The sequence below is a fragment of the Xylaria bambusicola genome (assembly GCF_022495145.1).
Source record: "Xylaria bambusicola strain CBS 139988 unplaced genomic scaffold F5B22scaffold_19, whole genome shotgun sequence".
Taxonomy (NCBI): domain Eukaryota; kingdom Fungi; phylum Ascomycota; class Sordariomycetes; order Xylariales; family Xylariaceae; genus Xylaria; species Xylaria bambusicola.
In genome coordinates this window covers 352,531-491,520 of record NW_025953572.1, presented here as the reverse complement: position 1 = coordinate 491,520, position 138,990 = coordinate 352,531, and the positions used below count along the sequence as shown (strand labels likewise).

At 37.8% G+C, this 138,990-nt stretch overlaps 31 protein-coding genes across 31 annotated transcripts in view; 19 read left to right on the top strand and 12 right to left on the bottom strand.

Moving 5' to 3' along the window:
* F5B22DRAFT_655365 (POT family protein) overlaps positions 1-1,219 on the top strand; it is a gene marked incomplete at its 5' end in the record, with an annotated part of 2,914 nt that extends 1,695 nt beyond the window's left edge. Inside the window, 2 exons of the mRNA XM_047979879.1 lie at positions 1-17; positions 131-1,219. The exon at positions 1-17 is cut by the window's left edge and continues 54 nt beyond it. Of these exons, the coding sequence (XP_047831119.1) occupies positions 1-17; positions 131-851 (738 nt within the window). The 3' untranslated portion in view covers positions 852-1,219. The remainder of the gene's footprint in view (positions 18-130) is intronic.
* A 3,071-nt stretch (positions 1,220-4,290) lies between these two features.
* Positions 4,291-6,655, bottom strand: F5B22DRAFT_605876 (glycosyl hydrolase). Its single transcript, XM_047974884.1, has 10 exons — positions 6,491-6,655; positions 6,147-6,322; positions 5,969-6,087; positions 5,770-5,911; positions 5,623-5,718; positions 5,264-5,570; positions 5,074-5,195; positions 4,924-5,016; positions 4,714-4,866; positions 4,291-4,662 (listed from the first exon to the last, which is right to left on the bottom strand). Exons 1-10 carry the CDS (start codon positions 6,526-6,528, stop codon positions 4,625-4,627), a joined length of 1,284 nt encoding a protein of 427 aa, XP_047831118.1. The 5' UTR covers positions 6,529-6,655; the 3' UTR covers positions 4,291-4,624.
* Positions 6,656-48,363: 41,708 nt separating this feature from the next.
* Positions 48,364-50,534, top strand: F5B22DRAFT_605865 (uncharacterized protein). The gene is made up of 3 exons (XM_047974883.1): positions 48,364-48,945; positions 49,008-49,092; positions 49,172-50,534. Exons 1-3 carry the CDS (start codon positions 48,788-48,790, stop codon positions 50,216-50,218), a joined length of 1,290 nt encoding a protein of 429 aa, XP_047831117.1. The 5' UTR covers positions 48,364-48,787; the 3' UTR covers positions 50,219-50,534.
* Positions 50,535-51,941: 1,407 nt separating this feature from the next.
* On the bottom strand, positions 51,942-54,853 carry F5B22DRAFT_636220 (heavy metal tolerance protein; the record flags this gene model as incomplete). The annotated part of the gene is made up of 9 exons (XM_047977260.1): positions 51,942-52,107; positions 52,172-52,314; positions 52,366-52,552; positions 52,644-53,250; positions 53,313-53,365; positions 53,416-54,085; positions 54,122-54,491; positions 54,562-54,633; positions 54,686-54,853. 9 exons carry the CDS (start codon positions 54,851-54,853, stop codon positions 51,942-51,944), a joined length of 2,436 nt encoding a protein of 811 aa, XP_047831116.1.
* A 599-nt stretch (positions 54,854-55,452) lies between these two features.
* F5B22DRAFT_646361 (1-aminocyclopropane-1-carboxylate synthase 7) lies at positions 55,453-56,959 on the top strand (the record flags this gene model as incomplete). The annotated part of the gene is made up of 4 exons (XM_047978719.1): positions 55,453-55,674; positions 55,745-55,949; positions 56,018-56,430; positions 56,489-56,959. The coding sequence occupies 4 exons, from the start codon at positions 55,453-55,455 to the stop codon at positions 56,957-56,959; spliced, it is 1,311 nt and encodes a 436-aa protein (XP_047831115.1).
* F5B22DRAFT_142587 (major facilitator superfamily domain-containing protein) lies at positions 56,846-58,912 on the bottom strand. The gene is made up of 4 exons (XM_047969051.1): positions 58,672-58,912; positions 58,582-58,591; positions 58,086-58,522; positions 56,846-58,012 (listed from the first exon to the last, which is right to left on the bottom strand). The coding sequence occupies exons 3-4, from the start codon at positions 58,513-58,515 to the stop codon at positions 57,003-57,005; spliced, it is 1,440 nt and encodes a 479-aa protein (XP_047831114.1). The 5' UTR covers positions 58,516-58,522; positions 58,582-58,591; positions 58,672-58,912; the 3' UTR covers positions 56,846-57,002.
* On the top strand, positions 58,692-60,123 carry F5B22DRAFT_655351 (methyltransferase; the record flags this gene model as incomplete). The annotated part of the gene is made up of 5 exons (XM_047979878.1): positions 58,692-59,460; positions 59,520-59,533; positions 59,587-59,673; positions 59,735-59,973; positions 60,026-60,123. The coding sequence occupies exons 1-5, from the start codon at positions 59,053-59,055 to the stop codon at positions 60,121-60,123; spliced, it is 846 nt and encodes a 281-aa protein (XP_047831113.1). The 5' UTR covers positions 58,692-59,052.
* A 164-nt stretch (positions 60,124-60,287) lies between these two features.
* F5B22DRAFT_636216 (uncharacterized protein) lies at positions 60,288-61,121 on the bottom strand (the record flags this gene model as incomplete). The annotated part of the gene is made up of 2 exons (XM_047977259.1): positions 60,288-60,593; positions 60,669-61,121. 2 exons carry the CDS (start codon positions 61,119-61,121, stop codon positions 60,288-60,290), a joined length of 759 nt encoding a protein of 252 aa, XP_047831112.1.
* Positions 61,122-61,302: 181 nt separating this feature from the next.
* F5B22DRAFT_142252 (uncharacterized protein) lies at positions 61,303-66,559 on the top strand. Its single transcript, XM_047969050.1, has 2 exons — positions 61,303-61,585; positions 61,655-66,559. Exon 2 carries the CDS (start codon positions 61,736-61,738, stop codon positions 66,392-66,394), a length of 4,659 nt encoding a protein of 1,552 aa, XP_047831111.1. The 5' UTR covers positions 61,303-61,585; positions 61,655-61,735; the 3' UTR covers positions 66,395-66,559.
* Positions 66,560-66,576: 17 nt separating this feature from the next.
* Positions 66,577-68,735, bottom strand: F5B22DRAFT_605821 (uncharacterized protein). The gene is made up of 7 exons (XM_047974882.1): positions 68,300-68,735; positions 68,231-68,250; positions 68,129-68,165; positions 68,006-68,079; positions 67,566-67,948; positions 67,418-67,510; positions 66,577-67,367 (listed from the first exon to the last, which is right to left on the bottom strand). Exons 1-7 carry the CDS (start codon positions 68,574-68,576, stop codon positions 67,034-67,036), a joined length of 1,218 nt encoding a protein of 405 aa, XP_047831110.1. The 5' UTR covers positions 68,577-68,735; the 3' UTR covers positions 66,577-67,033.
* On the top strand, positions 68,602-69,801 carry F5B22DRAFT_141990 (uncharacterized protein). Its single transcript, XM_047969048.1, has 4 exons — positions 68,602-68,782; positions 68,839-68,954; positions 69,007-69,552; positions 69,604-69,801. The coding sequence occupies exons 2-4, from the start codon at positions 68,876-68,878 to the stop codon at positions 69,738-69,740; spliced, it is 762 nt and encodes a 253-aa protein (XP_047831109.1). The 5' UTR covers positions 68,602-68,782; positions 68,839-68,875; the 3' UTR covers positions 69,741-69,801.
* Positions 69,802-69,862: 61 nt separating this feature from the next.
* F5B22DRAFT_636214 (uncharacterized protein) lies at positions 69,863-70,850 on the bottom strand (the record flags this gene model as incomplete). The annotated part of the gene is made up of 2 exons (XM_047977258.1): positions 69,863-70,400; positions 70,453-70,850. The coding sequence occupies 2 exons, from the start codon at positions 70,848-70,850 to the stop codon at positions 69,863-69,865; spliced, it is 936 nt and encodes a 311-aa protein (XP_047831108.1).
* Positions 70,851-70,859: 9 nt separating this feature from the next.
* On the top strand, positions 70,860-72,218 carry F5B22DRAFT_141992 (S-adenosyl-L-methionine-dependent methyltransferase). Its single transcript, XM_047969049.1, has one exon. The coding sequence runs from the start codon at positions 71,205-71,207 to the stop codon at positions 72,054-72,056; it is 852 nt and encodes a 283-aa protein (XP_047831107.1). The 5' UTR covers positions 70,860-71,204; the 3' UTR covers positions 72,057-72,218.
* Positions 72,219-72,379: 161 nt separating this feature from the next.
* F5B22DRAFT_636212 (uncharacterized protein) lies at positions 72,380-73,340 on the top strand (the record flags this gene model as incomplete). The annotated part of the gene is made up of 3 exons (XM_047977257.1): positions 72,380-72,561; positions 72,616-73,154; positions 73,207-73,340. The coding sequence occupies 3 exons, from the start codon at positions 72,380-72,382 to the stop codon at positions 73,338-73,340; spliced, it is 855 nt and encodes a 284-aa protein (XP_047831106.1).
* Positions 73,341-81,216: 7,876 nt separating this feature from the next.
* F5B22DRAFT_636211 (major facilitator superfamily-domain-containing protein) lies at positions 81,217-82,899 on the top strand (the record flags this gene model as incomplete). The annotated part of the gene is made up of 2 exons (XM_047977256.1): positions 81,217-81,255; positions 81,298-82,899. The coding sequence occupies 2 exons, from the start codon at positions 81,217-81,219 to the stop codon at positions 82,897-82,899; spliced, it is 1,641 nt and encodes a 546-aa protein (XP_047831105.1).
* Positions 82,900-85,443: 2,544 nt separating this feature from the next.
* Positions 85,444-87,206, bottom strand: F5B22DRAFT_636210 (cytochrome P450; the record flags this gene model as incomplete). Its single annotated transcript, XM_047977255.1, has 5 exons — positions 85,444-85,645; positions 85,708-85,942; positions 86,002-86,697; positions 86,756-86,978; positions 87,048-87,206. The coding sequence occupies 5 exons, from the start codon at positions 87,204-87,206 to the stop codon at positions 85,444-85,446; spliced, it is 1,515 nt and encodes a 504-aa protein (XP_047831104.1).
* A 3,600-nt stretch (positions 87,207-90,806) lies between these two features.
* Positions 90,807-92,194, top strand: F5B22DRAFT_655343 (uncharacterized protein; the record flags this gene model as incomplete). Its single annotated transcript, XM_047979877.1, has 2 exons — positions 90,807-91,234; positions 91,300-92,194. 2 exons carry the CDS (start codon positions 90,807-90,809, stop codon positions 91,856-91,858), a joined length of 987 nt encoding a protein of 328 aa, XP_047831103.1. The 3' UTR covers positions 91,859-92,194.
* Positions 92,195-92,788: 594 nt separating this feature from the next.
* On the top strand, positions 92,789-94,490 carry F5B22DRAFT_140577 (renal dipeptidase). The gene is made up of 3 exons (XM_047969045.1): positions 92,789-93,174; positions 93,247-93,406; positions 93,477-94,490. The coding sequence occupies exons 1-3, from the start codon at positions 92,988-92,990 to the stop codon at positions 94,414-94,416; spliced, it is 1,287 nt and encodes a 428-aa protein (XP_047831102.1). The 5' UTR covers positions 92,789-92,987; the 3' UTR covers positions 94,417-94,490.
* A 74-nt stretch (positions 94,491-94,564) lies between these two features.
* F5B22DRAFT_636205 (toxin biosynthesis protein) lies at positions 94,565-95,951 on the bottom strand (the record flags this gene model as incomplete). Its single annotated transcript, XM_047977254.1, has 3 exons — positions 94,565-94,999; positions 95,082-95,168; positions 95,223-95,951. The coding sequence occupies 3 exons, from the start codon at positions 95,949-95,951 to the stop codon at positions 94,565-94,567; spliced, it is 1,251 nt and encodes a 416-aa protein (XP_047831101.1).
* Positions 95,952-96,238: 287 nt separating this feature from the next.
* Positions 96,239-98,196, top strand: F5B22DRAFT_655315 (cytochrome P450; the record flags this gene model as incomplete). Its single annotated transcript, XM_047979876.1, has 6 exons — positions 96,239-96,439; positions 96,475-96,603; positions 96,652-96,748; positions 96,818-97,486; positions 97,546-97,786; positions 97,849-98,196. The coding sequence occupies 6 exons, from the start codon at positions 96,239-96,241 to the stop codon at positions 98,051-98,053; spliced, it is 1,542 nt and encodes a 513-aa protein (XP_047831100.1). The 3' UTR covers positions 98,054-98,196.
* Positions 98,060-99,665, top strand: F5B22DRAFT_636203 (putative O-methyltransferase; the record flags this gene model as incomplete). The annotated part of the gene is made up of 3 exons (XM_047977253.1): positions 98,060-98,083; positions 98,447-98,600; positions 98,653-99,665. 3 exons carry the CDS (start codon positions 98,060-98,062, stop codon positions 99,663-99,665), a joined length of 1,191 nt encoding a protein of 396 aa, XP_047831099.1.
* A 174-nt stretch (positions 99,666-99,839) lies between these two features.
* On the top strand, positions 99,840-101,342 carry F5B22DRAFT_655303 (glutathione S-transferase; the record flags this gene model as incomplete). The annotated part of the gene is made up of 4 exons (XM_047979875.1): positions 99,840-99,918; positions 99,999-100,305; positions 100,367-100,450; positions 100,516-101,342. 4 exons carry the CDS (start codon positions 99,840-99,842, stop codon positions 100,784-100,786), a joined length of 741 nt encoding a protein of 246 aa, XP_047831098.1. The 3' UTR covers positions 100,787-101,342.
* Positions 100,571-102,884, top strand: F5B22DRAFT_655277 (cytochrome P450; the record flags this gene model as incomplete). Its single annotated transcript, XM_047979873.1, has 2 exons — positions 100,571-101,326; positions 101,382-102,884. The coding sequence occupies exons 1-2, from the start codon at positions 101,210-101,212 to the stop codon at positions 102,882-102,884; spliced, it is 1,620 nt and encodes a 539-aa protein (XP_047831097.1). The 5' UTR covers positions 100,571-101,209.
* Positions 102,885-105,070: 2,186 nt separating this feature from the next.
* On the bottom strand, positions 105,071-105,925 carry F5B22DRAFT_636200 (uncharacterized protein; the record flags this gene model as incomplete). The annotated part of the gene is made up of 1 exon (XM_047977252.1): positions 105,071-105,925. One exon carries the CDS (start codon positions 105,923-105,925, stop codon positions 105,071-105,073), a length of 855 nt encoding a protein of 284 aa, XP_047831096.1.
* A 533-nt stretch (positions 105,926-106,458) lies between these two features.
* Positions 106,459-112,710, top strand: F5B22DRAFT_605783 (ankyrin). Its single transcript, XM_047974881.1, has 8 exons — positions 106,459-106,929; positions 106,981-107,209; positions 107,266-107,316; positions 107,370-107,435; positions 107,486-107,722; positions 107,780-107,891; positions 107,945-112,164; positions 112,221-112,710. The coding sequence occupies exons 1-8, from the start codon at positions 106,547-106,549 to the stop codon at positions 112,458-112,460; spliced, it is 5,538 nt and encodes a 1,845-aa protein (XP_047831095.1). The 5' UTR covers positions 106,459-106,546; the 3' UTR covers positions 112,461-112,710.
* Positions 112,711-113,478: 768 nt separating this feature from the next.
* Positions 113,479-117,399, top strand: F5B22DRAFT_605779 (uncharacterized protein). Its single transcript, XM_047974880.1, has 6 exons — positions 113,479-114,998; positions 115,048-115,556; positions 115,657-116,193; positions 116,250-116,409; positions 116,474-117,029; positions 117,093-117,399. The coding sequence occupies exons 1-5, from the start codon at positions 113,675-113,677 to the stop codon at positions 116,971-116,973; spliced, it is 3,030 nt and encodes a 1,009-aa protein (XP_047831094.1). The 5' UTR covers positions 113,479-113,674; the 3' UTR covers positions 116,974-117,029; positions 117,093-117,399.
* A 1,985-nt stretch (positions 117,400-119,384) lies between these two features.
* Positions 119,385-121,689, top strand: F5B22DRAFT_605766 (cytochrome P450). Its single transcript, XM_047974879.1, has 4 exons — positions 119,385-119,614; positions 119,689-119,748; positions 119,801-120,403; positions 120,467-121,689. The coding sequence occupies exons 1-4, from the start codon at positions 119,413-119,415 to the stop codon at positions 121,156-121,158; spliced, it is 1,557 nt and encodes a 518-aa protein (XP_047831093.1). The 5' UTR covers positions 119,385-119,412; the 3' UTR covers positions 121,159-121,689.
* A 1,185-nt stretch (positions 121,690-122,874) lies between these two features.
* On the bottom strand, positions 122,875-125,107 carry F5B22DRAFT_605765 (thiamine diphosphate-binding protein). Its single transcript, XM_047974878.1, has one exon. It carries the CDS (start codon positions 124,654-124,656, stop codon positions 122,938-122,940), a length of 1,719 nt encoding a protein of 572 aa, XP_047831092.1. The 5' UTR covers positions 124,657-125,107; the 3' UTR covers positions 122,875-122,937.
* A 4,295-nt stretch (positions 125,108-129,402) lies between these two features.
* On the bottom strand, positions 129,403-130,926 carry F5B22DRAFT_139794 (uncharacterized protein). Its single transcript, XM_047969043.1, has 4 exons — positions 130,641-130,926; positions 130,188-130,587; positions 130,084-130,134; positions 129,403-130,032 (listed from the first exon to the last, which is right to left on the bottom strand). The coding sequence occupies exons 1-4, from the start codon at positions 130,739-130,741 to the stop codon at positions 129,484-129,486; spliced, it is 1,101 nt and encodes a 366-aa protein (XP_047831091.1). The 5' UTR covers positions 130,742-130,926; the 3' UTR covers positions 129,403-129,483.
* A 3,056-nt stretch (positions 130,927-133,982) lies between these two features.
* F5B22DRAFT_605746 (uncharacterized protein) lies at positions 133,983-134,655 on the top strand. The gene is made up of 2 exons (XM_047974877.1): positions 133,983-134,488; positions 134,551-134,655. The coding sequence occupies exons 1-2, from the start codon at positions 134,111-134,113 to the stop codon at positions 134,557-134,559; spliced, it is 387 nt and encodes a 128-aa protein (XP_047831090.1). The 5' UTR covers positions 133,983-134,110; the 3' UTR covers positions 134,560-134,655.
* A 2,604-nt stretch (positions 134,656-137,259) lies between these two features.
* Positions 137,260-138,990, bottom strand: part of F5B22DRAFT_139759 (GTPase) — a 2,940-nt gene continuing 1,209 nt past the window's right edge. Inside the window, exons 4-5 of the mRNA XM_047969042.1 lie at positions 137,653-138,990; positions 137,260-137,596 (exon numbers count right to left, since the gene is read on the bottom strand). The exon at positions 137,653-138,990 is cut by the window's right edge and continues 256 nt beyond it. Coding sequence (XP_047831089.1) covers positions 137,436-137,596; positions 137,653-138,990 — 1,499 coding nt within the window. The 3' untranslated portion in view covers positions 137,260-137,435. The remainder of the gene's footprint in view (positions 137,597-137,652) is intronic.

The window sequence follows — 138,990 nt, the reverse complement described above, 5'->3', positions numbered from 1 at the left end:
GGAGTCCCGAACGATGTGTAAGTGCCTTTTCAGTATCACCATTGTTATCCTGCGCTTTCCAGATGACTTTGCCCGTATACTATATTTATGCTGGACGAATGAGGGACCGTTGTTAACTTGGAGCTCACAGAATCAACAACCTCGACCCTATTGCATTGCTCATCTTTATTCCAATCTTCGACAAGCTTTTCTACCCGCTTTTGCGTAGATTTGGGTACAATCTCACACCGATCAGGAAAATCAGCATTGGTTTTCTCCTTGGCACGTTAGCTATGGTCGTTGGTGCTATCATTCAACATGAGATCTACTGGCAATCCCCTTGCCGAGAAGTGTCCGGATATGGCCACGTTTCAAATTGTAAAGAAGTTCTTTTCGGTGAAGAGACGAATGTAAATGAACGTCTGTATAAGCCGCCTTTGACAGTGTGGATCCAGACGCCCGCTTACGTTCTCATCGCCTTCTCCGAGATTTTTGCCTCTATCACAGGTCTCGAATATGCTTTCACTAAGGCGCCGAAAAACATGCGTGGCTTCATTACCGGAATTTTTTGGTTTGCTCAGGCATTCTCGGCAGCTATTGGCCAGGCCTTTGTCCCGCTCTCCACTGATCCCGTTCTTGTCTGGCTCTACACCACAGTGGCTATCATCGCTGCTCTTGGTGGATTACTCTTCCATTTTGTCTTCTTGAAGCTTGATAAAGAAGAGGAGGCCCTCAACGCACTACCCGATAGTGTCTTCAAGGGCTCTAAAAATCAGGATGAAGATTTTGCTGCTGTTGAGAAAGCTCAGGCCGAGGCCAATCGAATCAGACACGCACAAGGCCTAGATGAAAAGCTAGGCACCAGCTCCTAAAATATAATTGCGAAGGGGAGTTGTATGGTTTAACGTTGACCTATGGTAATATTGTGTGATCAGAATGACGAGCAGAATACCCATGAAGAGGGAAGGTATCTTTCAAGTTTAACTTATAAATACTATATACCCATCCTCAGCAGTTCTGTGGCCCCTATTGAAAACGAACAATTACTCAAGTTCCCATTATCCACTTGGTGAAGCCTTATATCAACAGACAGTGCTTAGTTTTGTAAAGATATTTGGTAGTTATTGTCTTTACTAACTTGTGGCATGATCTGGCCCGGCCGAAATCAAAAGGTTCACTGTTATATTTACATTTAACGGTAACTCATCCGCCTCCGCCTTTCATTCCTTCATTCTCTGCCTGTTCTCAGATGTAGTGCAGCTACGATGGAGCATTCTGGGGAGATAAATATGGGTGTCAAAGTACACTAATATACTAAGCATACAGCAATACCGTCCATGTTGCGTGGAGTTTAGAGTGGTTGGAAATAAAGATATGCAGACTCCAGCTGATTATATTACTCTTGATTTATCTATGCCTTCTCTCTTCATTAAACAATGGAACCGCTGGATCGAGAATGACATTTGATCGCTGTGTCGGGAAAGATGTAGGACCACGGTACGCGATATCCCTTGCCTTGTCCCCCCACAAGCTTTTCGCTTCGCGTCTCGGCCCCGCTTGCTGCGTCGACTTCGACATCTCTATCCTCGCTACCGCGATGTACTCATTGGCGTCTAGAAGGGGAATGCCGTCGATTGTTTCTCGCTTCCCCAATGGAACGGCTTGCCATGAACGGAAGGGTGTAGCCTGCATCTCCTTTGGTGCATCTGGCGTTCGTGGATCGATAAATTCTGCCCGTTCCGCTGTTGGAGCATGTTTCAATGGGGAAACGTTGTATGTAGGCTTTTTCTGTAATGAAGCACCTTGTATTGGAGTATTTCTCCTTGCGATCGGCTGATATTCGGATGTCCCTGTGTTGGGTTGTGAAAATGCTGGATGCGGCACCGGTCGTGGCCCGGGAGGTATTACTCCGGCGTTATCATCCCATCGTCCCGGCGGCAGCTGTTGTGGCTCGGATGGTGCGCTTGTGCAATTACCCATTGTCGGAGAGATGGTCTCAGGATGAAATTTGTAGATATTATCGAGGAGTAAGGTGAAGAAGCGAGGGAGAGAATAAGTCCCGTGAATCCTTGTTGTTTGTGGTCACTGAAGAGTGTGTGTGCGTTTGGCCAGCCGAGACGCGCGGTTAAGTTTGCGAACAAGAAGGTGGGAAAGTTAGCTTGGTGAATATGTCTTGAAGAATTTTGAGATGAGAATGAGACATTCTTTTATATACGAGTTATTTGTAGCATAATGTTGAAAGAGATGTGGAAATGTCGCGTTATGTTGGAGATGGTCATTGTGTGGTCGAACAAAGGATGTGTTTCTCCCTCGCCGTCCTGTTAAGGTGTTACAAGAAGAGGCTTATTGGCATGATTCGACATTGAATTGTTGAACAATATGCTAAATATATCTGGATAACATGAACCGTTTAAACCAATGAACCATGTTGTGGTGGTGGATTGTGAGGGTAAGGATTGACTGTTGGTGTATCCGATTCACCAGCTGCGAGCGCGGCGTCTTAAGGGGCATATAAGGCCATCTTCGCACGAAGTACGCGCGCTTACGTTCTTCCTTCGTCACATCAATTTTACCCTTAGCGAAGGGGGTGGGTTTTAAGTGGTGGTTGTGAGTTTGCTATCCCTTGTATTCTATCCCTTGGATCCCTAAGCCGGCCGGCCTCACAGACGGAAATATCTAACTTTGGAAGATTAACCGCACAATAACGGGCCGTTAGTTATTCGACTCCTAGAATGGCTGCGGCACGTACAGTGCACGTCTGGGGAAGTTATGGGAAATCAGTAAAACGTTCGAGCTAGCTAATATTTCGGATCGTAGTGGACATACCTCGTGAGAAAGTACGCATTCACAAACCAGATGTACAAGCCCCCCGCGGACAATGCATGTGAGATGAATGGCAGCTCGGTTGAGGTGACGGTAGATCTGATGGCGGAGAGCAACGTCGTGAAGCAGACTGCTGAAAAGAGAGCCCAAGGCCGCCATCCCTTGGTCACTGGCGCTTAATCTTGTTCATATTCTGAGCATCGCTTCGTAACTACGGGTCCAGGGTTGCCCGCGGGTAGAAGATCTCGGTCTCCAAGTGTGTGGTCCATTGAGAAGTATCCCTTCGGCTCCGCGGAGACACGGCCTTGATGGATTTCTTGATTTGGATACGACGGCTGCTACGAGGCAAACGGGAGACTACTGGACTCTCTGCGACTAACAGGATAAGAGGCTATGATTGAAATCTTACAATGACGCATGTGAGATATTGTTCGTCTTTGGAATACTATGCGTCCCGCTTGCACGACACGCATAGCACTTAGGTATATGCAGGAGGAATAGCGGGCGATCTAGCACATATAAATAGAAGAATAAGAAGCAATATGGCCAACATCGGTGCGAACGTGTCTACTAACTAAAACCCGGGCCCGTCGCCATACGGGTGGGCCCTAGCCGTTAGCCTCCCTCCAGAGGGGACTTGCAATATTCATAGGGGTGTCATAAGGTGGAGAGAGTAACAAACAAATTTGATAATAGGGGTATCAAGTGCTCCTTTAGTCTACTGCCGGTTAGGTCACCTGATCCCGGGGAAGTTGTAAGAACATCCCCTCAAGCATAATTATATTCATATAAACCATTTATTTACTACACTAATAAATCATTCTGCTACTTGCACTAACAACCATGCCCAGAGTGGTGTCATAGTAGATCCAGCTTCGCACATTATCACTGCTGAAATATTGCGATAGTGCCAAAGTGGCATTAGCGTTGACTTTTGCATTTCATCAATCACAAGGGCTGTATGGGACTTGGAAGGATGACTTCAATTGAACAATACTCTTCAAGGTCTTGCCTGGGTCCTTAGATTGACTCCTTCAGACCTGACCTAGCACTATATACAGCGATTTCGAAGATGACTAACTGCCATGGTTATACAGTTGATTTAAATAAGCGAGGGCTGAATACCTTCGTGTTCAATGTTAATAAGACATGCGCGAATACGAAGGCGTACACCGAAGTCTACAGTTGAAACAGCGTACAGGTGTCACTTACGTGTAACAGTATACCTTTAGGCTTGGTACACTTAGTATACCACTCTTCATCAGATGTGATTCTAACGTGGTCAACCGGATATCCAAGAGCCTTGGGAAAACCGATGTGTCAGTAAGGTTTAATTTCACTATAATATATATGAGTATTTACCTTAGGTCGGAATTTCTGCTGCCGCAATACACATTCCTCGACGATAGATTCTGTGTATGCCATGAATTTCTCTAAAGCCTCGACAAGGATTACCAGGTCATCTTCGTGATCCAAATAGCTCAATTCGTCTTAGAAATGCTGCCTACCGATAATTAGATATAGACGCTATATTCGCTCACATAGAGTTGAAGATATAGTCTTGATAGCATTCTCCGATTGCCGTACGTAGTCCGTAGCGATCGGTCTTTGGGAAAAGGGTTCGGTTGTCTAAGCTCTAACTAAAACACGCTACCCCAAGAACAACTGGTATTCCCTATAATAGTTGTTTTTATGACTTTACACTAACTATCCGAGTACATAGTTATAATAATGTTAACTCTTGGGTGTGCGCTCGTTTGCTTGCCCCTATCTATAGAATTGAACACCTCTGCAACAAGTTTTACTAAAGTTTAAACTTGTATTAAAAAGACTCAATCCCAGTAATAGTCGTCTCGAAATCTAGATCAAACTGTCAGCTAGGTCCCAGTACTCAAATCGTAAGGCGCATACCATCCTGTCCCATAGACCCGAACACAATAGTATTGTCATCGCCAGCTTCAAGCTTTAGCTGCACGGGCACCAAGTGGTGGTATCCAGCCCGCGAGTTCAAGCTCGAAATGTTCACGGGTGGTTCATTGTTGACGATAATATATGCCTCACCAGCTAACGCGATATATGGTCAGCGTGTATTGACAAGTGGCTGTTAGGAAGGTTCCCTACTATTTCGCTTGTTCACTGTGTAGTCAAAGGCTAGCCACTGCATAGCTCCGGTGCCTGTGACATTGCGGAAAGTTATCTCGTTCAATCCACCAGCTGTTGAGATTTCCACGTCAGGATAGGTTACAGCAATGTGTCAAAAATGGGACGTACCTGTTCTCTTTCCAAGCACGTGGTATGCTTCGTACCGCTTGTCCGCTTTTGCTGATGAGATAGCACCAGTCTTAACATCGACTGCCCACATGGCGTGGTAGTCTAGTGTGACTTTTTTACGACTGTAATAGAAGAAGGTTTAGGTTAATGAACAAGTGATATAATAAGGCCATGTCTGATCAAATCATACCTAGTATCAACTGTCATCGGTAGCCAAACGTAGTTGGAGCTGGCACCACCTTTTGAATCCCATGCATCACCCATAAAGATATGGGTAGTTTTCTGGGATCCGGAGATTGTTAGTTCAAAGGTATTTTGGGAGCCGTAAGTGTTCTCGCCTGAAGGCGCAATGTCAGTTCCTCCTGTCCATGGGCCGGCTATCGAGGTAGCCCAGAAGACTTTGTTAGGATTTGCTCTCCAGCCGGTTTTTCCAGAACAGATCAAAAAGTACACTCCATCCGCGTAAAACAAGCCAGGGGCTTCGTATGCCCCGGCGACTTATCTTGAATTAGCAACATTGTCTTGTGGCCAGACTGGATATTCTCATACTTAGGCTCGAAGCTTGAGCGCCTACTGTTCCATCGGCATTTATTTTGTTGATTTGGACAATGTTGTGGTCTGCACTCGTCAACAGGTACCACGTATCTATGAAGCGTTAGTTCATTTCTGATTATTGTTACGTCAGTCGATAATTACCGGTAACGGGGTCATGAAACATTCCTGTGTCTGAATAGCTGTAAAGATTCGGCGGAAGGTAGACCTTGGCAGATTGCACATAGCCCCCATTCAGTTGGGATGACTTCAGGGATAAGCTATAACGATCTTGTTGACCAAAGAGCTCCACAGAGAATTAGTTGATAAATGTGAGTCTTAGAGTTAAAACAGGAGCAAATACCCAAAATGAACCGTTCGGCTTCGCGAGCTTAGGTCTCCACATCGCCGACACGGTAGATTGGGCCCCCAGGTTTTTCCAATTAATGAGATCCGTGGACGAATACATCATAGGCGTTTGATCTTGGACCATCATTAGCACAGGATTCATAGCTTCGAGAGAGGACGAAGTGTAAACTTACTTTCGGCTGAATGGCCAACCCAGTAAAATGTGCTTTCACGTTGGACAATGCCGCCACCATGTGCGTTGATCTTCTTGCCATCGGTATCGTACCAAACAGCACCAGGGGCAATCCATGAAGCACCGAGTGCCAATGGTACAATGCATAGCCACAGATACAGCAACATTTCAAAAAGACTTTCGAGTCTAAGTGTCAGACAATGCCGCCTCTGTAATATGAGCAAGGGAATTGCAAGCATTGCAAAACCAGCAACATGCATATATACTTTTCCCGTTTCCACCCCAGACTCGTGCGTTCGGGCTATCATGTAGCGAACTTTAGTTCTTGCGAATAGGAACACGTACCATAAAGTGTAAAAATACGGAACGATGTCCGGATCCATCAACCGGAGGCTGATTTAGGGAGTTGGAGTATATTATAACGGTGCCATAATAGCCTCTCGAATTGATGTGATATAATGCAAGGGGTTAACAGGCAGATTGCAAAACAGATGCCAGCGGGTATAAGGTCCCCGCATGATGAGTCAGCACAGACTACAGCGTGCATAGAACGAGCACAAGTGAGGGACAAAACCTTCGTACACTCACTTTGTACGATGATAGGACTTGACACCGACCAAGTCTGTGGGAGTCTAGCAAGGTGTCCTCGCCCTTTAGCTAAGAGACCCAGTAATCTAGACGTCGCGGTAGAAAGGGCTACACAAAACCCGTTAGACTGGGGCAGTCCAATGGGTGTCATTGTCGACTGAGTATGACACAAACAAGTATTGGAGGGCCCTGCCTTGTAAGTGTAATACATGTAGACCTGAAAGACCTGGTTTAATAGATTGCTCCAAGATCTGTTACCCAGGATCTGGCGGTCCTAGCTCAACTACCTATAACATATTTTCGGTGACACTTATTTCAATCCCAAGAAAACGCCCGAAATTTATGAAAGCGAAGATTCGGCACTTGACACCACGAAAGCTCTCGTTGAGAAGCTATGTTAACAATATTGTATTACAATGAGGGGCAGGGGTAGCTTGTCTACAGCTAGTGAGTTTGAATCTCATTACCGGAGTCTTTCAAGAGATGGGTCACTTTTACGAACACGAGACCAATATCATGCAACGCCATGACAATTAAGTGACTAGCTAAACCTTATCAATGAGAAACATAATCTGTGGTATGAGTGTGAAGGTGAGTTGATAAATGTACGTGTATTTTGTACTGTATTAGTTAAGCTGGTGTGTAAAATGAGCGGATTTTATGGATGACGATATGGATATATATAGTTGAGATTTTAGAGGCGCTAAACTTAATACTCGGGAAGTAACTGTTATTCTTTAGGCTTATACCGCCTTCTTTATATTTCTTATTGCACTGATTTGTCGCACTCGCTGAATCTACCGATTGCTTTAATCTAAGTGCGGTGATTCCTCGATGTAGAAGAACTTGTCTTATAAAATTTCTTTCATAAAATCAAGTTGCTAAAGCTTTTTGATATATTATTATCATAAGGCGGCTGATGGATAATATTACCGAATCGAGTTGCACCTGATTGACAGGCTTCAGTCAAAAGGCTATTACAGGTATAGTGAGCTCCTATTCTTTTAAACGCCACGAAGGCTCCGTACTTTGCAGACCCAATTTTATATCGGTTGTTGGTTTCGTGCTGCCTTTGCTAATAGATCAACATGACTTGGCTTAGTTAGGCAGCGCTGCACACAGTCAAAACAAGTCAAGCAATTTGTCTTTATCTTGTTTTCTTTGATTTGAGCCCATTTTTGGCCTTATTTGACCTATTTAGCTAGAATCTGTATTTGGCTTAACTGTAACTGGTCACCAAGTAATCCAAATAAACCGAAGTAGCTTTATAGGTCGTCATTAAATAGCCCGTACGGAGTAGTTTAGAAAATACGGACAGAGCTCCTCAAGGGCCTTACGGCAGCTAGAGCTCCCAGGTTAGGTAAAGCAATCGGTTTTCATCGATAGTAACTCCCTTGCTCCCGCCCTACAAAAAACGAATAGAAGGATAGCTACGCGTAGCGTATTGCCCTTATAACCTACCGCCCTTAAAGAGCCCATAGCAGACCCCCCAAGTACCCATAAATAACCCCCGGGACCACAGTTAATTTGCCAAAGTTCTCATATTATAGTATAGCCATCAATCCTCATCAATTAACGAAGGTTATTATTTATAAATAAAAGAAATATTACTTTATAGAAGGCCCTTTATATTTGTTATATAACGTACCTTTTTATTTATATTTTAAATTATACATTATATATTATATATTATACTTTATAGGTTTTTAATTTCTTCCTTTTTTTTATTCTTTATATATAAAAGCCCGGAAGCTTAAAATAAAAAAATATATATAAAATAAAAATAAAAACATAAAAATAATATAAATAAAAAAGCAAATATAACTATATTAAAAGATGTTTATCCTTTTATATTCTTTATATATATAAGCTCTTAAAAGTTCCTATATATATAGTTACAGTGGTTGGCCTAGTAACCCACCTAGGGCTTAAGGCCTAAATGGCTATACTGCTATACATATTATAATCATTATATAACTATTGCTTCGCTATATATATTAAAATACTTTACTATACTTTTTATACTTAAAATATTTCCTCTATTTTTTATCTTATAATAAATATATAAATAATACCTTAATATAAACTTTATTTTATATATAATATTTTAACTATAATAATTATAAAATTAATCTAATAATTAAAAAGCTTTATATTTATATTAATTAAACGACCCTATTAACTTTATTAGCATTTAACGGAAAGACCTACTAATTGGACTTTTTTTTAAACCCTATAAGTAATTTATATTAAAGTAAATAATTACTTTTTAAAATAAAAACTAATATAATATAGCCCGCTTAAATAAAAGTATAAATTAATTTTAAAATAAACCTATTTTACCGATTATATTTAACTTATTTACCTTAAGTAGGTTTTTAAAAGATAGGCCCATTATATTTAAATTAAGTATAACGCATCTCCCACTTGACCTGGCCACCCAATTAACCTGGCCACCCCCCTAGCCCATACAATAAACGTCGGTGCGTTAATCACGTGATAATTTAATAACTCTACGAATACTAATCGTATGAAATAATAAAATATACCATTAGATTCGTAATAGAAGGAGCTATTTAACGGTACCCTTTACTAAATTCTACGACCTATATTCGCGGAGCTATTAAGCAATACACTAAAGTAAGCGCTAAATTAATCCTTGCTTAGCGCTCCTTTAGCGTATTGCTTAATATTTCGCTTAATAAATTTTGTAAAAAATAGTAAAAAATACCTCTGGATTCCCCTTTAACTAACAGATTTAAAGGTACTAATTATTGAATCGTACGGTTAATATTCGTAAAGTTATTAAAGATTGAAATAATAGGGTTTTATATAGGTTATTGGGGTGGCCAGGTCAATTGGGTGGCCAGGTCAAATGGGAGATGCGTTACCTACTCTTAATAATAAAAAGAAAACTATAAGGTTTAACCTTAAAAATATAATAATACTATATATACGTTATAAATAACTCTTTAAAATTAAATTAGGTTATTATTTTTTTAAAGCTTTAATTATTAACCTACTTAAAGATTCCTATATTAATAGCTATTTTAAATTTAAAAATAATAACTTTTTAAATGCTTAAAAAAAGCTTACCCCCATTTATTAATAGAAATTTTAAATTATTATAAAAAAGGATATATTAACTTTAAAATATATAATTAATATAAATAATGTCCGTTATAAAATAAATATACATGCTTTATAAATAATAATTAAATATATACGATTAAAAAAAAATACTATTAATTACTACTTTAAAATAGCTACTTCTATTAAAAGAATTATATTTCCTATATTTAATAAAATAATAAATTAAAAAGCATTTAATAATATATATAGGATTAATTATAAAGCCCTATTTTAAAAAATCGCATTATAATTTTATATTATAAAAATATAAAACCTTATTATTTAAAACCTTTATTATTAAATATTTATTAAAAGCTTTAACTTTAAAGTTATAAAAACCTAAATTAAAAATGTCTATTAAAAGAAAAAATAATAATTAAATAAATTAAAAGTAATATTTAATATTATATAATAAGAAATTAAGGATAAAAAAGCAAAGGTAAATAAAACAAACTCATTAATTATTAATTTTATTATATAAAGCTATAAATAATCCTTAAACTCCAATAATGGTTTTAATGGCGGATTTAATAAATTTAATTTAAATAAATCTATTACTAATTCCTTTAATAAAAATAATTAACTAAAAAAAAAAAGTTATTAAAAATTAATATATTTATCTTTTTTAATAACCTTATAACTAATAAGATTAATTTTATAATTTAATACTATAATTAAATTAACCATTTTAAAAATAATATAAACTAGTTTCTTATTTAACAATTTAAAATATTTAATATTAAATTCTATTTAAATAAAAAGGTAGCTTAAAACCTTATACCCTATCTTAAAAACAGCTACCTAAAGCAATTAAAAATACTTAAAGCATTTATAAAACATTTAAAGTAAAAATATAATAACCTTAATAAAAAGTAAAAGGTAAACACTAAATTTAAAAAATTAAAAATAAAAACCCTTATTAACTTTTAAACCTTTAAAAACTTATTCGTTTACCTTATTTAAAAAATATTACCTTATTAAAAAAGACTAAAAGTAGAAATTCTATAATTAGTTAAACTTTTATATTAAAAACTAAATTATTTAAAAATATTTTAATAATAAACTTAAATTTAAAGTATTTATTCTTTAATATAAATAACTTATTTATAATATAACTAAAACTAATATAATAAATAAATTATATAAAATAATTAAAAAAAACTAATTTAACTTTAATATTAAAAATAATAATACTAATAACTATTAATAAAATTAGAATTAATTTATAAATAACTTTAATAAGCTTAAACTAATAATAAACTCCTCATTAAGATCCCTTAAACCTAACCTACCTTATAATAAATTAAAAAAGTTAATTAAATAAAAATATTACTTTATATATAAAGAAAAGGAATATATTATTAAAGATTACCTTAAAAATAAATAAATATTAAAGCTAGTTAAACTTAATATTAAATATAAAGCTTATATTATAATACTATATACCCATTTTAAAGATAAAAAGAATAATAATAATAATATAACTAAAAACCTTAAAAGTAATAAATTAAAAAATGCTTAACTTTAAAGTTATTAAACTCCCTTTTAAAAATTATATTAAAAATTATTAATATAAAAAACTTTTTAACTTTATATATTAAAGGAAATCCATTTTTTATAAATTATATAATAAATATAAATCAATATAAATTTAACTTATAAATATTTACCAATATAGGAATAAATAAATATTTATTTATAAATTTAACTATTATTAAAAAAATAATATTATTTATTAATATTAAAGTTATAAAGAATTTTATAAAACAACTAATAATAAAACATAATATAAAATCCTATTAAAATATAATAAAAGCTTTAATAATAAACTTCCATTTATAAAAATAAACCTTTAAAGAGGTACCCTTAATAATAATTAATATAAAATATTTAATTTTAATTAAAAAGGTATTTTATTAAATATATAATATATTATTTAATATTTAAAAATAATGCTATATATTTCTATTAAAGCTACTATTTAAAAATAAAAAAGGAAGTAATAAAGATAAAAAAAATATAATAAAGTTTATAATATACCAATATCCTAAATTCATTTAAAGATTAAAGGTTAATAAAAAGGAAAAAAATAGGAAATCTTTAATATATTAATATCCTAAATTTATTTAAAAGCTAAAGCTGCTACCGTTAACAGTAGAAAATATACCTAATAAAACCTATATCTACCTACCTAATTTACTAATTAACCTATTACCTCTACCCCTTAAAAAGTAAAAAGTATGTTAAAAAAGCCCTTTAATAACTTTTAACCCTTAAATAAAAGATATAAATAAAATAAACCACCAATTACTAATAGCCTTCTAAAATAAGGAACCTTTATAATACAACATTTAACCATTATTAAAAAAGTAGGAATATAATATATAAAGTCCTTATTAATTAAAGAAAAATATAATAGGATAGTATAAATATTAACCCCTTATTAATATTTCTACTATTAATATTATACCTTTCTTTTATAATATAATATAAAATAAAGTAAAGGTATAAATAACCTATTTAAATAAAATTAATTTAATAATTTATATAAAAAGGAATAAAAATAAACTATTTAAATTATTCCTTAATAGGAAGAGTAAAAAGTTATAATAAAAGGTATAGGATATAATACCTAAGGAATACCGGGACTTATTATATACATTTAATAAAATAAACTTTAATACCCTAATTTTAAACTGCCCAATTAATTATTATATTAAATTCTTATTAAAAAAGGGAATTAAAGATTTAAACAATAACCCCTTATATTAGATATTATTTAAAAAATTAAAAGTAATAAAGGAATATATCTTTAATAACCTATATAAGGGTTTTATTATACTAAATAATATATTATATATTACTCCTATCTTAATAGCTTATAAAGGAAATAGTAGTTTTTAATTATATATTAATTATAAATATATTAACGCTTTAATAAAAAAGGATAAATACCCTTTACTATTAATTAATAAAACTTTAATAAAAATTATAAAAGTAAAAATCTTTATTAAAATTAATATATAATAAACATTTTATTATATTTATATATATTTAAACTATAAAGATTTAATTATATTTAAAACTTATATAAGTATATTTAAATATAAAGTATTACTATTTAGTTTAATTAATAGCTTAACTACCTTTTAATAATATATAAATAAAATTATAAATAAATATTTAAATAATTTTTATAATATATATTTTAATAATATTTTAATTTATTTCAATAACCTAATTAAATATTAAAAGTATATTAGGAAAGTTTTAAAGCAGCTCTAATAAATAAGCTTATAAATTAACTTAAAAAAATGTAAATTTTATATTATTAAAATAAAATACTTAAGATTTATTATAGGATATAATAAGATTAAAGTTAACCTTAAAAAAACTGCTATAATATATAATTAAAATATTAATGCTTATTTACTTTAATTATAATAAAGAAATTAAAATAGAAATAGATATATTAAACGGAATTTATACTAAATACCTTTTTTAATAAAGGAAAAATAATAAATAATATCCCATTACTTTTTATTTTAAAATAATATATAGTATAAAAATAAACTATAATATCCCTAATAAAAAATTATTAATAGTAGTTAAAGGATTACAATTTTAAAGATTAAAGCTAACTAATATTTAATAAAGGAACCCCTTCCTTATTATTATTAATTATTAGGCCTTAAAATACTTTAACATTAAATAATAGCTAAACTTCCGTTAAGCTAAATAGGCTAATTTATTTACCTAATATAACTTTTTAATCATTTATTAATTAAATAAGGAAAATATAATAATTAATGCCTTATTATAAAAATAGGAAGACCTTTATATATAAAAGGTTAAAAAAGAGGAATATTAATATATAATAATATTCTACTTAATAATAAAAAACCCTAATATTAATCCTTTTATTAATAAACTATTTAGTTTTAATAATATTATAAAAGCTATTAATATTATAAAAGTTAATATATTTTCCCCTTTTATATTATTAATAAATAAAATTTTCCAATATAATTAAAATTTAAATATACTTATATTTTATTATAAATATACTTTAAGTTATAATAAAGATTAATATATAAATAAAAAATTAATTATTTATAAAGGTAAATTAATAATACTTAATATAAACTTTATATATATATATATTATTTAAAAAGTATATAATTGGATTATTATAGTTTACCCTAATTGGAATAAGATAAAATAATTAATAATTGCTTAATATTAATAGCCTAAATTAAGAAAAGATTATAAAACTTATATTATAAACTATATGACTTATTAACCTATAAAGGTCCCTTATAATAAAACTTTAAATTTTTTATAACCTATACTTATATCGTTAAAACTATTCTACTATATTATAATAAACTTTAAAAAGATAATAATAAATAATAAAAAAGGAAAGAATATTTTTATAGTAGTAGATAGGTTAAATAAAGCATTATAATTAATGCTTTATATTAAAGAAGTAATTATTTAAAAGGCAATTCGTTTATATTATAAAGGCCCTTTTTATATATATAGATTACCTAAATAAATAAACTTTAATAAAGGCTTATAATTTATCTTTTCATTTATAGATAAAATAGTTAAAATATTAAGTATTAAATGGAAATTATCTTTAATAAAATATTATAAATTAGTAAAATAGGTTAAAATTACTATTAAATACCTAAATTAAAGGTTATAACTATATTATAATTATTATTAAGATAATTAAAGCAATGCTTTACCTGTTATAAATTTTACTATTACCTTATTATTATATAAATTAACTAGGTTATAACCCTATAAAGTTCTATTTAGGTTCCTAATATTAATGTATTATAATTGGATAAGTTATATTATAAATATAATTAAACTTCTTATAAAGGAATAATTAAATTATAAGGAAGCTTAATAATAATTTAAAACTATTAAAGAATATATTAATATAGTTTAAATAATCTTTAAATAAATGTAAAATAAAACGATTAAATAGGAAAACCATTATTATAAAGAATTAAACTTTAATATAAATAATTAAATATTTATCTTAAAAAAAAGGCAATTATAAATAATTAATTATCCTTTTAATAAGTTTAATTATTAAATAAACCGGACCTATTATTTATTATTTTAAGGTTCTTAATAATTAATAATTAATAAACTTTTATTATACTGTGAAGGGAACTGGGGGGACAGCTAATAAGCAACAACAATAAACCAATAAACCTATACCCTTTTATTGGAAATTAAGAAATAATATATAAAAAGCTTTAATTAATAAATGTAGAAGGTAAGGCAATATATATTCTTTAAGGTATATTATAGTCTATTTAATAGGTTTCCTTTATTTAACTTACGTTAGGGGTAACTTATATTTTATATATATAAAAGCAACGAAAAAAATAAATTTAAACATCCGCTATATTCTTTCTTCCGTAATATTTATACCCCTATTTTTAACCCTATTATAATTTTCCCTAATTATTTTCCTATTATTCTTAATAGATAATAACTTTATACCTCCTTTTCCTTACTTATTAACCTATAATATTTTATATATTTAATCCTTATCCTTTTATTTTTTAATTTACTTAATAGCTATATTTAGTTTTATTAATTTAATCCTTTTTCTTTATCTTTTATTTAAAGCTTAACGTTGCTTTTTATAATTAATGCTTTTTTTTATATTTATTTAATTAATTTTATTTATATAGGATTTATAATCTTTTTACCCTTTTTATTTATAAAGTATATTAAGCATTAGCCTATATTTAATAATATTAAATAAATCTCCTTTTTAAAATATAAGCAATATTTATAAATTAAAGAATTATTAATTAATTAAGTATTAAATATAGCTAATACCTAACTTTAATATTAAGTATAGTTTAAATTAAAGGATATTTTTATATATAGCACTTTATTTATAATTTAAAGCTAAATAATTATTAAAGCTACTTTAATTATTTAATCGATTACCTTTAAAAATATTAAATTTTTAACTTATTTATAATCCTAATAATCCTTAACTTCTTATTTTTATAAAATAGTTCGGTACCTTATTAATAAAAGCTTCCGATAAATTATATGCTATTTTATTAATATTTACTTAATTATTTATTAATTTTTTTATAAATAATAGGGTTTAGGTATACTTAATAATTATTTTTTTAATACTTTAATCTTTTATTAATAGGTTTATTTTAAATAAAAATCCAATAATAATTTTAATTAGGTAAAAGAAAGGCAATTTATTATATAAATAATTAATTAAAACTATTATATTAATATTTAAGTTATATAATAGGATTAAAGGCTAGAAAAATAGGGCAATTACTTATAAAATATTTAATACTTTATAATTCCAAGCATTATTTTAAATATATAGTAATAAACTAATTAGTTTTTATAAGTAAAGAATATTATTAAATATTATAATACGCTATATTTTATAGATTATTTTAAATACCTTTTTTTAATAATTAATTATTATATTATTATATTTAATTATATTTCTAAGGATTATATTAATTATATATATTTAGAACTTTTATTTATTTATAGTAATAATATAAAAATAGTTTTATATAAGAACCTTAAAATTATATAAATATATTCCTTTTAAAATAACCTATATAATTATATATATTTTAATTAAAGATAGCATTTATTTTTTAAATTCCGTTTATATATTAATTATATTAAAGAACTATTTAAAGCTAGGTTTTTATATAACTTTAAGCTTATTAATAAGGAATATTTAAAGGAAAGCTTTTAATTCCTTTAAATTTACCTATTATTATTATATATATTTTATTAAACTATTAATTATATTATATCCTATATTATTAATTTCCTATTTATACCTTTTAATTATAAATAGTAAGGGCTAATTTTTTATATATAATTGGTTAGTTTTTTTTAACTTTTATTAAATATTAAAGGGGTATTTAAATATACTTTATAATATTATATTAAGGAATATTTATATTTTTAAGCTAGGATTTAATATAATAAATTTAATAAATTAATTTCCGGAGGTTTTACTATATATTTAAGGTAAGCTTATTTTATTTAATTAATAGTTTAAGCTATATAAAAGGTATTTAAATATTTATATTATAATAAATGTTTAAATAGGGTTTATATTTTATAATTAAATTATATTAAATAAAATCCTAATTAATAGTAATAGGCTTTTCCCTTTTTATAAACTTTTTAAAGTTCTTTAGTTTTATAAAGATAAATAATATATAAAGTATATAATAATAATTATATTTTTAACCTAAAGCTTATTAAAATGTTAGGGTAAGTATTACTTTAATTAAAACAATAGCTTTTAATTTTAAGGTTATTAACTATACTTTTTAATATAGGGTAGTAAACTTTAAATAGGAATCCTTAATTATAATATTTATTAAGTTAAAAAAATAAAGGTATTAATTATTAATATTATATACTGTAAATAATTAATAGTTTTTAAATTTAAATTTAAAGATCGATATATATATATACTTAATTATTATAAAGTAGGTAGCTTTAATAATATTGTTTATAAAGAACTTATAAAAGGTAAGGGTTATATTTAAACTTAATATAAAAGTCCTAATAATTAAAGTATAAAATATTTTAAATATAACTTTAGGGCTAAATTGGTAAATAATAATATAAATAATCCCGTTAAGTTTAAAAGTAGTTAATATTTAATTATTTATATTAAGCTTTTATAATTTATATATAATAATAATTATTATTAAAGCTACTTTATTAAAGAATTAATAATTAAATATATTTAAGGAAGTTTATTAATCTTTTAAAGCTTTTTTAATTCCTTCTATGTTACCGTAATTAATATTTTTATTAATACTTTTTAGGTTATATAGTTTTAAAGGACTTTTAAAAAGGGAATAAAGGTTTTAACCTAGGTTATTATATATATTTAATAGGAAGGTATTTAGATCTTTATAGAAATTAATAATTTATTATATTTCCTTTATAAATAATATATTAACTATTACCTATTATTTCTTTAATAATTAAGTTATTAGGATAAATAAAAGCTAATAGCTATTATAAAAGTAAATATAAAGGTATAACTTTTTATTATTATAAAATATTTATAAGGTATAACGCTTATTAATAATAAAGTATTAATTTATAATAGGGGGGAAGGATAAGGTAATTAATATAGGGGAATATAGTTATAAGTAATAGCTTTTTTAATTTATTATATATAAGGTTATTATTTAATTTATTTATATAATGTTTCTTCTATTTTATTATTAATATTTAAATAGTAAAGGGCAATTAATATAGTAATAGTAATGATTTAAATGTTTAATTTTTAGCTTTATATTAATACGTATAAGGCCCTACAGCTAGGGTAATTAACGGAATAAGAGTATAGTAGGTATTAGAAGTATTGGCTTTAAAGGGGGGGGGGGGCAATATTTTTTTTAGCAGGTTAGCTCCTTTTATTTTGCTAAAAAAGGTGCTCATATTAATAAATTGCTAATTCTTCTTTAAATAGGTTAAGTTATTTTTACTAATACTTCCTTTCCTTTTCTTCTTTATTAACCTTACTTATTAATACCTTCTTCCTTTATTATATCTTATATAACAGTTTATAAATTTAACAATTTATTACTTTTTTTATACTTTATTAATTACCTTTTATTATTATTTACTATAATTATACCAATTCCTTTTTTATATAACTATATATTTTATATTAGTTTTTCTTTATATTAGTTTAAAGTAAATATATTTAATATAATAACAGATATATATTTATAAATTTAAACTATTTTTATTTATAATATAAATGGTTAAATTATAAAAATAAGGTAAGCAATAGCTATTATTAAATATAATGCTTTTAAAGTACCTTTACTATTAAATAAGATTTATTAATTTAATATTGCTTTATATTATATTTATTTAAAGTATATATTTATATAACTTTCCCTAATTTATCTTTTAATCCCTTTAAACTATTATTATCCTTTTAAAGCTTAATGTTTAATTAAGTTATAATCTTTTAATATTTTACTTTAATTAATTAAGGAAGATTTTAATTTTAAAATAAATTATAGTATACTTTAATTAATTAAATTTATTTAATTTAACTTAGGTTAGCTTATTAAAAGTATTAAGCATTCTTTCTTTATATTAAATAATAAGGCTGCTTTTTTAAATCATTAATTGTTTTATATATTTTATTCCTCTAATTTATATAATATTATTCTAATTTATCCTTACTTTATTTATCCTAAGTTTAAAAAGGTATAGGTATTTAACTTTAATTCTTTATATTTAATAGATTTATAAATAAATCGATTAATAAAGCTTTTAATTATATTTAAAAGCTAGGAAGTAGTAGCCTTTTATTAAAGAAATGTTTTTTAAAAGTTATTTTATTACTTTATTTAAGTTTTTAATAATTAATATAAATAAATAATCTATTTTTTTTTATCTTTTTAATTTTAATAGCTTTATTAATATTTAATAGTTTAATTTTTTATATAAGTCCTTAAATATATAACTATTTAAATTTTAAATAGTATAATTAAAGGTTAATATATATAGTAAATTATTTATCCTAGCTTTTTTAATACTTTATAACCTTTATATCTTAATTACCTTTAAAAATATATTACTATTTATAATAAAGGGTAGTTAATACTACTTTATATTAAATTTTAAAATAGTAGTTCTATAGGTAAATATCTTTTATTTATTTTATTTTATCCTTTTTAAGCTTAAGCTTTTATTATTTAATAGTTAGGTTATTTAAATTTAATTTTTTATTAAATATATAAGCGTTAATTCTTTAAATTTAATAATATAAATTAATATAAAATATAGTTATTTTTTAATTATTAATTATCTTTTATCTATAAAAGTATTTATAGCCTTTATATTTATATAATAAAATAATTTAAATATAAATATTTTAATATTAATATTAAGTATTATTATTTTTAATATTTATATAGTTATTATAAAAGGATTAAAGATATAAATTTAAGAAATTCTTTAAAAAAGTATACCTTAAAATATAATTATTTTATATTTATAGTTAAAAATTTAATAGTTAAGCTTTTTATATTTTTAATGCTTTTTTAGTTTTATTAAGTTTTTTTTTAAAATCTTTTCCTTTTTTTATAAGGTGGAGGATAATAGAGGATTAATTATTAAGTATAATAGGGATATAAATATTATTTATAAATAATTAAATCTTTTTAAAGAAAAAGGGGGGGGGAAATATAATATATTTATTTTATTACTTTAATAATTTATTTATTAACGTTATTAATTAATTATTGTTAACTTTTATAAAACCTTTTTTCTTTTATATTATAATTAGGATTTTAATCCTTTATAATATTATTTTTTCCTTAATTATTTTTTATTACTTATTTTTTATTTTATTAATAGCATTTTAGTTTTTTTAACTATTAATTGTTTAATTAAAAAGTCTTGCTTTTAATTATCCAATAATTCATTTATCCTTTAAAAGGTTTAAGGGCTTCTAAAATCTAGCTTTATCTTTTATAAATAGTTATAAACTATTTAATATATATATATTATTTTTGATATACCTATTTAATTCCTTTACCTTATATTTTTTATTTTTTATTTATATTATAATTAAATATAAACCTTTTTATTTATAAAGAAGTTTTATACTTTTTAATTTATTATTATTTAATAAGGTATTAAATATTAAAATTAAATTATTAACCTTTAAGGCTTTTAGTTATACTTTATATATATAATATTAATTAGCTTTTTTTACTATATATTATCTTTTTTTAATAATAATTTATTATATTTTTATAATATTTTCTTCTTTTTAAGTATATTAATGCATTTTATTAAAAAATAGGTTAATATAGTTAATAAATCTAATTTAATTAATTATTTACCAGGTTAATATTATATTTTTAATTAAAAATATTAACAATTATTTATATATTATTTTATATAAGCTATAACTATAATATTTAATTACCGTTTTATTAATTTATATTATTTTATTTAGTATTTTTATTTAACCTTTTCCTATTTTATTAATAGCTTTTAAAAAACTATTAATAATTAATTAATAATTACCTTTTATTAATCCTTAGCCTTAAAGGTAGTATATTAGGTTAAATTAAATATAATAGCTTAAGTTTTTTATTACTTTTATTACTTCTTTTTTATTTTTAAAACTATTATTACATTTAATTTTTAATAGCTATCTATATTAAAAAATAATTTATTTCTTAATAAAAGCTTTAATCTATTATAAATTAATAGTTTTAAAAGGTATAGCTTTTAAATATATATTTATTTTATAATATACTTTAATAATAGCTTTATATTTATTATTATTAAATATATATTAAATATTTAATACCTAATTTATAAAAATATCTTTTATTTTATTATATTTATATTTTTTTAAATTAGTTAAATTATACTTTTTAATAAGGTATATAGCTTTTTAAAGTATTATAAATATATATATATATATTTTTTTAATAATATTAAATAGAAATTTAATAATATATTATATCTTTTTTATAATATTTAAAGCATTTATAGCAGTTTTATAATAAGCGCTTTTAATTAATTAAATTATTAATATATTATTAAATTTAAAATAATTTAATAGCTTATTTCTATAAGCTTTCTTTATAAATAAAAAAATTAAGTATATAGTTTTAATAAAATATTCTTTACTTTATAATTTATAAATGCTTTAATAATACCCCTATAGTAAGGTATTTTATAAAGTTTTAAAAGTTTAATAACTATTTATCTTTAAGCTTTAATAGTTTTATCTTTTAAATTAATAATAGGTTAATTATTATTATAAAGAGTTAAAAATTAATAAAGTCCTTTATATTACCTTTCTATTAATTATTTAATTTGTTTAATAATCCTTTAAGCTTTTTAAAAAGTTTATTAATAGCTATATATTTCTTTTTTAAGATGTAATATAATTTAAAGTTAAATATTTTAATATATAAGACCTATTTAATAAAAATGGGCTTTTAATAATATTAAAAACTTATTATTAAGTTAAGCAATTAAAACTTTTATATCCGTTTTAAGGTAGAATTTAATGCTATATAAGTAATTTTAAAGGTATTAGAACAATTTAATAACCCTTAAACATTCTTTCTTAATAGTATTATAAGTTAATTTTCCTTTTTATTATATTCCTAATTTATATTTTATAGGTTTTTATTTTTTATATACTTTTTAATAAAGGATATATTTTTAATCTTTTTTTAAAGCATTTATTTTAAATTATATTTTACCTTCCTTATAATTTAGGGTAATTAAATATAATGCATTTATAATTACTATTTATAAGTTTTTTATAATTATTTATTAATTAATTTTTTAAATAAACTTTATATTTTAACGTAGTAATTATATAAAGGGTAATATAATAGTAGTATAATCTTGGACCTATACCTTATAATAGTTAATAATTTTTAAAAATGTTCGAACTTTAATTTTATCTTTATATAATTGCTATTTTATAATTTTAACCACTTTAATACTTATAAGCTATTATTTATAAATATTATATATATATTTTATTAATATTATTAATAATTTATACTATTTGCTTTTTTTTCTATTAACTATTACTTTTAAAAGTTTAAAATTTAATAATATAACATTAATATTTTTAATATATTTATATATAAATTTCCAAATATTTAAACTAATCTTTTAATTATTATAGCGGGAAATTAATCCTTTTATATTAATATTATTAAAAAAAAGTTTATAATATTATAGTACTATATTATATAAAATTTAGCCCATTATTTTTAAAAAATAAATAATAAAGTTAATAATTCTTTATAGGATATTTATTATTTGGAGAACTTTTAATAAGGTTTAAAAAGCAGTTATTACTTTATATTTTAATATTAAAGGTAGTTAATTATATTTTAAAAAGAGATTTATTATTAATAAAATTTAATATATTATAAATTTTTTAATAAATTTATTATAGCTTTATAATAGGAAGGCATTTTAAATAATAATAGTATTAAGTTTAATTATTAAATTAATTAGCTATAAACTACCATTCTTTTTTTTTATTATAAATTAAGCATTTTGGTAAAGTTTATAATTTTCCTTAAGGACCCTATTTATTATTTAAATCTTTAAAACTTTTAAAACTTTTAATTATAATAGTATTAAAATTAATATCCCCTTTATTTATTATATATTATATTTTATAGTTTTAATTTTATAAAAGGGGCTATTTCCTTTTTTACCTTCTTTATTTTCTTAAAATCCTATAATAGGGCTATTTTTTATTAATATAATACTTTAATAAATAAGTCTTTCTTTTAATCATTTAATTCTATATTGCTTAATTATTTTTATATCTTTTTTAACCGTACGGCTATTAACCTTATTCCTTTTAGTTGTTATATAAATTGTAGGTAAATACTGTTAAATACTTTATTATTTCCTATTTTAATTTCCTTTTTTTAATTCTTTATTTCTTTTAAGGCTTTTTCTTTTTAATATATTATTTTTAATAAGGTATTTCTATTATATTTAATATTATTAATAGGGTATATTTTTTAAGCTTTTAATTTATATATTATATTTATAAAAATGTTTAATATTTATAAAGTTGTTTTCTTTATTATTATAAATTTTCTTTCCTTTATATTATATATAGCTTTATTAAAAATCTTTCTAAATATTTATAGGAATTTATTATTTAAAAATAAACCAATTATTCTATTTTTATTATTAAGTTTTAAATGATTATATTAATTAGTAGCCTGTTCTTATAATAATGCAATTTTTTACTAATTAATGTTTATTTAGTTATTAAAGTTAATTGCTATATTAAAGGTAACTTTAATAATATATAATAATAGTAATATTTAATTATTTAATAAAGGCTTTTTATAGCTATTTATTATACCTCTTTAGAAGTAAATAGCTATTAGTTTTTTATAGCTTATAAAGCATTCTTATTATATAGCTTATCCGAAATAGGGGTAATAGCTAATATAATAATATATATATTGTTAATTATAATGTTTATTATTAATAGTTCTTTTTTAAAGTATAAAATATAATTTATAATTTTTAAAAAGTTTATTTTTAAAAGTAAAAAAGTTATAGTAAATTTATTTAATATAATATATATAGGTATTTAAAGTATATATTTCCTTATTAACTATATTAATTAAATAATTAATTTATAATAATTATTAAAAGGGGCTATCTTTTTATTAAAATATCCGCTTTATATTATTATTATATTAATTATTAATATATTATTCTTTTTAATATAGCTTTTAATAATAAAAGATATTTAAGCTTTAATATTAAATAGCTTAATAATTATAGCATTATATAAGGTTTCCTTAATTTATATAGCTATTTTAAAGGTTCCTTTTATATAATCTTCCATTTAAAGTAAGCTAATTTTTATATTTAAAGTTTTATAAATTCTTTATATTAATTTTTAAATTCCTATATATATATTATTAATAAAGATTAATAGGGATATAAATTTTAATATTATTTAATTATTAAGCTTATTTAACTTATTTTAGTTATTAATTTAAAAGGTTTATATATTTAGTTATATTTAAATATTCTTTTTTTTAAATATCTTTCCTATTTTAAAGGCTTAAAAAGTTATAAATTAGGATATATTAAGGAATAAACTTAAAAGTTTTCCTTAAGTTAGTTTTACTTTAGCTTTTATTAAATTTTAAATTTAATTTAAAAATATTTATTATTATTTAATTTTTTAAATAAGTTTAAGTATTTTTATTATTATACTTTATAAGTTGCTCTTTTCCTTAAGTATTAATTATTAAATATTCTTTTTAGTATTTTTTTTATAAATATTTTCCGTTTTATTAATTTATTATTATTTTATAGCTATAATATTAATAATTAGGTTAATATTAAAAATCTTTATAGATATTAATATAAATAGCCTTAAGTTATCTTTAATAAACTATTTATTTATTACTTTTAATATAATATACCTTTTTTTATCCTAGAATTTTATTTATTTAATATATTTAAATTTAAAATAATCCTTATATTTTAGGATTTTTATACTTTTTTATTTTATATAGATAGAATTTACCTAAAAGGCTATAGTTAATTTAAGCGGCTATTCTTTTTATATTAACTATTTAAAAATTAATATTAGTCTTTATAGCTAAGTTATTTTTAATAACCCTATATTTTTAATAGGTTTAAAGTTTATTTATACTATTTTCTATTTAAAGGTAAGGTTTTTTATAAGGAATTTATATTTATATAAAATTTAATAGGCGCCTTTAACAATAAAAAAGTAACTATTAATAAAGTTATAAAAGATTTAAAATAATATAGGTATAATATAACTTTTTCTATTAATTCCTTTTATTATTTTATTTTAATTAATTATAAGGTATTAAATATATAATAATATATTAAAGGATTTAATATATAAAGCCCTTTTTCCATTTATAGTATAAAAAGCTTTATATAAATAAAAGTTATATATAATTAAGCAATTTTATATTTAATAATTAATATTTTTATATTTATAATAATTAAAATTATTAGGTTTATTATTATTAGTGGAATTATATCCAATATTATATTTATTAAAATTAATAAAGCTAATATACCTATTATTACTTTAGGTATTATTTCTTTTATAGGGCTTAGGTTAATAAATTTAAATAATATATATATATATTTATTAATTATTAATATTTTAACTTTATTATTAATTTATTTTTTATTATAATAATTAATTAAAAGGTATATAATATTAAATTTAATCTATTAATAATTATAATAATTTATTAATAAACTTTATTATTTATATAAAGTTAATAAATAAGCTTTAAACTTATATAATTAATTAGTTAATATATAGGTTTTTTTAAGTTATTAAGGTTAATATTATAATATTGCTGCTTATAAGGTTTAATAATAATATTATTATAAAGGGGAAGGTTTAATAACTTTTAATAGTTAAAAATATAAAAGGGTATATAAGGGTATTTAATAATTAATAGTTAACGTTTAAAATAACTATTAATATAATAGGGCTATTTTAAAGTTAAAAAAATACTTTAATATTAGCTTATCTTTTTAATATTATTAAAACTTCCTTATAACCTTTGCTTTATAGTTTATCCTTAATAATTATATTATAAATTAAGATTTATTAAAATTAATTAATAAGGATAGCTTTAATTAAATTATATATATAAAAAACCTTTAAAATAAAGGGGATTTCTTCCTTTAATTTAACAATTATAATAATATATTAAAAAAAGAAATAGGTATAGTTTTATAAGGTTATATATCTTTAAATAAATAATTATATAAGTTATTTTTATTTAAATTAAGTTTATTTTAAGTTATTAGTTTTATATTTACTTTTAAAGATCCTTTTTACTTTATTTTAATTTATTATAAAACTAATTAAATATTAAATTATATACTTTTTAATTGTTATCTTTATTTAATAGGGAAGTTAATTAACCTATTCTTTAAAGGGAAGTTAATAAAATTTAAAAAGCTACTTTAATCCTTTAAGCTATTTTATAACTTTATTACCGTTAAAAAGGTTTTAAAAATATAAAGTAAAGTTAAGGATAAAAAGGCTAACAATATAAATAGCTATAGGAATAAGCTTTTATAAAGCTATTATTTTATAGGATAATAAGTTTAAAAAAGTAAATCCTTTAATTTTTAAATTATTTAAAGTAATATTATTAAGCTTATTAATTAAATAATTATTAATAGGTATTAATATAGGTAGTATTATTTAAATTTAAAGATTTTTACTTAATAATATAGGGAATTAAATAAACGAAATAGTTTTAATTATAAGTTTATAATATTATAAAAATATCTTTTATAATAGTTTAAAGAAATAAAAGTAATAAAAACTTTTAAAATTAAATATAAAGGTTTAACTATTTTATCTTTTACTATTTATTCTTTATTTTTTTATTTATTTATATAATAAAGTAAAAGTTTATTTAGCCTTATTTATAAAGGCTTATATAATATTTTATAAATAATTAAATTAATTAAAAGAATTTAATAAAATAAAAAAGGAGATATAAGTTATAATTTATTATTTTTAAATTAATATTTATTAATAGTTTAATTAATAATTTCTCTTTAAGTTATTTTTAATTTATAAGCTATTTTAACAGGTTTATATTAATTTAATACTTTATATTATTTCTTTAATTTTTATATTTTAAATAATCTTATATAATAAGAATTAAAATAATTAATAAGGCATTATATTTAAATAGTAAGATTTAAAAAATAAAAAAGAAGGTATTAAGCTTTTTAAAAGCGAATATTTAATATTTTATCCTTATAAGCTTTATTAGTTAAAATATTAATTTTCCAATTATAGGTTATACTCCGGGGAGTATTAAGCGTTTTAATTTTATCTACTTTATTAAAGATACTAATATAAAGGGAATTAGGGGGATAATTAATAGGTAATAATAATAAACCAATAAACCTATACCCTTTTATTAAAAATTAAAAAATAATATATAAAAAGCTTTAATTAATAAATATAAAAGATAAAGCAATATATATTCTTTAAGGTATATTATAATCTATTTAATAAGTTTCCTTTATTTGGCTTATACTAGGGGCGACTTATATTTTATATATATAAAAGTAACAAGAAAAATTAATATAAAATATCCGCTATACTCTTTCTTCTATAATGTTTATACCCCTATTCCTAGCCCTATTATAATATTAATTAATTATAAAAATACCTTAATATACCTTTATTAAAATAAGCAACTAAATAATTTAATGGTAAAATTATTAATCCTAATATTAATAAAGAAGAATAAAAAGTTAAAAAAATTAAAATATTTTAACTATATTATAAAAAAACCCTTTAATATTAAGTTAATTAAAAGGGTTAGGATTTTAATAATTAATAATACCCTATTAGTAATTTTAAAAATTTCTTAAAGTTGCTATTTAACTTTAATAAAAATAATTTAAAGTTTATAAAATTATTAAAAAGATTGGAAGATTAATTAAAGGCTGTAAAGGAGGATAGGTTTAATAAGGTATACCTTAATAACAATGTATTAAAGGATATATAAAATATACTATTATATAGATTAAGGAAAAGGAATGTAATAAATGCTATTATAAGTAATGTGATAGGGCTAGGAATAGGGGCATGAACATTGTGGAAGAAAGAGTATAGCAGACGCTTTATTTTGATTTTTTTCGTTGCTTTTATATATATAAGACATAGGTTGCCTTTGGCGCAAGCTAGATCAAAGAAACCTACTAAATAGATTATAATATACCTTAAAGAATATATATTGCTTTACCTTTTATATTTATTAATTAAAGCTTTTTATATATTATTTTATAATTTTTAATAAAAGGTTATAGGTTTATTAATTTATTATTATTACCTATTAGCTATCCCCCCCTTTAGCTCCCTTTATATTAGTATCCTTAATAAAGCAAATAAAATTAAAACGTTTAATATTCCTTAAAGTATAACCTATAATTGGAAAACTAATACTTTAATTAATAAAGCTTATAAAAATAAAACATTAAACATTTACTTTTAAAAAGCTTATTGCTTTTTTTTTTATTTTCTAAATTTTACCGTTCGGATATAACGCCTTATTAATTATTTTAATTTTTATTATATAAAATTACTTAAAATATAAGAACTAAAGAAATAATATAAAGTATTAAGCTAATATAGGCCTATTAAAATAGCTTATAAATTAAAAATAACTTAAAGAGAAATTATTAATTAAATTATTAATAGATATTAACTTAAAAATAATAAATTATAACTTATATTTCCTTTTTTTATTTTATTAAATTCTTTTAATTAACTTAACTATTTATAAAATATTATATAAGCCTTTATAAATAAGGCTAAATAAACTTTTACCTTATTATATAAATAAATAAAAGAATAAGGAATAAATAATAAAAGATAAAATAGTTAAACCTTTATATTTAATTTTAAAAGTTTTTATTACCTTTATTTCCTTAAATTATTATAAAAGATATTTTTATAATATTATAAATTTATAATTAAAATTATTTTATTTATTTAATTTTCCTATATTATTAAGCAAAAATCTTTAAATTTAAATAATACCGCCTATATTAATACCTATTAATAATTATTTAATTAATAAACTTAATAATACTACTTTAAATAATTTAAAAATTAAAAGATCTACTTTTTTAAATTTACTATCCTATAAAATAATAGCTTTATAAAAGCTTATTTTTATAGTTATTTATATTATTAGCTTTCCTATCTTTAACCCTGCTTTATACCTTTAGAACTTTTTTAATAGTAATAAGGTTATAGAATAGTTTAAAGGATTAAAATAGCTTTTTAAGTTTTACCGATTTCCCTTTAAAGAATAGGTTAACTAACTTTCCTATTAAACGAAGATAATAATTAAAAAGTATATAATCTAATACTTAATTAGTTTTATAATAAATTGGAATAAAGTAAAAAGGATCCTTAAAAGTAAATATAAAACTACTAACCTGAAATAAACTTAATTTAAATAAAAATAACTTATATAATTATTTATTTAAGGATATATAACCCTATAGGATTATACTTATTTCTTCCTTTAATATATTATTATAGTTATTAAATTAAAGAAAGAAATCCCCTTTATTTTAAAGGTTTTTTATATATATAATTTAATTAAAGCTATTTTTATTAATTAATTATAATAAATCCTAATTTATAATATAATTATTAAGGATAAATTATAAGGTAAAGGTTATAAGGAAGTTTTAATAATATTAAAGGGATGGGCTAATATTAAAGTATCTTTTTAATTTTAAAATAGCTTTATTATATTAATAGTTATTTTAAATATTAACTATTAATTATTAAATGCTCCTATATACCCTCCTATATTTTTAATTATTAAAAGTTATTAAGCCCCCCCCTTATAGCAATATTATTATTAAACCTTATAAATAGTAATACTATAGCGTTAGCCCTAATAATTTAAAAAAACCTATATATTAATTAATTAATTATATAAGTTTAAAGCTTATTTATTAATTTTATATAAATAATAAAGTTTATTAATAAACTATTATAATTATTAATAGATTAAATTTAATATTATATACCTTTTAATTAATTATTATAATAGGAAGTAAATTAATAATAAAGTTAAAATATTAATAATTAATAAATATATATATATATTATTTAAATCCATTAATTTAAGCTTTATAAAAAAAATAATACTTAAAATAATAATAGGTATATTAGCTTTATTAATTTTAATAGGTATAATATTAAATATAATTCTATTAATAATAATAAATTTAATAACTTTAACTATTATAAATATAAAAATATTATTTATTAAATATAAAATTATTTAATTATATATAACGTTTATTTATATAAAGTTTTTTATATTATAAATAAAAAAAGAGCTTTATATATTTAATGCTTTATAATTAATTAAAATAAAATAGTAAAAGGAATTAATAGAAAAGGCTATATTATATTTATATTATTTTAAATCTTTTATAACTTTATTAATAGTTATTTTTTTATTATTAAAGGTGCCTATTAGGTTTTATATAGATATAAATTTCTTATAGAAAACCCTGCTTTTAAATAGAAAATAATATAGGTAAACTTTAAACCTATTAAAAATGTAGGGTTATTAAGGATAACTTAGCTATAAGGACTAATGTTAATTTTTAAATAGTTAATCTAAAAAGAATAGTTACCTAAATTAACTATAGCTTTTTAAATAAACTATAGCTTTTTAAATAAATTCTATTTATATAGGATAAAGAAGTATAGAAATCCTAAAATATAAGAATTATTTTAAATTTAAATATATTAAACAAATAAAATTTTAAAATAGAAAAAAGTATATTATATTAAAAATAATAAATAAACAATTTATTAAAAATAACCTAAGGCTATTTATATTAATACCTATAGAAATTTTTAATATTAACCTAATTATTAATACTATAGCTATAAAATAATAATAAATTAATAAAATAGAAAATGCTTATAAAGAAGATATTAGGAAAAACATTTAATAATTAATACTTAAGGAAAAGAGTAACCTATAAAGTATAATAATAGAAATATTTAAACTTATTTAAAAAATTAAACAATAATAAGTATTTTTAAATTAAATTTAAGATTTAGTAAAGGATAAAGTAGGATTAATTTAGGGAGAATTTTTAAGTTTATTTCCTAATGCATCCTAACTTATAGCTTTTTAAGCCTTTAAAATAAAAAAGATATTTAAAAAAAAGAATATCTAAATATAATTAAATATATAAACCTTTTAAATTAATAACTAAAATAAGCTAAATAAGCTTAATAGTTAAATAATATTAAAATTTATATTCCTATTAATCTTTATTAATAATATATATATAGGAGTTTAAAAATTAATATAAAGAATTTATAAAACTTTAAATATAGGAATTAGCCTACTTTAAATAAAAGATTATATAAAAGGAACCTTTAAAATAGCTATATAAATTGGAAAAACCTTATATAATATTATAATTATTAAGCTATTTAATATTAAAGTTTAAATATCTTTTATTATTAAAAGTTATATTAAAAAGAATAGTATATTAATAATTAATATAATAATAATATAAAGCGGATACTTTAATAAAAAGATAACCCCTTTTAATAACTATTATAGATTAATTATTTAACTAATATAGCTAATAAAGAAGTATATACTTTAAATACCTATATATATTATATTAAATAAATTTATTATAACCCCTTTACTTTTAAAAATAAACTTTTTAAAAATTATAAATTATGTTTTATACTTTAAAAAAGGAATATTAATAATAACTATTATAATTAACAATATATATATTATTATACTAGCTATTACCCCTATTTTAAATAAGCTATATAATAAGAATACTTTATAGGCTATAAAAAATTAATAGTTATTTACTTTTAAGAAGGTATAATAAATAGCTATAAAAAGCCTTTATTAAATAATTAAATATTATTATTATTATATATTATTAAAGTTACCTTTAATATAATAATTAATCTTAATAATTAAATAAATATTAATTAATAAAGAATTATATTATTATAAGGATAAGCTATTAATTAATATAATTATTTAGAACTTAATAACGAAAATAAAGTAGTTAATTTATTTTTAAATAATAAATTCCTATAAGTATTTAAAAAGATTTTTAATAAAGCTATATATAATATAAGGAAAAGAAAATTTATAATAGTAAAAAAAATAACTTTATAAATATTAAACATTTTTATAAATATAATATATAAATTAAAAGCTTAAAAAGTATACTTTATTAATAATATTAAATATAATAGAAGTACCCTATTAGGAATAATATATTAGAAAGAAAAAGCCTTAAAAGAAATAGAAAATTAAAAAAAGGAAACTAAAATAGGAAATAGTAGAATATTTAATAGTATTTACCTATAATTTATATAGTAATTAAAAGGAACTAAGTTAATAGCTATATAGTTGGAAAAAATATAAAAATAATTAAATAATATAGAATTAAATAATTAAAAGAAAGATTTACTTATTAAAGTATTATATTGATAAAAATAGCCCTATTATAGGATTTTAATAAAATAGGAAAAGTAAAGGAAAAAATAGCCCTTCCTTATAAAATTAAAACTATAAAATATAATATATAATAAATAAAGGGGATATTAATTTTAATATTATTATAATTAAAAGTTTTAAAGGTTTTAAAGATTTAAATAATAAATAGGGTTTTTAAAGAAAGTTATAAACCTTATTAAAACACTTAATTTATAATAGAAAAAAAGAATAACAGTTTATAATTAATTAATTTAATAATTAAACTTAATATTATTATTATTTAGGATACCTTCCTATTATAAAGTTATAATAAGTTTATTAAAGAATTTATAATATATTAAATCCTATTAATAATAAATCTTTTTTTAAGATATAATTAGCTACCTTTAATATTAAAATATAAAGCAATAATTGCTTTTTAAACCCTATTAAAAGTTCTTTAAATAATAAGCATCCTATAAGGAACTATTAATTTTATTATTTATTTTTTAAAAATAATAAGCTAAATTTTATATAATATAATATTATAATATTATAAACCCTTTTTTAATAATATTAATATAAAAGAACTAACTTCCTATTATAATAATTAAAAGATTAGCTTAAATATTTAGAAATTTATATATAAATATATTAAAAACATTAATGCTATATTATTAAATTTTAAACTTTTAGGAATAATAACTAATGGAAAAAAGAACAAATAATATAAGTTATTAATAATATTAATAAAATATATATATAATACTTATAAATAATAGCTTATAGGTATTAAAGTAGTTAAAATTATAAAATAGTAATTATATAAAAATAAAATTAAAGTTTAAATATTTTTAAGAATTATTAACTATTATAAAGCATAGGTTTAAAATTATACTATTATTATATTACCCTTTATATAACTATTATATTAAAATATAAAGTTTATTTAAGAAATTATTTAACGGATAGCTATAAAAAACTTATAAATAATAATTATAAGTATACTATACTTAATTACTTTAAATTATAAGGAAGGTAAAATATAGCTTAAGGTAAATGCTTTAAAAAAAGGTTAAGGATATATCCTTTATTAAAAAATATATAAAAAATAGAAACCTATAAAATATAAATTAAAAATATAGCAAAAAGGAGAATTAATTTATAATATTATTAAAAAAGAATATTTAAGGGTTATTAAATTATTCCGGTACCTTTAAAATTATTTATATAGTATTAGACTTTACTTTAAAATAGATATAAAAGTTCTAATTACTTAGTTTAATAATAGGTTTTTAACGCTATTAAAAGCCCTCCTTATTAAATAGGTTATATATATTAAAATATTTAACTTTAAATTATATTACGTTTTAAGGAAGAAATATATAACTATTAATAAACTTTTTAAAAAGCTTAAAGGACTATTAAATAAATTGGATAATTAATAGGAAGGTAATATAAAAGACTTTATTAATTTCTAACTTTTTATAATAATAATTAATTTATTATTAATTTAAAAGATAAAATTATTAAAGTTTAAAAATAAATAGTTATTAAACTTTTAAAACTTAGTAAAATATTTTATTATAGGGGTATTATTAAAGCATTTATAAATTATAAAGTAAAGAATATTTTATTAAAATTATACATTTAATTTCTTTATTTATAAAGAAAGCTTATAAAAAAGAGCTATTAAATTATTTTAAATTTAATAATATATTAATAATTTAGTTAATTAAAAGCGCTTATTATAAAACTGCTATAAATATTTTAAATATTATAAAAGAGATATAATATATTATTAAATTTCCGTTTAATATTATTAAAGAAATATATATAAATATATTTATAATGCTTTAAAAAGCTATATATTTTATTAAAAAGTATAATTTAGTTGATTAAAAGAAAAATATAAATATAATAAAATAAAAGATATTTTTATAAGTTAAATATTAAATATTTAATATATATTTAATAATAATAAATATAAAGCTATTATTAAAGTATGCTATAAAATAAACGTATATTTAAAAGCTATACTTTTTAAAACTATTAATTTATAATAAATTAAAGCTTTTATTAAGAAATAAATTATTTTCCAATATAAATAGCTATTAAGAATTAAATATAATAATAGTTTTAAAAATATAAAAGAAGTAGTAAAAATAATAAAAAACCTAAGCTATTATATTTAATTTAGCTTAATATATTACCCCTAAAGCTAAGGATTAATAAAAGGTAATTATTAATTAATTATTAATAGTCTTTTAAAAGCTATTAATAAAATAAAGAAAGGTTAAATAAAAATGCTAAACGAAATAATATAGGTTAATAAAATAATATATAGATAATTATTAATATTTTTAATTAAAAATATAATATTAACCTAATAAATAATTAATTAAACCGGATCTATTAATTATATTAACCTACTTTTTAATAAAATATATTAATATGCTTAAAAAGAAAAAGATATTACAAAAATATAATAAATTATTATTAAAAAATAATAATATATAATAAAAAAAGCTAATTAATATTATATATATAAGGTATAGCTAAAAGCTTTAAAGGTTAATAATTTAGTTTTAATATTTAATACTTTATTAAATAATAATAAGTTAAAAAGTATAAAGCTTCTTTATAAATAAAAAGGTTTATATTTAATTATAATATAAATAAAAAATAAAAAGTATAAAGTAAAGGAATTAAATAAATATATAAAAAATAATATATATATATTAAATAGCTTATAATTATTTATAAAAGATAAAGTTAAATTTTAAAAGCTTTTAAACCCTTTAAAGGATAAATAAATTATTAAATAGTTAAAAGTAAAATTCTTTAATTAATTAATTAATAGTTAAAAAAATTAAAATACTATTAATAAAATAAAAGATAAATAATAGGAAATAATTAAAAAAAGATAATATTATAAAGGATTAAAATCTTAATTATAATATAAAAAAAAAGGTTTTATAAAAGTTAATAATAATTAATTAGTAATGTTAATAAATAAATTATTAAAGCAATAAAATAAATATATTATATTTCCCCCCCCCCTTTTTCTTTAAAAAGATTTAGCTATTTATAAGTAATATTTATACCCCTATTATATTTAATAATTAATCCCCTATTATCCTTTACCCTATAAAAAAAGGAAAAGATTTTAAAAGAAAATTTAATAAAATTAAAAAAGCATTAAAGGTATAAAAAGCTTAATTATTAAGTTTTTAATTATAAATATAAAATAACTATACTTTAAAGTATACTTTTTTAAAGAATTTTTTAAATTTATATCTTTAATCTTCTTATAATAACTATATAAATATTAAAAATAATAATATTTAACGTTAATATTAAAGTATTTATATTTAAATTATTTTACTATATAAATATAAACGCTATAAATACCCTTATAAGTAAAAGATAATCAATAATTAAAAAATAGCTACATTTTATATTAATTTATACTATTAAACTTAAAGAATTAACACTTATATACTTAATAAAGAATTAAATTTAAACAACCTAACTATTAAATAATAAAAGCTTAAGCTTAAAAAAGATAAAATAAAATAAATAAAAAGTACTTACCTATAAAACCGCTATTTTAAAATTTAATATAAAATAGTATTAATTAACGTATCTCCCACTTAACCTAGCCACCCAATTAAGCTGGCCACCCCCTTAGCCTATATAAAAACCCAATGTTTTAATCTATAATAACTTTACGAACACTAATCGTACAATTTAATAATTAGTACCATTAGATCCGTTATTTTATAAGGAATCCAGCGGTATTTTTTACTGTTTTTTATAAAATTTATTAAGCGAGATATAAAGCAATACGCTAAAGGAGCGCTAAGCAAGGATTAATTTAACGCTTACTTTAACGTATTACTTAATAACTCCACAAATAAAATTCGTATAAACTAATAGAGGGTACCGTTAAATAGCTCTTTTTATTATAAATCTAATAATATATTTTATTATTTTATACGACTAGTATTTGTAAAGTTATTAAATTATCACGTGATTAGCGCACCGATGTTTCTTGTATGGGCTGGGGGGGTGGCTAGCTCAATTGGGTGGCCAGGTCAAGTGGGAGATGCGTTATCCTTTATTATAAATAGTAGTATATTTTTAAAGGTAATTAAAATATAAAAGCTATAAGGCGTTAAAAAAGTTAGGATAAATAATTTACTATATATATTAACCTTTAGCTATATTATTTAAGATTTAAATAGCTATATATTTAAGGACCTATATAAAAAATTAAACTATTAAATATTAATAAAGCTATTAAAATTAAAAAGATAAAAAGAAATAGATTATTTATTTATATTAATTATTAAAAACTTAAATAAAATAATAAAACAACTTTTAAAAAACGTTTCCTTAATAAAAGGCTACTACTTTTTAGTTTTTAAATATAATTAAAGGCTTTATTAATTAATTTATTTATAAATTTACCAAATATAAAGAATTAAAGTTAAACACCTATACCTTTTTAAATTTAAAATAAATAAGGTAAGAATAAGCTAGAATAATGCTATATAAGTTAAAGGAATAAGATATATAAAATAATTAGCAATTTAAAAAAGCAGCCTTATTATTTAATATAAAGAAAGAATAGTTAATACTTTTAATAAGCTAGCTTAAGTTAAACTAAATAGATTTAATTAATTAAAGTATACTATAACTTGCTTTAAAATTAAAATCTTCTTTAATTAATTAAAGTAAAATATTAAAAAATTATAACTTAATTAAACGTTAAGCTTTAAAAAAATAATAATAATTTAAAGGAATTAAAGGATAAATTAAAAAAAGTTATATAAATATATACCTTAAATAAATATAATATAAAGCAATATTAAATTAATAAGTTTTATTTAATAATAAAAATACCTTAAAAGTATTACGCTTAATAATAATTATTACCTACTTTATTTTTATAATTTAATTATTTATACTATAAGTAAAAATAGCTTAAATTTATAAACATATATCCATTATTATATTAAATATATTTATTTTAAACTAATATAAAGAAAAACTAATATAAAACGTATAGCTATATAAAGGAGAAATTAGCATAGCTATAATAAGTAATAATAAAAGGTAATTAATAAGGTATAAAAAAAGTAATAAATTATTAAACTTATAAATTATTATATAAAGTATAATTAAAAAAGAAAATATTAATAGGTAAAGTTAATAAAGGAAAAAAGGAAAAGAAGTATTAATAAAAACAACTTAACTTACTTAAAGGAGAACTAGTAACTTATTAATATAAGCACCTTCCTTAATAAAATGGAAGAAGCTAACCTATTAAGAAAGACACTGCCCCCCCCCCCCTCGAAGCTAACACTTCTAATACTTATTATACTCTCATTCCGCTGATTACCCTAGTTGGAGGGCCTTATACCTATTAATATAAGGCTAAAAACTAAACATCTAAATCATTACTATTACTACATTAATTGCCCTTTATTATTTAAACATTAATAACGAAATAAAAGAAACATTATATAAATAAATTAAATAACAACCTTATATATAATAAATTAAAAAAGCTATTACTTATAATTATATTTTTTTATATTAATTACTCTATCCTTCCCCTTTATTATAAATTAATACTTTATTATTAATAAGCATTATACCTTATAAACATTTTATAATAATAAAAAATTATACCTTTATATTTACCTTTATAATAATTATTAATTTTTATTTATTTTAATAACTTAATTATTAAAGAAGTAATAGGTAGCAATTAATATATTATTTATAAAGGAAATATAATAAATTATTAATTCCCGTAAGGATTTAAATACCCTTTTATTAAATATATATAATAATTTAAGTTAAAGCCTTTATTCCCTTTTTAAAAATCCTTTAAAACTATATAACCTAAAAAGTATTAATAAAAATATTAACTATAGTAATATAAAAAGAATTAAAAAGGCTTTAAAAGATTAATAAGCTTTTTTAAATATATTTAATTATTAGTTTTTTAATAAAATAGCTTTAATAATAATTACTACTATATATAAACTATAAAAGCTTAATATAAATAATTAAATATTAACTACTTTTAAATTTAATAGGATTATTTATACTATTGCTTATTAGTTTAGCCCTAAAGTTATATTTAAAATATCTTATATTTTAATTATTAGGACTTTTATATTAAGCTTAAATATAACCCCTACCTTTTATAAATTCTTTATAAATAATATTATTAAAGCTACCTACTTTATAATAATTAAATATATATATATATTAATCCTTAAATTTAAATTTAAAAACTATTAGCTATTTATAATATATAATATTAATAATTAATACTTTTACTTTTTTAACTTAATAAATATTATAATTAAAGATTCCCATTTAAAGTTTATTACCTTATATTAAAAAGCATAGCTAATAACCTTAAAATTAAAAGCTATTACTTTAATTAAAGCAATAACTGCTCCAGCACTCCAATAAACTTTAGGTTAAGAATATAATTATTATTATATACTTTATATATTATTTATCTTTATAGGATTAAAGAACTTTAAAAAGTTTATAAAAAGGAAAAAGCTTATTACTATTAATTAAGACTTTATTTAATATAATTTAATTATAAAATATAAACCTTATTTAAGCATTTATTATAATATAAATATTTAAATACCTTTTATATAACTTAAACCATTAATTAAATAAAATAAGCTTACCTTAAATATATAGTAAAACCTTTAAAAATTAATTTATTAAATCTATTATATTAAATCCCAGCTTAAAAATATAAATATTCCCTAATATAATATTATAAAGTATATTTAAATACCCTTTTAATATTTAATAAAAGCTAAAAAGATTAACTAACTATATATAAAGAATTAACTTTTATTATTTATAATCGAATGGTATAAATAGGAAACTAATAATATAAGATATAATATAATTAATAGTTTAATAAAGTATATATAATAATAATAGGTAAATTTAAAAGAATTAAAAGCTTTTTTTCGAATATTCCTTATTAATAAGCCTAAAGTTATATAAAAACCTAGCTTTAAATAATTCTTTAATACAATCAATATATAAATATAATTTAAAGAATAAATATTATCCTTAATTAAAATATATATAATTATATAGGTTATCTTAAAAGAAATATATTTATATAATTTTAAAGTCCTTATATAAAACTACTTTTATATTATTATTATAAATAAATAAAAATCTTAAATATATATAATTAATATAATTTTTAAAAATATAACTAAATATAATAATATAATAATTAATTATTAAAAAAAGGTATTTAAAATAATTTATAAAATATAGCATATTATAATATTTAATAATATTCCTTACCTATAAAAACTAATTAACTTACTATTATATATTTAAAATAATATTTGGAGCTATAAGGTATTAAATGTTTTATAGGTAATTGCTTTATTTTTTTAACCCTTAATTCTATTATATAACTTAAATATTAATATAGTAGTTTTAATTAATTATTTATATAATAAATTACCCTTCCTTTATTTAATTAAAACTATTATTAGATTTTTATTTAAAATAAACCTATTAATAAAAGATTAAAGCATTAAAAAAATAATTATTAAGTATACTTAAACCTTATTATTTATAAAAAAACCAATAAGCAGTTAAATAAATATTAATAAAATAATATATAATTTATTAAAAGCTTTTATTAATAAAGTACTAAGCTACTTTATAGGAATAAGAAATTAAAAATTATTAAAATTATAAATAAATTAAAGATTTAACACTTTTAAAAGTAATTAATTAAATAATTAAAATAGCTTTAATAATTATTTAACTTTAAATTATAAATAAGGTACTATATATAAAAATATCCTTTAATTTAAACTATATTTAATATTAAAGTTAAGTATTAATTATATTTAATACTTAATTAATTAGCAATCCTTTAATTTATAAATACTGCTTATATTTTAAAAAGGAAATTTATTTAATATTATTAAATATAAATTAATGCTTAATATACTTTATAAATAAAAAGGGTAAAAAGATTATAAATCCTATATAAATAAAGTTAATTAAATAAATATAAAAAAAAGCATTAATTATAAAAAGCAACGTTAAGCTTTAAATAAAAAATAAAGAAAAGGGATTAAATTAATAAAATTAAATATAACTATTAAGCAAGCTAAAAAATAAAGGAATAAGAACTAAATATATAAAATACTATAGGCTAATAAGTAAGGAAAAGGAGATATAAAGTTATTATCCATTAAGAATAATAGGAAAATAATTAAAGAAAATTATAATAGGATTAAAAATAGGGGTATAAACATTATAAAAAAAAGAATATAATAAACGCTTTACTTTAATTTTTTTCGTTACTTTTATATATATAAAATATAGGTTGCCCCTAACGTAAGCTAAACTAAGGAAACCTATTAAATAAACTATAATATACCTTAAAAAATATACATTGCCTTACCTTTTATACTTATTAATTAAAGCTTTTTACGTATTATTTTATAATTCTTAATAAAAGGTTATAGGTTTATTAGTTTATTGTTATTACCTATTAGCTGTCCCCCCCCTCAGCTCCCTTTACAGTAAATTTAATAGGTATAACCTATAATGTATTATAGAAATATTTAAAACGCTTTTACGGATTAAAAGTTTATGGTATAGTAGTAAAAGGGTAGAAATTTAAAGCTATCCCTCCTTTAATTGGATAGTAATGATGTAAAAGCTATAAGTTTAATTCTTAAGGTAAGAATTTTTTAAAGAGGGGGGTAGTTACAATGGTTAGCCTAGTAATCTACCTAGAGCTTAGGGCCTAAATGGCTATACTGCTATATATATTATAATTACTATATGATTATTGCTTTATTATATATATTAAAATATTTTGCTATACTTTTTATACTTAAAATATTTCCTCCGTTTTTTATTTTATAATAAATATATAAATAATACCTTAATATAAGCTTTACCTTATATATAATACTTTAATTATAATATATATAACCCTTTATTATAATTAAAATTAAGGCTAGTTAGGTATATTAGTAAAAAGGGCTTAAAATAGGTATAAAAAGAAATAGATTAATAACTTAAAGGAGAAAAGATAATCTTAAATAACGTATAATTAATAGAACTACTATATTTATATATAAAAATAGGTATAGTATAATTAACTAATATCCTTATTATTTAACTTAAAGTAAAGACCTAGGATTTATAATAATTATTTCTACCTTTTTAAGTAAATTAACCTTAATTTATAAATATAAGTAATTAAAAGCTTTTTAAGGCCTTATAGATAGCTTTTTATAAATAACAGCTAAAGATTTAAACATTATAAAATAACTTTTAAAAGTTTAAACTAACTTTATAATTACTTTAAATTAGCTTTATTATTAATTTATAAATAATTAATTAAATTAATAAAACTTTATATAATTAAAGTATAAAATATTAAATTAAGCTTTAAAATAATAATACTTAACCTTTATAAAAAATATTAAATAGTTATAAGCTTAATATTTAATATAGTTAATATAAATAATAATATTACTGCTTAATATATAAAGCTTAAATGATGTAGAAGATTAACTATTATTGGTTACCCTTTAAAACGGATATAATTTCCTACCGGGAACAGATTAAAATAATAATCCTATAGGGATTAAATAAATTAATTAATAATAGTCCTATAGGGATTAAATAAATAAATAAATAATAGTTCTATAAGGATTAAATAAATAAATAAATAAATAATAGTTCTATAAGAATTAAACAAATAAACTAATATATATATAACGTATCTCCCACTTAACCTGGCCACCCAATTGAGCTGGCCACCCCCTTAACTTATATAAAAACCCAATGTTTCAATCTGTAATAACTTAACCAATATTGGTCCTACAATTTAATAATTAGTACCATTAGATCCGTTATTTCAAGGGGAATCCAGCGGTATTTTTTACTATTTTTTACGAAATTTATTAAGCGAGATATTAAGCAATACGCTAATGGGGCGCTAAGCAAGGATTAATTTAGCGCTTACTTTAGCGTATTGCTTAATAACTCCACGAATATAGGTCGTATAAACTAATAAAGGGTACCGTTAAATAGCTCTCTTTATTATAAATCTAATAGTATATTTTATTATTTTATACGACTAGTATTTGTAAAGTTATTAAATTATCACGTGATTAGCGCACCGACGTTTTTTATATGGGCTAGGGGGGTGGCCAGCTCAATTGGGTGGCCAGGTCAAGTGGGAGATGCGTTAAAGTGGACAGCGTATATTTATTAAAGCATTGCTTTATTTAAAGGGAAAAGACCCCTTTAAAGCTTTCTTTTTAACCTACCGGTAGGATAAAAAACCTTTAAAATACCCCCTATATAGAATTAAAGCATTAACGAAATGCTAATAAAGAAACCTATAACTATAAAGGGCCTACCTTTAAGTCCTTTATAAAATATTTTATATTTTAATAAGTTTTAAAATTATAATGCATCTCCCATTTAACCTGGCCACCCAATTAAGCTGGCCACCCCCCCAGCCCATACAAGAAACGTCGGTGCGCTAATCATATAATAATTTAATAACTTTATAAATACTAGTCGTATAAAATAATAAAATATATTATTAGATTTATAATAAAAAGAACTATTTAATAATACCCTTTATTAGTTTATATAAATTTTATTTATAGAGTTATTAAGTAATACATTAAAATAAGCGCTAAATTAATCCTTGCTTAACGCTCCTTTAACGTATTGCTTTATATCTCGCTTAATAAATTTTATAAAAAATAGTAAAAAATACCGCTGGATTCCTTATAAAATAACGGATCTAATGGTACTAATTATTAAATCGTACAATTAATGTTCGTAAAGTTATTATAGATTAAAACATTAGGTTTTTATATAGGCTAAGGGGGTGGCCAGCTCAATTGGGTGGCCAGGTTAAGTGGGAAATACGTTAATGCTTATAAAGTATAATAACTTTTTAATAATTCTAATAAATACTATTTATTAATAGGGTTAAAAGGTTAAGGTTTTTAATTAATATAAATATTAAGGGTATTATTAATATAGGTTAAATTGCTTTTAATTTAATAATATTTTATAATTAATTTACCGATAAATTAATTATTAAATTTAATTAATTAAAGTTTATAAGCTTATAATAATATATAGTTAATTAAATTATACCCTTATAAATAGTTAAAAATAAAGTTATTTAACTTTTAAACTTTATATAAAGGGGGTTTATTAGCTTTATATAATAAAATTATACGTTTATTATAAGTATTTTTTATTTATTTTAATTTTCTAATAATTATAAATAGTTATTAAAATTTTTAAAGTATTGTTAATTACTTTACCTTATAAACTTTAACTATTTTATAATATATATATTATAATAACCAATATCCTTAATAATAGTTAAAGTTTATTAAATAAATAAAGCTTAATTACTTTATTTTTATATAATATTTATAAAGTCTTTATTTATAAGTTATTAAATCTAGCAATCCTAAAGAGGTTTATATTAATTATCCATCTTTAAAATTGTAAAATTAGTTTAATAATAGCTTTTATAATATTTTTTAAAAGTACTTTTAAAAGCCTTTTAAAGGTTTAATAACTATTCATTTTATTAATAAAATATATATTAAAAATTAAAGGATTTAATTAAACATTTTAAGTTAATATTATAATCCAAATTTAAATTGGATTGTTTTTACTGCTATCTTATAAGCATTTCGTCTTCCTATAGTTTAATAAGCTATCTCTTTAAATTTTTCACCTATTTAACTAATTCCATTTATTGTTATAATAATATAATATTAGCTTTTATAGCTTAATTAAAAGGATTTAAAGAAATTATTATAAAGCTAAAGTATAAATAGCTAAAGGAAAAGTTATTAAAGTTATTATAATTAAAACTAAGGCTAGCTAGGTATATTAGTAAAAAGGGCTTAAAACGGGCGTAAAAAGGAATAGATTAATAATTTAAAGGAGAAAAAACAATCCTAAATAACATATAACTAATAAAACTATTACATTTATATATAAAAATAGGTATAGTATAATTAGTTAATATCTTTACCACTTAGCCTAAGGTAAAGACCTAGGATTTATAATACCCTTAAAGGCCTTTTATATATAAATATAAATATAATGTAAACTAATATACCTAAAAGTATAAAACCCCTTCCAAATATAATGTAAATTAATATATTTAAAAGTATAATACCCTTTTAATTTTTAACGATAAGCCTATTTATTACTATTATACCCACCTATCCATTAACCTATTATATACCTACTGTAGCTTAGCTTAGCTATAAGCCCTAATAATAAATAGCTATAATAAATTATAAACGTTTAATAACAATTAGTTAAACCACCGCCTTAAATATAAAGTTATATTTATTATTGCCCTTTATAATTAATATTAAACCCCTTAGGTATATTAAACTAAGTTTTAAGCTTAAAGGAAATAAATTAAACATATAAAGCATAAAAGTCCTAAAAGGAATAAATACATAATCATAACCTAATACATTTAAGAAGTAAAAAAATAGCTTTAAAGCCACTATATATATAAAACAGTAGTGGACAGCTTACCACGTTCCAATGCCCTTGCAAAGGCCTGAACTAACTGCAACGCAGATTAGTCCCTACAACGTTAAACACTATCAATCAATCAATCAATTAGAAAATACGGAAATAGCATACCCTTATAACTAATCTCACGATAACGGTGCCAGCTACCCAAACGTCCCAGGCGCCTTACGCGTTGACGTCCCCTTACGCAACGCGTACTACACTTAAGGTGGTAGGTTGGGTCAGGTCAGGTCAGGTCAGAGGTTAGGTCAGGTTAGGTCAGGTTAGGTCAGGTTAGGTCAGGTTAGGTCAGGTTAGGTCAGGTTAGGTCAGGTTAGGTCAGGTTAGGTTAGGTCAGTCACCTACAACCTTCCAACCTTCGAAGCCTTCAACAACAACTTTCTAATGGCTAAACCCTGTAAAAAAATCAGAAAAATTAAAAGATTACTTACAATTAATTGAAATTAAAGGAGTTAAGTACAAAAATCTATTTTGGTTTATGAAATAATTTACAAGGTCTTATCTTATTTTAATTGGTCAAGTTATTTAGCAATCAAATAAAATAATACTTGGTCGGTGGGCGGCGCTAGCCCCACCATACAATTCCCCATACAAACCTCACTTTTTGCTATGATTATTTAATGAATCCAACCTTTAATAAACCAACAACACCGCAACTACAATAGAAGTGATTAATTGAAGCTGTAAATCAGGCCTGAATATTGCCTTTTTGGCGTTTTCAAGCATTGCAGCGCTAATCTATGGGTCCCAATATAACTGCTCTGCTTGCCTTCCCAGCGCTTGCAACGGACTGCTAGGCATCTCATCGCTATTATCGTCGTTAATCCCTTCGATAGCTTTAATCGCCTCATCTACGTCTATCTCAGACGATAGTTCAATCTCTCCGTTGCTTTGAAATGGCTTTGTAAGGTCCCCAAGCAATATGAGGAACTCAGCGCGAGAGTCTATGCTGATTCATCGTGCGGGTCGTGGCGGTGCGGTCCACTTCGTAGCCGCCGGGCCTCCGTTTTGCTATCGGCGTATTGACTGACCTATTAAGGCACCGTATTAAAAGAAACGGAACGGTCGAACCATACAGACAAGTCACGGACCTTCGGAGTCAGCGGATTGGATACATAAAGACTGTCGGCTGGAAGTACTCACAACATGCCTAACGTGAGGGGTTCTATCCAATGAGTAAAGATTGTACTTAGATACCTAGGACTCTCTACCTGTCTATACGAAGGCCTGACGATTCCCAAGTTCGAAGGACTTAAAGAATCAAAGGACCTTAAGACCCTTAATCAATTATTATTGAATACAACTAAGTTTCAAGCCCTCTAGAAGAGCCCTTGTCACATGCTCATGCTAACGGAAGTAAGCCGGTAAAACAGGGCTAGTCTATAATAATCTGTACTATAAGATTTTAGACCGTGTATTCAAAAAAGATCTAATGGTTCATGTTCGGCTAAGACACAGGATATGTTACACAATGCATACAGACGACGTGACTGAATAGTGTTCCAATAGACAATGTAACGACAGGATTTCGCTGTGGTATACAGTGACGTACAAGTGGTGTATTGGAAGGTAAGTGGCTAAGCCCTGTTACGAAATCTTGGAGCATGCACGTTGTGCAAGATGCCCGTGCTAATTAACACATTGGTTTCGTTGTATCTGCCGCTGCTTGGTCTCGCCATATGAATCTTTTACAGGAAATCGACTCCAGGCCTCCCATTCTCATAGCTAGCACCACCATTTGACAATAAGCAGGATGTCCACTCTCCATGAGGCCGCCACACAGGTACTCGTCCAGATGTCTGGTGCACCTAGCTTAGGGAAAAGAACAATCGCTGGGTTACTTCGGCCAGCCATCGGCGCAGTAATCATTGACCACGACATCCTTAGATCTAGTCTTCTCGAACCAGCTATCATTCCATTCGACAACATAGCAAAACAAGCTTACGTCGTGCAGTAGGCGCTTGCCTAGGATATAATAAAACAAGGTCTCAGTGTTATAATTAACAGCACCTATAACTATAACAAGATACTTAATAAAAGAGCTACTCTAGTAGCATAGTATGGCTATCAGTGCTGCTACGTTGAGTGTAAGGTTTATGATATAGATTTATTAGATCGAGGGTTGCGCATTCGCGATCCGATGGTGAGCTAACGAGCTGTGGGGGTGGATTCTAGAGCGCTGTTCCTAAGATGGATCGAGAACCTATGTTGCCCTAAAGACAACATCATTATCGTAGATTCTACCGGTAACCCTGAGCAGCTCCGAGACTAAAGATTAAGGCGGATTCTCAACTGATACAGACCCCTACGCCTCTTCGAGAATTAGCCCCAGTGTAGACTTGTGCAGGGGGCGAATTTGAGACCAATGAGAGATACACTCGGCCTTAATAATTTCTACGCGGCCTCATCTATTAACCAAATATGCGTACGTGGTTCCATGAAAAGATTGAGACAATGAGTGTTGGAATATGGGGCTGGGATACTCTCTAATATCTAACTACAAGTAACCAGTCTCCCCCTTTTAGATTTGAGCCAATAATTGATTGAAGTCAGAATTCTGTGTCTCTATCTAAGTTGTTCTCTCTCTCCCTCTCCACCTTCCAGGCTTTCCCATGGTGGCTGGGGCTATTTGTTATGCCCCGATATACCTATGGAAATGACCTCTATCTGCATATCGTTAAATCTAACAGTTTATAATCAAACCAATTGAATCTGCCAAAAACACTTTTCAAAAGCGATTTTATAAAGTCGAACCCTGTGGATTCTGTTTTTTTTTTCCCGAGTGAAAATTGGGTATATGGTCTATCTAGGTACCGTCCTTGGGTCGTATAAGAGATAGGCTCTCGCTCAAATGTCGACTCATCTGTTCCTTTCATACAAGGGACCAAAAAGACCCCCTCTAGTATAAAACCCCGCTGCGAACCTATGCGTAATCCTAAAAAAACATCGTCTCTATCTATTATCAATACTAAGTATAGCTAAACCGCCCTTTTGAATAAATATGATCTTAACAATAAAAACAAGCTTATTCAATTAATACAAAAAACCGTGCCCGTGACAGATTTAAGGTATCGAATCTTATTATATCTTGACATGACCCTGTTGGGCCTGAAGTTCCTAGCAGTGATGATGACCTAAAGTACCCCGCCCCCCACCCTCGCGCCCTAACGAATTATTAGATTCCTCGTGGCGCCACCGGTTGCTGGTGGGCCTACGGGGATTACACAGGGCTGCAAGGGCTGCGAGATCTCTCCATGTGGCCACCAGGAGCAGGGTCATGAATTATATGCAATTCCTTACTATTTGCTAGCCGTAATGACACCCTATGTGTATAGGCCAAAGCCCAAGATCCTCAGGATCTCCTGGTTCTGCAGAGGTCAACTGTTGGTTGCATTGCGTGCCTCCAAACCGCGTATTACATCTGACCTGTTATTGACTTGCATAAAATCAACCATGACAATACAAGCCTTTGATCCTGCACTGATACCTAGCATCCGCGAATGAACCTGAGTGAAGTAGCACCGTCTGCTTTGTTGGCTGCAATGCCTAAAAGAAGGCTGTTCATATATATATATATATGGCGGTCTGTGGCCCAGCCTGCCGCGGTCACTTCGATTCCTACTCTCTCTCTTCCTGTGTGTGTGTCTCTCTCTGTCTTTTGATCATTACGGCGCAGACCACTCTCTCCTCAAGTGCCCCAAGCCGGATGGAAACGATGCAGCCCTTGTCCCAGAGGTACGGTATTCACATAAAAAATCTTCTACAATCTCCTACTTACATTAGCTGACGTCACCTAGCCCCACGACCAATAAGACCCAGGGCCCATGCCGCCAAAGGCCAGTCAAACTTCGCAATGCTTGCAATGCTTGTTGCTCTGCCAAGGTGAGGTTCGATCGTTATCCCCGCTCACGTATACCCTTTTGCAGGATGAACAGGCAGTTGACACGCAGTACAAAAACAGGTCAAGTGCTCAGGAGAACGAACAGGCTGCACACGATGTCGCGCAAATGGTAGTAGTTGCCTCTATCTTGAATCGAGGGCTGGCAAGGTCCCTGGTATACGAGCAAAGAAGAAGCACAGCCATAGCCAAGCCCTGGAGGACTACCGAGCCGACGGGACGCCAAGCAATGAGAACTCACCGTCTGATAGAGGCAATGCATTTCCTGATATCGATGGCAGCGCCGCTACAACCGATCCGGTGTCTTGGTGTGACTGGAATTTCGATGGGACCGAACTCGACACCAACTCCCCTCAAGAGCCTTCAATCGAGGTCGCTCCGCACATCCTGCGCAAGGAGTCTTCAGTCTCTCACAGCTCCCAGGTGGTTTCTTCAACCCCTGGAGTTTACGAGGCATCCGTGGAGAACCATAGTCTCGCCGACCTCGAACTAAACTTTCGGGATGCCGACGCAAGTGTACTTGAGCAGCACTTTCAATTACCTGAGACTCTAATTGCTCCTCTGCCCCTCGGCACCCGGCCACGGGACGGGGAAGACAGCCAGTGTTTCTTGGAGTGCTGTCATCTTCTAAGAGACCTGGAGGATATCATCGACGGCGAGCTCAAGACGTCTAAAGTAGCTCTCGGGTATATCAAACATGCCTTGGACCAACTCTCCAAGTTCATCGAGGCTCAACAGCAAGCCAAGAATCTACGGTGTCGCATGCTATTCGCTACCCTCATGTACCAAGTAATAGAGCTATTTGAAATATGCCTTTCGGCCGCAATGGCCGAAAAAGACCGCCTGCGAAATAGAACTAGCGGACGGAGCGGTCTCCTGGGCATTGGCGACTATGGGGTGGAAGCCGAGGAGCAGTTGGCGATCAGGACCCAGGCGATGCACAGAGAAGCAATGCACGCCACCAAGATCTTGGAGAAGCTGAAGGAGCTGGCTGTCATTGACACGGGCCAGAGCATTCCCCATTCACAATCACAAGCAATAGGAGGGTATCATCACGCTGACCTGCAGCTTCGATTGGGTGAAATTGCAAGGCGGCTTGCTGCCGCTTAGGAAGTAGGTACCTCGTTTCTGAAGCTGTTTATATACCTACTTTGCGCACCTGAATCCGGCAGTTCTCATCGTTACCATATATAATGCATTCGTAATTCAGTGTCGTGTTGGGGTTGTGGCGCATCCCTCAGAATTAAGCGATTCCAGAGTGAGTGTATTGATTCCGTGTGTCTTGTGTACTGGTACATGTGGGAGACTACCTTCGCGCCAGGGGGGGTAAGAAATTTATGTTAGATATTCTCCAAAGTGAACTCATTATATTTAGCCCATTTAGCTGACACAAAGATGTTTAAATTAAAAGTATACCTATATTAAATTATATTAGCATTCTAATAGTATCTTTATTGGAAATGACTTTATTTCGAAATCGTGTTCATTTTCCAACATGATTCTAACATGGTGTTGAACATCATGTTCTATAGCCCCCTATAGCCCCCTATAGCCTTACAGCCCCTACAGCCAGCCAGTACAGCCAGTACAGCCGTAGCCGTAGACTTCGAACTTGGTCAAATTTCAGACCCTGCCATACAGACCTAGCCACTTATTCAACCAATCCAATCTATCGCCAGTTTCAAGGATAATCGCTGCAAGGATCAATCCAATCCAATCCAATCTACTCCCACCACCACCACCACCCTGAAGGCTAGGAAACCTATCGCAATCGCTTCGTAGTTCAAGACTTTAACGGAAGGTTTCGTAGCCTTCGTCAAATACCGTAGGGGGAAAGGATTAAATGAATATTAAGCTATACAATAGTTATACGTTAAACATAGCCATACAGTAAAAATATATTTCGTTCAACATATATTCAACATGCTGTATTAGGTTGTTAGGACCTAATAACCTAGCTGTGACCATTTTCCTACCCCCCCCCTGGCGCGCTATGGTACCGTAGGTGTAGTCATAGCACCCCTTCAATCTGACAGAACCACTACCAAGTCCATTATAAATATAGCAATGTTATCTGTCGCAAGGCCAGTCAGTCAATTGCAGTCAGTCAGTCACTTATATTTCAATAACTAACTGCAAATAACTGACTGACTGTAAGTGTATGTAAGCGACTATCTAAGATACTGAGCAGCCTTGACTATCTACATAAGCCCCTTCGTGCAATATCTTAAGGTAATTAATTATCTCTTATCTCATTCGCTAACGGCCCGTCCCCATGCCCGGGCCCGGTCTTCGGCCCATCTAGACTGGCCGCCCTACATGCAGGCTGGACGCAGGCTGGACTGGCCGTAATCCTTCCAATGCTTTACAACAAATTCAGAGTCACCTTCCACCTCTTTTTAAATTTTGACTTCCGGAAGGTGTGCGCTCTGTGCCGGCCCCCGCTCCGGAAATAGAGTAGGTACTGAGTGCATGTACGTGACAGCGGCAGGCTGGCAGCAAACTCCAAATTCCCCCACTGCAGAATCCGACCAGTGCATGCATGATGTAGCACTTCAATAATACGAGATGCTCTGTGCAACATAACCCCAACTTCCACACAGTTTTTGATCTTTACCACAGCTCCAGGTGTTTCTGCGCACGGGGGCAAGACGGCCGCGAGGCCGGCTAGGCATGTCATTGGAAAATGCGATGAGAAAATTCCCTTATAGAGACATACTAAGTACGAGCACGAGCACGAGCACACATACCAAGTAATCCAAGTGTCCGTTTTGTCTCTGGATCAGGCTGGCTGGAGGGTGACATTTGCCAACCAACGCGACGGGCTGTGCAGTTACGGCGCCGCGTCTGCATCGGCCCTTCTCTCATTCTGCTTGCGCCACATCTGACCATATACTCCATTCCGACCAACGAGCACCGAATGCCTCCCCTTTTCCACGATGCGGCCGTCGCTCAGAACAATGATTTGATCCGCCTCTGTAATCGTGGATAGTCGATGCCTATTTAGTATGAGCATGCGCAACTTGCGGGACCTCGTCAAGGACAGGTAGCAGGCAGCCTTACGCGATAGTGATTGTAGTCCTGCCTTGCGACACCCCCTCCAGCGACCCCTGAATCTGTCTCTCGGTTGCCGAGTCAAGCGATGCTGTAGCCTCATCCAACAGCAGAATACGAGGAGATCGGAGGAAGGCTCTCGCGATGGCGATCTACAAACTTGTCAGTCAGCCACTCCCCCAACAGTTTCTCTCTGACCCTACCCGCTGTCTTTCTCCCCCAGAGAGCTTGAGGCCCCTCTCGCCTACAACTGTCAAATAGCCCTGCGGAAACTTCAAAATCTTTTTATGTATGCTGGCTGCTGCACAGGCTGTATACACCTCGTCGTCGGTGGCGTCTGGTTTGGCGTATCGTAAGTTGTAGATCAACGTGTCGTTGAAAAGAACAGTACTGGTCGCGCATCCAAGTCAGCGCATGTCTTCCAACAGCACTCTCTCTCTCAGGCTTGTCATCATGGCATTTTGATTGGCGGGTTACGTACTCTTGTGGGACAACGCCGATATGTGACCGCAGACTCTCAAGGCGGAGAGATCGGATATCGGTCCCGTCGACCTCGATAGCCCCTTGATCAACATCGTAGAACCTGAACAGCAGCTTCAAGATCGTAGACTTCCCACTCCCGCTTTCGCCAACAATTGCCGTCGAGGTACCCGCGTCGACGTCAAAGGAAATGCCCCGGAGCGCCTGGTGTTGACCTTGATGATATGCAAACGAAACATCCCTGAAGCTTATTCTACCCCTACACGTCTCGAGATCCTTGGCATCCTCGGCGTCGGTGATTGTCGGGACCTCATTGAACAGCTCTAACATCCGCTCGGCGTCGACTAGATTATTCTGCACCTGCGTGTAAAAGCTACCGAAAAAATTCAATGGTGCCTGAAGCTGGGCGATGTAGGTCAGTAGTGTGACGAACATAGCTACGGTCTGTTGGCCTGTTGAGATCTGGTAGGCATCTAGGTAGCACACCAGCAACGTTCCCAGGGTGAACACGCTGTTCTGCACGACGTTCAACATATTAAGTGAGAAGAAGACACTGTACTCGGCCTCTTGAAAATTTCCAACGAGCGACTGGAATCTGGACATTTCAACTATCACCGCAAAGTTAGAAGCCTCACAGCGTTGGTGATCAGAGTGGGAAGATAAAACTTACTAGGCACTGCGCCGCTTTGATGCACTGTCTCGTATGATAACAGCGCGTCGGTCCTGCAAGTGTCAGTATATCTTAGGATTTCACAGAGTCAAAAGATTCATACTTTGCGCCCTCCATCATACGCTCTCTTTTTGCCATCTCGCGTCTAGCGCGACCGCGATATTTGGCCATATAGATCGTAAGATAGAGATAGAACCATGTAATGGTCACGACTATCAGCGAATACGAGGCGTCGAAGACAACCAGGAAGTACCCGGCAGCTATCCAGAGATCTGCTACCATGGGGAACAATTGGAATATAAGAGCGTCGAGAAATGTGTTGAGTGTCCCTCCCTTGCTTAAAGCACTTGTTACCTCGCCGATGCGTTTGCTCAGATGGAAGTCAAGCGAGAGCATCAGGACGTGTTCAAAGACAGCCGAACTCAGTCGTCGGTACGTGGATTGACTGATGGGTATCCAGAGCACAGCACGCAGTGAACCAATAACCCCTTGTTGACCCTGAAGTCCGCGGAATAGCACATAGAGCAAGATCTGCTTGTGTGGCAGTTTCCCCTGACCTAGAGAGACTACCAAGACGCCGAGCTGGTGGGGTGTGATGATGTTGATGGCACGCTGGATAATGAGAAGGACGAAGCAGAAAATCGCCCGGAGTTGAAGAGTCTTGGAGCCGGCGGGCCTAGTTTGATCTGCATGATACCAGAGAAACGGAAATAGTTTTCCAAACCCAAACAGGTAATCGGTCCAGCTGGTGTTCTGGGCGTCATTGGGCTTTTCTACTGCACTAGTAGTGGCTGCCGTCAAAGTCCAACTCGCGCCGTAGTGTCGAGCATGTCCGCTCCCTGTTATAGCACGGTCCTTTCGCAGTAACGGCTGAGTAGGATCATCTCCGAAATGACTGCTGTCGGGTATCCGTTGAGTCGTGATCCAGGATAGACCGATCAAAACCAAGAGGACCAGAATGCGCACACTCCCCAAGACTATGAAAGACATACCCCATTCGAATACTAGCGGCGGGAGGACCCTGCGATGAGAGCCGAAGTGATGATAGAGTAAGAGTATGAGCTCCGCGAGCAGACTCAGCAGCCAAGTATGCAAGTCTACTTGAGTAAAGGTGAAGGCTTGATCCGGGTCAGGCAGAAGTCTTGCGGCGTAGAAGGCAGCAACTGCACTGATGGATAACTAGATAATGGCCATGCGAATGAGGATTAGTTACAATATGTAAAACGTAAAGACTCAGACAAAGACCTACGCCACAGTCCATGAAAGCCTTGTCGTTTTTGTTGGAATAGCTTGTCGCAATATATAGTCCGGCTGTTGCGACCTGTCTCTCGTTAGTGCTCTCACATTAACCAACAGAGTCGGAGAACGCTGACTAGATTACAGCAAAGAACTGAAAGAAGACTTAATATGATCAGATCAGCACGGCGCCTCCTTGAAGAGGGTTGACGTGCGGGGACGGGCGACCGCCGTAGAAGCGCCTGGTAGATATGAGACGCAATATATCCGAGCCATAGCAATATGGGATATGTCCAAGACAACATGTTGGGTAGGAATTGCGTTTTTCGAGGACTCGGTATTGAGTATGCGCACCAGAAAAGCGATACTTGAAAGTAAGCTAATCGAGCCAAAACTCGGCCATGGTCTGTAAGAGCTTTCTAGTTAAGATTATAGACATACTGTAACCATACATAATGACTTCGGCTTCCGTCTTGGGGGCACAAACATTAGCCCCTTTTGATTGGTCCGATCCCGGGGCTGGATCTGCTCCCAGCCGGAAACACCTCCCGACATGACGGTTGGATTGTACACTAACGGGCTCTCAACGGAACAGGAACATATTCAACGCTTCCCGATCCGATAAGAGGCAATTTTGGAGTTTGCATAGGCAACTATCTTCCACGTACAGTACTTATCAGGTACCCGTCACCCTTGGGGATCCCACGACGCATAGCAACCTACATTGCCATTGGTGTATAAGTATAGATGTAAAGCCACTAGTTCAAGCAGGTTGTCCCTTCACGTTTGTGCCTTTTTTTTTTCATACTCGATCATTTTTGCTGATTACTTGCTTGATAGCTTCAATCGCACACAGTCTGAAATTACTGTTTGTGCATTGCACGCATCATCTTCGGCGTTAGCAATGGATAACCTCGAGTTCTGCGGACTTTCCAAGAGAGGCGTTGACAATGTCGCAGAAATATGGCCCGGCATCAAGAAAGCGGCCAATACACGTGAGAAAGATCGAGTAAACTCGCAAGAACAATCTCTATCTATCGATATGGCTACATCTGAGAACTGGGTCTTGCGGCAGGAGCTTGTCCAGCTTTATAAAGATGCTATTCAAAATGGTCTCACAAGTCAAGTTCGTATTCTTGATATTCCCCCTAGCGTCTGTACCAGGTGCTTCGAGCATACTGACCGTGTTGGAATAGCATCTCTCGTACCCGGATGGTTTCAACGGCGACGTACGCTTGGTGGATGCTCTGGTCCAGTTTCTCAACTCTTATTTTTCGCCACTCATTCCGGTTCAGGGATCCCATATTGCGACTGCTCCAGGAGCAGCCTTCGCTCTCGACGCATTGCTTTTCAATATCTGTGACCCAGGTGATGGCCTTCTTATTGCTAGCCCGGCCTGGAGTAAGTGAATGAAGCTGAAAAAACATGAGACATGCAGCTCATGCGACTGACGTGACCGAGCGATGCAGATGGGTTCAATTGGTTGATTGGAGTCCGTTCAGGGGTCAAGCCGATCTTTGTCCAACTCGAAAATCTTGACGACGCTATCTCCCCCAAGATCATCCTCGCCCTTGAAGACGCTCTTCATAAGTCTATCGCGCCGATCAAAGGGCTGCTACTCGCTAATCCAAATAACCCTCTGGGAACCTGCTACCCAGAAGAGGTGTTGAAATCAATTATCAGATTCTGCCACGAGAAGAAGATACACCTGATCTCGGATGAGATATATGCCATGTCAGGATTCGAGAATCCAGACCACCCGGATCCTGTACCATTCGTGTCCCTCTTGCAGATAGATGTCAAGGGAATGGGGTGCGACCTCTCCCGGATGCATGCTGTTTGGAGCACGAGTAAAGACTTAGGATCGAGCGGCCTACGGGTGGTAAGCAGAATGGAGACCTGTTTCGGGACGTCACGATAATCGTTCTAACTCAGTCTAGGGATGCTGCATAACACAAGACAATGGGGCTCTGGCGACCGGACTTGCGTTGACGTCAAATACACAGGTTTCCTCACTTGCGGCCGTGGCTACTGCCGCATTGCTGACTTCTTCCGAGCTGCCCCGACTGCTCAAGTTGAACGCAGAGCGCTTGAGCGAGTCATATCTCAAGATCCGTGACGTGTTGAAGAAATACTGCATCGATCATATACCCACGAGCAGAAGTCCGTACGTCTTCGCCAAGATCGCACCCAACTTAGAGACGTGGGAAGAAGAGGACGTGATTATTAAGATCTTTAGAAGTGAAGGCCTCCAAATCTCGATGGCCAGGAGTTACCATGTACCCGAGAACGAGAAGGGATGGACACGGCTTAATTTCGCGCTCGAACCCTCGAAACTGGACGAGGCATTGACACGATTGGACCGTGGGATCTTGCGTATATCACAAAGAGGACGGACTACAGCAACCTAGTAATCCAAGAATATGAGATCGATTATGGGGCCTTGACGATTATCTATTTAGCTAAAAACCAACTCATTATGATACACAGCATAGCAGAACCCACGAATGAAGATGATGCTGCGAACACGGCCTTCGAATTGATCTTGCTCTGAATAGCACCCAGAAAAATAGGGGAGATGAGACCGCCGAGACTCTCAAGCACTGCCAGGCAAGCGAGAGTCGAGTTCCTGTCCGACGAGATCGCAACCGCGTGACTTTTCATGTAGCTGGGAGCACCAAGTCCCAGTGACACCAGCACTACCAGACCGTAAAATGTAGAAAGTGAATTTGCGACACTAAAGAAAGGAAGCGTGACCAATTGAGCTGACATAGAGATGAGCGCGCTGATCACATCTAACCATAAAGCCTTGGGGGAAGGAGGTGCTGCTTCTTGGTTGCTCACATGAGCGGGTGGGGGTTCATGTTGCTGCTGTCCAGATCGCTTGATTCTAGGAAGGATGACAGAGATGAAGAGTAGGTAGATGGACGATGTAGTCGCTGCTATGGAGATGATGTAACCGTTCTCCTTGCTGGTAGCATTGAAACGGAGCGCAGCGTCCACCATGATCAATGGAAAAAGGTAGGCTTGTGTACAATTGTAGAAGAAGACCGCCATAGCTGAGAGGATAATTCGTCGATTCTTGATCAAGTTGGTGATGGGACGGAAGTACTGTTTCCATCCCTCTCGGTGGTCAACACCGGGGCATGCGATATTGTCAAAATGATCCTGGTTGTCCATTCGAGGGTTTGGGACGAACGCTAGGAGGTAGAGGAGCGAAAAGCCTAGTATCGCAATAGCCACGATGAAACTAGACGTGAAGCTGGGCAGTATGGTAACGAAACTCGGACTGATTGACATCCCAATCATGTATAATGCTAGCGACGTGCCCATGAGCCGCGAAAATCGCGCTGGATCGGGTTCGTGAACGTATACGGCTGCGAGGGAGTAATGGAGGATGTTGTCTGATGCGAGACCTTCGAAAAGCCGGCCGCAAATTGCGACACTGATGCTCCGAAGGCTCACTAGTTCGTGTGAATGTCAACAGCAATCGTCGGCTTGAGAATCAGGGATGACGACAAGCAGCGCATAACCTACCTCCGAGGATGAGAAAGCCCACTCCCAAAGCTCGACAAACTAACCAGAAACATAGCCCGGACTTCGGACGCGACTCAACCAACGGTCGCAGAAACCCCACCGCGACTATACCAGTGGCATTGGCTATAAAGCTAGCCAGCGCGACGGTGGCAGTATAGCGGCTCCTGTCGTCATCTGCACATTGACTGGGGTCATCGCACAGGATGGCAGCATATGCGTAGACGGTCGTCGCCGATGTAGCGGCTATGGCGAATGCCGCCGTGAATGCAAGAGGGAGTATGTGTCGGATGGCATTTGGGCTAATAGCCCGGCTGGAAGGCAACGAAGCACTGACCCTTGGGCTTTCGGGTGACTTGGCACTGAGGACTGCAACCTCGGTTGAATCAGTCTCAAGTAAAGGTGCGGTCTCGGGTACTGGGACGACTTCCATCGCGTCTCTGTGCAAACGATCACGAGTGAGTCCGAACAGGGCATACGCTAGTAGCACATGACCTACAATGAAACATCTACAGTATAGTATCAGAATCCAATAGCTAGCGTGGGTACTTGCGCATGCTATTGAGTACGCTGTTGAATATGCAAATACCTAAGGTACGCCGGGGTTTGGAGTCTTCGAAGCGTCCTGCGGAGGTCACGGCATCCTGATAGGATGTCCAGCATTGCAGGTAACAGAAGATAGCTTGCTTCAACTCAATACGAATTAAATCAATCTCCGTAGGCCGATCAGCTTGCCTGACGTACTGGGCTGAAAGCGCGTGCTTCTAAGGTTAATGTGGCGCGGATGCCGAAGACTCAGCAGTGCCGGTTGCCGATGGTTCGTAGAAAACAGATGCCGAGGCCAACGAAGCCGTTCTGGATGTACATTGGTCCGATGAAACAGCCACGCTGGGAGTTACAGCCCCCCAAAACAACAAGAACTACGTTCTTCTCTATTATCACTTATTGAATCATCAGAGCCTAATTAACAATGGCAGTGGTGCAGAGCCAGATGATGTTCCTGGAGCCGTGGGCTGGGAACCAGGAAAGCCCATACATAAGGGGGCTGACCACTGAGGAATACCCCCGTCAGAACTTCAGCAATCTAGAGTATGCCGTCAAGTTTCACAGTGCTAGACCGGAAAAAGACAATTTCAAGCTTGATACGCACGGTTTTGAGTTTCACAGCGATGCCGGCATCGACGAGGAGCTAGTCAGCGCAATTCAGCGCAAGGACAAGCCTTTCATAGCCGAGAAGTACTACCCTGTTGTTGAAGATATAGTGAAGAGTAAGACGGGAGCACAGAGAGTCATCATCTTCGATCATACCTATCGAAGGCGAGATCCGTCGCTGGATCCTAACGTGAATAAGGATGGCAACGAGCAACCCGCGACTTTGGTAAGGTTGCTTGCCGTGAGCACTACGTCATGGACGTTGGCTGATCATGAAGTGCATAGGCCCATGTGGACCAGTAGGCAATGATATCCATACTCGGCGGGTCATGTTTGCTGATTGTGAGCGAAGATCTGAGATTGGGGCCATAGGTCGAGTCAAGCGTCACGCAGGGGAGGACGCGGAAAAGCTCCTCAGGGGAAGAGTGCAGGTATTGAAGTAAGGAAATCCCAAACCCATACTATGATGAGGAGGCTGTTCATACTCAGATTCTTCGAAGTGTCTGGCGTCCTACCAATGGGACAGTGGAGGACTGGCCCCTGGCGTGCATGGATTACCGCAGTGTCCAGCACACCGACATTCACCCAACGAACATCTTCAAGGAACGCTATGAAAGGGTCGGGCAAACAGTTTCAATCAACTACAACACTGGTCAAATATGGTACTACCTCCCGGATCATAGAACAGACGAGGTAACAATCATCAAGATCTGGGACAGCAAAGAGGATGTTGCTAAGTGTGAGTGTTAGCTGCTTGGATCTTTGGACTACACTGCTAATGATTCGACCAGTATGTCCCCATGGGGCTTTCCCATATCCTCATGCTAATAAAGGGGCGAAACCCCGTGAGAGTCTCGAAGTGAGATGCTTGGTTTTCTATGACGAGTGATTGGATATGGTCATGTGCAGAGAGCCGAGACTAGGGAGTAGAAGTGTCAAACGGGGCATGTTGTTCAAACACAAGCAGGTACAACGGCGTTTTCCATGTGACCAGTCGAAGCTATCATGTGTATTAGGATAGGTAGCGGATGTCGCCTTAAAGGCAAAAGAATATCACATCCCGTCTCCTCTACCCCATATAGGCGCATGCAGATAGTCGTGATGAAACCACATGACATACACTGCACCTCTCACCAAAGCTACTACTGAAGGAGGCGCATCTCCAGAATCGCTATCAACGAGACTGTCTTTGGTGATTTTCTCAAGCGCAGAGAAGACAGGCGACCACACCAGCCTAAAAAGTTTAGCACCTAATCTTGCTCTTGTTGATTTTGATGGCTTGTACACCGGAATCGCCTCAAGGAAGTCTTGATATGCGCCAGGAACATGCGCTTCTCTTGCACCATTGCGGATTAGTTCCTACGTCGTCAAGTTTCATTAGCATCAATGTTCAAAAGGTGGAAAAGATATGCGTGACTAAGGTTTGCCACATACCATGTACCTGAGACTGGGTTTTGCCTCCCTCCTCATAGCCGTGACAAGCGTCCGAACAGTGAAAACTTGTTTCTCATCTTCTACCTCCGATTTTGCCTTGTTTGCGACTCGAAGCACTCTTGCTTCGACTTCGGCATAGGCAATTCCCCCTCCCTCCGAGGCCAGCACTTTTGTGTACATCTTGGGTGTGAGCTTGTACGCGGTACCAATGACTTGAGTATCGCGGGATTGGCGGGATGGCCAGTCCCAGTACGTGACACTGGCAAATGAGGGTTCCGAGTATGGGAAACCTGCGCTGTTCATCTCTAGACTCCAACCCGGCATCGTCACCAGCTCAGAGGACAGTGGAACTATTCCACGGTCCACAACGAACTTGTCATGATCCAGATTCGATCCGTAAGCAAGGTACCACACATCAGAATCCGGCGTGGGGAGTGTTCTGAGGACCAGCATACTGAGAAGAAGGGCAAGGAAACTTGAGAAAGTGAAAGGAAGGCGTATCAGGCAACCGGCCAGGAGTGATGATGATGATGATGATGATGATGATGATGAGAGTCTTTCACGTCGGGCGGGGGATTGTCTAGTGAGGGACCGGCCTCCCGGAAGGCATCGGACGCGAAACGCTGGGGGGCTTGAGCTGATTGGCCTGTTTATAGAGAATATGTTTAAGGTACTATATATACGATACGTTGTCCCGACTTTGAGACTCAGTCGCTCAATTTGGTCATTGATAGGTTGATGACCAATCTGGTTCGGGATCCGACTCTTAGAGTCACCCAGTCCGTACCACCCGATTAGCAGAACAGCCCCCCATTCGTTGCCTCAACGGCGTCAACGCCTGCCAGCTGACGCTTAACTCTCCATCAGTTACAACTGGAACCTTAGAACGCTGTGGTTCCTTGGCTGCATGTTGAAATGTTAGTTTTGCACACGCACGGGTTTCACCGCATTGAGGATAGTCCAGTTGATTTACGAGACTTATTCAGTATACTGTTATCAGCCATTGCGAGCACAGTAAGTTAGCCGAGCATCATCAGTCCTGTGGGAAATTCTCAGCCGTTGTGAAAATGTCATACACGGACCCTGTCAGTGCCATTGTGGCGGACGCCATTGCACAAGAGCTTGGGTTGCCACATGAAGAGCTTAATCTCGATGTGGGCTTCGTCCGAAACGGAGGTAATTCACTATCCGCAATCAATATAACCTCGCTGTGTCGTTCAAGAGGTATACCGGTCACAGTGGGAATGATTCTGCGGCATGCCACTCTTAATCACCTCCTCGAGGAGTTGCAAGAGTCCACACACCACTCAAGAGAGCTTCTTCAGTCTCGGGACTCCCCGTCGCCGTCCTCGCCCACTTTTGGGCTCTTCCGAGCTGACGGCTATCTGGACGACGAGGAACGAAAGGACCCGGCCCACGTGACACCGCTGCAACTGTCGTTTATACACGCTAGCAAGACGCATGTTGGCCAGAGCGTCATACGATACTTGGAAACATATCGTACCGAGCATATCCCTGTCGTCAAGCATGCCTGGGAAACTGTTGCGAGCACCGAACCAATTTTCCAGACAAAATTCAAACTGGCCGGGAGTACGTATCGTATAGTTGAAGATGCAGAGGCACCGTTTCTGTGGAGCGAGACGAAAGCGGAAAGCCGCGAGGCTTATGACACTGCACTGTTACAACAAACCCCTGACACAGACTTCATTGGCGTTGCCTTCAATGTAGTACATCTGGAGATGAGTGGCCAGGAGCGCCAAAGTACAGTCATCTGGGCCGTCCACCATGCTTTGATTGATGGATTTTCGAGCGTCATACTCCTCAATAAACACCGAGGTGCTCTGTCGGGACGGTCGTGTCAGCCGGGACCTTCTTTCAGCTCGTTCATGAGGAAAGTCGAGGTCTATCGTGAGTCCCAAGCAAAAGAGGGACTCGAATTTTGGGGAAGGCAACAGGAGCTCATTGCTCAGTCGAGAGAAAACCTGCTGTTTGCGGAGACCGGGCCCAATCCGGGTGCCTCAACGTATGTGAGCCATACGTTTGAGTTGGGGACCGACTTCGAAAACCTCAAACAGTGCGTCCGAGAGCGCGAGGTCACAATAGCCTCCATGATCTACGCTGCATGGGCACTCACGATAAGTCAGTTCGTCGGCTCAAGCAGTGTGTGCTTCGGTGTTGTCCTGTCGGGCCGCACTGTGCCAGTTCCCGAGGTGGAAACAGTAGTCGGACCCCTAATCAACCTCATGCCGTTTCAAACCTCTCTGGACTGGACCATGTCCATTAGAGACTACATCAAGTCGGTATTCAAGCATTCGTTGGATCTGGATCAGTATCAGTGGAATGCGCCAGCGCAATTACTTACTTCGTTACCCTTCTCGCTGCTCAACATCCATATTGAGGAGGAACTACTGAACAAAAATCCCCTTGGACTGGTACTAGAGCCATGTAGCACGATGGAGTCAAACTTGAATCTGGCCGTTGAGGTTCGTTCTGGTGGCAAGATCAAACTCATGTTCAAGGAAGACATCATACACTCCGCCAACGTCAAGCGACTGGGAAAGACATTCCTCGAAGCTATTAAGCTGCTCATGTCTTCAGAGAAGACGCTCGAAGAAGGCCGGCAGCTTTTGATGGCGCCAGATATTCACATCGCTCTCTCGAACAGCAATGTGTATTCGGCGCTGACACGTGCGGAATCATGGAACAACAACCTCGTCGAGTTGTTTGATCAGAGTGTCCGAATGGGACGTGATCGCATAGCTATCGAGAGGGGATCGGAGAAACTCAGCTACTCAAGCGTCCTAGAGATGGCGAACCACACTGCAGGACAACTGCGTCACCACATATTGCCAGGTGATGTGGTATGTGTTCATGCGGACCGTAGCGTCAACTGGATTATCGCTATTTATGCAACCCTCAAAGCTAAGGGGGTATACTGCCCGCTAGATCAGTCGCTACCGCCCCGAGTTCGAAATCAAATCTTTGAACAGTCCGGTAGCCGCCATTTCCTAGCGGGAGGTGCTAGAGAGTTGAAGTATAAGCCCGAGTCGTGCGCAAACTCTTTTTCTGTCGAGGAGCTGCTTCTGCGAGTGACGAAGAGAAGGCGAGGAACAGACTCGGTAAAACCACCCGTCATTGATCCCAACAGCGGAGCCTACTTATGTTTCACGTCGGGATCGACTGGCCAGCCTAAAGGCGTCTTGTGTACTCACAAGGCTCTTGTGGCATTCCAATCCGAGCTCGACGTCCGCATGAAGTCCAAACCAGGGTGGCGAATCGCTCAAATCATGTCTCCTGCTTTCGACGGCAGTATACATGAGATCTTTTCAGCCTTAGGGTACGGGTCTACGCTGGTCCTAGGCTGTTCCGAAGATCCCTTCAGCCACTTGAAGAGTGTAGATACGGCAATCATGACACCATCGATCGCGCGCGTGTTGGATCCGAATGACTTCCCTAACCTGAGCGCTCTCTACCTGGTGGGCGAGGCCGTCCTACCATTAGTACGCGACAGGTGGGCTAAGGCGGTCGAGTTATACAACATGTACGGGCCAACGGAGGGGACCTGTGGCGCCACGACGAAGAAGCTGCAGTACGGGGAGCCCATAACCCTGGGTCGACCGAACCCATCAATGAGGATCTACATTCTGAGCGCCGAAGGCCAGCTTGTCCCCCCAGGCGTGATAGGTGATATTTACCTCGCGGGGGTTCAAGTTTCGCTGGGATACCAGAACATGCCGTACCAGACCTACAAAGTGTTCTCGGAGGACACGGTGTATAGGCGGGACGGGGAGCGTATGTACCGCACAGGAGACCGTGGGTACTGGTGTGAGACTGGCGAGCTCCAGTTTTGTGGAAGAACCGACAGACAGATTAAGCTGCATGGATATCGCGTTGATCTGGATGATCTGGAAGAGCGGATTAGAAACTCCGTTCACGATTGCACAGGTGTAATGGTCGTGTGTGTTAAGAACCAAATAAGTGCCTATGTACAACCGGAAAGTCTTGCGATCAAATCGGTCGAGACTTTACTAGCGCAGGCTTTACCGCATTATGCCTTTCCCCGACGCATCGTCGCAGTGGCGGAATTTCCACAAACGAGAGCCGGAAAACTCGATTACCAGGCTCTCAAGCAATTCAATGCTGCGTGTCAAGAAAAACCTCCTTTCCAGGGCAACGCGAAGCTTTTGAAGCAAGTTGGTGATGTATGGAAGGAGATACTCCATACCCAAGGGCCTATTACGGCGGATTCCAAGTTCATGGAGCTGGGAGGCAATTCCTTGCTACAGCTCCAAATGGCAGACGAGCTCTCGGTGGTTCTCGGGCGCAAAGTTCCGCTTCTTTCGATCGTCTCCTCGCCGACGCTTGGCTCTCTAGTAGAAACGCTCAATGATGTAGCTTCCGAGATCGGAATTCTTGTCACCAGCACTCCCGCGACTGATAGAGCTGTAGTGACACAGCTAGAACAGCACTGGTGCAGGAACTATGCTTTCCGAGGAGGGTCGTCGTCATTCACTGTATCCGCAGCTTTCCGACTAGGTCCCGGAACCGATCCAACGCGTTTGGTCAAGGCATGGAATGTCGTCTTGGGGCGCCACGATATATTCCGCTGTCGATTCAAGATTGATTCGGCCGGTTGGGTAAAGAAAAGCTTTTCGGATCGCAGTCCAAAGGTCCAAGAGCTCAAACAGCTGGACGTGAGATATCAGATCCATCGTCCCTTTGATCTGGAGCAGCAAAGCTGTATCCGTGTCCTCATATCACCCGACACGCTGCTTCTTGTAGCAAGTCACATCATAATGGATTACAAGTCTCTTGAGACCACGCTTCAAGAAGCAAGCTGTGCCTACCGCAACATACCCATGCCATCGCCAGTCTACTACAGCAGCCTGGAACGGAAATATCCGGAAGGGCACAGAGAGTTCTGGCAGCAATATATGAAGGGCTTCCAGCAGCCCAAGTATAGGATTGGGACATGGACACCGCGTAAGTCGTGGGATGGGACATCTTATATCTATCGGCTGCCAACCAGCATGGGCCGGTCACTTACTCGCTATGCGTCCTCCAAAGGACTTACCCCTCATCACATCTTACTCGGCGCGGTTGCTCTTGCTCTCAGCCGTAACTCGGACGTGCTGGATATCGTCCTCGGTGCGCCTTATCTAGGTAGGCTTGGGCGCTATGAGCAAAAAGCTGTGGGACTGTTTCTAGAATTGCTTCCGATCCGAATCAAGTTTCCCAACCCCGGGAGTGGGCAGAAAGACTTACTGTCGGTCGTAAGGAGCTGCAGCCAGTCGGCTCTTTCGCACGCACTACCCTGGTCGATGATCCTTGATGCGCTGGGACTGACACCATCGGTACCTGATGCTCCTCTCCTGGATGCCGTGGTCTCTTACCAGGACAGCATTGGAGACATGGGCATGCAGGGTGTCGATGCGCAGCCTTTGCTGACTTGGACAGAAGGTGCAAAATTCAAGTTTATGGCCGAGTTTATCAAAGCAAATGATGGCTGTTTACTGATGAGGCTCGAGTGGGCTAAGGAGTGCTTCGACGACCAGAGTATTGGGATTCTGGCGAATTTCATAAAGGTCTTGTTGGAGGCAATCCTTGAAGACAAGTCGTTTCAAGAGATAGCCAGCCGGTTTTTGCAAGATCGGGGCGAGCAAACGTATGAGGCGTTGCCGAAAGATCGTGAGGATCTATTTGAAACAAACTTGCAAGCAATGTAGCCGCGCTCGCGCTTTGACCCTATATTCCAACGACATTATAAATATAGAGTATAGAGACGAAGGTAAAGTGAAACTCAAACGCAACTATGGACTACACACTATATAGACTTAACATAATAAATATGAGCTTATATTAAACTATAATTTTAATACTTTTAAGTTTTATTTAATTTATCAACTTATTTTAAAAGGACGTTAGAACTTAAATATTAATTAATTAACTATCTACTTTATCATATCCTCTTTTTATACAAATACTATCTTTTAAAGGGCTTTAGTTTTTATTTTATTATATTTAAACGTTAACCAAAAAACGAAATAAGGGAAGAATATCTTGAGCTTTGTTAGCGTGACCGTGTTTCTATAGAGTGATGGTCAATTTGACCAATAACACATAAATACCTTACATACCGACCTTGGGGGCGAACATCGGCATACGCAGTACAGTAAAACCCTTGATCCAAGTCCTGATGTCCTTGCCTTGCGAATTCACACTACTAACAAGCCCACATGACTTATTCAAAACACAAATAAATCACCTTTTCAATCATCCTATTACAAGCCCCAGAGTCCATACAGTCATACATACATCTTATATGGGAGTCCCTTGCCTCCCACTTGGCAAGTGGTAGCATGCCTTTAGCTCCGCGGCGGCAAGCGGTCAAAACTGCGAGTTGAAACCCCGTGCGAAGGCTTGGGATAAAGCTCGTAGGAGTGCTCAACATTGAAGGATTGGGTGGTAGCTACAAACTTCTGACTGTCTCCTTCTGCAAGGTTGGTGGTAGATGAGTTGGGCCTGTCGGTGTCGGGGAGCAGCTCGCTCCGTTGAGATGTTCTCAAGCGCGACATCGACAAACTCTTGAGCGACGAGTAGAAACGAGAGTCCATGACTCTCTTGATCGTGGCACTCTTGCCCAAGAGCGGTAAGCAAGGGAGGCATGCACAGATCAAAGCGAGGGACATCTCAAAGTACCTGGGACGATGGAGTCAGCGTCTGAGACCAATCTTGAATGGAAAACATACGTGATGATGAAAAGCGTCGGGTATTGCCAGTTGATATCACTTGGGCTACTTGTGAGACGGAAGTAGGCGCCAGCAATACTGAAAGCAGTGACTCTGTAGGCGTGGAATCAGCTTCAGCCCGTATCGACACGGAAGACACCACACTCACGTAAGACCGACGAAAAAGACGGAACTCGCTCGAAGTCGTCGACTCAGAGTGGTTTTCAGGCCCATAAGGATGGGGATTGAAACGCCAAGGATTAGGAAGTCCTCGATTGCGTCCCATACGGCCTGAAACGAGCTCAGGCTCACAACTTTGAGGCATCGTGGGCTTCCAGCAGCGTCCATTGCCGTTTGACCTGGCCTTGGCGCGCACAAATATAGGTATAGAATTGTATACACCGCGTAGACAAGGATATGAATTGCGATCCCGGCAATAGTCGTATATCGGGCCCATCGACGGATCCAGAAGATGCGTAGCACGAGAAAGAGAAGAGATAGCTTGATGAAGAGTAGAGTCGTGCCGACGAAAACACCGCTGATGATGAGATCCTGTTATCCAATTGTCAAACCACTGACGGGGTGGTCGACTCAAAGGTTTAAGCTTACCACGTAATACCTCTGGGGAATATCCATGAGATGGAGCTCGTAGTCATGCTCGCCAGCTCCTGGGATGACCGCAACTGGATGGGACATGAGTCCGGGGCCCGACAACCTTCTGGCAAAACTTACGGTCATAAATGGTATAAGTATATCCAAGAACCATGGTCTAGAGGGACTCGCGCATCAGTGACCTGCGCGGTCCACAGGATAGCGCGGATTGGGATGCCTTACAAAACCGATAATGCAAAACCCTATGACTCTGTTAGTCGTACGTCCGGAGTCAAAGGGCCGGTCCCTTACAGTCAGAGGCATCAAACTCGCGCATCACGAATGCCTTCACGTGGACTCGGAGGTAGACGAAGAGAGTTGCAATGGGGAGAATGACAGACAAGCAGGCGATTATCGCTGGCTTCTTGGAAGCTGGATGTTCAAAATCAGGGACCACACCCGGAGGCGGAGGGGCAAGCGGCGGGTTGGACATGATGGCTGGCATGCCTCCTGTTAGCGCATCCGTAACGAGGCAGCAAATGGATGATAGTAGGACAAAGTCTGACAAATAGAAAAGAAGACAAGTCATAAAAAGCTTGCCGCTTCTGGGCTTATCAAAAGGGAGAGGGCCGTTGCCACGGATGGGGTTACACAAGCAATAGGCTTCCGCTCGGATGCCGAGCTATGCCGTCCTTTCACACAAGAGATAAATAAATGACGCGCACCGCTGGCAGTCCAAACCCCGCCGCAAACCCATCCGCAAACACAGAGAGCATCGTCTCCATCATCGACACCATGGCTGAAGAGGCCCCCACAAACAAGTACATTCTCAACAACGAGAACGAGCTTACCCGGCTGGCATGGCAGCATCGCATCATCAAAGATGCTATGAACAATAAGCTGGTGTGGGCGCCAGTCGACCTGAAGCAATCGGCACTGCGCATCTTGGATAGCGGCACTGCCGATGGTAAATACAATCCCGCTTTCGCTCGGACACCAGGAGTGCTGACACACGGCAGGAGTATGGATCCGGGATCTGCAATCCGACCTCGAGCCTGACGAAGCGCAGCATACCTACGTGGGCATCGACATTGAGGGCTCGTACTTCCCGTCTGGCCCACCCAAGAATACCTCGTACCACGTCCAAGACATCAATGGGACCTATCCCGCCGAATGGAAGGGCTCATTTGACTTGATTCATCAGCGACTCACTCTTTGTGTCTCGGGAGGCGTGGAATCAACCTCTGACGCGGTCAGGAAGCAGGTCGAGCTGTTGAAGCCGGGCGGCTGGATTCAATATGTGGAAGTTCAAGGCTGGACAGCAGATAGCGATGGCCGGGGATGGAAGGACTTTACAACGTGTGTGGCCGAATTGGTCGCGTCCGTCGGCTCCTCGGTCACTCATATTGACCGTGCCAAGGGATGGCTTCTAGATTTGGGACTCGTCGACGTGGAAGAGGTCGTGCTGGAAGGAAACTTTGGCACGCGGGACGACAAGGAGCTGGAAACCCTGGCCAAGAAATCGGCACTGCTCACTGCGCAGAGCATTCTAGGTGTCGCGCAAAGTAGTATCCCCCTTCCCCAAGACGTTGATCCTCGTACTGACTGGTGTGCAGCATTCCCTCAAGAGCTCCTGTCCCTTCCCCTAGCCCGGATTCCCCAGATCAAGACGGATCTGGAGAAGGAGATGAATACGGAACCGACCAATGCCCATTGGCACTACAAGGTTGTCTGGGGAAAGAAGCCTCAATGAAAGGCGTCCACCAGAGGTCCTAGACATATGAATGGGTGATTCATGACGGTTTGAAGATAGTATCTCAATAGCTAGGAATGCGCAATACAAATCAATTTGAGAATTGAGAGCTGAATATGAATCTAGTCTGACTCCACTAGAAGCTCTTCGGCCACGCCAGCACCTGCAATGTTGCCCAAATAGAAAGCATGAGAAGCAATCTTGGATAAGCTACACAGATCCCCCGCAGCGTACACTCCGTGAAGACTGGTTGAATTCAATGGTGGGAAGACTTTGATGTCTCCAGATGCCTCAGTCTCGAGGCCTAGGTCCTCAACAAAAGTGCCATTTGGTCGTGTAGACGGTATGTGGCCGAGAAATCCCTCGACGCGGCTTGTGCCGTCGTCGAGATGAACAGTCACTTCTCCACCTGTCCCGGTCTTTTCTAGACGCGTGATGCGCTGACGCATGATTTTCATGCGGGTACTGGGGAGTTGAGTCGCCAGCTTGTCGGCCAAATCGTCCGATCCGTTGGTATAAACCATGACTGTTTTAGCGAATCGTTTAAAGTCTGTAGCAGCGTGAATCGCCATCTCCGTGGATCCGAAAAAGTCGATGGCGAGAACACCGACGGAGCCAACTCCGCGATCTTCGAAAGCATTGCAAAAGCAACATCGGTAGCTGTTACAATGAGCTATGACGTGGATGAGATAGTGATAAGAGGTGCACCCACATTCCTTTGCCCCAACATTGTGCGAATCCCTCGACATCGGGAAATATATATCGAACCCCATTGGCTAGAATAACCTTCTTCCCCGTCCATTGGTTTCCATCCGAATCTTCTATCAAAAAAAGACCCGTATCCGCCTTGCGGACGCTTCGGACGGTCGTCTGCTGGAAACGTAGCGTCCGATACCTTGATAAGAGATTCTCCTTAGCTGAAGAAGCAAATTCATCCTTATGCCGATGATCCCAGCTAGGGATTAGGTGAAATAGCTTGGTGTCATCGATAGGCGAGATGCCGTTGTCAAAGATGACCACAGTGAACTGCTGGCGTATGATCGGAAGAGAAGCACTCAAGCCCGCAGGGCCTCCCCCAATGATGAGAGCGTCAACTACGGAATTATTCATGACTTCAAAGAGGTGAACAGAGGTCAAGACCGAGAAGTTTCCGATTGCCCTTTGACAGAAGGATGAAGGTGCCGGAGAGGGATGCCTAATATGAAGCCACTCGGTAGCCGAGTCTTATATACGTGACACCCGTGAATAGCGAATCAGCTTGACCGGTAATGGGGTATCTAGAATAAGAATAATATTTAGTCTCCTCTGTGCATTCCTCATAGTTCCACCTGCTTGCAATTAACCAAGTACCTGCAGTAAACTTTGGTTACAAACACCCCGCCAATTCACATCCCGTATCCTGACAGGATTATCATAGTATACTATTTAACTGTCAACACGATCAATACGTATCTTAGCGCAACGATGGATTTGGAAGTGGACAATTCCTTCATTCCTAAACAAGCACGTATCAAAAACGAGGATTTTTACGGAGAACTTGCGACCAGTTTCACGAAAGTTTTCATTGAGAGGGCATTGGACTTCATACCTCCCCTTGTCGACTCATCGGTCATCCATGACAACGGGTGCGGGACAGGTGTCGTGACTCAATCTATTCTGTCCCGCCCCTCAACTGGCAAGGTCACGATTAAGGCAAATGACTTGATGCAAGGCTACGTGGACTTCTACTCCGCCGAACTCAAGGCCAATCAATGGCCCGCTGAAGTGTCACTGATGCCAGCTGAGAAGCTAAGCTTTGTCGACAACACCTTTGACCTTTCAGTCGCCAACTTTGTCCTCTTCATGACGGCGGATGATGGTGTCCCAGCTCTACGCGAGATGTATCGGGTACTGAAACAAGGCGGGGCCGCAGTGTTTACCGCCTGGCAGTACTTCCCGGCTATGTCGGGAATAGAACGAGCTAATGATGAAACCCGGGGAGATGATGGTGCAAAGATACGAAGTCTCCCGGAGGACTGGAAGAAACCGTCGTTTCTAGCGAGTCGAGCTGAACTGGGGGGGTTTGACCAAGACAAGATCACGGTTCACACATTGCAACAGCAGGTCCCTGTCGGAGACCTTGGCAGTTTTGCAAGGACCTCGTGGAGCTGGTTAGGACGTCCGGAGGAAGGATGGTGTTCGGATGATGAAGAAAATTGGGAGTCCGCAGTCGCGGTGATTGAGCAAGAATGGAAGAAGAGCCCTGGGTTCGAGCAACTGGACGATGGAAGTTGGGTTATGAATTGTACTGCGTGTGTTGCTATCGCAATCAAGTAGCTTCCTTAACTTAGCTGTTTTCACCATAGAAAAGCCAGAAGAAATAACGACGGAGTCAGATGGTACGCGGACACCAGATTCGGTAGTCTGTCTTTCAGGCAGAGAATTTGAGCTTCGAGACGTGCGTTCTGATCTCGGCTCGGGCAATAACTTCGAGGGAAACTGTGCAGAAGCCAGACTGGGGTCCAATGTTTCTGCACTATGCCCTCGGTATCTACTCGGTCTCCGGGACTTCTGCGCGGAAGAGAGCCTTATATCAATATAGATGAACTATCTCACGTCTACAAGGAACTGTGCTCATTGACAATTGAAACGGAAACAGAATGTCATCTGAATCGAAGCTGAATGAGGAACACTATTTTCTGGACAAGAACCAGGTCGAGTTGGAGCGCTTGGATCTTGGGCAGGCGGTTATCAAGCATGCCATGAAACAGCAGATCTGGGCTCCAATAGATTTCTCACGACAAGACATCCGCATTCTGGACTCTGCTGGGGCGAATGGCATGTCCTATCATGCTCTTCCAGCCGTTTTTTCTTTAGCTAACAAGCGTCCAGGGAGATGGGCCGAAGACCTTCGCGCATCATTGCCGACTGATATTCAAAATTCATCCACTTTCATCGTCACGGACATCACTGATGTCTTCTTCCCAGTATCACCAATCACTGGTATTAGGTATCAGGTACAGTCCATGCTGCAAGATTGGCCGGAGGAGATGGCGGAAAGCTTCGATCTCGTCCATCAGCGAATGGCTCTTCCTGCAGCCAATAGAACTAAAGTCCGTCAGACGCTTCGTCGGTTTATGGAACTGATCAAGCCCGGAGGCTGGATTCAGTTGGTTGAAGCCGACCACAGCGTTTCGAAAGGACCGGCGATGGCGGATTTCTTTCGCCTCCTCAGCGACATCTTCGCCAAGATAGGGACGGGAACGGATTACGCCCGACAGCTGAAAGATTGGCTTCCAGATCTTGGGTTCGAAGACGTCCAGGAGAAGATATTTGATATTCCCCTAGGGCTGGGAAATGAAGATGAAACTATGAAGTCGCAAAGCTCAAGAATGTTCGAGTATGGAGCCCGAGGACTAATTGAGGTGGGGAGAAGTAAGTGGCTGATCGAAAACTGAAATTATGCCGACTGACCGTGTTCCATCAGCAATACCTACATCATTCAACAGCGAGGAGCTGGATGGCCTCGAACGTAGGATCCGCGAAGAGAATCTGAACATGGGGGGCATCTTTCGAATACATTGCGTCTGGGGCAGGAAACCATTGCTTTTGAAGCAGTGAAAAGGCTCGCTGGCGATGCGGGATCATTGGAATCCATTTTATGTCGCTACACCAGCGGTTTTACTCTGTATAATCACGAAGGGAACAAAGAAAATGCCTCTTTTTTTATCATCTCAAAGATCTTCGCGTACGAAATCGTTTCATGTATTCTCGAATTTCCACTGCGTTTTAACTACCATACTACTCCTCACGATATGAGGCCGCCACGGTGCCTGGATTGTCTGCCTCTGAACGTTGCTCCTGGTGCTGCTTCTGTACTTTTCCCGGCTTTAGATGGGCATGTATGACTCGCTAGGGGCTGTCACGGGATCGAGCTCTCCAGCCAACAGTAGTGTATCGAACCTGTTAGCGCACAATCCGTTTGACGTTGCTTTTCCAAGAACACAGCTGCCAGCTTACCGGTGGCCCAGCTTAAAAGGGTGGTGATGAGGTCTCGTCGAGATGTAATAGTATTTGGTAGTTACTTAGTCTTTTCCAATCTTGGCCTGAGGTACACTTGAAGTTGCACTTAAGACCTAGTTACCGTTGATTTTAGCGGCTTCTACTTTTGTTCTATTCATTTCGCGGAGCTCGTTGCCATATCTAGTTGTCCCCATGTATAGGGGTTTCTCGTGAGATTCCATAGATTCTAGGCCTCTATTCACTAACACATCATGATACATTCCAGAGTTTAACGGACCTGAACTCTCATCCTGCTATTCCTCGTACCCTAGTAGTTATTCGGCATCCGAACGGGAGCCGGTTGATTGCCGGGCTTTTAGGGCGACCAATGATTGCTGCATTTCCCCCTTGTATAGGTTAAGCGAAGATACGGGTGGTCAAGGATCTCACGTCTCCAATTCGTCTGTAGGGGCTATCGCCGTTTCCATTGCACCTTTCCTTCTATTTATTATCCGTGCATAAGGAAATGTTAGTGCAATTGCAGGTATACCACTAAAATCCTTAATAAACGTTAAAAACAGCTACAAACCTATAAAATACTAAAAGGGTCTGCTTAGCGAAAATTATTAAATTTTTATTATATAGGATTTAAAAATACTATTGTAACCTATTATAATATTTAATAATATATATATAGGAGTAATAGAACTTAATATGCCTATATATATTAACCTTTAACTTTTAAAGTGGATAAAGGTATAATTAATAAACCTTTTATAGCTTAAAATAGTTGGAAAGAATAAAAATAATAATTATAAAATATTACTTTAAAAGATAATTATTAAATAATATATAATAATTAACTATAAAATAAAGATTTATAAAAAGGTAATTATTAATTTAGTAATTATATTTAATAAATTTGTTAGATTATTTAAAGGAAATATTAAAGTAAGTTATTAATAAATAGCTTAGGATTATATTAAGATTTTAGGTTAATATTTAAATGTAGTAATATACGTATAATTTGCAAGTAGTGTTATTATACCTTTATATTTAATTAATATATAGGTTAAAATAAAAATATTAATAGCTTTAATGTTTTATATATTTATAATATTATATATTAAAGTAGTTAATAAGGGTAGAATTAAACTGCTTATTAAATTTATATTTAAAGTAAATCTAATAAGGTTAATAACTTTATAAGTACTATTAAATTATAATGCTATATTAATAATAACTATTAAAGCTTAAAAAGATATATATATATTTATAAGGTTAAATAAAAAAGCGCTTATATTTAATTAAGTTAATATTTATATAATTAAAATACTATTTTTATAGCATTTAGGTCTTTTAAAAAATGTAATTTAAAATGTAATATTAATAAAGATAAGTTAAATAATTAAAGCTATAAACCTAGTTATAAAAAATAAAATCTTAAAAGAAAAAAATATAGGAATAATTAAATTAATTCTATAGGTTTAAGCTATAAAGCTATTGGAAAAATAGGTAATATATATAATATTATAAATCCCTATAGTAATAATTAACTATACCATTAATATATTTATACCTATTATATAGGTAATAATAATAAAAAAAATTAAAATATAATTGGAAATAACTTTAATAAATATATATATATTATAAAATAGGGTAAACCTATATATAGAAAAAGTTATATAGGTAATTTCTTTTAAATAATTAATATAGCAATTTAGATTATTTTTAATTAATAAACTTTTATAATAAAAATAATACTAAACTTATATTATATAATATAACCCTAAGTATTAAGGATATTATATAATTAGGTTCTATAATTAAAAGGTATTATATAAAAATTATAATATATTAATAGAATAATATAAATTAATAATTAATGGAATATATATAAACTTTTAATAATATATAAATTATTATAGTTTATATCCTATTAACCATAAAAACTACCTATATAAGCTAAAAAAGGTTAATAATAATATAGTTCTATTAATATAAGCTAAAATAAAGGCCATTTAATATATTAATAATAAAGTATATAATAATAAAAATATACTATTAATATTAATAGTAATAAAAAAAGAAGTTATTATAATAGGTTAATTAAAATAGTAAGGTAATAGGAATAAGAAAAAGGCCTTACCAGCATTTTAAAAATTTATATTATAAGACCTTAACCTATAGGGATATACCCCTTAAAAACCTATTTAAAAAACTACCCTTATAGATTAATTAATAGAAAAATTATTTATAAATAATATTACTTTAGAATCTACATCTATAATTAATAAGAATAAAGAAATAAGGGAAAAGTAGGAAAAAGATAATATAAAAAAGGAAATAATAATAGTTATAATAGCTAAATAACTAATTATACTAATATTGCCTTTATAAATTAAAGATATAAAAAAAACAATAGTTATAATATATATTACAATTAGATTTATAGGAATTAGTAAAAAAGTAGTAAAGGTAATAAAAATTACTTAAAAAAGATAAAGAAGTAAATTAAAAGGCAGAGCAAGGATTATTAAAGGGGACTTTAGTTTATAATTAAAAACTGCTTAAAGGAAATAGTAATAATATAAGCAATCTATATTACTATATAAAATATAAAGTATAAAGCGGATAATTATTTTATATTTTTATAAAAGTATTAAAAAGAAGAAATAAATATTATTATAGTTATAAAATTATAAATAAATAAAAGAAAAAATAAAAAAATATAAATTTATTAAAAATATAAAAATTATAGGTTAAGAAATATTTAGGATATTAAGGAATAAAACTAACTTAAGGTTATAATATATATTTAAATATAAAAAGAATTAAAAGTTAAAATAAAATATTTTATATATTATTAGGATTTAATATAATTAAATATTAATAGATATAAATTTTTAATATATTATAGGGTATTAAATATAAAAGTAATAATAGATTATATTATAATATTAAAACCTTTAAAAAATTGTTTAATAATAGGTAACTTAAATATATATTATTTAGATTAAAAGTTAGGAATTATAACCTTTTATAAAGGGTAAAGGGTTTTAAAATAGTTAATAAGAACAAGTATATACTTTATAGGAAAATTAAGCAAATTAATATATAAAGTAAAATATATTATAAATTTACCTTTTTTAAATATACTTTATATTAATAGCTAAATAATAAAGGAATTAAAAATATTATTAGATTATAAACTATTAAATATAACTTTCCTATAGAAATAACTAATTAAACCTTAGGAAAAATAAAGGAAAATCTATATTAAGAATAAAAAATTAAAAAGATTATATAATATAGTTAACATTAAACTATATATACTATTAAATATTAATATTATAAATATGCTTAATAAAGTAGAAAAAGTAGCTAAAGTATTAATAAAGTTTATCTTAATATATATAAGTATTATTAAAATTAATAAAGGTAAAAGGGGTAAGATTGCTCTTTAATAAATATATAATTATATAAAAGTATAATTAGTATTTAAGGAAACTTAAAATATAAAAGATAAAAATATTATAAAGTAATAGTTCCTTTTAATAATATAAAAAGTAAAAGTAAAATATTAAAAAAAAAGGATAAATAATATAAAGTTTAATAAAGACTTTATAAAAGTTATTAATTAATATTAATAAAGGAGTATAATTAAAGTATTATTTTTTATAAATAGTAAAAATATTATAAAAGGTTAATAAAAAAAAGTAAAATACTTTATAAAAAGGATCCTTTAATAATTTAATATAAATAATAATCTATTAAAGGTTAATTTAAATAAATTTATAGGAATATTTAAATTAATAAAGTAAGAAGAACTTGAATTTAAAGTATAAATATTTTAAATATTAAAGTTATTTTAAAATATTAAGGTTATAATAAATAAGATAAAGAAATATACTATAAAAGTTATATTTATATTATTGGAAAAAGATTATATAATAGTTAAATATTTTATAATAGTATAATTAATAATAGGGGAATATTATAGGGCATTATTAAAAAAATGCTTAAAATATAGCACCTTTTTAAAGGTATAAAAATAGGTTAACATAATTATGCTATTAAAGGTAGGAAAAATAAACTTTATAATTTATAAGTTATAAAAATTAATTATTTTATTATTTTATATAGGGAAGGGATTAAAATAACTTATAGCAAAAAGAATAATTTAGATAATACTTTAAATAGGATTAATTTATTTATAATATATAAAAGCTATACCTAAAAAGTTAATAATTAACCTAGTAGCTAGCTTAATTTATAATATAGAACTAGTATTAATTAATAATAAGGTAGCTATATTAATAATATTAAATATATAAGGTATATTTAACATATTATTATAAAATAAGCTATTAAATAAAATATAGAAATAAGGGTAGCCTAATATAGCTATTTTATTAATTAAAAGCTTTTTAACTAAAAGAAAAGTTATTATATTTTTAAAAAATGTATTAATAAACTTAAAAGAAATTATATATAAAACCCTATAAGGCTTATTAATATTATTAATGCTATATATATTATATATATATAAATTAATAAAAGGAAATTTTAATAAATAAGGCTATATAAATAACTTTAAAATCCTAGCTATAAATAAAACCTTAAAATAAAGTACTTAAAAAGTGGAAAAATAGGTTAATAGGATTATTAAATATAAATAAAAGAATAAAATTATATTTATATTAAAAAAAATAAAAGCGATTTATTTTATAAAAAAAAAGATAAAAAATAACCCTATAATATATTTAAAAGATAATATAGAAATATAATTAATCCCTTTTATAAACCCTTTAAAACCCTAAAAGATTTTAGTACTATAGTAATTTAGAATATTTTTAAAAAAAAAATTAAAGTTTTAAAAATATATAGAAAAATAAATAGTTAAAGGAATAAAAATTATAAACTATATATATATAACTTTAATAATTATTTAAGGACCGCTAATAATAGGATTATAAAAAGTTATTAATATTATTTTATTATTAATATTCTTTTATAAATATAAAGTATAATATAAAAGAAGAATAAAATTAATAAGTAAAATAATAAATAGGAAAAAGAAGATTATAAATATTAAGTTAGGTAGATATATTTTAATAATATAAAAGGCTTTATTTAAAGTAATATAAGGTATATTACCTATATAAAGAACTTTTTTTAAATATATATTTTTTATTATAAATAGGATATTAATAATAAATATAATATTAAAATAGGTTAGGTATAGGTTTACCTTAAGGATTAAAATAATATATAAAATATATTTATTAATATTAAGGTTAATATTATAAATAATTTAAAAGGGGAAAAAAGTAAGGTATATTTAATATATATATATATATTTATAAATAATAGTAAACTTATTATTAAGTATAAGGAAATTAATACTATATTTATTTAAATATTTAAAAGGATATATAAATAACCTTATAAAGGGTATAAAGAAAGAGGAGGTAATAAAAGCCTTTAAATAATAATTTATAAAATAATCTATATTTAATATTATAATATTTTTAAATAGATTAGAAATTATAAAAGGTTTAGGCTATAGCTATACTTTATATAAAAAAAAGGAGCTAATTATAAAAAGCTACGGAGAAATGGACCCTATTAAAGTGGTTTTTAATATAAAAGTAATAGGGGCCTTATATGCCCTATAAAAAGTTATAAAATAATACCTTATTAATATTATAATTATATTATATATAAATAATATAATAATATTATTAAATGTATAAAAGGATATTTTAATATTATTATAATAAGTATTTATTAAAATATATAAATTAATGGAAAAATATAATATTAAACTATATTGGAGCTTAAAATATTATAATATTAAAGGTAATAAAAGAGCAGATGTATAAGTTAAACGTAGGGTTAATAAAGGGCTATTTAACCTAAAGTTAATATTAATAGTAATAGGATTAAAAAAGATAATAAAATATTAAATAAAAAAAATAGTAAAGGATTAGGTTAAAGATAAAAAGATTAATATACCTAATAGATTTATAATTATAAAAATAAAATATAGATTAAAAAGGTACTTAAAGGTATTAAACCTATTAAAAAAAGCGTTAAATTAATATTTAAATATAACCTTTATATATAAAGATTATTTATAATACTATAAAAAATTTAAATATTATAATATAGAAATATATTATATATATACTTTATATATTAAGGGTATAATTAAAAAGGGATTAAAATATATAATATATTATAAAATTATAAAAGCTTATAAAAATAAATAGCTTTAATTATTAAAATTAAAGCTAAAAGATAATAGTAAATTATAATTAATAAATAGCTAACTAATAAAACTATATAACTTTAATATAATATTTTTTAAAAATTAATATAAATATTAAACTTAATTAATTTAATACCCTTAAGAATTTTTAAAGTTTTATTAAATAATTAATTATTAAAAAAAGATTTATTTATTCTTTTAATTAAAAGGAAAGTAGTACTATATAATAAAGGATTTAAAAAAGATAAAGGAAATAAAGATAAAAAAGGAAGGGAAAAGTAAAAAGGAATTAAAAGTAATGCTCCCTTAAGTTTTTTAAATATAATAACTTTTTTAAATTATAATAAATAGAAAAATATAAAAATAATAAAAAATAATAAAATAATAAAAATAAGCTATAAAAATAGCTACCGAAAACAATTATTAATAATTAATAAATAATAAAGTAAAGGTAAAAGCTTAAATTAATAAAAAATACTATATTAAATATAGCAATAAAAGATAAAGGGATAAATAGCCTTTAACTTAACGGATTAAACTGTAGTAACTATAAGTAATAAAATGTTAAGCCTATAGAAGGCATGATCTAGTAATTTAGTTATAATAGAAGGGATATAGAAAGGGAAGATTGGAAAAGGGAGACTTAATGGAAACTTTATAGGAATAACCTTATGTAACTAACCTAGCTATAGTTCACCACGTCCTAGTACCCCAAGGGAGGTCAGAGTTGCGGCGGATAGACTGCCCCTTACGACGTTAAAAACTACAACAACAACAACAACAACAACAGCCGTTTCCATTGCGTTTGAACCCTGATAACATTGGCTAGATTATTGCTCTCGGCACCTGACGCCATGCAGCCGTCCTTATTCGGTGGGACTTTTGCAAATCTTGATCCCACTTGTAGGTCTTCATCTTTTCTAGTCTTCCTAGCATCGTCTTCGTTTCATTCGCATCCTGAGAGCTGGCAGCCATTCTCATGAAGACTTTTATCACCAACACAATTTAGTCGGGTACCAAGTCTGTTTGGACACTGATGGACACTAACGCATTGACAAGTTTACGTCTTCGCGTTGATCCCTGCTTCAGCTTCCTTCCCCTTCTTGTGCTCACTCGACACGCCTTGCTTCGATCGTTTCGCTCGACAACGCGCCACCTACCACACCGCCCTACATCATCCCACCCCGTCCACCTCCCTTGACCTGATCAGACGTCATGTCTCAGACAGATATAAATATTGACAATGGTGACACGGTAAAGACGGATACGGCACAAGAGCCTATTGAGATACGCCAGAGTGAAACTCAAGCAGAACCCGAATCGCCAACGATCGATCCACGCACATGGGTCGTCTTCATTGCCCTTTGCCTGGCGGCGTTCTGCGTCAATCTCAACGTTACCATCCTCTCCACTGTCCTTCCGTTGATTTCCCGCGAGCTGAATGCCCAGTATGACTTCATCTGGATTACGGCATCCTTCAACATTGCCGCGGCAGCTGTACAGCCCTTGTTCGGTCAAGCTGCGAACGTTCTGGGAAGACGAACTCCTATGCTCGCATCTCTAGCCCTTTTTACGCTTGGGAGTGGCGTGTGCGGTGGTTCGACCTCAATAGGCATGCTCATCGCTGGCCGTTCGATTCAGGGAGCCGGCTCTGGGGGGGTTATGATGCTACTTGAAGTGATTACCGCCGATCTATTTCCTCTCCGTATACGGGCGCAATACTTCGGTCTCGTGCTGGCTTTCTGTAGTCTAGGGGTAACCCTAGGCCCAATTGTGGGAGGCGCCGTGGTCTTACAAACCACATGGCGCTGGGTATTCTACCTCAGTGTTCCCTTCGGGGGCTTCGCACTGGTTCTGAGCGTCTTTTTCCTTCGCCTGAAAACTCCTCAAACCACTTGGCGAGCCAAATTACTTCGCATCGACTTCGTGGGAAATGCAATCTTCATTGCGGCCACTACTTCTTTGCTTCTGGGATTGATCGAGGGCGGTCAAGTTTACCCATGGTCATCCTGGCGCGTCATTGTCCCTATCGTCCTCGGCGGCATAGGGTTTGCCATATTTATCGTCTTCGAATTCTCGCCCTACTGCAAAGAACCCACTGTGTCTCCAACACTGTTCTCCAACCGGACCGCGGCCACAGGATTTGTCATCATCTTCCTCTCATGCTTGCTCCTCGACTGGGTGGTCTACTTTTTACCTTACTACTTCCAGACCATGAAAGGGTCTACTGAATTGCAATCCGGGGTTGAAGTTCTGCCCTTCAGCATCTTCCTTGTCCCAGTCGCAGGTCTCAATGGCTTTTTACTGACCAAGTTCGGTCGTTATAAGCCACTTCATTGGGTTGGATTCGGCATAGCCGCCTTGGCCTTTGGTCTATTCTCTACCATGAACCCCGAGACCTCAAAGGTTGAATGGGTGTTTTGGCAGCTCTTTGCATCTTACGGTCTTGGATCCTTGATCACCGTCATTCTCCCTGCAATCCAGAATTCTCTTCCGGAAGATCAAGTTGCAACTGCCACTGGCCTTCATGCTTTTTTCCGCTCGGTTGGATTTGTATGGGCCTTCACAGTTCCATCCTTGATCTTCAATAACCAAGTGGAAGTCAACCTCGATCGTGTCATCACCATCCCTTCTGTGCGGGCTGTTTTGGTGGGTGGGAAAGCGTTTAACATGGCCAACAGTGATTGGTTTCGAGGACTATCTGGCACTGCCAAAGCAGAGGTCTTGAATCTCTTTGGTATCGCCATGAAGAGAATATGGTACACTGCGCTTGCGTTTAGTCTCTTCGGATTTCTCTTGGTATTCCTTGAGAAACATATTAAACTGCGAGAGCATCTGGATACTGAGTTTGGACTCGAACCAAAAAAGTTATCCAATGAGAAGGAAACATCTCCTTGAAGAGCGGCCAGCGACCAGCAAACGTGTGCAATAACTTCATGATTACGCTACTGTGACGGTTAACCTTACAGATTTCGGCTCCAAATAATCGTCTATTCTGTTCTATTTCGAAAACTAGTCGTACGGCTATTACCCCGTATTTTCTATATATATCAGTATATGCTGCTTAGTAAGCCTGCGGAGCACACTTCCGACTGCTCCGGAGATATTCCGGCCTAGGCTTCCATCTCACCCTTGACCTTCGTAGCCTTCAGGAATAGCCTCGCGCTACTCCGTCACAGCTACTCATTCCACCATTTGGAGCATTTGAGGTTGAGGTCAAGTTTTAAAACAGGTGGCCAAGGTCTGCCAAGAGCCCGCGAATGCATCAGATACCTAATCAGGTACTACTTATCACGATTGGGTCATGGTTGGGCGTTTATGTATTCAGAATGTTCATCGGTATTAATCCTTGTATTATTCATATCGGAAGGAGTAGGATATATACATGTAATAGGCAAGTAAATTGTATTTTAGGATGATTAGAAGGTTAAGTTCCAGACCTAAGGTCATTGGGGGAGACTGGTTACTTATAGTCAGAGTGTATCCCAGCCCCATATTCCAACAATTGCTATCAAAATAGGTTGACTTTACTGCTATAGTCATCCAGTATAAACAGTAGTTTGAGTAGGTCATGACTTGAACTTTGTCACCTGCGTCAATCTGGGAGTTTCCAAACCTAGACACCACGTGTACTAGACCTCCATACCTGTAGGCTGTGCATCATAACGGGTTTCAACGGTACTTAAGTAGTTGACACTACAAAGAAAAGGAGGAGTGACAAAACATCCTATCGGACTCTTACGTTTTAGTCTATAACAGTATGTCACGCATGTATCAATGCCACACTCATGTCTCATATAGTTGTCATCAAGTGACATGGAGGCTCGTGGTAGTGACAAAAAATATGACGATTCGGTCTTTTACCAAAGTGGCAAGCCGTACCTAATGGGTTTACGTTCCTAAGGTAAGGTCAATAAGCCAACACTGGGGGTCTCACCTTTTACGCAAGGTAAGTGAACAATATTCAGTTAAGTAGAAAATGAACTAAGTCGTCAGGAAATACTTCCTATTCCAAGAGGTGTTGGAATGCTTAGATTGATAACTGAGTGAAGGAATGACTAGATACAGAGGAAATGCCCATGACTATATACTTGATTCCTTCCCTCAGTATCTTCATGGATCACCCTCATGATCCGTGAGACTCGCGGCTCACCGTCAGCGATCCACGAGGCTCACTTCTTGCATCGTGAGCCTATGGTCACGTGATCTCTTTCTTCTCGAGTCCCTCTTCACATGCATATGCAGGTGTCTGTGGTGTCCCACTCACATCTGGCCCCAAGACTGGGCCGGTGGTGTTGTTGGTTTGTAGCAGAAAAGAAGTCATAAGCCACGCCTAAGTCGGCAGGCAGATCGATGTTCGGTGATCCGACCGAACTGAATCATGTCATCGGCAGTCAATGGACCAGCGCAATAGAAGAACGCCGGATTTCTGGCCAATGGGATATATCGGACAAAAATCTCTACACAAAAATGCATACATATTGGTATACGCCTGCCTGCAGCAACTGTATATTGGCTGTAGTGTGGTGTGTACGCTAATGTTCAAGCCACACTGGACTAAACCCAACTCATGTTCCGGGGGAGCTTCTGTCAAGTGGTTAAGAGGACCAAAATACTATCCTTCAAGCTCACCTTTTCAGATAGGTAAGTGAATACAACACAATACCATGCTGTCCCTCATAACCTGACCTCATTTCAACAATGCAATGCTACTATGCAATTCCTCAGCCAGCAGCTCAGCGAAAATGCGACATGTCTATTTCCAACCAAGGCCATGCGATGTGACGATAGTTGATGCCACTATTACTGTCGGCACGGAAAGATACTACTTAGTAAGTAGGCTCTGGGCATATCTTCATCGGGTTAGTCGAAATGTCTAGCCAGCCAAAAAGGCATTCTCGCCAAGCCTGCTCAGTGCTCACTCTATTACTTGGAGCCTCGGTGAGTCGAAGTGCGCAACAACACATCTTTCTAATGGCTCGCAAATCACATTGACTTGGATATAACATGACCTATACACACACACACACAAACACACACATAAAAACTCAATAACCGACGCTATTTGTGTTAATCGGTAGGTACCTGATGGGCGCCAACGGCCCAGTGCCCCACTGACAACGGGAGAGTCACAAGCGAAAACGAGGGTAGAGTGGTGAAAGCTAGGTACCTACCTAAGCAAGACTACGCTGTCAATGATACCAAGTGGCCTAAACAAGTGGCTATTTTTCGTTGGGTGACCCAAGTGATCCGGGAACATGAGAATGAGAATACCCCAAAATACGAATCTGTTTCCGATGATCAACCTTGGGCGAGAGCTTCAACGAACCAAGGGGTCGGGAGCCGAAAGGATCTGCCCGCTATGACCATAGTTGTGGTTGAGACGCCGTTTTGGCAGCGATCTTCAAAGCCCTTTAGCAGAAAGTAAACAGCAAACTTCAACTAGGCTACAGCTAGTCTCCTCTTCAAAATAATTTTCTGTTTCACATCCGGAAACGACAGTCCCTCGAACGAGAGGCGTGGGGGCTCCAAGGTTCTTCTATCCCACGACATCTCAAAGTACAGAAGGATTCTGCACATCAGTATCTTGATTAATCGAATCGAAATGAATCGTCCCGGACACGCATGGTTGCCGTAACCGAAGCTAGTTTTTAGGTTAAGAACGAGATGTACTCGGTGGAATCCCAGGGGTTAATCTAGACGTACATAAGGTTACTGTAGCTGGGGTGCGACGCGGCCCACCTGCCCACTCTGTCTTCTTGCTTAGCATCTGCGGCGATAAGCTTGACGAAACGGAACCCATCAAAGGGCTCGGGGTCCGCGATGAACTCGGGATCTCGCTGGCAACCTTCCGCGGCGAACCCAATGCGAACGCCAACGGGGATGGTCAGCCCGTCGGAAAACGTGAAGGGCTGGCCTATCACGGCCCTTGTAGCGTTGACTACGTATGCCTTAGTTCTCTCTACATGTCAATGGGAGTTTGAAGAGTGTTCAGCTTACTTGAGAACGTGCTGTATAATCGGTGCGTTTCCCGAATAAAGCTGTCCATCTTGTGGAGGTCTTGAAAGATAGAATCGGTCCAGCCGTGGTGGTCAATGGCAGCCTTGGCCTCTTCTCGAAGTGGTTCAATATAATCGGGTTCTTCGAGAAGCTTGAACAAGATTGTGGTGATACTGAGGGCTGGCGACTGACCACTAGCCCAAATGAGCTGAAGGGTTTCATGGGACAAGGCGTGTGAAGGTGTAACTCGTGAGTGTTCATCAAAGGGGAAGTCATGAAGAATATCCAAAGTGCACTGAATCGCATCCTTTTCTTCCTTATCTCGTTGGCCCATCTTATGATCCTCTATCCGTTTAGCGACGACAGGCTCGATCATCTCGATCAGTGGCCGCTGTCGGAAGTGTTGATGATACTTATAGAGAGGCCATGCGATGGTATCTCGCAGCTGGCCGCGGAACGGTAAATTCAGCATGATTATCCCAGTTAAGAAGTTGCCGTCGAAGTACGCTCGAGCTGCATTCAGGAAGCGCCTGTTTCGAGACAATTCCTTGCCGGCGACGACCCGGACCATGGTTTGTAAACATATATCCGTCATCATATTCATCGCTTCGAACGAACCAGTTTCGCCTTCTTTGAGCCCAACAATCTCATCAAAGGCCAATTGAGACTCCTCAAACATGATGGGCGCTAGTTTGGCTATTTCGCTAAGTTAGTTTGGTGAACAGCGCATGTAGCTGTGATGTGTTGTACTTGCGTAGCTGAGAATTCACGCCCCTAATGACAGCGAAAGTCATACGACGTAACTTGAACAAGTCACTTAGCCAATTGTATTGAAACAGCGTATCTTTGATGCTGTCGAAAAACGAGAGGTGCTCTCGATTGGCACGGCGGATGTCGGGGAGGTACTTGGCCGGTAGCACCAGATAGTCTCGCTGCCAATACCGTAACCAAAACGGTCGACCGGACACTCGTGAGATCTATCGCGCTTAGTAAGTAAGTTGTCTGCTATCGGCATGTTGCAAGCATTATGGGAACCAAGTGCTAACCTGAGTATAGCCCTTGAGTACGGCACTGGAAACAGGGTGAGAACTCCGCGGCTCGCGCTGTACTCTGGGGAAGCCCAAGTGGTTGCTCGGTACTGCTCTCCATTGCCACAGCCACGTTCCACTTACGACCAGAGCAGCGAGTAAGTAAAGTAAAAGCATGTCTCTAAGATGCAACACTGGGGGGAGATGAGGATAATGTCAGCTTCTATGATGTGAGGTTAGCTATAAACGTAAAACAAGAAAAAAAAAAAAAAAAAAAAAAAAAGAAAGAAAGAAAGAACCGGTTCAAAGAATCTATTATAGGTCGCCGGTTTCCGATTTACTACCTTTCGCTGTATTCATTCCAAGTAGGGATTTTAAGACGCAAGGGGTTCCGGGGACTGCCGATTGGCCGAGGAGGGGGGGGATTTGGACACCCACCGCGGATTGTGAGCTACTATACTTGAAATAAGTCCATATACAAAACGGACAATATACCGTCTCTTTGGAGAATGCGCGAGTGGTGATAATAGCAATAGAGTAGGGAATTATATTCAACTATTTGAAATGTATCCTTTGACAATCCCCCTTTTCAATTAAACTCGATAGTTCATTAAAACGCTAAGAATATCACTCCAAGCTTCAAGATGCCATATCTTTTGTCTAATTGGACGGTTTACTGGATGCCCGGTAACCCTCCGAGGTAGCTCCCGCGCAATGCCGGCTCCCGCATTTGAACCCTGGAAAAGGGCGTTCGGGATTATTTTGAAAGGGCTGGCAACGTCACCAGCAGCAAAGACTCCAGGCACATTGGTATGGTAGAAAGGCATCTTGGACGCGATGTCACCGCGTTCGTCCGTGTTCAAACTCAATTGGGCGACAATATCCCAATCGGCATGTGTATCAGGCTGGTGGACGAGGAAGTCTTCTACCACCATTTCCGACCCATCCAGCTGGATCTGGATCCCCACATTTCCAGGTTTCTTTGTTAACTGTGTGATATTTCTTTTGTCAATCTGGACTCCATCCTCGCCCCTTTCCCGGAGAAGGTTCTGCACTTCGTCCGCCAGCGTTGTATTGCCGTTTGTGTAGACGGTCACCGTTTTGGCGAACTTCAGTGCGTCTTGCACTAGCATCGCAGCGTGAAACGGCGACCCCGTGAGCCCTGTAGCAAGGAGTCCCGCCGAGCGGCTGCCCTTGAATTCGAGGGCGCGAGTGAACAAGCAGTGCAGGCTTTATGGAATCACTCCATTAGTGTTATCAAACCAGGCGATGAGAGCCAAGGGCACGAGGGGCATTTCAGGAGACACGTACATGAGTTCTGGGAAATTCTCCTGGTATCCAGGGATATCAGGGTACGCAAATTGAACCCCCGTAGCCAGGAGCAATTTCTTACCGGTCCATGTCTTCCCCTGGGCGTTGCCCACGGTAAAGTAACTTTGATTCCCTCCCGATCGAGCAATAGTACTGATCTTGGTGCGGACAAATTGTGCCATCCCCGACTTCCGGAGCTCCGCCTGACTAACCTTCCTAAGGTGCTCTGGGTCGCGATTTTCCCATGCCGGCAACACGTGTATTGGCGTGTTCCACTGATTGCGAGGCTCGCCTGCGTCGAATATTATAGTGTCTATTTGGTGGCGCGCGAGTGTTAGGGCGGCAGAGAGGCCGGCATGCGAGCCACCAATGATTAGCACGTCCGTTACGGAGCTCACATTCCTGGAATCAAACTGTTCAAGTTCAAAGTCAAGGATGCTGCTCAAAATCTCCGGAACCAAGACGTAAGAGATCAGCAAGAACAATGAGGATATAACTATGATCCGTGTGGTCAAGGTGAGTCCTACCATCTTGAGGTTAGACTAAGCGGATGGGTTGCAAGAACTTGTCGTCGATAGCGCGGTAGTTCAAGTGTGATTCTCAACACAAGTGTCCAATATTTCTGCTCAGGCTCCTAGATGTACTGTGCTGCTCTTGTTCTGGTGACTTAGTACATCTGGCTACGCACGGTTGATGTTTAATAAGCTTAAGCGCTTAAATCCTGGCGCATATGGGAAGAGAGCACGTTGAGCTCTCGGTGGCCGGCAAACGCCCGCAATGATCCGATCACAAGTGTCACCTAAGTAGTGTCTGTACCGGGGAGCGGTCACACTGATGACAGGTAGGTTCACTTTTTCTTCTGACATCTATTCACTCCCCACTATGCCTCACCGAGATACTGCTTTCTTTTCCTGACCCAGACGTTGAAATACCTCTTAGTTCGAGGTCTCCATATTTAAAACGTCGACGTGTTCACTGTCGGTGGCGGGTCCACCAGACCTAAACTTAGTTGCCGATGTAGTCGGAAATATTCGCAGAGCAATCCTAATCTACTTGGAAGTCTTGCTGAATTGCATGAGCAAGCTACTTTTAGTCGCTTCCAAATTGATTGATGGATTGATAACCTTCTGTTAGCTAGGAATTTAATGCTATACCTGGATGCTTGGCCTATCCTACACGGGTGCTAGACAGAGCATGCTCCTCGTTTGTTGCCTTTAGCTTAGGTAGTGTATTACGTGTCACAGTACAGTACTATATAGTGAGTGCAGAGACGTCAAGCCTTCAACTTAATAACTCGTCGTTACCTTTTGGTGGCGTAGTGGCATAGTACTGCACTCCTTATGTCATTCCGTGACAGTTTATCAAGTCATACGGTTATGTGTTCGATTCCACGACTGGGTAGCCATATTCTATTTATGGAGGGATTGGTGACCCCTCGTATGAATAACCCTTGGCGCAGTCTTCGAAGGTGGAGAACTTAGCTCGTTTACGTAATTGGAAAACCACTGCGGGGGTTTTCAAGTATTAACTATATGCATTGCCTTTGGATATGCACTTCTTTATATGCAATCAGGGTCGATTGCATTTAAAGTAAGGGGTACTGTTACAGTACAGTACTATATAGTGAGTGCAAAGACGTCAAGCCTTCGACTTGATAACTCGTCGTTACCTTTTGGTGGCGTAGTGGCATAGTACTGCACTCCTTATGTCATTCCGTGACATTACGCTGTTATAAATAATCTTACAATGGATTACAGCCGTTGGTAAATGCATTTTGTGGGCGAGTGAGCCTGGCTATTGCTAGCCGAAGTTGTACTACTAATGACTCATCTGGTAGAATGGTCATATGAGAAGGAGAGTATACAGCGATGGATTGTGCACTTCTTGAATACGCTACATGTTGCTCTTGAAATGCGTATCTGGGCCATCCACGTCAAGGCGCCCAACCTCTCAGCGCAAAATTGACCAAGACCGAATTTTCTAGATCAGCTGTTAAGCTATCTCTGAAAGTTCGAGGCCCTCAGTTCTCTATGTAATTCCTGATACCTATCCTATCCGAGGCCATGCCCATGACTTGCTAGCCTTGAAGACGGGACAGGTGTGAAGATTGCAGTAGAGTGGGCAGGCGGCGGCGATGCCCCCCGAGCTGTGACCGATGATTAAGGCCTCATAAGTGTCAGACATATATACTAGGGCGTGCACAAGTCATCGAATGCTACACAGGGGAAATGATACCTAAAAATGTGTAGGCCCTCGAATGGTCACGATATCCAATAGGCATCTTGATCGCATCGTATGTTCAAGTCCCGTCGGGATCCGGCCTGCTCGGACTTCTCAGGAATTTCTTCACAAGCTACAGCTAATCAGACGTGTCCGAGTACTTATGAGTGTAGCTAGTTATCAAGAGGTGTGGCTGCTATCTCCTACGTAGACAATTACGGTACCAATAACCGAGCCAGAGCAGCCATGGAATCAAACAACCAGTCACAATCCCACGTGGTCGACGCCCTGATAATCGGCGGAGGCATCTCGGGGCTGGCTGCCGCCCTCACGCTAGCGCGACAGCAGCACACGGCGATGGTCCTAGACTCTGAGGAGTACCGCAATGCACCGAGTCCCTACATGCACAATGTTCTAACATGGGACAACCAAGAAACGGAGACGTTCCGCGCAGCGGCCAAAGACAACATTCTCGCCACATATACGACGATTCAGTTCGAGAAAGCGGAGGTCGATACCATCAAGGAGGCGACCAAGGAAAACTCGCAGCAGGAGTTCGTCGTGTCCGCCGCGGACGGCAGATCATGGACCGGAAGGAAAGTGATTCTCGCGGTCGGAGTCCGCGACGTCTTCCCGGAAATTACGGGTTACGCGGAGTGTTGGGCGAAGGGCATGTGAGTACAGTGGAAAAAGCTTCTACGATCCAGCTAGTTGCTCACAATGCTACACTACGCTACAGTTACCACTGCTTCTTTTGCAAGGGCTACGAAGCTCGGGGAGCTAAGTCTGCAGGAATCCTAGCCCTTCCCGATATCGCGAAAGTCCCTGCAGTTCTTCATGCAGCCCGCACAGTAAGCCGATTCGCCCAAGACGTCAATGTCTACACCCATGGGTCTGGGGAGTTAGGCGACGCAATTGTGAAAGCACAAGGAGAAAACCAGCTCTTCAAAGTAGACAATCGGAGGATCGAGCGCTTGGAGAAGGGCTCCGGTTTCGCCGACATCATCGTCCACTTCGAAGGAGGGGAAAGTGTGACGGAGGGGTTCATGGGCCACAAACCGCCCACGGAACCCAAGGGGAAGCTATATGACCAGCTCGGGCTGGAAATGAATGCTATGTTGGATCCCGTACTCAAGCCCATGTTCCTTGAGACGTCGCGGAAGGGCGTTTTCGCTTGCGGTGATGCGGCTTCGGGAATCAAGACCATTCCGCAGTCCCTCTTCACTGGCTCGGTGGCTGCAGCGGCAGTTTGCGCACAGATTCAGGCCGAGGATGCGTGCCAACCATGTATCTTTTAATATGGGCTTACTGAGTCCTGGATCTTACGTTTGAAGGGGGGTTGGGGTTGATTGACAAGAGCTATTGGCCACTCGGGATTCAATTTACTTTGCGTTGTACCAAGGTCCAATGCTTATGGCTAAAACTAGTATAGATACCTCGACTATAAGCCAATCCGATCAGAATATAAGGTAGCTAGACAATCGAAGCGCGGTTACTTTAGTTGCGCGGACATGCCTTGCCTTACTTGCATCGGAGAACAGCTGTTGTGTCTTTGCAGGTGAGGGAGTGACATGTGATTTATGATGCGACGGCACTTATCGGTAACCACGACTTTGCTTGCCCGGAAATAGCCATGCTGTTGCCCGGCATCCGGTCACGAAGTGCCCCTCGGCAACCGGAGATGAAGTCATGCCCTCAGATCCCATGCTCCTTACGTGTCTAATCGGCGCGGGGGTCAGGCCCGCTCTCCGTGTCAAGACAGGCCCCGCCGCAGGTGCGCAAGTCTTCATTTTGCGAGAAAAAAGAAATAGCTTTTCGATGGCCACGCACCTGCGTTGAACCCTCCTTTCACGCCCTCCCATATACGAATTATGGAGGACCACCCCTTCATCCTGGTATCCACGCCAAGACCCGTTGGCAAGGGAATGGAGGGGGCCTGTCCTTCAGGTTTTAAGTTTCTGCTGGTTTCTGTGCTGCGCAGACCTTTGCTATGAGATATCACAAACCCGTCTCGCCCGTTCCCCATCATCACAAGTTTCCCCTTTATTTCGCGCAAGAGCCCTCACCGCAAGCTGCCCTGATAGGGGAGTTGTAATAAAACTCGCATAGGCATACATACGTAAAGAATGGGGCGGCTATACACTAGATATTAATCGGATACACAACATTTCGCACTCATACCACAGAAATTTTACGAGTCTTGTTCGACAGTCAAGCATGAGGCTAGTAGTTCTAGCTAAGAAGTAGAGATGTAGATAGTCGTGATGCTTGAACCACTTCTCCGTACCCGATATCGGCCTGATGACCCCCTACTTGGCCAGGGTTATGCTATGCCTACTATATCCTCATCAGTGCCACGCATTCGTTCTTCCTACATTTCGGTTTTTCTTGAGAGGATATTATCTTTTACCATACTAAAACCGCAACATGATGACAAGCAATGAAAAGTGTCGAGATGTACCAGCGCTGAAGCCAATGAGACGAGCTTACCCTTACCTAGAAATAGTCGTCATTCTGAGCCTGGTATTCGTTCTCATGGTCAAGCCTATTGTGGTGACATGGATGATGAAACCCGCCGACAAGAATGTCCTTTTCCAACTAGTACCCTTTACTGGTAAGTTATTCCCCCCTCGATTCTCTAGTAGGGACTCATCTGTATTATCCAAACGCTGACGCATAGCGCCAGACGGACATATTGATTTTCCAATATGGATCAGAGCCTTTTATCAAAACCGCATATACCAGAACAACTTCACAAATGGCCAACCTCTTTTTGGTCAAGTTGATTTCCCGAGGCTCAAGGAGGGCAAGTTGGGAACCGCGTTATGGAGTGTCTACGTTGAATGGTATTGTCGTCCATCAACCCATACCTCGCTCATTATCGCTCGATAGTGCCGTGCCCTGACCGTTTAATAGTCCTGGAGACGAGAATAGTACCTCTGATGAAGTGTATTATGAAACAATTCATGACACAATGCAGCAAATTGACCTCGTCTACCGTCTGATTAAGGAATACCCTGACTATCTGGAACACGCTTACAGTGCCGCAGATGTCGAGAAAATCTTCAGAGCACACAAGACCTCCAGAATCTCATCGCTGATGGGAGTCGAGGGATTGCACCAAATCGGCAATAGCGCTAGTATACTCCGCATATACCACGCTCTGGGCGTGCGATATGCCTCGCTCACGCACACCTGCCACAACAGTTACGCTGACAGCGAAGAGCCTGCTCAGCCATTACACGGCGGACTCTCTGAAGCAGGGAAGGCCATGGTTGCCGAGATGAATCGGTTAGGCATGATTGCAGACCTTTCACACACCAGCTTCGATACTCAGCGAGATGTGCTGAGGATCTCTGTGGCGCCTGTTATATTCTCGCACTCGAATTCGTACCACTTATACAACCATACCAGAAACGTACCAGATGATGTCCTTGAATCACTCAAGAATAACCATGGGGTCATCATGGTTACTTTCTATCCTCAATTTCTTGGAAATGACAGCTCCAAAGCATCGTTGGGACAAGTGGTGGATCACATACAGTACATTGGGGAGAAGATTGGGTATGAGCATGTTGGAATCGGCTCCGACTTTGACGGCATGGAGTCGGGACCATCCGGACTAGAGGATGTCTCGAAGTATCCCGAACTCGTTGCGGAACTTCAACGTCGAGGTTTAGGGGATGCGGAGGTCCTCGGCATCATGGGACACAATTTCCTTCGTGTCTTCAAAGCTGTCGAGCTTGTCGCACACTCGAAGCAGCATGAACAGCCTCTAGAAGATGTTGTAAAACCGTTCTTTGCTATGACAACGTTCACTGGCACTAGAAAACTAACCGTGGCGAGCGATGGATGAACAACTCCGTTCAGAGGCAGATGAGTCATTGTTTGACGCTAAAGTTTTGAAGTACCATACGCTCACGGGTCCGGTTATTTATCTAAATACCAATGTTAGAATGATTCTAGTTCCATCATTATCAATTTATAATCTATGTACAAAGCTACTATAACGGGACGCGAACATACGCCCTCACAAAGGGGCGCATGAGCGGGAAAGGCGAGAAGGCTCCCTCGCCTACACGCAGCTCAAGCACCGAGTCACCTACAAGCTGTAAACTCCACCACATGAAGCAGAATACCCACACATAACCTATCATTCGAACCGATCCGTGGAGATTACCTTTAATGACGCGGCGCCCACACCAGATGATAAAATCCTCAAGAGTTATCGCCGCCGATTGGAGAATGAAGAATTTGAAAAGGGTAAAGGAACATCGCCAGGCGTCGATGTTTGACGGGCGCGGTAAATAGAGAAGCCCAAGAGCGTGAAAGGTACCTGAGATGGAAAAAGCAATGTAGAGCTTGGTGTAGGATGACAGATTGCTGCCGCGCGATATGTGCAGGAAACTCGCAATTGCGTCCGAGTATGATGTGAAAAGCTTTTACAGCGCGCTCAGTTAGTCGACCACACCAATTCCTAGTGTTGCAATTGACGGAGAATGAGGTGATGTCTGCACTGACAAACCGAAGTTGTTGATGCCAAAATGAGCCCCAGAACAGGCGCACCGTTCGCAGATCATTGAAACTTCCAAAACTCGGTGGCCAGTCCTTCAAAGTATTAGCCTGTATCAAAGCAAACAAGCAAGCATGAAAGGGTCTCACCTGCGGAATGCTGAAGTTAAAGAGGACAGCAAGGAAGCCCCCAAGAGCATATTGCATACTCAACATGAAATAGGGCAACATGCCAATGGAGAATGTCTTTAGTAGGCTCCAAGACCAGTTCGAATGGTAAACACTGAGATATTTGCTATTAAGGTTGCCCACGGTCCCGTCCGGACTGGTTAAGTTCACTCTCTGATGTATCTCATAGCAAAGGTCCGCACAGCACAGAAACCAGCAGAATCTCAGAACCTGCGTCATTAAGAAGCGTGAGTGGCTGACGATGGGTTGCTGCGGCACGTTCTTAACCTGGTGGCTCCAGCGGATACCTCGCTGGTTAAACATGAGGGCCAGCGCCCACCATATCTTCTTCGCCCTGAAAGGTGCATATCTCATCGCCTCAGCAGGGTCGCGATCGACTCTCCAGAATCGCGCCTCTGTGATCTTATTTTCTGAGATACATAGTTTTGCTATCGTGGGGAGGTAAAAGGACCAGGCTAAAGAGAAGGGCTGTGCAAGATCAAGGTTGTTTGTAAAGTGCGGGTGCATGTTGCAGTATATGGCCAAGACGGAAATGACGGTAATGAAGCCGATACGAAGACTCTGGTGAGGGGGTGAGGCGAGCGCAAAGATCTGAGCAAAGCACAGTAAGAGGTGGGGAATGATTGATGCATTTGGAGCATGGAGAGTGTCGTTTGCAACGCTCGCATGATAGGCGCCTCTGGTGTCCATATTGGATTTCAGTTGGAACAGCACAAATCACTGGAAGATTGGGGGAAATCCTCTTGTAGTCGTAGTCAGTCGATCACATGTTTTGTTATTCCATACAACCAATTGCCTTTGAACTCCCCTTCGGCATCCGAACGGGGATTTAGCTACCACCAATCTTCCAGCAGTATCCTCCTGGATTGCTGGTCTATATTTCGGTGTATAACCAGTTTGTGGTGACATTCAATGACTGCTAGTTTCAGGATATTTGAAACACACATTGGCGATTCAGACTCCACAAAGCTGACCAAATGTCAATCTTCATGATTCAGACAGAGTTGTTGCCGGAATCAATCTTGGTGATCACTATCTTGCTCATTATATTCTTTTTGACGCCAAACACGGAGCCAGTATACGCCCAGTTCAAAAGGTTTAGATCTACATGGAATAGTAATAAACCGATTCACAAGGTCATCGAAGACGCATATCATGAGGTCAGCCGAGAAAGTCTCGTTCGTTCCACGTCTTGACGGCTCACCATGCATAGGTCAACGGTCAAGAGCCTTTTGTCGTCACATGGTGGGCCAAAGACTACCTGATACTCCCTTCGAAGTATCTCAGAGACATTAAATCTGGTGGATGGACCCGGCTTAGCTTTTATCAGAATATCAGCGATGTACGTGTTTTCTTGCCAAATGCCTAGGTGCAATGTTAACTTGGATAGGCATTCCACTTGCACTGTAGTGTGGGCGACTTATATTACGCTCTTAATGCGCAGAATATGCCAGCTATAGTTCAAAAGGGACTGAACCCACGTCTAGGTAAGTGCTGAAGATCATATTGCGCGAACGTCGTCCTTGCTTGATCCGAGTCTGATACAGTGCGCACAGCGCAGATCACGCCCGTGGTTGTAGAAGAGATAGACTTTGCATTTGAGAGCATCCTTGAGTCACACTCAGAGTGGCAAGAGGTCACAGCTATGCCTTTATTCTCCGAAATAGCTCACAGAATAGCGGCGCGCTTTCTCATCGGAAAGGAGTTATGTCGGGACGAACTGTTCATCAAGCGATCTATGAGCATGCTTCAATCGCTGTTTGTCACAGCCCTCGTCACGGCCAAGTTGCCATTAGGACGTTGCCGAAGCTTTTTCGCTCATCCGATCAGTCTGTTTCATCAATGGCGACTGTGGCAATGCACGAACATGCTGTTGCCGGTCATCGAGTCGCGTATCGAGGAAGTTCAAAGGACCAGTACAGGATCTCAAGTTGACGCGATTCAATGGACTCTGGACCTCATCCCAGAGACGTTGCGCAGCGTTAATCACCGTAGGTTTGCGCACGAGTTGCTCCATAACCTATGGGCTGGGAGTGCCGCTCCTGGCGGTATGATCACAGAAGTATTGTATCAGCTCCTCATCCACCAAGAGAACTTTGTGGCAATTAAAGAAGAGATAGAGAACAGCCATGCAGAGCACGGGTGGTCTGAGGGGATGATCAATGCTCTTTCGTTGCTAGACAGTTTCATTCGTGAAACGAATCGGCTTCTCCCTACAGGTTCGGGTGGGTTTTGTGAACATAATCAAAATACCATCACTCAAAAAACCTGATTCAAAGCATAGTGACTGCCGCACGAACGGTTCTCGAGCAGCCATTCCAGTTCTCGGATGGCCTGACTCTGCCAGTCGGGACTCGATTCGGGTTTCCAGCCAAGGCGATCCAGGGCTCCTGTACGGAGCTTGCAGATCCGAAAACCTTCGATGGGCGTCGATTCCTCACCCTCAAAACTTCAGAACCATCGGGAACCGCGAGTCCTGATCAGAAGCGATGGGGTGCGTCCTCTGTCGACTTCTCAAATCTAGCGTGAGTATCTACCCCGGGGGAAGAGCTTTCCGACATAAATAGCTGAAAGTCTACTTTGACAGTTGGGGTTACGGTAATCATGTCTGTCCGGGACGTTTCTTTGCTGTGAGGATGGTCAAGCTCGTAATTTCTAATCTCATTCTACACTATGAAGTCATGTGGGATAGGGATGTAGACATTAGCCCACCAAGGGTCAACATCGAAGGGCAATTCGTTCCCAATATGTCACAGACGGTTCTTTTAAGGAGAAGGAAAAGAGATGAGTGAACAAAGATGCAGATCACATTGAAGAAACCGGTGAGAGGGGAGAAACGGCTCCAACCACTAGCATCTAGACAGCTTCGAAATGCATGTGACCAATAGCACGCCAATTTGATCGTTTTACTCTGCCGGTGCTTTGAACTTGCTATTCTAAGCAGACTCGGCAACCGAAATGTTTGAGTTTCTTCTCTCTTCTTTCTTCTTTCTTTCATAAGTACTCTGATTTTCGACTGTTCCATCTTTGTTGAGGCAACGCACTTATAACCTTTCATTGGACCTGCCTCTTTCATCATGGTGCCAGACAAAATATTTCACCAACTCGACGATAATTCGTCCGAAATTCAACGCGTGCTCGCCGAGCTTTACCGAAACTTAGAACATAGTCTAGCTGAATTACAGCGACTAGGACCAGAGCTCTCCAAGAGTCTCCATGATGACATTCAATTGCCAAACCAAGCTGATATGCAGCTCGCCGCCAGATCTGTTGATACTCTCCACCAGATCCAGCTGTTGCTTGATCCGCCAGCTCTGATTCTCGCGGACCATTTCCTCGGTACATCCTATAATCCACCGTCTGAGGTCGAACAGTCACTCACGCTAGCCAGGGTATGTCACAACAAAATGTCTAGTTGCAGCAGTTGAGTCAGGCGTACCCGATGCCCTAGAAAATCGACGCATGACTATTGACGACCTGGCAAAAGCAACAAAAACCAAGCCTGACAGACTGAATCAGGTCCTGGGGTTACTAGCAGGCCGGGGGATTTTCGCCCATTCATCAGATTCCGGTGGCGTCTACTCGCACAGCCCGGCTTCATCACTGATACGATCGAAGCACTGGACACAATGGCACAATTGGATCAGCCTCTACGGGAACCAGTTCTACGACATCGCGCGCGGCATTCCCGAGTCTATCAAAGTTGATACCTCGAGAAGCGCCGCACAGGTTAACTTTGATACCGACGAGCAAATGTTCGCGTACTTCAATCGACGGGGCTGGATGTCCCAACTCCATCAGACACTAGGCGGTGGCGCGACGGCCCAGTTGCCCGGTATCTTGGAGGACTACCCCTGGCACGACTTCGACGGTGGGCATGTATTTGATATCGGAGGCGGCGGAGGGTCGTTCCTCGTTGGATTATTGAGAAGATTCCCGACGCTCACTGGAGGTATATATGATCTCCCACACGTGATAGAGCACGTGCGACCGAAATTCCGCGACGAGAACGGTGAGTTCACCGACATCGGACATCGCGTCAGCGATGACAACCTGATCGGCGGTGACTTTTTCCAGTCGGTACCGGCGTCTGTATTTTACACTATGAAATGGTGTCTACACGACTGGAACGACAACAAAGCGATGACGATCCTCATGGTTATTCGGAAGAACATAATCAAGAAGCCCGGGTGCAGGCTTGTTGTGTTGGAATCAATTCTCGATCCCGGCCATTCTTCTCGACTCAGCCAGTATGGAGATATCAATATGATGATGACGGCTCACGGACAGGAGAGGACCTTGGAGCAGTGGTATGAGCTGGCAGAGAAGAGCGGATGGCATGTGGAGCGGGTTCTGGAACTGCGGCGGGCGTGGGTGAAGGCGATTGAACTCCGACCGCTGTGAGATTAATCTTTTCCCGGTCCCCGGACGGATACCGATAAGGAGCAAGAACTCCGGGGGCGCGAGGGGGGAGAGAATAAGTCTCCAAGCACTCTTGTCTCGCAAGATTGTAGGAAGTTTTACTTTTATCGAATAAGCTTTTAAGTGATGTAAGAAAAATAGATGTGAACCTCGCACATGGCTCCAACAAGAACAAGCAAAGAAGTCAAAGGGGACGTGCCTTACGACGGCAAGATCATTATCTACATCATCAAGGGTACGCGAAGTCCCGACACAAGACATAATCAACATCAAGTGGAAATTGCCTATTTGCGCAGAGCTGACACAATCATCTAGCTGACAAGACGAGTTACATTAACTACATGAAACCCCTTATCCTCTTGGAGGAGCTGAAGACTGACTACACTATCTCGGTGATCGACACCAAGACGCAATGGTACTACGAAGTGCACCCGGAGCGGTATGTGCCGGCTTTGAAGGACTGGTGTGATGTCACGGAGAAAGAAGTTACGGTGTTCGAAAGCACGGCTTGCTTGCAGTATCTTGCTGATCGGTACGACCGGGGTGGTATTTGGAATGGGAGGACGCCAGCTGAGAAAGCGGCTGTGCTCTCTTGGACAGCATATCAAACTGCTGGGCTTGGGTATGCCCTGCCAAAGCTCTTGTGATGACCATGGTAATTGACAGTGATCTATGGATTACAGACCAACAGCGAAATATTGGCTTTACTTCTTGATGGGCTACCCCGACCGTCAAAATCCCGAAAGTTTACCAAAGACGGTAAAGAAGTACGTCAAGAGATCAAGGTGATAATCGTTGAAAAGCGGAAGCGTGCTGATAACTGTATTTACAGACTCCATCAAAACTGTGTCAGACAGTGGCAGATCATCGAGCGAAGACTCAGTCTCCCGAGACAGGATTATATCGCTCTTCCCGACCGGCCATCGATTGCGGATATATCGTATTTTCCGTTTACGATGCCGTGGATGTTCGAATTCTTGAGTGTGGACATCAAAGAATACCCAAGTATTCGGTGCTGGGGGGAGAGGATGGCATCCCGGCCGGCGGTGAAAGCCGTCCTAGATAGGGGGCCTACTTATGGCCATAGCCTGGAACAAGACTGACATGTTGCCATTGACGCAGGAGGATGGTGTCAGAAAAAACGACGCCGTTAATACCGTGTGCAGTATTAACGACTATATTGCGAGGGGTAGGCTTTCACATCGCTATGAAAAAGATGAAACTTGGAGTAGAATTCATTCAGAACAGTAGTAACTACCGGGATTGTGTCAACTATACTCCATATCAGAGTTGGCATGAGCTGACACTAGAGACGATCATCCCCGAAGCCGGGCGGTGGGCGGTTTCGGCTTCCGGTCGGAACGCATTCCACTTCGGGTCTTGAGAACGGGGTGCACCTCGCTTGGGGTAGTTCTGGGCGATAGCAACAACAAAAGAAAGTGACTTTTTTCTCAGTCAGTGACTGTTTGATATCATTTGGCGAGCTTCGCACCATTTTCCCGAATTTGTACCACCACTTGTTGACAATGTACCAGTCACCGTACTCGATCTTAGCACTCTGCATCCTGATTCTATGTTTATATCGTGGCGTTCGACGATACACACTTCAAATATTGAACAATTTGTTGTCGTGGATCATCAATGTATTCTTTTTAATCCGTGTACCAAATATTCTAAAATGCTGACTAATGGACACAGGTTCATCTGAACAGGAGGTATCCTGTGCTATCCCAGGGTGACAATGACACAATAACCATGCCGACATGCCCCTATAGATGGCCGAACGGGCAAGGCGACGTAGCAAAGTTTCTCGAAGGCGAGGAAAATAGCTCAAGATGGTTCAAAGAGCACGGCAGTATCTACCGAGTATGGGCCGGTATGACCCCGGAAATGTATATTATATATGACTCTTTCCCTATTCGCTCTGCCGATTCGTTTGGGACAGTTCTGATACGAGGCAGCGTACTTACCCAACCCGAAGATGTGAAGACCATCTTCAAGGACTCAGACCTGCATGTCAAGGCCAGCAACAACGATTCAGGATGGCTGATGGGTCAGCTCCTGGGTAAGTGCATGGGCCTCGTCTCGGGGCCTGAATGGCGAAAGTCACGAGCCTCGGTCGGGGACCATTTCACCTTCAAATCGACGTCTCACTTCATACCGCGTATAGTAGAGATCACCAAAGCATATTTCTCCGATCTGTTTGACGGCCGACCAAGCCATGGTCTCATCACACCTTCCGAAGATCTTCGACTTCTCCCTTTCTGGGTCGTGGCCGAGTACATATACGGCCCACTCACGCCTCATTCAAGAGATCAACTTGAGAGTCTGATACCGCTGCGAGACTCGCTCTTCAGGACTGTGATACAAGGCGGTATAACGCGTTTCGAAGTGAGCAGCTATCTGCCCTCATCCACCAATCGCGACTTGCAAGATTTCAAACAGAAATGGAGGGTGTTCAACGATGAGATGTACAACGCCAGCAAGCGCTCTCATAATTCAACAGTGCTGACGCATATGTACGAGTCGATCCACGAAAGCGGCCCTTCGCTAGAAAATGTGTTGCAGACAGTGGACGAGATGCTCTTCGGTAATCTGGACGTTACTGTCGGCGCACTGTCCTGGAACCCCATCCTTCTCGCTTCCAATCCGGCATTTACAGCCGAGCTTCACGAGGAGCTCACTGCTGTTAGAAACAGGGACTGGGCACACTATCTCGCAAGATCCGATACGCTATTAGCATGTTCCATCCTCGAAGCTGCTCGTCTCCGTCCGATCGCTGCGTTTTCGATCCCACAAGCGGCGCCCGAGACGAGAGTCACTGGCGGCTATTCAGTACCTGGTAGAACCAATTTTGTCGTCGACACCCGTGCCCTGAACATCAGGAATCCTTATTGGGGGGTTGACGGCCGTGAATACCGCCCCTCTCGTTTCATGAACACTAACTCAGTTGACATGCGATACCACTACTGGCGATTCGGCTTTGGACCCCGCCAGTGTCTGGGGAAGTATATTGCCGACTTCATCATTCGTTCTATCGTCATGCACTTAGTGCTTGATCTCATTCTGTTGCCCGGAAGTTCCTGGGATAAGAATCCGGAGACCTGGATTGCCCAATCAGCTGCTGCTATTCGTTATAAGAGGCGAAACTCAGTGTCCCATAAGAGTCCCAACGAGTCTAGGGGGCTGAGTGGGAGATAAACGATATTCAAGGGTGACGCGTGGTGTGCACAGCGCTCGGAAGACGTCTATCGAGTTAAAGTACACCCGCTCACGTTGAACTTGCCTACCTTAACGCCGAAAATGGTTGGCTTCACTCAAGTTTCGAGTGTCCCGGTTTCGCTACGTCGTAATACTTGAGCGTCGAATAATCCAGCTTATGTAGTAAATCTCGTATAACCGTGCCAATTGCCCTTCTACTGCTCGTATCTAACACCGAGACACTAGAAAGCGTTCAAAACGCCGTTTTGGGGGTTTCTGATAGTATAGATGATATTGCACTAGCAAACCGAAAGCTTTGTCTGACATAATAATATTGATGGAATCGGGGAACTCGGATCTTGCTCGATCTCGCGTGATCTGCATTCCCGCTTTCGATTTGCGCATCGTCTTTTGTCATAGGACTCGTTTTATCTCGTTCTATGGCTGACGAAGCCTTCAGCGTGATCTGGCCGGATTGAACAGGATCCGTGATCGTCTCGACTTGCTAGAAATGATTCGAAAGGCCGCTAAATATCATTAAGGATTAGAGAAGATTCAAAGAACCCTGCCGATTGCGACTCTGAGGCACAAAACTTCTTTTAACGCTCACAGGCCACCATGGGGGAGGCTATGGCCAGAAAGGGGCACCAGGCTCTCGCACGCCCCTTCATTACACGCCTCCTTCAAAGCAAATCTATACCAATCTCCTTCGTCCAGTAGGGCAGCGAAATGAAGTAGTTGTAGATTGCCAGGGGTTAGTTTAGGTGTCGAGGCAATTTTCAAATCATAGATAATTAGTCGGCAGCTACAAGCCGGCGCCATTCACGGACTACAGCGGCCACTGTTGCTATCTGGGGTACCCGTACAAGTTGGATGTGAGACTGAATCCGGTCCAGCCAAGATTCCGCCTTGTGAAAGTGGAACTCGCGTGATCGATCAATTCTAATGTAAGATTGGAGGAGAGAGGAAGGCAGATACGCTCATCCTTGTGGACAAACTCGGACCTAGGTAATCCCTGGTGAAAGAGAAAAGAAGCCAGGAGCTCCTTCTTCCACTCGTCGGGCAATATATACTCTTGAAACTAATCATGTGTATCACACCATGATGCTGCCCGGTCATATAACAATGTGAGTGTTCTGAACAGCGCACTCATCTGTGCCGCCTCATAGCTTGCAACCCGACATCGCATTCATGCTTCACGCATGCGCTCTGTCATCTTGATCTTAGGCCAACACAGCTATCACCTATAGAGCTTCGCCCTAGGCAGGCTCATAGGCTTGCTGACGTGATAGGAGCCAATGAAAATCCGGGATGGAACTGTCGTGGTGGCTGTAAGTACTATACTTCTCACGTGTAAATTTATGCTGACGTTATTTCCTGTAATACTATGATTCCACGACAACACCACTATGTGAGCGTCTTCTTGAGCTTTGGTAACAGGGACTTTAATCACGAGCTTGCAATAGACTTCAGTTTAGCAATGAATCTTCTAGATCCTCAATTCCCTCAGAGAGTTCTCTTGGCTTGCTAAACTAACTCAACACTGTATACGACGGCCTCGAAGGTTCATCGCTTCAGTTTCAATACTATTAAAAAGAGCAGAAAAAAAACAAAGTCATACATCGAAGTGCGTTATATGCGTGGGCCTCTTCTCCCGAATTTACCATATCCAGCAGCCCGCAACATTTTGAGAGTTGGGATTAACAATCTGCTTATATTATGTACTGTGGATAACAAAGTCTTGACGTCGAGTTGATTTCAGGGTTTCTACATATCGGGCAAGTCGCCGAGTAGAACTTGGCGGTACGTACTCGCCAAATGATAATTAAGGTATTCACATGATGACGAAGACTCCCTTATCGACCAATACTGTCCCCCTTACGAAAACCCCATCGACAGTGCGCAGCTAGATTACCGGTGAGATTACCAGAAGTGGTTGCTTCCCAGCGATTGTGGGAGTATCTTTTGCTAGGGAGTTATGAAGCTAATGGCCCCCTTAGACCCGTGCAGCCGTCGTCATGGCAACTTATAGCATCACCTTTGCAAGCATGTCTACGGAGGCGTGTTGCGAGACTTCCAAGTTAAACTAAACATTACCAAGACTGCAGAAAGAATCGCTTCAGAAGGGAATTAATTATAGAACAATGATGTGCCACCGTGCTCGAGCTGTACCGTGTTTCGGTCCATCACTCTTCGTAATTTGTGAATGATGCCTTCGCAAAGTCTTGCAAATCTACCTGACCTAGAGAGTTCGTATCATATTGCTGTAGTTTATTCGTAGGAGGGAGAGTTGCATCGTAGAGAATGGGGTCATCTTTCGGGGTTCGGCCAAATAACTGAGCGAAACCGCTTCTTAGGTCCGCCTTAGCCTTGATCTTGAACGTGCTGAAGAATTCGTCTTCGTCGTCATTGCGCGACAGCAGCACTGCCGTGCGAATATAGGCCGGCACGCCCGTCTTCATTGTCTGGTTCTCAATAATTGTCCACGTAGCCGTGTTTGGGGCGCCATAGTTACGACCGCCATGTGGCAGATCTATAGAACCGACGATCGTGGTAGCGTCATTGGTCTCACGGGTACTGGCTTTCTCCCATTTCCAACTCCCTCCAATCTCAGCGCCCAAGATATTTCCCCCTGCTTTTGCCTCGCCGCCCTGGGTGATAGTCTCCGTCAGCGAGGTGCGCCCCAGGACCATCCGTCCCTTGTTCGATATCTTCAGAACCTCCGGCTCCTTCCCACCGTCTGAGCCAAATGAAAACTCAATGTCAACTATGCTAATGCGCCTCGCCTTCTTCCTTGGGTCGAATTGGAATTCATAGACAATGAGTGTCGCAGGATCCTCGCCGTCCTTTAGATACCCATGAATGACATCTACACTATTGCAGCGGATATCAACAACACCCCTCCGCTCTACAATATTGCGGCGCTGTAGCGGAGCTGAAGGGTCGTTCTGGGTGCGGAAGTCACTGCCTTCATCGCCGCCTTCGCAAAGCCCAATCTCGAAGGCGGGAGCCTGGTCCTGAATTTCGAGTTCTTCGGCCATCTTGAACCTGATTATAGAAGGGTATTGAATACAGTTCAAAATCGCAATGGGGTATAATCTAATTCAAGTATTAATAACTATGACCACGCTCAATATCGCGTGACCGAAAGCTTGGGATACTATTTCATGGGCTCACGAGCTATTGAGACTGATATACTTGGGTAAGCAGAGTACCTACAAAGGTAGCCTGCCTCGAGTGGCTAAGATGACATGTTTCTTGGGCCGCGGACCATGCATTTACGCGCATACAGTATGTAAGTCACTTACCGAACGTTCTGTATACAAAACACTGTATACTGTATACATTGTTAATCCGTATCGCTGTTTGCGGGTACACTTGTGTGTGTGGCCAATTACTTACAGCGTTCCATCTTGGCCACCGATGATCCCAGTGTGCGTAAAACACTACACTGTTTACAGTATGTGCATGCGCAAGGGTTTTGTCTGCCTGGGCTGGTTGGGGTTGACTGGGTTTTGGGGGCCGTCACATTTTTTGAGCAGGGGTACAGGATGTACAGTACTACGTAGCGTAGAGGTATTATTAGTAGAGGTTCGACATGAGGAACCGATATGCGCAAACGAACCACTTCAATACAATCCCATTCGTAAAGGAAAGCTACGATGTCTGACGAGCCGGGTGACACATCGAGCACGAGTTCTACGGAATCTCTACCCCGCGAGAATCTTGATGAAGCTTGTCGAGAGTCACGCCTAAACGACATATCGGCTACGAATGCTGTAGAGAAGACGTATGACCAACGGTCATCGCATAGCGATTATGAAGATACCGGCAAATCTAAGTTTGATTCAAGAGAAGACATGAAGGGTGATGCCCTTGGCAATATTGAGGGAGACACATATGAATCACCTTCGGCAAATCAGGACCTTCAATCGTTGCTAGGAAATGATTCAGAGGGTCTTGAGGACCTACGTGACCTTATGCCGAACACAAGACCAAGTTCCTCTTCGTCCGGCTATTTTTCGCCCAATCCCATTGGCCTCGAGTAAGATTATGCCTATCATTATAACGTAATTGCAGAGTTGACAACAATCAGCGTGGTTATTGTTCATGGCTTTTTCGGGTCACGACGATCACCTTGCGAAAATCCTGGATCCGGCACTTCGAAGTGGTTGCATGCATGGCAGGATCGAGACTGTAAAATCATGAGTTTCAGTTACGATACTTCAGTATTCTTATCTGGAACTCGCGTTCGGTGGTTCATTAGACGATTGGCTATCAAGCTTTTGGATGATCTGAAGCGTGCAAGACAGCAATCTAGTCAGGTTCGTTATCGGTGCGATTTACCATGCACAACAGTAACTAACACCTACCTAAAAAGCGCACCATTATGTTCGTGGCTCATGATCTTGGAGGAATCATTGTGAAAGACGTAAGTAAACTGCTAACTACACCTTGTAGTCATCCACACACTAATTCTATTAGGCATTGACACTATCCGGGCTGAAACCCGCATTATACGCTGATGTGTTTGATTTCACACGTCTTCTCGTTCGTCACCTGGGTTCATAATTCATAGCAGTCGCGCTAATACCGGGCAGGTTTTCTACGGTTGCCCTCATAGATCCTTGAGTGATGGTGAAATGGAGGACAGGCTGAATAGGTTCTTATATCGTCCTTGTGATTCGGACAAGCCGAAGTTGCCATCATTAGGACAATCCACAAAAGCACTCGCGAGGGCAGTTATTGACATCAATCAGCTCTATATGGATTCAAAGCATAACTTCCGGTCATATGTTTTTAGTGTTTTTACGAGTGAAGGTTCAGATTTGGATCAGGTATGTAAACTATACCACTTCGATAACTAACTAATTATCAGCAACTGATAGATTTAGGTCTTTGACCACTACACGAGTACTATGGGCGTCCCATTCGAGCTGCGTTATGAGGGCGAGAATGGGGGCGGTGAGCGCGGCATTGAAAACGGTATTGATGAAATAAGCTCTTGTGGGTATTGGCCCTGTTCGCATAGCCGAAGAATTGGGACTAATTGATAACAGTAATCCGGGTGAACGTCAATCTATTAGCAAATGAAAGAATGCTACTATCTGCCGCATCCCCTCTGCTGCCACTGAAATCTGGTCCGGGAGGTGATCATGTCTTCTCATGGATCAGCGATAACAGCTGGTACAAGTCATGGTATAATCAGAGGAAGCCCCAATTGCTGTATCTCCATAGCAGTCTTGATACACAGTTAGCGTCTGAGTTCATCTTCTACGATTTGGAGTATCTGCACTTGAAAAGAAACGGTCAGGTCGTCGTCTATTTTAGTTTTGACAAACACGACATCAGGCGCGACAACATCCAAGACATGCTAGCTACCATCCAAATCCAAATGCTAGGACACTTCCCAACGATATCGGACATCTCTGAAGGCCAGCTTGAGCAGCATCAGCGGGATCGTAGCCTACACTACAAAGACCTCCTGCACTGGTTCGAACATTATCGACACGCCGGCGAGGTAGACGGGATATCATGTGTTCTAAATCACTTCGACGAATGTGAGCCGATGTCCAGGAAATCATTTCTCGACCAACTCCAATACGCCTCGCAGGCTCAAGAGCGACCGTTTCGAGTCCTCGTTACTAGTCGGCAACCAAGGGTACTCTTAGAAGAGCTTTCAGAGTGGCCAGCTCTCGATCTGGATCAATTAGCACCATCTCAACCAACCCAGATATCCAGCATAGCGTCATATGAATCGCTCAGCTACGCATATTCAAATGTTCGAGGATTCAAAAAAGAAGTTGAAGAAGAGCTGAAAGCAATCAGCAAGCTTGAATCTGATGTTCAAACCCTCATCCTCCAGCATGTAGTGCAAGATGAGCGATGGCCATCAACTATTTCAATCAGACACGTCTTTGGATCTTTGGAGGCAGTCACGATAGAATCCGCTGTCTCTAAAATTTTAGATCAGATTCCTGACAAGCCTTTTGTTCTCCGGTCATTGACGTTACTATTATATGCAGTCCGGCCCCCTACTGTCTGGGAACTTGCAGCTATTAACCGTCTCGCCACCACCGAAAACTCCTCTACCTTGTGCTCAAGTGTAGCGGAGACCGACAAGGTCCGTAACAAGTTACAGATGTGGCTTGCAGGAATTGTAATTCTATCACAGGCAGAGGCATTTATTACAACACCTCGAATACGAGAAGCGCTTTTGGCCGAGCTAAACAACGCAACTGGTTTGTCTAGCTTGGCCGGTTGCCTCTCTCCCAACGTAGCTCATGCAAATATCGCCAAATGCTGTCTGCAGTGCCTTTCCTCTGAAACTGCACAAATTGAGTTACAGAATCTTTATGATGTCTCTCGAACTGATCATTCCCAGCTGGCAATGATTTGCGATCGTACAAGCCTGTTAGATTATGCTACACAGTTTTGGGTGCATCACCTTGCCCTCTCTTCGGACTCCGAAGGATCTTTTCATGAGTTAGCAACAGACCTAACATCGTTCCATGATTCCGGCGCCGTATCTTCCTGGACTAAAGCTCTCTGGGTGTTGGCAAACCCGATGACGAGGAGTCGACAACCAACCGAGTCTTTGTACCCCATTCTAGCTGGAGCGGGTCTAGCTAGTCTAGCAGAAGAGTGGACTCAAGCCGAGGACTTGTCTATTGGACTAGTCGAGGCAAGCTCCAATAGATCCATCCATACTGCCTACCTCCTGTTATCAAGATTGAGACATTCGGCAGAGTATCTGCAAGATGCACTTGTTGGTGCCGGCGCCTATGGTGATGAGGCTGCCTGGTTTGACCTGATAGCTCACATCCACGCGGAGTACCCCGACTTCCCATGGACCACCCAGGTGGCACTAGTCTGTCGGGCAAGCTGGCTAGATCAAGAGAAAGTCCTGAACAAGCTTTTGGACCTTGGGTGTCCGGTGGATGAGAGCATTCCCAACGCGCTCGGGAGCCGTACTCCGCTACGTCAAGCAGTTTATATGAATAGCGTTACGAGTGCAAAGATACTAATAAAACGCGGCGCAGATCCACTACAAGTTAGATCTGACGGACGAACTCTCCTTTACACCGCATCATCTATGGGGTATGTGGAGATGGTCAACTTACTGGCAGAGCATGGCGCAGACCTGAATGCCGCATCGGAGGAGTCAATCACGCCAATTTATGCCGCCTGCCTTTACGGGCATTATAAAGTGGTGGAGGCACTTGCAGCATTGGGTGCAGATCCAAACATCAAAGTCTATGAAAGCCAAGATGAGCCAGCATGGGCCCCCATTACCTGTGCACTATCAGAGAAGCATACAAACTGTGCACATGCCTTATTGAATGCAGGTGTAGATCTTGTAAGTCCTGGGGTACATGGAGTTCCTCTTTGGTATGCAGTCAATTTAGGGCTCCTCGGCACATGTCGCGATATCCTAAATAGGGGTTCAGACCCAAATAATCATCCCGGCTCACCCCCGATGCTTATACAAGCAGTAACTTCAAAGGAACCCGACAATCGCCTCGAAATCATCGAATTGTTGATAAACAAAGAAACACGTATCAACGATAAGGACACTTTTGATCAGACAGCACTATGGTGGGCATGCCAGTCAGACCACCCTCAAACGCTAGCAATTGTCGCATTATTACTTAAACACGGCGCAAACGTGAATTCTCAATCTCAGGATGGAAATGCACCACTGCATATTGCAGTATCACGAGGCAATGTCGAATTGCTAGAACTCCTAGTTAAGACTCCTGGGGTCAACCTCGATGTGGTCAACATGAACGATGCAAGGCCAATATCTTTAGCATATGACAACGAAGCGCTAGTAAGAGTCCTGCTTGAAGCTGAAGGCGACCCAAAAGTGCAACAAAAAAGCAGAAATTATGCCTTAGTCGCAGCAATACGAGAAAATCTCGTCGAGGTAGTAAAATTGTTCATCCAGCACAACACTCGCATTGACCCTCCTGATGAGGATCGAGACAACAGTCGATGGGAACCTATGGAACTGGCGGCCCACTGCGGAAGATCTGATATCGTAAGAATACTTGCTGAGAGTGGCAGCGATATTAATCGTCGATTTGTTAATAACAAGCCTCTGGTCCATATAGCAGTCGATGATGATGCGCTGGGCGCACTTTTGGAGTTTAGGCCGAGGCTCGATGTCCAGGACGATAGCGGTGGTTCGCCACTACACGCTATCAGGCGCTACACATCTCTAGAAAACGTGAAACTGCTTGTCCGTGCTGGGCTCGACATCAACCTCACTAATAAAGACAACGTCACACCTCTCGTCCAAGCGTTGAGGTGGGGCAACGAAGAAGCGGCGAACTATTTACTATCCAAGAAAGCCAGCTTAGTCATTACCTCTCCGGTCTATGGCGGAGCTCTGCACGCCGCTTGCAGTACGGGTTTAGTGGACGTGGTAAGAAGGCTAATCGAATTGGGAGCAGATGTCAACATGGTAGTATCGAGCCTTGGGGGCTCGCCACTGTCGTGTCTCTTCAACGGATACTATTACAACGAAGAACTGAGCGGAGAACCGAAATCGTTACCATCATCGGAGGCACAGACAGAAATTTTGGACATGTTAATTGCAGCTGGTGCAGATGTTACAATGCCAAGTGGCCTCTTCTTTGGCACGGTTAGCGGTGCTGTAGCTTGGGGCGGCATTGAAGAACATATAGAGAAGATCGCATCCAAGGGCGCAATCTTCTCTGCCAAAGATGCGATGGGTAGACAACCCCTACATATTGCAGCCGTCCGCGGAAACGTTAGTATATTTACCGCCATTTTGGATGCCAGCCCCGAGCTAGGTGAGAGAGACAATTGCGGCCGCAATATCGTAAGCTGGGCTGCTCAGGGTGGCTGCGTCGAAATACTTGAAAAGACGCTGGATATTGCTGGAGCTGAAGCTGTCAATGAGCAGGATATGACGGGTTGGACGCCACTTTGCTGGGCGGCTAGAGGCGTTGGAACAACACGCACCCCTTTGGATGACTACAGCCAAAGAAGAATGATTTTGACGCTTTTGGAAAGGGGGGCGGACAAATCCATCAAGTCATCGATAGAAGATAAAGAGTATACGCCGGAAGGCATCGCGACATCTCATGGTTGCAGTGAAGATATCATAGGACTTCTCTCTCTCAGCACTACGTCTTCGGTGCCCCCGAGTAACACCAATAGGATGTCTGATTCTGGAGAAGTGGACGGCATGCCGCCAAGAGGGACTAAGCTACGGAATAATGAAGGTAGCTGTGGTTTTTGCTTCGCTGTAAGTCAAGACACCTCTACTCGAAAAGTTAGTTTTGGATCTAACTCGTCAACCAGGGCTGTTGGGGGTTTAAATATGTTTGCAAAACGTGTGTGGTGTTTTGCCTCTGTTATAAATGCTATGAGCTGAAACATCATATTCACCCGTCTAGTCACGATTTTGAGGTTATCGGGCAAGAATATGAATCCCCCAGCGAGAGCCCACCATCACGCCGCTCGTCTCAGGCGAATTCAACAAGCGGAGCTAGTACTTCATCCGAGAGCGATTCCGAGAGTGAGAGTGAAGATGATGGGTAATTAAGTATATGGTTCTGCGGCCAAGGTTGACTATGCTAAGCTAGCTACTTTAATTGGACTTGTCATTCCGTACTGCTTTCTGTAGGGAGATTGTTTTACCGTTGAAACGTAGTCTAGTTTAGATAAGTTCTGTGAAAGAATACGTACATTAAGTATTCGTCACACTTAATCCTGTGCCTGAATATCTATGTTTCTATGATTTAACAGCTGCGTGATGACTACGCTAGCTAGGTACGTTTCCGACGCTGTTATACAGCTAGAAATGGAATTATTGGCTGGTTCATGGGTTAATGAAGATTTCCAACATCCGTAGCACGACAACAAAGCCCGTGTAAGCCCTTGCCTCGCTGCTCATAAGCAATACACTGCTCAGCCACGCATAATCCCCAAGCCACAGGGATGAATACCACTGGGAATATCCTGCCGGAATTGGGTTTGTATTGAGCTAACATGAAAGAACCCCTGAAGAGGTGTACCTATTGCGACTCAGCAATCCTAGCGAATCACGGTTACGTTCCCTCCCCTACCAGTGTACGGAGGTTGGGGTCCAAAATATCCATCACCGTTAGTATTGGCTTACAGTGCCAAGCAGTGTAACTTTTGCTGCACTAGTCAATCTACACAGGTATACTGTGCGAAAGACCTCGTGTACATACCCAGTGCGTAATTCAGCCAACATACGATAAGCATACAATAGGTACAGAAACAACCGTGTTAAAAGCGCTGAACCTTGCATGCGGTATATCAATGATCAAACTTTGACAGCATCCTGCGAGTTAGGGGATAATGAGATGAAATTGATAATAACTCAATTTATTTCAATCCTATAGGGTTAATTGTCTTTACAGGATACCATGGAATTATGACTGTATCTTTCCGTATACATTACCTACAATACCCCCCCTGCAATATTCTCTATCACATATTTATGGCCCTCCACTACGTAAGCAGGTGGTTACATTGTACCATGCAAGTCAGCTACACTAGTGTACGGCTAGGCTGTGCAGGCATGTTTTGTTCCTTCATTTACTAATCTTCTTCAAATTGAGACTTTGGGGGCCAAAATGCTAGTTTGCCCGAGTTTTCGCCTGTATGACCAAGTCAGCGTGAGAGCCCCGTCATGAAATCCCACCAACACACTGAGATCCCTTCTTGCTATTGCGCTTGGCCAATTGGTAGGAGAATACTGGTCCGAAGGCTATCCCTTTCGCAATATGCCTACCTCTATGAAACTAGACGATGACCCAGAGATTATAAACAAGCCAGACGACAATGAAGGAGAAGACGAGGGGCACGAGTCGCACACTGAGCCCGACAGCGACTCTGAATCCGGTAGTTCTAGTGATGAAGATGAGGAGAATGCACCCAAGAAGACGAGACAGAAGTTTGAAAAGATCATCACAGATCTTAGAGCCTGCGCAGGTAGCAAGGAGATCAAAGTTGGAAACTATGACTTGAATGATCCCACACAGCTGTCTAACTTCTTTAAAGCACACGAGGGCTATCTATCTAAAAAGTGCACCAAGGATGAGAATCTGATGCATTTAATTGCAGACCAAGACAAGGACAAAATGCCGGCCCCTGATACTATGGCTCCTCTGATCGATGCCTTGGTTCAACTAGAAGCGAATCTCCTTGCACAGCGCGATGACAATGGGAAGACACCGTTGTTTTGTGCCGTGGCGAACAAGAACCGGAGGCTGGTGAAAGTCATGTGTAAGGCTCACACCGACATCAACAGTATTCTCAGGATTCCCAAGAGCGCCACCAACGTGCGTTCTACCAACTGTGTTCATCAGGCTATCTCTAAGAAATCAGCCCCTAGAGATGACGCTCTAATCAAGTTCTTGATCGAGCACGCTGATGCCGACACACTCCTTGCACTAAACGAAGATGGATTAACTCCATTGCATCTTGCCGTTGAGTATAAGCGTTGCGACGAGGGACAAATCAAAGTTGTTGAGACACTTGTTGGCAGATGTGACAAGGCTCTCGACAAAACATACAAACACCCTAAAAAGGGACTTCTATCACCTTATCTATACCTCAATTACACCTACGAGCAAGCAACCCAGCTGGATAAGACTACTGGAGAGGGGAAAACTACCAAATCTAAGGAAGAAGGATCTAAGAGTTCCTACGGTGGCAAGGAGGATAGCCGGAACAAGCGCGGCGAAGTTTCAAAGGATGAGCAGAAGAATGGCCCTACAGCAAAAGTCCAAATTTCTGAGCAACAGCGCATCATACAGAGGGGCAGTGAAGCCCCAGCAGGGAAATTCACTTCTCACTCAAGCATGCCAGATAGGAGTCGAGGACCCCTAGCCGTGGTCACGAGTATTGAAAACAGCAGCAAGGTCAGTCCGAAGTCACCAGCGGGTAAGGAAAAGGAGGGTAAATCATCATCGAGAAAATCAAAAAGTTCCAAATTGAAGCCAAGCAGAACCAGCGTGGAGGAAATAAAGAAATTTTTGAGATTGTACTGTCTCCGTAACAGACTGCACGACGATGCCGTCGAGTTCCTCTATGGTGTGCAACAAGGTATGAGTCTCAGCTTATTTATTCGAAAGTGATGCCAATCTCCTTGCAGACAAACAGATATACTTTGATCTCATCGGAATCGCCCCTAAAATCACAAGAGATTGGATCACGAACGGGCTTAACTATCTTACGTTTGAGGATATTCTACAGTATGTCGCTATACCTTGGGTAGAAATCGAAAAAGATATTGTCGAGCCAAAGCAAGGTCAGCGCACAGCGGAGATTAATGGCAACAGTCGGACCGACATGAAGCTTTTGTTCGACTGGCTACGAGATGTGAAGGGCGTGAAGAGAATCCTTAAGGTCATTGTTGAGGATCTACCACACCCAGCACATAGTGATGAGGTCATCGAATATTGCCTCAGGGGTATGTGTGTCGAGACATGGGATTGGAAAAAGCTCGACTTGTCCCCAGAAGTATTACACAGGGTCGCCTCTGATGTGCAAGTCGTACATTTGTACTGGAGTGGCAACAATGCCATTCTTCGCGCATGGAGTGAGCCCGAGGGCCTGAAGAAGCTTGAGAAGCTAAGAACAGTACATCTTCATACACAACAGGTACGTGAACAACTCTCCAGCAGAATAACGAGAGAAAAGAAAGAAGAAAACCCCTCCTAGAATTGAAGACAGTTGAATATCAGCCTCATGCCTGAATTAGGGATTGGAAACTCGGCTTCGCACCAAACAAAATGTCAAGGAATTCAAAGCACGAATGGCGCCAATTGAGGTTAGAGACACTAAGATAAAAGGAGGCAAGACCGACAGCAGCTCGAACGGGATTGCTGCCATCCAGGACCCTTATGAGCGACACAAATGGGTAACCTGTATGGAAGAATACGCATACTTCTTACAAACAGCAGAGCACGAATGGCTCGAGTGGCGTGTGCAATCCAGCGACAAGCGAGAACAATCACAAGCCTTGCAAAAGCCCGTCATAGTCGCTCTCATTGATGATGGAGTTGATGTCAATGATCAAAATGTCCAGTCGAGGATCATAGGTGGTCGAAGCTTTTGTCACCGGGATGAGGAGCAGAACCTCAATCAGCCATACTACATTTCTGGAGGCGGCCATGGTACTGCCATGGCTGGACTGATTTGCAAGGTCTGCCCAAACGTAAAGCTATTCATCTTGCGCTTAGACGAGTATTCTATCGAGCCAGGAAAGAGGCAGATCACAGCCAAGAGCGCTGCGAAGGTACACCAGATTCATAGTCATATGCACAAAACGAATACTCTGCTAACATGGTATAGGCCGTTCGAGACGCTACCGAGAAAAGGGTAGATATAATTTCCATGTCCTGGACGATTGAGAAGACGGACAGGAACGGCAACGATATCAAGGAACTAGAAGACGCCATTACTGCAGCCGCCCGCGAGAACATACTTATGTTCTGCGCTGCTACAGATCAGGGTTGGTCTCCCGCCTAAGAACGAAAGTTCGCATCCCTCGTTTCACCGCTGACTATTGGTCGCAGGCGCATATAGGGACCGAACGTACCCCGCGGCTACCTCGACGAAGAAGATCTTCAAGATCGGCGCTGCCGAAGCCTCTGGTGCGGCTCTGAAGTGGCTCGGTGACCAGACGCTCGTCGACTTCGTTTTTCCCGGCCACCAGGTCGTTATGGAACCGCACGGCGACCCAAGGGTCAAGAAATACACGGCACTCACCGGCTCTTCCGTCGCTACAGCCCTGGCATCCGGCCTGGCCGCCGTCATTCTCTACACTGTACAGCTAGCGGAGGTCTCGCAGGAAAGGGGGGGCCTACGGGGGGCCTACGAATCACTCAAAAATCACGACCGTATGAAGGAGGCCTTCTCGCAGATAGGTACCACCAAGGAAAGCGAGAGCAAGTATATTACGGTGTGGAACCGCTTCGCGAACGTGGTCAAACAGGCTGACAGCGAGTCACAGCCAAAGGACAGGTGGATTGACTATATCGGCATGTTGGCGAATGATTTAATGCGGAAGGCTTAGGACACAAGGGTTGAAAACACCCGGGTATATACAATATTTCCCACCAAGTGCGACAGGTCCGTTCTTAGATCTCTCTTTAATCTTCTCTTAAGTTTTTCAATAAAGCTCACATATTTCAGATGCCAAGGGTTTAGGCTGCCGTGTCTTTCAAAGCGATTCTTCGACCATGTTTTCTCTGATGTTGTGGGGTTTCGTGTTCGGCCAAATATTACTTCTGCGTCGAGTGTACGCAGGGGACGAGTACACATGTCTTCTTGCCTCTAGAATATTATCCATGGATATTATTATTGAAATTAGGAAGGCAGGTAATCCTAGTGGCTAGTACTCCGACCCACACACACTTTACTATATAACTAGATGTACCACTCCCATCTATGGTATTTAGACTTAGTTCCTGAGTGCAACATACAATATTATCCATCACCTACAGTACTATTTCAACTATTATTATATTTTCGTTTTCTCGTGCCTATTCATTGGACTATATCTAGACAGACTTGGCAAGCCACAATGCCGAGATACAGAACGTCCTTCAGCATTCTATGAATCTGAGTCTAAGGCAATGCAGGATAAATGTTGTCAATGAGCGAAATGAAGTTACCAGCCTGGATTCCCCTAGAACATGCATGACTATTCGAAATAAGACCAGTCTTTCTTTGTTCAGATTGCACGAGGAATATACAACTAGCTCGAAATCGCACACATATCCGTAAAATTTGGGGGCTGTCGTTTTTTTTCGAACTTTAACAAGTAGGCATTGAACTCTGGCAACGAACCCCAAATCCTCACACAGCAGAACCTGATATGGCAAAAGAACAAGAAGAATATAGGCAACTTTATACTAATTCTAGTACGAAGTTGGTATGGGAAGTTACGTTCAAGATTCTGCCACTCTGTGGTTTCTTGCTCGTCGTCTTCTCGGCCGGTGCCACCTTGGTCTCGATATTCACCTTCAACAAACCACTCCCACACCAGGCGGTTCTGGTCATATTAGTGTTACTTCTGCTCGTACTTTTGTTCTTCAGTATTGGGATTATATCTCTCTATTATTGAAAAGTGTGGTGGCACTCAAGACAGCCTAACACGTTGCAATGAAGCAGAGTGTTGGATTCTGTGTGTAATACGCAGAGGCCTGAATTGACTATCTGATTGAGTGAAGTTGTTGCTATCTAGAAGGTTACTCTAAGGTGAGTGGTGGCTGAAGTGGAAGTAGGGTGCCAGAAGTTGTCACGTGACTGCTGGCGTCATCCCAATAGCCCAACAAAAAGTCCGATATCACGCTATGAAAAATAATGATGGGAGACCTGAAGGGTGTTCTGGGCGGAGCAGTAACCATGCACAATTAGGTAATGGGGGATGTCTGACATGTATAGACACACTCGAAGGTCGAGCACCTAGCCCTCGTACGACAGGTAATCAAGCTTCCAGACTTCGATGCTTGGCTTATTCACTCTTCCTGCGTAAAGACATCGAGAAGTGTTCATATTTTTACTCATTTCGAACAGAGAGAATGAGTATGCTAACGCCCAGATCAAGGAGTTGACCCGCGCATTCGAGACCAATGCCCCCTCTAGAGCCGGTGACGATGGCAATCTTGCATGATAAGTCGGATTTTTGCCCTGGAAAGCGCCTCAGGATGCACAAAGAGGCGACGATAGAGAAACTGACTTGCAGAAGCTTCCTTCTCAGGCTTGATGTCGAAAGTGACAGCTTCTTGACCTCGTGTCACGATGCACGAAGTATTCGGATTAGGGATTGGGGAGCTTAGTTGCTAATTACAGTGCAACAGGTTAGCGACGCAAATCCCATCTTGACTAAGACAACTCCGCGGATACTAGGGGGTAAGATATAAGACAATAACCCTCGTCGTGAAACTTCGAAACTAGTGTAGGAAGGTGATTATGCGTGGGTGGTATGGTGGCGTATGCCGTTGGTGCTCAAATAAGCCAGGAGCCTCAGATTATGGTCCCGTTGGTCGACAGCGCTGCAGACTCGCATGCCGTCTGGTGAATCAACACCGATCAGCGCGGCTGGTGGCTTTCTATAGTCATTTGGGCACAGGCATATGTTCGTCAAATTTGCTTTTTCTCAATCGGAATCACTGCATCAATGTCTCAGTCCTGCTGTCGTGAGTGTATGTCTCGGGCCCCGACCAGCTATTCTTACATCACTAGTCCTTATCCGTTGTCGAAATGAGACACCAACAATGCACCATGCCCGCATTATTCCCCTCCATACATGTTTCACCCATTAGTTTGGCGAATATAAACATGTTTTGCTGTCGGGTCTCGACCGAGAGTCTTCTCTTCAACACCTTTTCGCATCGTGAAACATTATTCAGCTTCTTATCTACTCGTTTATTATTTGTATGATGCTTATCTTAGCCTTGTTACCCGGAGCAGCCATTTACGCCAGCTATTTGTTGGTTCTCTATGTAAGATGCTGAACACGAACTATACGTATGCCTACGTTAATCAACCTGTTCGGCAGTGTCTGGCGGTTGCTAGCTATAGGCTACTGCTTCATCCCCTCTGTAGCTACCCAGGGCCGTTTCTTGCAAAGATCACGCAAGCCTATGCTGGGTATTATGTGGTACGCAAACGGGATCACCTGGAAGTTTATGAGCACCACAACCAATATGGCAAGCGACCCCCTTATTCCCTTCATGTGCAACCACCCATTCATGTTACTATACAGCTCTGACAACTCGTATAGGGCCCGTAGTCAGGGTAGGGCCAAATAGACTATGTTTTAACACGGTTACCGCTTTCCGAGGTAGGCACTAGTGCACGATCACATTATGAGCTACATTCACTGATGTTAGCAGATATATACCAGAATGAACGCATCACCAAGGCCTCGGGATATACAGCTGGGGCATTGAATAACGCCCCGAACCTTTTCTACATTATAGACAACAAACCGCACCGCCATAAGCGAAATATAATGGCCCAGGCTCTTTCTGACCGCTCTCTACACACCTTTGAGCCAGTTATATTAGATAAGCTTGACACGACTCTGAGACAAATTCTACACGCATCTAGAACATCTACCCCTACTGATATGACCGAAAAATTGAGACAGCTTGGCCTTGATATCGTTGGCCGGCTAGCTTTCGGCTATGACCTAGACGTACAGACCAAGCAGGAGAATCGCCCCATGATAGATGGCATGTCCTTTGGCAATTTCCGCTTCAATGTGTACTTAAACATCCCTTGTCTTGCAGCTGCATGTCTAAGGATTATTGAGAAGCTGGTGGGCGTAGGTCCGCGGAAGAAGTTTTTCGCAAGAGTGAAGAAGATGATTGTCAGTCGAATGGCCCAAGACAAGGACGCACAGCATGACTTATACTCTATTGCAGCTGATGCATATGGGGATTTGAGCCCTGGAAGTGGGTTTTGGAACGATGCTCTGCTCTTCATCGCCGCCGGTATGTAACAATATAATATCGGCCCCCCTTGTTATTGGCATGTGGTCGCTAACGAGAGATTAGGTGGTGACACAACGTCTAGCGCCGTATGCAGCACCTTGTTCTACCTAACACATTATCCTGACTGCTATCAAAGCCTTGCCCAAGAAATTCGATCGACATTTAGGAGTGGGAGGGAAATTAAGACCGGATCTCAACTTGCTAGTTGTCAATATCTTCGAGCATGTATAGACGAGTCACTGCGCATGTCGCCTCCTATAGTGACCACGACCTGGCGCGAGCAGATCCGTGGCACCAACGTGTCGGAGCCGCTGATCGTGGACGGGCACGTCATTCCTCCGGGCACTTTTGTTGGCGTGAATCTATATGCCCTTCATCATAATGAAGAATACTTCCCGGATTCATTTACATACAAGCCAGAACGCTGGATCAAGGTAGACACCGGGGCACCGGGAGAGACGCCTAAGCAAAGCCATAGAGCCGCCTTTGCTCCTTTCTCGGCAGGGTCCCGTTCCTGTCTGGGAAAAAGCATGGCGTACCTGGAATTGAGCCTAGTTGTGGCAAAGATAATGTGGTACTTCGACTTTGAGCGTGCACCTGGGAAGCTGGGGGAGATTGGCGGGGGAACTGTTGGCGCCACCAATGGCCGAGGACGGCCAGACGAGTATCAGGTAGATGATATTTTCATTTCGCAACATCGAGGTCCGTACTTGGTTTTTGTCCCGCGTGGAGACACATGTATGGACTTGGAGTGAACTCCACTACACACGGATCAAGCCGGCCGGAAGAAGTATGGGTAATCAAAGCTCGCTGGGATTCAACATCTCAGACTGGGTGGCTTTATTTGCTTTTACCCCTGGGAGAGTGACCTGGAAGTTTATCGAGCTAGGCATTTTTCAAATTTCCCAAGTATAGTACCGCGTCTCCGGGTTTGATTGGTCTTACATGTCTGCTCAGTGTTGTGTTCACTGCATATGATCCTATCCGCTTTCCTGACTGAGACCTTGTGAGGAAGGCGATAGTCCCTTGGTAGTTACCATAGCAACAATTGAGTTATCAAATATATCTCTGCTATCACGGCATGAGAGTACATTGTCACCAACAACACCTAAACAAACTCCAAATTCTCAAACTTCAGACACGAAAACCACGTCTCGACCCCACAGGCGATACCAAATGAGGATTCCGTCTGCAGCAGTCTGCCGTCTTAGACCTGCAACAGTCTGCCCCTTTCCCACATGTCCCATCAGCCTCTCCCCGACAACCACTGAAACACAAGTTACTCCCAATCGCTGATAAAGAAGGATTTAAAAGATACCATCTTACCAGTCATGCTCAATAGGACTAACAGGTCTACCGGCCGCGCTCGCGATATTACCGGAATGTACGGAAGTGCCAGCAAGCGAGATGCTGTTCACACGCGGGGAATTACTACGACGGAGGGCTCCTCGGCGTTGGAGAGAGGATGTAGGGCTCGTGTTATCGCTGCTCTGGTCCTGATCTCTGTTGCAGAACACCAATCGAATTAGCAAAGGAGTAGTGCAAATCGGTAAGCAGAAAAGTGAACATAACGAAGACGTACTCTAAGCTGGCATACGTCGCTGGACTTTCGCCTTGGCTCGCGGGACTCCAGCTATTTCCTGAGGATACACCTTCTCTCATAAGGTCACTAGTCTCTGTTAGCTTACATTGTACTTATGTCATGTAAGCTTTGCTTAGGGGCGTTACTTACGGTTCGATAGAGTATATAGCCCCGCTTGGATCTACGAGTGGCCATCTTGCCCCTGCCGTGTCTGAATTTTCTTGGGAAGTCTCATGACGAGATCCTTGAGTCCCAAGGTTAATTGGAGCTGGTCTTGGTTTAGCGTTGTCAGAGCAGAAAGGAGTTGCCCCGGATACATGGGTAGGGGCACGAGGAGGCGGATTAGCCTCGTTCTCGTTTCGAAGTCGGTTGCCGACATTGGTGCCTTTAGAAGAGGGTCGGCGGTAGGGTAGGTATCTTTGACCGCTATTATAGGTACCAGAACTAGACATGGTCTGCTGAAGTTGAATAAAAGCTGAATATAGCCAAGAGTTGTAAAGTACAGAGTAACGAAGTTGTTAAGTAAAAGAGTGAGAAGAGAATGCAACAGCGCAGGAACAGTAATATATACCTTGAAGTTTCCCGTCACAAGAGAGCAAACAAACCTCCAACGAAGGGAGCTGATTTGACCGTTACCGCGCGGCATCGTGAGAACATCAGGTACGACGCAGTGTTTCCAATCCCGATCAATCTCAGCGATAGACTTCAGTGTACAATAAAGGATATCCGCGACTGTGACACCTGCGAGGGACGGACAAAGAGAAGTCATCAGAGTCTCACTCTGGCTGGGGCGACACAACTGATAACTACGTCGCACATCGGGAGACCATACAAGGCAGCACAATAAAGCTGCTGCCCATATAATCAATGGTCGTAGCAAGTAAGAATACACGATGGCAAAGAATTAATACCCCTTTACTATTAACAGACGTTAATTACCTATGTATAGCATCTATATCTGTTTCTTGAGCTGATTCTGAAGGAGCCACGCCAGCGGTCCTTCGGGCACGTCCTCGCGATCCATAATGACTTCAACCATCTTGAATCCCTTAGCCTTCGTGAACTGCTCAGTCTCCAATAAGTCGTGCAATTCTCCAAGCGTTTCAACCTTTGCCGTAAACGTGTCCTCCTTGGCGCCAAAGAATGCAGGCGCTTGCAGGTATCTCCAAGTCGCTATGTCATTGTATCCTTGCTTCAACCCGTGAATAACTCTCTCGATCGTGTACCCATCGTTGTTGATCAGAACTACAGTGACATTGAGATTATGGCGGATAATGGTTCCTAATTCTTGTGCGCTCATCTGGAAACTGCCGTCGCCAATGAAGAGTATTGTGCGAGCACTCTTTATACCATTGTAACCAGAAGCTATCATTTCGCGCTGCGCTAGGGCGGCACCTTGCGCGGCGCCTACCATATACCCGATTGAGAGCCAGGTGACTGGCACAAAGGTGCGTGCGTGCTTCGGGAGGGGCATGTCTCGGCAACCATGACCCGCACTGCCTGTTTCACCAAGAATTATGTCTCCCTTTTGTAGTAATTTTGAAGTCATGGGCCAGAATAAGGCCTGCGTGATGGGTTGGTCTTTTAGCGCATCGGAGTAGCTCTTAGGTTGAGGACGTGATAAATCGGTAGATGGTGTGTAAGTCTTCATTTTCAATCGATCTAACTTCTCAAGAAGCTGTGTTATAGCGAGGCGGGCGGGTATATCTCTGTAGATCTTGTCACCGATTCTGATTTCGGTATGAGAGATGGAGATGCTAGCTTTTGGTTTCGGCACGCTCGTTTTGACGTAGCTATTCGTCGTGCTAGTATGAGGTCCAAAGAACAGGACGAGGTCTGAGGACTGGACAAATTCATGAACGGCAGGTGTATCAAAGCGGCCTCGATAGATACCATGCACGTTGGGCGTTGTTTCATCGAGCAAGCCCCAGCCGAAGCCTGTTGTCCAGCTGGGCCATTTGGTTACTTCCACCAAACGCTGTACCAGTTCAACAATACCACAGGATCTGGTTTCTCCGTCGACCAGAATGGTCGGCGCCTCGGCCTCATAAATCCTTTCTAATACTTTGCCTATTATCTCATCGCTATAAGCGGTGGGTTGCACTAAAGTAGTGTACAGTGCTGTCTGCAACGAATGTGTCTGTATAGGTACGGAAACCATATCCACGGGGACCTGGATATACACGGGCCGACTGTGTATCACACATTGCCGCAAGGCGTGGTCGATCAGCTCGGGACTTGTGCGGGGGTCCTTGAGGTCTACCTGCGCGACGGTGACGGGGACAGCCATTTGGGCGAAACGGCCAAATTCGCCGTCATTGAAGGTGTGATGAACCTGGCGCCGCTCGTCTTGGGTGGGGCGGTCCGGGGTTCCGACGATATGCACGACAGCTGCGCGCTCAGCATAGGCGCCGGCTATGGCATTGATGGCAGAGAGTTCGCCGACGCCGAAGGTGGTGATGAGGGCGCTGTATCCTTTGATACGGGCATATCCGTCGGCTGCGTAGCCGGCATTCAGTTCGTTTGCATTGCCAACCCACGTCAAACCGGCAGGCTCGACGTAATCCAATAGAGTGAGATTGAAATCGCCAGGTACGCCGTGGACAGCGCCGATCCCGAGCTGCTTGAGCCGGGCGAAGAGATATTCCGCAAGCTTCATAGTATCTGGCATTATGCGATTATAATAATAATATTGCAATCAGGCTATGGCTGTTTTGGGTGCAGGGGTCGGAAAGCAAAGATGACATTCGCGAGCCTCAGGTAGATACCAGAGACGCTGGCTAAGCTACCAAGTACGAGCCGCAATGCTATTGTTGGGGTTGACGTTTCAATGGAAGATGACCGATATGCGCATTGATGTAGAGATGGGTATATCTACGTAAGATGTACACGATGTACATGATGTGTACTTTATAGAGGCAAGCTCTCAAGTTACCCAGTTCCACACGCTTGAAAGGGGAAGTTAATACCGACACGTGCCTTGTCTAGCCGCGCTCTCCCGCCGTCATCGGGTCCCAAAAATCTGGGGAAACTACGCCAACCGAGGTAGTCAGGTATGAGGTATGTAGTTGCTGACTTCGCCGAGTTTCAGGACTTGCACTTATACGTCAGTTAAATACCAGGTAAATGGTGAGATAAATATAAACTTACTTATACACCCGTATTTGTCAGGTTGAATCTGCAGACAAGTTGATGATGTCAGGTACCGAAGAGTTGGCACTCTCCTGTCGCCTATCCGCCCCATCTCAGGGACCCCCTCTTCGGGTATCAGGCCAATGCGGGGTAGATAAGGACCATAAGGCAATTGGAAACCAATCAAGTCAGAACAGAGACAAAGACTCCATGATAGGTAAATAATACCTAGGTATCAGTTTTGGAGATATTGTCGATATTATAACAACTTATATGACATTCGATCATCTAGTGCGACAATCTCTGCAAGATAGTCAACAGGAGGCTAAAATGCACGATCGAACCAATCTCTATCAGCGGGTGGCGTAAGGATCCACGTTCTCAATATCAATACTACGGTACCACTTCTATGATAAAGAACATACGTGTATATAATACCTAACTAAGAGCTAGCCTACGAAAGCCATTTCCCTTGGCCCAAGAACAACAGTCTTTGCTTACCCTTTCGCTTCACCTTCCTATACAACGCCTTGACAGTAAGAATCAGCTAACAGTCATGGCAGCCAAGCAAAAAGGCCCACTCGCCAAGTCGTCGAAAGGGGAAAATAACCCGAACATTTAACGCTGAAAAAGACGACGTCGCGTTTTAAGTCGAAATCTGTTCCTCTTCGTGGTAGATCCCAACCTGCGACCTTGGCGCCTGGCATCTCGAAACGTTTTCGAGTATTCATTTGAAAGTTCAAGAAAGCGGCGCGAATGCTTAGCAGTGTCCATTCTCCCAAGTGCTGTTCTCCCATACTTGTCCATTATGGTGATGTCGGCCCCGGCCTCCAGAAACATTTGTATCGCTGCGGTTCTCACAGAATCCTCTTGAATATGAGCCACTGCCAAGTGTAGTGCTGTGTCCCCCTCATAGTTTTTCTCGTTGATCAGATCGGGGCACTCAAGCAGTATTAGCTGGACAACTACCTCGTGCCCGTTTTTGGCTGCGGTATGCAAAGCTGTATTTCCAAGGTTCTCCTTCACTTCAATATCTGCTCCTTTTTCGAGTAGCAGTTGGACAACTGCTCCATGCCCTTCTTCTGCTGCAACCAACAAAGCTGTATCTCCACATATATTCTTTGCTTCAATATCGGCTCCCTTTTCAAGTAGCAGTTGGACAACTGCTCCATGCCCTTCTTCTGCTGCAAGCGACAAAGCTGTATATCCCTCCTTATTCTTTGCTTCAATATTGGCTCCCTTTTCAAGTAGTAGTTGGACAACTACCTCGTTCCCGTATGCTGCTGCAGTATGTAAAGCTGGATCTCCAAACCTACCCTTTGCTTCAATATCTGCTCCCTTTTCAAGCAGGAGTTGGACAACTTCTCCATCCTTCCTTATTGTCGCACATAAAACTGTATCTCCAGCCATATCCTTTGCTTCAATATCTGCTCCTTTTTCAAGGAGTACCTGGATAGCTATCTTGTTTGCAAGGATAGCCGACTGATGCAAAGCTGTATGTCCCAAGACATCCTTCGCCTCCATATCTGCTCCCTTTTCAAGTAGTAGCAGAATAAGTCCCTCGTTGTCATGAAAAGCCGCCAGATGTAGGGCTGTCGATCCGAAGTTATTTTGTGCTTTGACATCTGCCCCCTTTTCAAGCAGCTGCCGGATAGCTATCTCTTTGCCATGAGAAGCCAAATGATGTAAAATTGTCCATCCATCATTATTCTTTGCTTCGATATCTGCGCCGTTTTCAAGCAGTAGCTGGACAGCTCTCTCGTCCTGATGCGTAGCTGCGAAGCCCAAAGCTGTCCAACCACCATTATTCTTTGCTTCAGTATCTGCGCCGTGTTTGAGCAGTTCCTGGACAGTTCTATATCCCCTGCGCATAACTGCTAGACCTAAAGCCGTCCATCCATCATTGTTCTTTGCTTCAATATCTGCGCTGTTTTCGAGCAGTAGCTGGATAGCTCTATCCCATTCCGACTCGGCCGCTGTATGCAAGGGTGTCCATCCATCATTGTCCTTTGCTTCAGTATCTGCTCCGTTTGTGAGCAGTAGCTGGAAAATTGCTTCACTCCCTTCACCATTCAAGTGCCATTTCACAACCGCCTCATGCAAAGGTGTCAATCCATCCACATCCTTTGCTCCAACATCTGCTCCGTTTTCGAGCAGGAACTGGACAATCGCGGGCTTATCGTTCGATTGTTCGATCGCTATATGCAAAGGCGTCCGTCCGATCGCATCTTTTGCCTCGATATCAGCTCCGTTTTCGAGCAGTAGCTGAATATTTACGGTATGCCCCCCCTCAAGTCTCCTACTCAAACTCGGCGATGCAACCGCCGCTTGCAGAGGTGTCCACCCAACAGTATTCTTTGCTTCAATGTCTTCTCCCATTTGGAGCGTTAGCTGAACAATTTCCTTATAACCCCCATGGATCGCCCCATGCAAAAGTGTCTCCCCACCCTTTGGTTCGCTATGTGCTCCGTTTTCGAGCAGTGCCAGTAAAACTGCCATGTGGCCATTATAGGCAGCCCAGAACAACGGCGTTCGGCCTTCCGCATCCTCGACATAGAGTTCGGTAGCTCCCTCAAGTAACAGCTTCACTACGCTTTCAAGTCCAAAATATGATGCCAATATGAGCGGGTCGGAACCGCACGGGTGTGGCAGGAGCCCAAATATACTCCAATTGTGGATATCAAACCATACATTGATACGCTCTTCGTCAAAGAGACGTAACACTAAGTGTTGCTTGGGGTCATCATTTTCAACTTGGGCTCCCTTAAAATGATACTTCCAATTTACTGCCGAGTAGTCGACGAACCTATAGTTATTGAGGTATTGATCATCCCTGTCTCCAATGCGAGAAGATGATTTGAATTCATCGAACAGGAGATACCAAATACAGATTTCGGCTATAACGCGGTGCGATTCCTCTGGGTGTAGTGAGAACTTCCACTGTAGATTGGGGACACTTATTATGTCCATGGAGTTCTGCTGGACTAAGAACTCTTTTGCTGTCTGATGAATCAGATAGATCTTCGAGTCTATGATAGTCACGAAGAGGCCACAAATATCCCGAACCGTTCCGCGAAATCGATCTTCGGGTCCGAGCTTTAGATCGGTGTATGACCGATGGTGTTCTTTGATAGCCAACGCCAGTTCCATCTGTCCCACAGATAAAGGTTCGAAGGTGGCAACAACGATGTGCAAAAGCCGCTTTGCTTTCTCCCGGTCGCGACTCCTGCACAAAATCCTGTCATATGCAGCATCGACAGTTTTAGGAAGGGTCTGTATAGCTTCCCGCAAGCCGTCCTCCGTGACGCTAATAATATCTTCTACTACGTTGAACACAAGATACACCCATAAATACGTCCGATTCGGAACGCGGGTAACCTCATGTTGCAGAAGTTGCTGTTCTGCTGGCTGGAGTTGAAGCTTCTCGCCGAGTATTCCGACTTGGTCTTCGATAAATATGTCAATCTCTTTAGAAATCTTGTCGACCTCAACTTCGTTGTCGCCACTTAAGTGAATGGTAGGCCGGCGGTTTTCTAACATTTGGAACTCTCTCTGAATATGGACGTACGGTCGACTCGTCAAAAGAAACTTGACGACGAATTTGCTGTTTTCGGTGCATTCGGTTTCATAAAGCTTGCATATGATTTTCGCCATCTGAGACCGTCCACTTTCTTCGCATTCGTCAAGAGCGTCGAGAATGCAGATGATTTCCCCCTCGGTATACTCGCGGGTAACGCTGATGAAGATATCCCACAAGCCGCGAAAGGATTTAAGAAGGGTTGCTCCGCCTTGTTCAAACAGTACCAGAATCGTATCTGAGAGAAGAGCAGGTTTTTGGACAAAAATCTGGCGTAGGATGCAGCATAACGCGTTTTCTGGGCTCCTTTGATCGTTAAAATCGTCTTTAAAGAAGAAGTAACAGGTAATTCTGCTGTTTGTCGGCGAAAGGACATCGTCCGCTAGGTACTTCGCTAGAACTGACTTCCCACATCCAGGGTCTGCAGATACCCAAAGTAGGTTTGAGGTCTTACTCTCTTGCCAGTTTTGGAAGAGTTGATGGTTCGTAAACCATTGACATGTGCCATCTGCCCGTTCCGGGTTTCTATCCTTGCGATCTTCGTACGGTAGAATATAAAGTTTCCGCAGAAGATTTGATCTCTTGGCGTTCTTGACTGGGTCTTCAGTAACACTCTGCAGTTTTTCATGTTCTACTTGCGCTTCGGTACTCGTAGGGTTAGTGAAATTCCAAGCTGATGAAAATTACATTGGATTAAAGATAGGTAGAAATCAGGTCTCGTATCTATCCAACAGGCAAGTAGTTGCTATATCTGTACAAGTCTTATCCGACAAGCGACAGCAATGGTTATCATGCAAGCCTTAACTCACCGATATTGAGTGCCTGCGCGGCCTTCACTACGTCTTGCTCGAAATCCTTGAGAATGTCCGAGATGTCCTGAACCCCGGGCTGCTTAACCATTTCCCGGTGATCTGCATCTATGGTTTCGAAGGTTTCTGGAGCCCAGCCAAGCTTAGAAGAGAAGTCGTCAACAACCTGCAAGGTCAGTACCGGTTTCGTGCCATGACGCGCTTGCTTTATCCTTACTTTATCGTTCAGTCCTTTTACCCCTGTCAAGGCTCTACCCTCCTGGAATGAGTGAATACGTAGAGGCTCCCGGTGCAGCGCCTTCAGAAAGTTGGCTTGGATGAGACTGAGAATCCTAGAATCAACTTGCAAATCGGAAAGGAGTCTTGAATTTGTGTCCATGAGGGCCATGGCGAACAGGTTGGTAGCCAGCTTGCCCCATGCCACAGCATCGCTACCTCTGTGCGGTGAACCGCAGAAGACAACGGCTCGGATTCGGCGAGAGAATTGTTTATACTGGTCGACGATGCTCGACTGCATGTCGTTTATTGCCTGAGGGGCTCAGTAGGACGGCTTTCTGTGAGTCTCTGAAAGAGCACTTACCACTTTGACAACCAGTCCACCGAGACTATGTGCGACGAAGATGATGGGTAACTGTAGAGTTGTTAGCCTAGAAAGCATATGAAGATTGCGAGACCGTCGGTTACCTCATCCCTCAGAGCCCGCTCCACTTTCATCATAAAATCGTTACCATGCTCCAGAATGCTGTTCTTATTATTGGCCTGAAAAAACCCGACATGAACATCGGCATTGTACCCATACGTCCATATCTTGGCCCTGGGCACTACTGAAGGAAGTAAATCGGCTGGCCAGTAAATAGTCTCCTTACCGTTCCCTGGGCCAGAGCTGCCGGCTGCTTGTAAGCCTGGTCTAGTCCGGGTAGATAGCTTCAGGATCTTGTGTTTTAAATTGCTGAGTAGGTGACTCTTCTTTGTAGGCACTGTGCCGCGCCCTACATCATTCGTGCCCAAAACATCCTGCCGGGTAGGCGCTGGGTATTCCCAAGTCTTTCGTGGATGACCGCGTAGGCCATGGACGAAGACGATGCTTTCACGGATTAGTCTGCCCGATCTGCAAGTGGGTAGCAGTGGCTAACTCACTTGACTGTAGGCGGCGGTTGGGAGTTAGGCTCGCTCCCGCGCGGATGAAGCAGCGTTAGGCCAAGAGCATTGACCTGAAAGGTCGCTGCAGAGTACTCCATCTCACCACGCCACCGTTTGATGCTTGATATAGTCTTAGCAGTGCGAGACAATAGTAAAGGGTCGCTTTAGGAAGATTTAAGTTGTTTAGCTGTCACTTTCAAACGAAAATTGTACACAGATTCGCCATCGTTCATACCCCACCCCAGCTGACAGGATGCAACGTCGGCTATGCTGGGGTGACTGGGGGTATGAAATGAGGGAGCGACTGGGGTATGAATGAGTTGGCAGTCCCAAAGTTCGCCGATTAGTGGTAGCCAGTAATGATATACACCATTTCTGGTAGTGCTGCCAGCGTTCTCAGCTCTATGGATAGATAGCAGGCATTTATCCCCAGAGCGCCGTTTACTGACTTACGTTGAGCCTAAAATATCTAGAGAACAAGAGTACCTATATAAGAGCCTTCCCGAAACAGTTTATGAGTGTCACGAACCCTCGTATGCGGTAGGCAAGACTCTTGTTATTGCGCAAGGGTCCCTGAACCCCCCACGTGAGGCTATATACGGAAGCCCCCTTGTCTATATCCCCGGTAAATAAACAAGTTCAGTTTCTGAGCCACGCTACACCGGCCACCCTCTAACCCTTTATGAAGTATTGACTAACCTATGTATATGTTCGATTTGATGAGTATACTTAATGTCACGAACCCAGTAGGTAAAATGACTCTGTTGTTGCACAAAGAACCCAAGGTCTGCCAAGGCTACGTAAGGCTATCCTACATACGTATACAAAAGTCTCTTTGTTCCTGTGCCTTGTAACACTTAAGGTCTGTATGTCTGTGAAGGCCTGTACGCGTAGCTGTAGGTTAGCGGCAAGTGTTGTTGTATATATAACAACAACGCTTTCGCCACCAACCTATCTATACTTATACCTACACAAACCTACACGTACGCATACTTAAGTAGCCCTAATACGCGTAAGTATCTAAAGGCTTTGGGGGGGGCCGATGTACCTAGTGTAATAAGGGTGGCTGGCGGTTCCAGTTTCTGAGCCGCGGAGCATATTAGGATAGATTCAACCCAAGGTATCACACCACAACAAGGAACCTAATTTAATTCTAAGAATCTAAGTGTGAGTTCTATCTTGAGAATCCCGTCTGTTGCTAAGAGATAGTTTCTATTCCCGTGCAGTGTATATTTTTGTCCCGTTCTCTTTATATCGTGCACTCGCCACGTACAGAGTCCCTCAGGGAACCGCCTAGCGCCTTATTCACAACTAGAGCCAGCCAACATGCTCGTATTGCAGGCAAGGACTACCTTTCACTGACGAGAGACAGTAGTATGTATAAATTGGCCAACGGCCATCGCGTTAGTAGCTACCTCTAACGACTATCCTATCATCTCTTCAAGGGGCGGTAGTAGGCATAACAGCCGGCTAGGATATACTCAAATCAAGCCAAGCTGCCAGAGGGAGCGCCAGGGTTTTTTTCGCGCTGTCGTCTTCGCCATTTCTCAACCGACAAGAAGCAATATCCTAGCATGATCTAGTATGATTTTAATTCCGACGCCAGTCTCCGATTCCTGGTATAATAGTGCATTCAAGTCAATGACATGTACAGTGACCGAGCAAGAAAAACGGTATTACAATTTTAAAAATCACTCAAACAATACTATATTTCTTAAAAAATCTAGAAAATCAACATAATAACTTATACATTACATATGTATAATTCTAAATAGATAAATCATTATTTTATTTAAATACTTTAAGGACTTTCTTTTTTTAATTTTAAAGCTTTAAATTTTATTATTAAATATAAGCTATTAAGCTATCCTTTATAAGCTATATTCATACTTTAAATAGGGGGTTCTGATCTTTATTTATATGGATAACATAGTCCTAGCCTATTAAAAGCATAAAGAGATTATCGCTTAACGTACGATCTTTGAATTAAAGCGCCGCTACTAAATAACTGGTAGAGACGACCGTTTTTAGTTTTTTTCGGTATGGAAGTAATTAGGAACCGTAACAAGGGCTTAATTTAGCTGTTGCAATCCTCATATATCGAAAAGGTCGTTAAGCTCAGAGACAAGAATGCCTTGCACAAGGCATATACACCTATGAAAGCAGGAGAGCTAAGCCCCTATGATCAAATAGCTACTAAGCAAGAGATTCACAGTTACCAGAAGAAGATAGGCTCGATTATGTCCGGAGCAGTGATCAGTTCAGCTAAAGAGCGAGTTATCACGAGACGGGGCAGGTTAATGAAGGGGGCATAGAGTAGAGACGAGGACAATAGAAGATTTTACGCAGGGCTGGCTAACATACGAAATGACTCTGAGCTGGTGTGAGTGGGTGTAATAGGTAGATTATTTTACTACTAATAAAAGTCACCATGTTACGCGCATACAAGTTAATGGTGTCTGGTGCGGCCTTCGATCTCGCAATGTAATAAATGCGCAACCAAGTAGGATATCATTGTAGTCTACTCAGATGGCAGCCACCAATTAGCAAGAGAAAAAAGTTTTCCCCTTAATTCATTCACGGGCGTCACTATGGGGAATCTCTTCATGCCCATGATTTAACTGAATGATTGATTGGCAGCCATCCAGATTAGGGTATCAGAACATCTCCAAATGGTTCCGAGAAAAAGTGTGCTGAGCTAACGAGAGCTCAAAAACAGCAACACTGCCCGAGCCGGGTGATAGGATGATGGAGTCTGATAGTTTAGCACTCTCTTTATGGCGACGGATCCATAGTTGCATAGAGTCAACTCCTTGCGAGTCTGCAGAGCTTATGGTTGCGACTCGAAATTCGGATATAAAATGCTGAAATTAGGTAATACCAACCGTAGTTTACAACGCTTTGGACTGAGTCAGCATGTACGACGTTTGGTGCTTACCAGAATTCATATCAGTATTAATGATGTGTCAGCCGACCCATCGTGATAATTATACTGACTCCAACAGACGAAATTAGTATGAATGACAAACATATATTCACCCGGTAGCTTTGTCTAGCTCTCGTAAGCTTACTTAATACACATCACATTAACTTTTCACCCTGAAAGTCAATATCCATGACGTCGAGATTAACTTCCCACCTTTCGGCTACCAGTCCCTCATCTACTCAGCGCTACTACCCAACTGACGTAAAGCGATCATTGATGAGATGATGATGTTATATTGTTCGACTGAGGTGATCATGTTACCCGTCGTCAACTTAATTTGCGAGACTGCTTGGCAATAGATTGCTATCTATCAGGAGGCATGAGTCTCTATCACCGATCGGATGAGTTGACGTGAAATGGATTTCTTTGGGATATAAGAACCAGACACGCCGGAAAAGTTAGAAGCTCTCTACCAGGAATCAGATCCAAACCATCCAACTACCATTACAGCCTACCTATCAACCATCTATTACCTTCCACAATGAAGTGCACCGGCCTCTTGATCGCAGCTCTTGGTCTTGCGACCTCTTCGGCCGCGTGGGACGTCACAGCATACCCCTACGTCTCAGACTGCAATGTCGCATCCGACGGCTCCTACCGAGTATATCTCGGGACCGACAGCAAGACATGCCATAATATGGCGGGAGGCGACGCCGGCGCTTCATGCAGACAATTCTCCGACGGAGGGTTTAGCCATGGAGACTGCAGCTCCGCGCTGGTCACCCCCGCGAGTGTTCTCGTGAGCGGCTCCAACCAGTGCAAGTTCTACACCCATACCGGCTGCACAGGTGTGGCGACTACCGTCGAACCCGGCAACGAGAATGTTTGCCGCGAGGGTGCTTTCCAGTCTTGGGCTTGCGTAAGTCTACGGCGCTTTTATCCTAGCTACGAGCTCAGCTAACGGTCAATGCGATATTATAGAACACCTAGAAAGCGTGGCGACAAACTGCTTGTCGAAGCATGGAAGACGATGGTTTTGGAGTGGCTAGCACATTAGAAGAGTGAAAAGGAGCGATTGGGTTATTTTGCTACCTTATACGCTCTTTGCGTTAGGTATGTATATATAGGGGTACGGAAGCAGATTCGAACTGGTAACCTTGGTTCCCGTCAACGCAAGTAACTCGCTGTATCTCTCTGAGCCACCTTGTGAATTAAGTACTTTCCCGCAATGCTGAGATATAGAACTTCCACATCTTAAAGGCGACATTTCAAGTATTAGTTGTCGCGCGAAGACAGGATTTATCCAGCCAATGAGATAACTCGCAGCATAATGCTGTCATCCGTGTTATGAAACCAAGTTGGGGCTACAAGAAGGCAGTCTGTACACCGCAATCAATGTGACCTGGCAAAACAAACATCCGCAGGCATCTGTTGAGCTCCCAGACTCGTCCATTTCAACCAAAGGGCACTTGAAACATACATAGTGAATACGTAGGTACAAGTCGAGATTACACATGGAATCAACGGCCCGTTGTGACACGCTCTGTATACAAGCACATCCTAGAAGGCAATAACATCGCGCTGCATAGGCACATCAACATCCAACACACGTCTTGAATGACCCTTCATATTCGTGCTACCTTTTGAAAGAAAATTTTCTCTCCCTTTGACTATCAGATATACTGACGTGTTACAGAGTGATGCAGCTTATAAGCCCTCCGCCGTTTCCGCCGTAAAGAAAAACGTATGAGCATCTAGACGTACGTTACACAAGTAAGGGGGCATGCGCATTTCTACTCAGCGACTAATCAGAACTAAATCATAGCATCAGGGACTCTGTTATGCCGCATATACAAGGTAGTTCTTAAACCTAGATTCCAAAAACGGCTGGCTCGTAATTCCTTAGACAAGTTTCCTTTACTCTCCACCATCCCCGTCGCCCTTCCCGTACCACGCATCCTTTCCTCAACCACCGGCCATGATGGCTATCGAATGATCCTTACACTCCTATTCCTTGACTATTTGACATCGCAGGGATATCACCTCCAGATAGGAGACCAACAAACCTATCTGCCAGAGTACCACACCGCAGACACGCAGGCATCCCTCAACATCCACGTCATTCCATCTTCTTTCCCTCTCCCTTGTCCTCGGGTTGTTTCTTCCGCAACTTATTCGGGCCCTCTTTCGACATAGCGCTCGAGGCGTGAGATCGCTCAGGGATCGCGAACTTGACGTCCTCCACGTCCTTATTGTTATAATTGGACGGTTCCCCTTTCTCTTTGTCTTTGCCTTTCTTATTGTCCTTTTTGCTAAGAAGTGGCATCTTGGCCGATGTTTCCGGGTATAGAGTAATGAGATGACGGGAAAGTGATTTTTTTTTTTTTTAATAAGAGGCTAATAGTGATTCTCGATTGACTCAATAGAGATGAAATAAGATCGCATGTGAGAAAAGTAGGAGGTTAACATGAGTCACCACGCCAGATCGACTCTTTTATATCCATCTCCCAGGAGTGCTTGTTGTGCAAATGCTGCAACCAAATAGATGAGTGTATGAGTGCATATCCTACTGCTGATTGCGCCTTCCGTTGTTGTTTCGTCTGCGTCCTCCCTCACAACCGATACCGATTTCGTATCACCTCGGTATTCCTGAAAAGGCCCTCTTGTCTCCCTTAGCTTCATTGTTAACCGATACACAAGGATGAGATATTAAAGCAGAAGCATAATGTACATACAGTTCTTGTACTCAGCAGCCACCAATATACGCACAGCCCATTATGCACGTATATCATCCACGTTAGATGATTCTCAGCTTCTCTATCCCGCCCCTTATATGGCCAGTGAGAACATAGGAACTAAAGACCTAACCTAAGTATGAACAAGTCATCACATTCCTTAGAAAAAAAGAGGGACGAGGGCCCTCTGCATACAATAGCTATGGGTAGATCAAAAATATTCCATTATCTATCCTTACGATCTCGTGAGGCATATATATCACACAGTAGTGCTCGTAGGAGAGCAGACACTTCCAAGTTAGAGCATTCATTCATGGGGGATATCTCTAACACCGTTGATAGTATGGATTGAAAATGAGATACTCATCGACACATAAATGCGAGGACCAACAAAGTCTTTAACAACTCGTGGAAGTGATCTCTCATGCTCATTTCCCACATCGATCCCATATTCCTTAAACGTACATTTCATCCCCAAGGTCCGCTGTCATCTACTATAAACAACAATCCTAATGACAATAGGAAAATATAGCGAAGAACTAGTGCATAGTTCGGCAAATGGGCTGTCAGTATCTTGCTAGTAAACAAAAGCAAAAGCCAACGATATTCGAGTCTTAGACCCTTATTAGAATACAATGGTAGCAAATAAGAAAAAAAAAGCATCCAAGCCAAGCGGCCAGCCAAAGCAAAATCAATCAGACTATAGGGGTTATTAGGTGTTGTGTTGCGATATACACGTCTAGTCATAGCATGTGACTCTGATGGCTTGCAAGCCAACATGGTTCATCAACCACGTCCAGGTCGCCGGAGAAGGCTCCGTCGAAAACTTTCTCGCGCATGTGTAATGACTTAGCGCATATCGACATGATTTACCCTTGCTCCCTCTCGCTATCGTGTTTATGAAGCAGGGCAGAATGTGTTCAGATGCCTATCGGAAGGCTGGTGGTTATGTTCTTGGTTTTGTAGACATAAAGAGTCAATGGGAGCCAACGGCTCGATATATCAAATGAAAGTGGTATCAAGTCGTAAGCCTTCAACGCCACGCCATATCGGATGATAGAAAATAATGGAAGTCGTTGTATACATCGATCTCGGAAAGCCTCATGACAAGCTCATGCCCGCATGAGTGATTTACCAGCCTTTTTTCCTCGCAAATCGTTTGTTCAGGAGAGCAAGGACCTTTGTGACATTAAACTGGACATATTCAAGGTCAAGATCATCCTGGTTATCCTTTTGCATCTCAAGAAGGTCGTCAAGCTTTAGATCGAGCTCAAGCAAGCCCCTGCTGCGTCCTGTCGTTACGGTTAGTGCGTGGGGAAGCAATATTAGCGTTGGATGATTGCCTTACCTTTATAATGTAATGAGATGACAAACGTGCCTGGTAGGGGACTCGTGAAATTAAAGTAGATGTTCGCTCTCCTATTGTCGGGAACATTGCTCTTCTGAATCACGCCTTCTTTTTCTAATTGCTGATGGGTAAACTTGTACGGTCCCAGCACTTGGTGCTTCTGCTGTTTTCGTCGTGTCCCTTCAGATTGGCTTCGTACGTTATGCAAGTAGCTCTTGTAGGTCTCCAGTTGACCTACGAGGTACGCGTTGTGGTCACGAATTGTCTTATACACTTCTTCAAGCTTCTGGGTTTCCTGATGAACACCTTCCTTGAGCGACCCCAGGTGCGACAACTCCTGTTCAACTTCGTCACGCAGGGAGCCAAATTGATCAGACTTGTTGATGGATCCCATCTCTTGAAGCTGGCTCAACAATTCCATTGCTCGGATGCCTTTGCGCACCATAACAGCATCATTACGTGAGGTAGCGGCGGCGTCTGCTATTTTCTCCAAGCGCAAGGGCTTCCGTGCAACAGCAGCATTGTTGGGAAAGGACCGAATAATCTGAACGAATATGTTTTTGGCCTCCAAGAAGAAAATTTCCTCTTGTGTGATATCCATATTCTGTGTCATGTTCTCAAAGGTCTGTTCCCAACGGCTAAACAAGGGCAGATTGATGGCTCTGTTCTCTTTCCTCGGGACTTGCGCAGGTGCATGTCCCAACTCCGACATAATCAAAGCTAGATGGGAGTTCTCATCCTTACAGAGTTCCCCATTGTGCTTTTCAATGAGACCGTGCATGGCGTAGATTTCGTTGAGTGTGATCGAGAGCTCCAGGTTGTTCTTAGTGAGCGCCACATACTTGTCCATTTCTAAAGTTTCGTAGAAATCCTGCACTTCGCAGAGATCCAACATGAACTTATTTACCCGGTCCTTGTTCTGCTGGATGAAGGGGGATAGCTTGGCCATGTAAGGTTCCTTGGCGTATGAAGGTTTGTTGGCAAGATTCTGTAGCATTTTGGCGATTAGAGTCAGCGTCCGCCGTGGCCGTTCAGCAGGCATTCCATCAATCAGCATATATGATTTGGGCGTAACAACAGCAGGGTTGATGAACCGTAGGAAGAAAAAGCCTCCTATCAAAGTACAAATCACCTGATCATTCGCTTCCGGGTATTTGCGCTTAGTCAAACTTCGGATTTGTTTGCAGATCCAACGAATACCATATGGCGCTTCATCAAGTCCGTCGATAATCGTTGCCAGGAAGCCATTCGCAATATCTATTAGCATTGTCAACCGCGGCTCGATGATAGCCTGCACTTGGGGGTTATCAGCCGCTTGCTCTCCAGTAATGCCTTTAG

Bases quoted from the DNA above. Each gene is read 5' to 3' on its own strand.
- F5B22DRAFT_605779 (XM_047974880.1), top strand. From the start codon at position 113,675: ATGCCTACCTCTATGAAACTAGACGATGACCCAGAGATTATAAACAAG. The intron at 114,999-115,047 runs GTATGAGTCTCA...ATCTCCTTGCAG, and splicing joins CCTCTATGGTGTGCAACAAG to ACAAACAGATATACTTTGAT. The intron at 115,557-115,656 runs GTACGTGAACAA...TGCCTGAATTAG, and splicing joins TACATCTTCATACACAACAG to GGATTGGAAACTCGGCTTCG.
- F5B22DRAFT_141990 (XM_047969048.1), top strand. From the start codon at position 68,876: ATGAACAATAAGCTGGTGTGGGCGCCAGTCGACCTGAAGCAATCGGCA. The intron at 68,955-69,006 runs GTAAATACAATC...GACACACGGCAG, and splicing joins GGATAGCGGCACTGCCGATG to GAGTATGGATCCGGGATCTG. The intron at 69,553-69,603 runs GTAGTATCCCCC...ACTGGTGTGCAG, and splicing joins CATTCTAGGTGTCGCGCAAA to CATTCCCTCAAGAGCTCCTG.
- F5B22DRAFT_605783 (XM_047974881.1), top strand. From the start codon at position 106,547: ATGTCTGACGAGCCGGGTGACACATCGAGCACGAGTTCTACGGAATCT. The intron at 107,210-107,265 runs GTTCGTTATCGG...CTACCTAAAAAG, and splicing joins CAAGACAGCAATCTAGTCAG to CGCACCATTATGTTCGTGGC. The intron at 107,436-107,485 runs GTTCGTCACCTG...AATACCGGGCAG, and splicing joins TTGATTTCACACGTCTTCTC to GTTTTCTACGGTTGCCCTCA.
- F5B22DRAFT_605765 (XM_047974878.1), bottom strand. From the start codon at position 124,656: ATGCCAGATACTATGAAGCTTGCGGAATATCTCTTCGCCCGGCTCAAG.
- F5B22DRAFT_605876 (XM_047974884.1), bottom strand. From the start codon at position 6,528: ATGGATCCGGACATCGTTCCGTATTTTTACACTTTATG. The intron at 6,323-6,490 runs GTACGTGTTCCT...TAGACTCGAAAG, and splicing joins CCGTATTTTTACACTTTATG to TCTTTTTGAAATGTTGCTGT. The intron at 5,912-5,968 runs GTATTTGCTCCT...TTCTCTGTGGAG, and splicing joins AGCCGAACGGTTCATTTTGG to CTCTTTGGTCAACAAGATCG.
- F5B22DRAFT_605821 (XM_047974882.1), bottom strand. From the start codon at position 68,576: ATGACTTGTCTTCTTTTCTATTTGTCAGACTTTGTCCTACTATCATCC. The intron at 68,166-68,230 runs GTAAGGCATCCC...GAGTCCCTCTAG, and splicing joins GGTTTTGCATTATCGGTTTT to ACCATGGTTCTTGGATATAC. The intron at 67,949-68,005 runs GTAAGCTTAAAC...ATTGGATAACAG, and splicing joins TTCCCCAGAGGTATTACGTG to GATCTCATCATCAGCGGTGT.
- F5B22DRAFT_605865 (XM_047974883.1), top strand. From the start codon at position 48,788: ATGGCGGTCTGTGGCCCAGCCTGCCGCGGTCACTTCGATTCCTACTCT. The intron at 48,946-49,007 runs GTACGGTATTCA...GACGTCACCTAG, and splicing joins ATGCAGCCCTTGTCCCAGAG to CCCCACGACCAATAAGACCC. The intron at 49,093-49,171 runs GTGAGGTTCGAT...GTACAAAAACAG, and splicing joins ATGCTTGTTGCTCTGCCAAG to GTCAAGTGCTCAGGAGAACG.
- F5B22DRAFT_142587 (XM_047969051.1), bottom strand. From the start codon at position 58,515: ATGGAAGTCGTCCCAGTACCCGAGACCGCACCTTTACTTGAGACTGAT. The intron at 58,013-58,085 runs GTAGGTTATGCG...CACACGAACTAG, and splicing joins GGGCTTTCTCATCCTCGGAG to TGAGCCTTCGGAGCATCAGT.
- F5B22DRAFT_605746 (XM_047974877.1), top strand. From the start codon at position 134,111: ATGAAGTGCACCGGCCTCTTGATCGCAGCTCTTGGTCTTGCGACCTCT.
- F5B22DRAFT_141992 (XM_047969049.1), top strand. From the start codon at position 71,205: ATGGATTTGGAAGTGGACAATTCCTTCATTCCTAAACAAGCACGTATC.
- F5B22DRAFT_142252 (XM_047969050.1), top strand. From the start codon at position 61,736: ATGTCATACACGGACCCTGTCAGTGCCATTGTGGCGGACGCCATTGCA.
- F5B22DRAFT_605766 (XM_047974879.1), top strand. From the start codon at position 119,413: ATGCTGAACACGAACTATACGTATGCCTACGTTAATCAACCTGTTCGG. The intron at 119,615-119,688 runs GCAAGCGACCCC...CAACTCGTATAG, and splicing joins TGAGCACCACAACCAATATG to GGCCCGTAGTCAGGGTAGGG. The intron at 120,404-120,466 runs GTATGTAACAAT...ACGAGAGATTAG, and splicing joins TCTGCTCTTCATCGCCGCCG to GTGGTGACACAACGTCTAGC.
- F5B22DRAFT_140577 (XM_047969045.1), top strand. From the start codon at position 92,988: ATGATGACAAGCAATGAAAAGTGTCGAGATGTACCAGCGCTGAAGCCA. The intron at 93,175-93,246 runs GTAAGTTATTCC...GCATAGCGCCAG, and splicing joins CCAACTAGTACCCTTTACTG to ACGGACATATTGATTTTCCA. The intron at 93,407-93,476 runs GTATTGTCGTCC...ACCGTTTAATAG, and splicing joins TGGAGTGTCTACGTTGAATG to TCCTGGAGACGAGAATAGTA.
- F5B22DRAFT_139794 (XM_047969043.1), bottom strand. From the start codon at position 130,741: ATGGAGTACTCTGCAGCGACCTTTCAGGTCAATGCTCTTGGCCTAACG. The intron at 130,588-130,640 runs GTGAGTTAGCCA...AATCCGTGAAAG, and splicing joins CAACCGCCGCCTACAGTCAA to CATCGTCTTCGTCCATGGCC. The intron at 130,033-130,083 runs GTAAGTGCTCTT...TGAGCCCCTCAG, and splicing joins GTGGACTGGTTGTCAAAGTG to GCAATAAACGACATGCAGTC.